The sequence below is a fragment of the Podarcis vaucheri genome (genome assembly GCF_965113315.1).
Source record: "Podarcis vaucheri genome assembly, chromosome: 5".
Taxonomy (NCBI): Eukaryota; Metazoa; Chordata; class Lepidosauria; order Squamata; family Lacertidae; genus Podarcis; species Podarcis vaucheri.
In genome coordinates, this window is record NC_138763.1 from 66,348,529 (window position 1) to 66,491,753 (window position 143,225).

The window sequence follows — 143,225 nt, forward strand, 5'->3', positions numbered from 1 at the left end:
CAGCTAAATGTCAGAGAAGACAAACCATTAAAATACACACAAGCCTGGGAAAATAAAAAGGTCTTCCACCGGAGCCAAAAAGCAGAGGCGGATTTAGGGCAGCACAACCAGTTCCACCACACTGGGCGCTGAGCCTAGGGGGTGCCATGGGTGTTTCAACAAATGACAGTGAATTGAGCAGAATAGAAGAGGAGTTGAATTTTGGCCTCACGCAGGCTGCTGCTGAAATTTGAAAGACCAAAGTCTGCCCCTGCAAAAAGATGTTCAACTTGGCACCAGGTAAACCTCCCTGGTAGTATAGGGGGCTAAGCGACTGAAGTATGAATCAGGGAGTCCCTGATTTGAATCTCCTGTCTGCTGCAAGGTATTCTTAGGCAAGCCTACCTCTTTCAGCTCAGCTTACCTCAGAGAAAATGCGCTGGCTTACTTTACAGAAGAGTTGTGAGGTTCATAATTAGGGGCTTATCTAGACTTCCTTTTCCACAGCATTTCTAGGAACAGTTCTGTGCTTTAAAGCATCCTGTCTGAGGCCTTTTTTTTTTTTTTTTTTTTTTGCCCTGGCACTTTTCCTGCGAAAGCCTGCTCTTTGCTACTAAATCAGAGCAAATGGCAATTTGCAGACAACCCGAATTGCCATTTCTTCCAATTCAGCATTAAAGAATGTGTTTTCATAGGGATGGCACCATGGATGGGGAGAGAGAAAAGAAAAGCATTTGGACATGGCGCTTTAAAGCACATACCTGTGTTGAGAAAGCGTGGGGCAAAAGGTAAGTGTGGATGAGCCCCATATAATGTCCGGGAAATGCTTTGAACATTTGAAAGTGCTATACAAATATGAAGCACTGCTGCTTACTTCCTAGTAAGTGTGTTGAGGATTGTGGTCTTAGTGTGTATCAGATATTCTTGAACTCCTAAACATCAAGTACTCTAGAAGTTAATAATTGAAATTGGAGGCTGAGACCCTATGGACATATGGTCAGCAGCAGCATTAAATCTGTGGATCCCTTTGGAGTTTGAAACAATAGAGCAGGCAGTTCTTGGTACATGACTGTGATTAAAGCAAAAGAAGAACCATCCATTTGTTATTTTGAGAAATAAATGTTCAAAGAAAGGAAAGATGACATACCACTTAGAATGATATAAGAACCTGCAAGTTCTTTCACACAACTCTTCATGTGCTAGTTAAATAATTTATATCATTTTACCTATCTGTTGAAACCAACAAAGGAGCTGCTATATACTGAGGAAAAGAAACAAATGCACATTTAGACCTTGTTGCTGTTGAACCTATCATGCTAACCTTCAAGGGCAAAGTCTCAAGGCCTAGCATTTGGCAAATATAACTAAGGATGCATGACTTAAGTGCCATCTGAATGGCAGTGGTTAGAAATGATACCCCTGGAGTGAGATACGATGTTGTGGTTTTGATTCCCAGCTAGAGAGCTTTAATGCGTGCCTAAAAATACCCTTTGTTGGGTGCATGGGAATTAGTAGTGTTACCCCATGCAGTGCCTAAAGTCAGGGTGTTGGTTGCCGCAGAAGATGAACAAGCACTGAAATCTTAGATTAACATTTTTAAAGGCTAGGAAAACATGTCAATGTTTGCTTGGCTCAAATTGCCTGCTTCCCCTCCTGTATTGAAAATTGATCTATAGTTAGAAATGAGTCATAGGTACTGTATGTTTCATTACCACCATATAAAGTTCTATTTTTATTGTAATACCTGATGTATGCTTCAGCTATTTTATTAATTATGTCTGGTTTATTTTCATGGGAACAACTTTTGCATTATCACTCTTTCACAGAAAATTTTAAGGAAAGAGCACTGATGAATAGATTAAATATTAGCATTAATAACAAAACTTTAAGTTTCTGTAGCTGGATTATTGCTACACGCTCTGTGGAGATGCCGTTAGATTTGGTTTGGAAGCTTCAGCAGGTGCAGAATTCAGCAGCAAGGCTGTTCAGTGGTACACCTCACAAAAAATACTTATCATTGGCACTGAAGGAGCTGCAATTGTCAGCTATACGCTACCAGGCTAAGGTCAAGGTTCTTATATTAACATATAAAGCCTAGTATTCTAGCTGTTTGTCGTAATAATAAACATTCATTCATTTATTCATATAAAGCCCTACACAGCTTAGGACCTAGAAATTTGATAGTCTGCATGTTCTGACAGGTAGCCTGCCCAGAATTTGTGATTGGGGGTGGTGACACACCCTTTTAGTGGTGCTGGATTTGCCTAGGGTGCAATATATGTCAATACACAAGAGGGCATTCTCCCTAACAGGTTTCCAGCTGTTCAGTAGTTGTTGGCATGGTGGGACAGCCTGGGGTGGTGCTACTTATCTGAGAAGGAGAGCAGTGAGGTGCCAGGTAGATCTGCATGGTGTGCACACAGTGTTTGGAGCGTCAGATTGTTATGCTGCTTCACCTGCACTGTGTAGCCTTCCCTTGGCTTCTGGTACTGGTTTTACTGTGCAATGGTGATTTCATATTGTCCCACCTACCCAATGATGTGAAAGACATTGTGTAGCCTTGTAGTCTGTGTAGCCTTGAAAGTTGGTATCTAAATAAATAACTTTTGTATGACGCAAGTAGGCCTGCACTTGAGTAAAAATTTATCTGATGAGCTTTGCTTTACCCTTGGGATCTAATGGATCACTGTAATAAAGTGTCATGTGGCATGTGAGTTAACTCCTGAGTCAGTCCAAGCTCTCTCCCTTGTTATCTGAGCTGATCAGGGATCTAGGGAGAGCACAGGGTCAGATGCCGCTAAGTCTGCTAACCCCTTGGTGTCCTTCATGTCCATGGGACTAAGGATGTGAGGGAGGTGTATCCGATAACCTTTTGAATATTGTAGCCTTATAATTCCATTATACAATGATTGTGTTTGTGATTTTTTTTTTTAAATCGGTTTCCTTCGAAACTTGCTTTAGGTCTCCCACAGAAAACTAGTCAGTAACCAGAAGAAGGCATCTTAGACACCCTCCCACAGTCAGTCAGGAGCAAGGGAAGAGTAGCATCTCAGTCCTTGCTTCTTTGGCTCTTCCATGATTAGTTTAGAAATTTGGATGACTTCAAGTAGTGCTAAACCTCAGCTTAATCGACATAAGTGTCTTTGATTCCAACAGCCACAAGATCACCTTTCTCCTAGAACATTATGCTCTGCATCTTGCACTCCTCAAGTGCCCCCTCCACAGCATATGGGAACTCCTGGATTGTACTATAACAACAGCTACTACTGTATTGTCTTTGAATGGGAACATCTCTTTTGATAAATACTTCCTCCACTATCTGCTGCTTCCATTGTAATTTGACAAAGATACATCATATTGCACATTGATGCATTGAAGGCAAAACATGTGATCTCTATAATGTGAAATGGATAAAGGTGCAGTTTTATAGAGTTCTATTTTAAAGTGTTGCTATGGATATTTAATACAATATACAGCAGTTGTGTTGATGGAAAGTTTCTCCCTACGTCAGAGAGAGCCAGTGAATAGCTGTAATGCTCCAGCCCACTAGTGTTTTCAAGCCTCCTTTCCTTCATCCTTTCTGTGAATTATTTTAAAGCAACACTAGATGGAGTCTTAAGTAGGTAAGAGGTCCTGCATGCACTTTGAAAAGCCTGTGCTTTCTAAAGGTTATAATCTTTCTATTACTTGAAAAGAATGAGATTAATAGTACTGTATTATACAAACAGGCAATATCATCACCAAATAAGCAGCCCTGAATTTTCATAATTACATTGGCAGGTTTTACTAAGCAACTGTACAGAGAATACTGCAAAAGGCTTCAGTAGAATTCATCTTCTTCTTTGTAAAAAAAACAGTTTTGACCAACAAAAAGCTCACAGAATGAAACACACTCATCTTTGTCTTAGATGCTGTGATAGATAGTGGCTGTCCTAAAGCTTTAAAGTGAGTAGCATTATGATAATATTTATCCATTTATTCTTAAATGGTTTATTAACCACATTCCATGCATACCTACTCAGAAGTAATCCCTGTAGAGTTCAATTGAGTTCACACCCAGGTAGGGATGGACAAACCTGTCAACTTTGGGTTTTCTTGGCTTCTCATTTTTTGAATCTTCAGTTGTCTGTATTTTCACATCACTGTGTTTTTAAAAAATAAACTCGTGAAAATTCACTAGCAAATTTCTTCCAATATACACAGTTTTATGCAATTTTGCGTAATGTACACTTTTAAAAAAGCCCCCCCAATATAATGCTTTTCTACGTGTTATTTTCTCTAACATATGCATTTACATGCACACTTTAGCCTAGTATATGCATTTATGTATACATTATTTGGCTGGAGAACTGCATTGCAAAATTTGGAGAAGTGTGAATTTCAAAAGATGGCTGTGCTTGCATTTGTGCATGAGTTTCTGAATTTCTCCACCAAACTCTACTCCTAGGTAAGCATATACGATTACCACCTTAGTGGTATAGGTTTCTGCTCTGAAGGAGCAGTAAGAGCTAGAATGAGGAGGACCGTTTTTTCCTTTTGATTCAAGCTAACTTTGACCATCTTTGAATCTTTTCCCAAATAAAAACTGCTAACACCTTCTGATTTGACTCTCTTACCACACAACTATAAGCATTTTCTACTGAAATCATACAGTCAATTTCATGGTAAGATATTATTAAGCGCACATAGGCTTGCAACTTTAGATGCTCCAAGTGAGGAGGCAGAGCATAGCCATTGCCGCCAGTAGCCATAGCCTTATCCTCCATGAATTCATCCAATCCTCTTACAACCATCCAAGTTCATTGATCCAGCACATGGGCATAGCCAAGAGGGGGGCAGTAAAAATACATGAAAATACATAGCAAACTGAGGTTCTGCCCCTCCACAAGTGGCCTGCCCCCCAAAAAAAATCCTGGCTACGCCCATGATTCAGTAGCAGAAGAGTCTACATCTATAGGCCATGCTTCCTTGATGACTCAAAAGAGGAAAAATACTTGTATAAAATCTCAAAACAATACATGAATAGCAAACTCTGTCTGCATTTATCACCTTAAAAAAACAAAAATAATTTGGCTGAAGTCTTAGATTCTGAATTAAGGTGGGCACAGAATCCACCTGTTCTGTAACATTGGTTTCAATTTTTCACCTTGGCCAGCTCCTCCAAAAGATTTTGTTTTTCTATGGCTGCACATGGAATTTCAGGGGGGGGGGGTTGCCACTTTGACTTTCAAATACATCATTTTTCCTAGCATAGTTGTGTTGCTGGCAGATGGCCACTTTCAGATCTGTCAGGATCCACAGATAAGAGCTCATAAGGAAAGATGGGTTTGAAGAGACTAAAATAAGTCTGCGTCACTCAGATGGCAAGTTGCAGATTGAAGTTGCTGCTACAACTGTTTGCATAAGCTTGGCATCTGGCCAACCTGTGGACGGACAAAGAATTCATGAACTGTGATGCATCAGCGAAAATGCACTGAAAGTGTTAGCAAATGAAAGCCTCATTTATTCTTCCATCAGCAAGGCTTAGGAAGCAAATTTCCTTTAACCAAAAGGTTCTTTTAAACAACAAAGAGCTTCAATCTGCTTGCAATGAAAATGCCATTAAATCGCTCCCTGCTTCCCATAGCAGTGGGAAGTCCAGGGGAAACATGACAATGGATTTGTTTCTTTGACTGTGAGAGCTCTGCAGACTTGCAGTGTCTTCATAATATTTGCTCAGGACCGCAATACTTCAAGGACTGTCTCTAACCATATGAACCTACCCAGACTCTGAGGCTCTTCTTCACATGCCTCCTTCTCCATGAGAAGTCTGGAGGATGGCAACATGAGAACAGGCTTTTTCCTTCGCAGTGACTCCCTACTTGTGGAATTATCTCCCCAGGGAGGTTCAGCTGACACATTCAGCTGATACACCTTTAGGCAACAGGCAAAAACGTTCCTCTTTAACCCGGCCTTTGGCTGATTGACATCCAATGCCCTTTTGAATATGTTGTGGAAGGGGGAAAGGGTTAATGGTTTGTTTTTGTTCTTATTTTGTGTTTTTTATATTGTGATTTTATGTTGTGAACAGCCCTGAGATTTATGAGTACAGTGGTACCTCGGGTTACATACGCTTCAGGTTACAGACTCCGCTAACCCAGAAATAGTGCTTCAGGTTAAGAACTTTGCTTCAGGATGAGAACAGAAATTGTGCTCCGGCGGCGTGGCAGCAGCAGGAGGCCCCATTAGCTAAAGTGGTGCTTCAGGTTAAGAACAGTTTCAGGTTAAGTACGGACCTCCGGAACAAATTAAGTACTTAACCCGAGGTACTACTGTATAGGACAGCATACAAATTTAATTAATAATAATAAAAATACAAATATACAAGCAGAGCACTCTGGGAGAAAGACTCCTAAAGACCGATGGTGCAACCACTTAACCTGCATTTGACTCCCGAAAGCAACAGCTGCACCCCAGAGATGCATCAGTTTTAGCCAGCTCCAGCTAAAACAAAGCAGTCAGAGCTCTTCACACAGACATAGCTCTGCAAGTATATTGCCTGTTCAGAAACACATCTCCATTCATTAACAGCTCTTGAGAAAACATCAACCGATTACCTCCAATTACCAGCAAAGGGTTAGAGTTAGAGTATTTAGTTCAGCCAACCAGCAGCCAAGTACCTCTTTAAATAAGATTTGAAGGAACTTTGGGCCAAACTCGGCAAAATATCAGCGCAAAATAACTTCTCCCCAACACAAAAGCTGATCAAGACTGAGACCCCCTTAGCATGAGTCACAAGGGAACTTCAACCTTTTTGCCCTGCTATTTCCTGATTTGGATGACTCCACCCCTCCATGCCAGCAATTTGCAGGGTGGTGGGTGAGAGAAAACTCAAATTTTCTTCATCAGGAGGTGTTGGCCCAATGCATAGTGCTGGTAATGGTAACCCAATCTTGATCAGGATCATAATGTTGCTTAGGGGTGTCATCGTGACTTACATTTGCAAAATACACCAGCAATCTGGAAATGCTCTTTGAAGTTCTTTTTTGCTAACATGCAGGATTCCCCCCCCCCCAACAATGAGTGAGAAAGACTCGGCAGATAAACGGCACAAAATCAAATGGCCGAAATTCCATTCAGCATTGCTTTGGGGTATGCCAAAAGCATCTTTTGGGGTTTTCAGGCTATTTATATTCAGTCTCACCTTTGGGACATGCAACCCTGGGCCACATGATGAGAACGCCCCTGAGCTTTGAAGGCCTCCTGCAATAGACTGACTTTCCCCTCCACTATGGCGGCAGCCTTAATATTTTTCCTTAGTTTGCATCAAGCTTTGAGTTTAGATCAGGGGTATCTAAGCTGTGGCAACTCCCATCGTCCCTAACTATTTCCCATAATGGCTGCACCTGATAGGAATTGGAGGCCAACAACATCTGGAAGGTCACAAGTTAACCACCTCTGGTTTAGATCAGTGTAATGTGTAAGTTTTAAACATAGAATTGAATCCGATAACAGTGATTACCCAAACCTCACTGCTGGTTGTGAAGGGGCCCCCATAACAGTTCGAGCTTCAGGTTCCCAAAAATGTAGGTCTGCCACTGGTTGCTGTAAAACAGACCAGCAGTTTCGTGATTGTACCAAGAAGCACCGCTGACATTTTGGTAGCAGAAGTGTGGTATTAAAGCACAACCCCCATGATGTCACAGATCATCCCCACACCAACACAAAAAAGTTACACCGCAGTGCTCTTGCACACAAATCTTGAGGCTCTTGCACACAAATCTTGAGGCTCTTGCACACAAAAATTGAGGTTTTGCTGTTTGAAATTTGAGAGGCAAGCTGAGAGGAAAGAGTGGGGTAACAACCAATTGATTACACTGTCTGATCCCCCCATGTAGATTGTATGTGTAAAATTCAGCCTGATTGCACAATAGTCATGTCATCTGGAGGCAACCATTGTCTTTACTTTTGGTGTACATGCAACAGCTGTTTTGCACAGGGGTTATGTTGGCAGAGCGTGTATAAACCTGCTCCTACCCTGCCCCATTTTTTTGGCCACTTCCGGGTTGCGGCAATGCAAATGTGCACAGTTGCACACATATCGGACAAGAGTAAAACCATTGTGGCTTGTACTTGTACTGTCTTTCTTCACGCATCCAACCTAGAGGGCGAACTGATGAATTTGTAGAGGTCAGCTGTCTCAATAAGGGGAGCAACAGTGAACACCAGCTAGCCCTTGTGCCAGTGAAAGGGCGAGTGCTGAGTGTTTATTATTAGCTCCTACTGTGCAAGTTCAGGAGCCACGGTACTTTCCAGGGCTGAGCATCTCAGTCATCTCAAAACTACTTTCCCTCAAAAGGCTGTAGTGCACACTCATCTGATGCCCTTGCGCACCGTTATTTTTAAAAATGCTCATGAAGTCATTTGCCTGAGTGCTGACAACTTTGCGATCGAGTTTCAGTTCTTTGCAATTTGAAACATTCAGCAGATAAACACTGGAGAATGCCATCTCTTCTGCTTGGAACAGAAGGCACTGACAGAACTTCAGCCATCTCTTGTGACTGACAGGATGAACATATAGTCAATACACTGTATAGCTAACGCTGCCCTTGCTATTGCTGCCTAATGTTTCTTTACTAAAATTACATGTAGCAATTATTTACCATTCTTATTTATTTAGTAAACTTATTAGTGCCCCCTTAAAAAGGTAATTTGCAGCAACTTAAAACAATCAATAAATAACACATACATTAAAACCAGCACAAAACAAAACAGGGTGGGAGAAACCTAAAGCTCTTTTATATTTTTAAGGGCAGGACTAGAAGATCCCACTTACTGTAGGAGGCCACAGGTAATTAAAAGCCAAAGGCCTGGTGGAAAAGAAATGTTTTTCGCTGGAGCCTAAAGATATGTAATGATGGCACTAGGTGAGGCTTCCTGGGGAAAGCATTCCACAAGCCGGGAGCCACCACTGAAAAGGCACGTTCTTCTGTTGCCACCCTACAGATCTCTCATAAAAGGGTTACACAGAGAAGGGCCTCATATGCAGGGGCGAAGGAAGGCATTGTGATACCCGGGGCGAGTGTTGTTACGCAAGGCGCATGTGTAGCGTTGCTACGTATGACGCATGCACCGTACGTAATGACGCCACACATGTGCTGTATAGCCACTGACACTCCAGCGTGTCGGGATCCTCTGGTTGTGGCTGTAGCTGTGAACAGAGGATCCTCCGTGGCTGTAGTGACGACAGAGGGATCCCAGCACCATCTGTATAGCCCTGGAGTGGTGCCGGTGGCAAACCAGTATACAGCGCATGTGCAGCGTCGCTATGTACAGTGATGCATGCGACACCGCACCTGCACTGTACTTATCAGTTTGCCGCCGGCACTGGGATCCTCTGCTCACGGCTGCAGTGGCGCGATGGCTGCTTGCGCCGCCGCGAGCCCCCATGGGGTGACTTTTTGTCACCCCTGTAGACATGGAACCCGGGGTGCACCACCACCCCGCCTCCCGTTGTGAAGCCACTGCTCATATGATGACTGCAGGGTCCAGATTGGTTCATATGGGGAGAGGTATTGGGGTCCTGAGTGTTATAGTTCAAAACCAGCACTTTGAATTTCCATTTCCATTTAAACCATTAAAGACAATGATGAAAATGTTATCTCCCTGCTCTTTCTTTCTTCTTTTAATGGCTCCTAGGGCATTTCCAGACTGTCACTATTTGGGGATGGGATTCAATCACATCCCAGCAAATTCAGGCCATGCAATTAAATCTGCTTGTTTTTTAAAAACCTCTCTTCCCCTTTGTAACAGGGAAAGTGATGGGAAAATGCACTTTGACACAATGTCATCTAACCTCCCTGCAAAAAAATCAGAATGAATGCTCATTAAACTGGAATCAACCACAGGCATGAAGATTTGAGGTCTTGTAGTATTTCCAACTGTCAGGGACTGCCAGGGCTCTGAGGAGTGAGTGGAAGAGGTACTGGAGTCAGCAGTGGAGGAAGGGGGCCACCCTGGGTGTCACCACTGGGGGGGGGGGACTAAATGCCGGGTGGTACTCACTGCAGGGCCTGCAGTGCACCTGAGCCCCATGTCTCCGCCCTGCCCAAACAGTCTGCCTGCTGCCTCCCCACCCCAGCTATAGGGCAGCTGAGTGGGAGGAGGCAGGCAGACTCCAGAGGCCCCTATGGGTGGGGCACCCCTGGCACCCAAGTGGCTTCCTCCACCACTGATTGGAGTCAGAGGCTGATCTAAGGGAATGGAGTAGCGCTTTATTGGGTTTGGTGCCTCCCACGAGGCAGGAGCCAGAGCTGGAGAATGGATCTGAGCAGTCGGAGGTGGGGAAGGAGGTACAGGACGTAGGACAGAAGCTGAAGCTGGAGGAAGGACAGGATGTGCCAGGAGCTGAGGGAGAGGCAGTGCTTGAAGGGAGGGGGCTGGCAGAATCCCCTCTACCACCCACTGCCCCCCAGGACCGGGGGGGGGCAGGCTGAAGAGGCAAGCACAGCGACAACTTCTGTGTAAGAGCTACCTAGCCACCAGAAACATGTCTGTGTGTGTTTAGTGCACCTTGGGCGCTCCTGCAAGTTCATGCTTTGTCAATAAAGAAAACTACCAGCCACTTGGGCTGGATGTGCACCACCTCTAGGAAGAATTCTCTGCTGTTCTGCCTGTTTTGTATGGGTTGTTGTTGTTTGGTAGCCACAGAATTCGGCATTGTTCACAAAAGTCATCTTCCTAAGAATTCTGTATTTATTTAGACGTTTCTAGTCCTTATAGATGCAAAAGTATCATTTAAACTTAAGAATGCAGGCACTATAAAGGGGAACACTTGCTTCACTCCTGCCATGACTGTGAGTCTGGGTAGGCCAGTCAAGCAAGGGACTCTCTGGTAGACACTTCCCTTATGTTCCCTCTAACCCCATGCAGAAGTGAAACCTGGGGGTTCAAGGCAAATATTTATGAGGGGAAGTACAGAGAGCACTGAGCTTACTTGTCTCTCACCAGAACCCAAAGTAGCTTGCTTTTCTCTGATGAATCTCAATTATATGCACCTGCATCAGGAAGACGAAGCTTGCAAAGGGGGAAATAACCCTCTGAGTCTGGCAGAAATGCACACAAGGACCCTAACAGCCAATTTTAATAGTTTTAATCAGACTTCAAAAGACAAGAGGCCCAAGGGGAGGCAAGCAAGCTCCACAAAGTGGGAGAGGGTGCTCAGGGGTGATTGTGTCAACAGCCCGAGCCATTCGGATGTCCCAGAGGTCGTCTAGGGCTTCAACAGGATCACCAGTCATATCAGCTGGAGAACCCCCCCAGGTCGGGAGATGGTATATTTTCCCCTTCCCTATTGAAAGGATACACGAGTTCTCTGCTTGTAAGTGATGGCGGGCTAGAGAGCCTTGGCAATCTTAAAGAGACAGGCTGGCTTGGGCAGACCTGTATTATGAACACTGTCTAGTGAAGCCATTGAGAGGGCTGAACAAGATTTCTAAGGATCAAGGGTGCCTCTTCACTGTGCTGCATAGCCTCTTGTACTTCCCAGTTCTTTATAAATACATTATACAGAATACATTATGCAAAATGGTAGAAGATGCAACACAAATGAGAAAAATTATGCTAATTTGAAGAGTCTTTACAGGTTATTTGCTTTTTCTTGGCACAAAACTTGGGTTATCATGTTGATGGATTTTAATTTCTTTCTTTTTAGCTCAGAATACATAGCATAGCTCACCAGTTTATGATATTTCCAGCTTGATCCTCAGTGCTGAAGAATGAACACACTCCCTTCTTCACCTACCCTCAGTTGCTGATACCAGTGGGTGACTCTGTTACTTCCGATTGCTCTCAGTTTCTCATTTTTCCCAATATTAAGTTCAGTTTTCCACACCAGTTGGTAATTTATTCAGCATTTTAGTGCAAATTTCTCCCAATATACATGTGTCTAAGTGCAGTTTTGCCTAAAAAACACATTTTTGCAAATGTTTGTGTATTGGTTTGCCTCACCTTTAAATGCAAATGGAACTGAATTTCTCTCCCCATCTCTATTTCTGTGCTGCCAAGAAGAGGAAGTTGCTAGCTTTCTGTTCTTATTCACCATCACCACAACAGATGCTGAGAGTGTGGTTCTGAATTGTACCAGCTGAGCAGGGTCCACAGCCTGGGTCTATAAAGTTCTTTTCAGGATTCTGTCCTTTTCTTGATTCTCTACTGAAACCTTCTTCTTAATGGCCCGAGAGCCAAACTAGATGTGATATTAATTACACAAATGCAATTTTTATCAGCTTCAGCTGTTGCAACAACTGTGACCATTCCTGGGCCAGCCTAGCTAGACCACAGTAATCCAGTCACTGGTAACTTCAGGGTTGGATTACTGCAATGCAATCTATATGGGACATTTCTAGTGACTGGTCTGGAAACTGCAGTTAGTGCAGAATGCTGCAGGATGATTGCCAAGGCCGGCCCACCCTTGAGACAAGGTGAGATGACTGCTTCAGGCGGCAGGATTCTCCAGAGCAGTAGATCCTGATGTCAGTCTCTCTCCCCGCCCCCCTTGTTCCTGATGTAGATCTTCCCTCAGCCCATATTCCCCAGGGAGGGGAGCATCATTTTGGGGTCTGCCTCAGCCGCCAAAATGTATTGGGCTGGCCCTGATGATTACTGACTGGAGTGAGATCCTATCAGCATATTACACCTCTGCTCAAAGGTCTGAGCTAGCTGCCAGTTTGTTACTAAGCAAAATTTAAGGTTTCCTAATTAATATATAATGCCCTCAACAGCTTGGAACCAGTTTACTTGAAAAACTGCCTTGCTCCACACATGCCTAATGACCCTGGACTTATCCTACCTTGATGGCACCACTGAGCTCATGGGCTTGTGTTATAATGTGGAAATGGTAGCAAGATTTTAACAACGCTTTCAAATTAAAAGAAACTCCCTCCTAGTAGGGCAAAAGTCAGAACTTGAGAGCCAGACCTGTGCTTTCTGTTTTTTTTTTAAATATATAATGATATTTATTAATGTTTCACAAACAATAAAAACAAATTCCAACATTTAAACTACAAAAACAAAACAAATAAAAGATACACAGTAGAAAAACAGCTAATAAAAGAAAGAAGAAAAAATAAAGAATAAAGAATAAGAACAAAGAGAAAAGCCAAAAATCAAAACTAAAAATAGATTAATATTTTCAAATCTTATATTTTCTTCACTGGTTTCTTGACCTCCTCACACCTCCCATTTTGTATTCCAGTTCAAATATTAAATTCAGCAAATCCTTACCCTCTAACGTTCATCCTTACCCCATATATTAACCTATTATTATAGATATCCATTTCCAGTTATCATTCCCTATTTACATTTTCTTAAGCATCTCTTTACCAGTACCACTTATTTTCAATCAAACGTCATTTCAACATTCCTTAATTTTACAGTGCTTCTGCAGGTAATCTTTAAACTTCTTCCAATCTTCCTCCACCGACTCTTCTCCCTGGTCACGGATTCTGCCAGTCATTTCAGCCAGTCCCATATAGTCTATCACCTTCATCTGCCATTCTTCCAGGGTGGGGAGCTCCTGTGTCTTCCAATATTTCGCGATGATTAATCTTGCTGCTGCTGTTGCATACATAAAGAAAATTCTATCCTTCTTTAACACCAATTAGCCGACAATGCCCAGGAGAAAGGCCTCTGGTTTCTTCAGGAAGGTATATTTGAATACCTTTTTCAATTCATTATATATCATTTCCCAGAAAGCCTTAACCCTTGGGCACGTCCACCAAAGGTGAAAGAATGTACCCTCAGTTTCTTTACATTTCCAACATTTATTATTGGGCAAATGGTAGATTTTTGCAAGCTTGACTGGTGTCATGTACCACCTATAAATCATTTTCATAATATTCTCTCTAAGGGCATTACATGCCGTGAATTTCATACCTGTGGTCCACAACTGTTCCCAGTCAGCAAACATAATGTTATGACCAACGTCCTGTGCCCATTTAATCATAGCAGATTTGACTGTTTCATCCTGAGTATTCCATTTTAACAGCAAGTTATATATTCTTGAAAGTATCTTAGTATTGGGATCTAACAATTCTGTTTCCAACTTTGATTTTTCCACCTGGAAGCTGATTTTTTTGTCTAAATTGTATGCCTCTCTTATTTGAAAATAATGAAGCCAATCTCGCACTCTATCTTTTAATTTCTCAAAACTCTGCAATTTCAATTTGTCTCCTTCTTGCTCTAAAATCTCCCAATATTTTGGCCACTTGGCCTCCATATTGAGGTTTTTTTTGAGCTTTTGCCTCCATTGGTGACAACCACCTTGGGGTTTTGTTTTCAAGTAAGTCTTTGTATCGTGTCCAGACATTAAACAGTGCTTTCCTGACAATATGGTTCTTAAATGCCTTATGTGCTTTAACCTTGTCATACCACAAATATGCATGCCACCCAAAAACGTTATTAAAACCTTCTAAATCCAAAATGTCTGTGTTCTCAAGAAGCAGCCAGTCCTTCAACCAGCAGAAAGCTGCTGATTCATAATAGAGTTTAAGGTCTGGCAGGGCAAACCCCCCTCTTTCTTTTGCATCGGTTAATATTTTAAATTTTATTCTGGGTTTCTTGCCCTGCCAGACAAATTTAGAAATGTCTCTCTGCCACTTCTTGAAACATTCCATTTTGCAGACCTGTGCTTTCTGAAAGGAATAATGGTGCACATGGAAAGTGTTAAACGAGTTGGAAGAGCACAAAGAAACAGTTAAGATAGAATAAGAGAGAGGAAAAAAGAGATTGTGTTTTCTCTTTGGCATCTACTGGAGGAAATGAGGATGGGTGTGACTTTTTGCAGTTTGGCAAAAAGCTTAGTGAAGGAGAAATTATGGAATGTTCTTTAAGGAGGGGACTTTGTAAAGTAAAAGCTATAAATATATGGAAAATAAGCTTAAAAGTTGCAGCCGGTTTGGGAGGGTTTTGTGTGTGTATGCATTCTTGGAAATATCTGCTTATGGAAGATTCAAAAGAAGCAATAAGTGTTGTGGAGGAAATAGAACCCTAAAGAAATGTAAGCTGTTATTAGTCAGAGCTGCCCAGAAATGCATGTGCTAAAAATGAAAACACAGGAAAATGAATAGAGGTCTATTTGCTGTTTTATGCTCTTCTTCGAAGAGCTGTATACCATGCAATTAAAATATTGATCTATGAGTCTTCTAGGAGGGTTGGGCGAGGCCTTCTAGGTAAGTATACTGTACAGTTGGTGCAAATGCCCAATATTAATCCATTGATGGGGCCCCATATTATAACATTCAATACCATTCTGCCCTGTGCAGCTTGTTTTTCTAGGAACAAAATACAAAGCTATGAGGTTTGATTATTAGTCTCTGAAGAAAGTTGTACTGAGCTTACCCATGCGCTCCAATGGTCCCTATTTATTACCATGAAAAGTATTGTTATGAGTTGCGGGGAGGTAGGCTGTGTGTATGAGCTCCCTTCTAATCCCTGGATCCAGTAGGGGTTCAATTCCTATAATAGCCAGGCTAGCTTCCTGGTGAGATAATGGCCTTCAAAGTATGGACCATTAAGGTAACAAAGGAAGTACCTCTGTGTGGGGTACTTAGAAAGTGTCAGGCAGAGCTCTTTCTCAGCCTTATATGGAAATGCCAGGAATTGAACGTGGGACCTCCTGCCTGTGAAGGATGTGCCCTGCTACTGAATTGTGGCCTTCCCCTTTCTCATCTCACTGTCATTACTCTGAACCAGGGGTCAGCAAACTGTCCCTCAGACCTTGTGGGGGGCCAGACTATATTTTGGGGAGGGGGAATGAACGAATTCCTATGCCCCACAAATAACCAGAGATGCATTTTAAATAAAAGGATACATTCTACTCATGTAAAAACACACTGATTCCTGGACCATCCGCTGGCTGGATTTAGAAGGCGATTGGGCCGGATCCAGCCCCCGGGCCTTAGTTTGCCGACCCATGCAGTCTGAACCTTTCTTTAACGCTTTCTGTTTCAACTGCCTCAGATTGCCATGTCTGATCGTGCTTGTGAGTTACAGTAAATATCCAGAATTCGGTGACTTTTACTGCCAAACATTTCACTGGCAATTCTTAAATTGATAGAAAAGCCAGCAGAAAATATCAGACATGTTTGTGTCATGGAGCTCAGTTTTGGTATTTACTTGCTGTATTGTTTTTAACACTCAATTGGGAGCCGCCCAGAGTGGCTGGGGAAACTCAGCCAGATGGGTGGGGTATAAATAAATTATTATTATTATTATTATTATTATTATTATTATTATTATTATTCATGGCACACTAAATGCCAATTCGCAGTCAATGAGGGAAATGTGAATAATTTTTGGACATTTATTGTAGCCACTTAGTCAGCCTCGATCTTCACTCGAGCAAATATATATAGGAAACTTCACACCCTCTAGATGTTGTTGAACTACAGTTCCCACCACCCCTGATGGGAGTTGTAGTTCAGGAACACCTGGAGGGCCAAAGGATCCCCATGCTTGCACTATAGTGTTCCATAGAGTTCTGACATTGACCTCTGAAATTATTCAGAATTACTGGTAAATGTCAACATTCACCACAGTACTATAAGGAAACACGGGCCAAGGCTGACACACCACTCAGCAGTTTAACTCAGTTAACACTGTACCAGGCCATGGGATAATTTTAGAAAGCTACAACCAGATGGTTTAAAGAAGCATGTTGTGTCACACATGCCAGAGCAAGGCAAAAATCTCACAGTCGCCACTCTGACATCTGTGCAATGTTGTGATACATTTCTCTTAATAGGTTATGTCATTTGGATTTTTTTTTTAAAAGAAAAAAATGTGCATTTTATAGCTTAGCTTTGCATAAAAGGTAATTTTTGGCTGCTTAAGGATTATCCACAATCTTTCTTGGAATGTGGAAAAATGTAGCCTCTCTGAGAAGCCTGTCTCAGCCTAATAAGGCAGAGTTCTCTACTGGTAACATAGTCTGAATACCTTCTCTATGAAATAATTCAGATCATAGGGAGAACCTCCATCAATGTGGCACAGTAGCTGGATCAGCTTTCCACCTATAAAGAACAAGATCGCCTTTGAATAATTAGTCATTCCAAGCTACACACAACTGTTTTCTTATATGGCTTCTGCTGCAGCAAGAACCACCACATAAGAAATAATATTCCCAAAATCCTCTGACATAACGCTTTGCATTTTCCCAGTGGAGAATTGAAGCAGTCATTCTACTAAGGCAGGGGTGGCCATCTCTCAAGAGACTGCGATCTACTTTCAGAATTATAAACTGGCAGTGATCTACCCCTGGTCTGGGGGGGGGGGGGGTTCAGCTAAAGTTTCTGAGCTTTTTTTAGGGAGGAGTAGAGCCCCATTTTTTTAGAGGTTAAAATAAGCTTTTGGGGGGATTCTTTTGGGGGGGTTAAAGGCATGGGAATAAGGGGTAAAGTCACTTACATAAAGATCGCTATAGATCAAAACAGCAGCACAGAGAAAGCTCTGTCTTCCAGAGATCATACAACAATGGAGGGTGGGGCGAGGGTGCAGGGCAGGAGTCAGTTTTAGCAATGCTAAGGAAAGGGAGCCAGAGATCTACCAAAATCTCATGGGGATCTACCAGTAGATCGCGATCGACCTGTTGGACATCCCTGTACAAAGGAAACAATCAATTCATTGCCAGGAGAAGTAGAAACATGGGTTCATCAGCCACGGGATCCTTTCTCTGAGTGTGACGTAGCAGATGCTCCAGAGCAAGCTTGTATCATGTCAAGCCAATAGACCCTGTCAATAATAATAATAATAATAATAATAATAATAATAATAATAATAATTTATTATTTATACCCTGCCCATCTGGCTGAGTTTCCCCAGCCACTCTGTCAATCTTTTCTATTTTTCATTTAATAATTCCATTTCGGGATATTTATGGAATCTTAGAGAGCCAGTGTGGTGTAGTGGTTAAGAGCGGTAGTCTCGTAATCTGGTGAACCGGGTTCGAGTCTCCGCTCCTCCACATGCAGCTGCTGGGTGACCTTGGGCCAGTCACACTTCTGTGAAGTCTCTCAGCCCCACTCACCTCACAGAGTGTTTCTTGTGGGGGAGGAAGGGAAAGGAGAATGTTAGCCGCTTTGAGACTCCTTAAAGGGAATGAAAGGCGGGATATCAAATCCAAACTCTTCTTCTTCTCTTCTTCTTAGGGTGATGTTCAACGTCCATCAGGAAAATGAGGAAGGTGACAGTTTGTGGTGATTCCTTTTGCCCTGTTGCAGACTCCCCCATGAAATCTGAAATCTGCTCCAGAGATTATTAGGACATGTACACATTAGCCTTTCAAGCTGCATTTGCACACTGTTGTTCACATCAGAAAGAAAGTGAGGAAGTTTCCACCCAATGCGCATGATGTTTTGGTTCCCCCTCCCCACCACAAACTCTTCGTGAAGCTGTTATCTGTGCGTGTGTTCTCATTTGCCCATGTATGGTGGCTGTTAGTTATGCCCACACTACTGCTTATCTGCATCCAGTTTTCTGGTCGGACTGAAGTTTGTTTGAGAGGGAAAAAATGCACCAAACAGCAATACAGGATGACTATGGATTGCGGCTAACATGTGACTGTAGTTTCAAAAACTAGCACTGGATGTGGAGGTGGCATTAGTGTGAACACCCCCTGAGTAAAAAGCCATTGGCTGAGATCTAGTGATCCCTAGGTACATACAGGAATCTCATACTATAACAGAGGAGGGGTGCTATAGCTTATGGACCCAGTCCAGCTAAAGTTGCATTTTGATCCATGGGATGTGTGACCTCATATGGAGATGTTGAATGCTTATTTTCTTTCACCAAGAGCCAAGTACAGCTAAAGTGCAAACGTTGATTTAGCTGGAGGGAGCTGAACCAGCTCCACAATAATTTATGAGATTTCTTATTTTAGACCTGCTGCTTTGTTTCTTGATACATTTACAAGTTTCACAGTAGGCATTTCAACATAATTCAGAGGCAGGCAAAAAGCAGCGGAAAGGGGATGAATAACATTTTATGATACAACTATCAGTAGGATTTATTTGGGCAGGGGCAGTCGGTTTTCTGGGGAAAGGTCATAAATCAACACTTAATCCTAAAACGATTCAGCAGCTTTTGTAAGGATCGGACATACTGAAGCAAATCTCTACTTGTGACAAGATTTTTTGTTAAATGGCCAAATTTATCCCAATATTTTATTTTATTTTATTTTATTACTTTTGGAAAGCAAACAAAACATGTCTCTCCCATATCAGTCTCTACAGCCACAACGGGCACTGTAACTCTCCAATGGTTTGACTTCACCCCTGAAGGCACATTCTTCAATTGTCTCCCAAGATAGATAGATGAGACCCAATTTTTTTTGGAAATGTGACATACTTGCAGTTTTGTTTTGCTTCGGAAGCCATGAGCAGAATGCTCCTCTGTTCCCTTCTCTGTTCGCTGCTTGCAACTTGCTCTGCTCTGCTCTGTTTAGGCTACAGATGTTGGCAAGCTGCCTGCCTGAGCTGCATCACGCTCAAGCCAAACAATGCCGCTCCTCCTTCCAGCAGATCCTCCAAGTCTCCCTATTTTCCAGGGAGGTCCCTGATTTAGAGGAGCCATCCCAGTTTCTGATTTGATCCTGGAATGTCCCATTTTTCCTTAGGATGTCTCTATTTTCATTGGAGAAATGTTGAAGGGTATGGAGTTATCTAACCCCTCCCTGTATAGGGAAGTTTTAAAATGTTTTATTATGTTTTTATATATGTTAGAAGCTGCCCAGAGTGGCTGGGGCAACCCAGTAGGATGTGTGGGGTATAAATAGAAAAAATTATCATTATGGAATGGGACGTCCCTGTTTTCAACGGAGAAATGTTGGAGGGTATGTTCCAGTAATTGGTCTTGGCCTGGGATGTGTGGCCTGCCCAGGAAGTCATTAGACCATTGTTGACATCTCTGGAACAGGCAAGTGTCGCTAAGAATAGAACTCCTCACATGTTTTTTAAACAAGGAAGCTCAAATATCTAGAGACTGGAAACAATTCAAACTGAGGCTGTCACCCGATGAAAGTAGATTTCAAATTCATTGCTCACATGCTTTTGAATGGATTAAATCTGTACGGTTTTGCTGTCACAGAAGCCTATGAGAGAAAGGGAAAGGTGAAACTTGCATTTGTGACTAAAGATACATTGGGCTGGACTTTTCAACAGGTTGGCTCAGTTTAAAGTGAACCATAAAGTGATGTACTGATAAAGCTTGCGTCACTTTTGAGTTACGTTTCTGGTTTTAATTTTGGTTCAACACACATAAGGTTATGCTCTGCAGCTGAAGGGTCAAAACTAGATGTGATGCTGCATGTGTCATTAGAAACTTCATAGTATTTTTTTTAAATGATAAAAGGCACCTCAAGAGAGAAGCTGCCTTTAGACCTTTAAAAAGTTGCAGGGCTGATCCAAAGATGCAACACTATATATAGATTATTTCCAAGCATAGCAAAAGCCAGTTAATTTGCATTGCAAATTCTCTTTTCTTTACTTAGATGTCACAGCAGAGACTCTTCAAAGCATTTGCCTGCATCTTTTGGATGCCACACATTTTACTTCCATATCAAACAGAAGAAATCAAATCACAAGCAAAAATGCAAAAGAATATTTAAAAATAAGAGGCAGAATGACTTCGGCTGGCATTTGACTGTCACTTAAATTATGAAGCATGTTTATCATTGCAGGCTGGTTGAAAGAAGCAACTGACACCAGCAACAAAATCACCGCTTTATTATTTCCTCCTTTCCCACCCCCACCGGCTGCTTCCCAAAAATGAATGGCACTGAAGTGGATTAGCACTTATGCAGATAGAATTGTCAATGTCTCCTTGTTGAAAGTTTAAAATATTGGCAGACAGTGATATGTTACATTAGTAAGATGAGGCCAGGAACATTACAAAGGGCACTTTTGTGTCATCCCTGGGATTAGCAAGAATGTACAGCTCAGGTGCAGACTGAGAAGTTACTACTCCGCTCCACTCCAGGCAGGGCCCCCTATAGTCACCTGGCCCTTTGCCACCTGGCTAGGAGGAGGGGGTGAGCTGTGGTACGGCCAGGCTGTTTGTGTACCAGACACCACCATCCGACCATACCAGGCACAAAATGTACCATCTTTCCCACTGCCCCTATCCAGTGGTGGGGAACCTAATGCTCTGAGGGCTGGATGTGGCCCTCCAAACCTCTCTTTCGTGGTCCTCATAACTCTCCCCAAGTCATACCCCTCACTTGTCCTGCTTAACATCCTTGAGCTTTTTTGGCTGGCTGAAATGTGTCCTTGATATGGGAGTCAACTCCTAGGGGTCGAGGTCCCTTCAGCCTCCCCAATGAAATATTTGAGGCGGCTGCCTCCCCCACAAAGTTGACGGGCATTGCCGTTCAAATGGTATGTGTGACCATGTCATGTGATTGACTATGCAGGGTGGGGCTTACATGGCGCTCCCCCAATTATTATTTTTCAGGAAGTTTTTAATGTTTGATGTTACGTTATGTTTTTGTTTGTGTTGGAAGCTCTGCCCAGAGTGGCTGGGGCAACCTAGTCAAATGGGCAGGATATAAATTTTAAAAATATTTTTAAAATTATTAGTATTCAAGTTGGGACCCCTGGTCCTTGAACTCTGCTTATGCCTCTTGCTTTCCTGGGTGGAAGTTAGAGAGGGATGATTGAGGGTATAGAGAAGCTAACTTACAGTATGTTGTTGTTCTTTAGTCATTTAGTCGTGTCCGACTCTTTGTGACCCCATGGACCAGAGCACGCCAGGCACTCCCGTCTTCCACTGCCTCCCGCAGTTTGGTCAAACTCATGTTCGTAGCTTCGAGAACACTATCCAACCATCTCGTCCTCTGTCATCCCCTTCTCCTTGTGCCCTCCATCTTTCCCAACAGCAGGGTCTTTTCCACGGAGTCTTCTCTTCTCATGAGGTGGCCAAAGTATTGGAGCCTCAGCTTCACGATCTGTCCTTCCAGTGAGCACTCAGGGCTGATTTCCTTCAGAATGGATCGGTTTGATCTTCTTGCAGTCCATGGGACTCTCAAGAGTCTCCTCCAGCACCATAATTCAAAAGCATCAATTCTTTGGCAATCAGCCTTCTTTATGGTCCAGCTCTTGCTTCCATACATAACTACTGGGAAAACCATGGAAACTTACAGTATATAAAGGTATAATTTATATTCATTGCTCCGCCCACTGCTGGAAATTGACCCTTGGACGAAAACAGGAAAATTTATTCATTGTCACCCCCTGCCCTGACCCATACCAGGCACAAAGGGTGGCTTACTGAGATGAGGGACAGGGCTTGTGCCCATAGGATGGCAAAGAGAGGCAATCAGGGCAGCAGGAGAGAAAGAACAAAACTGTCCTGGTAAGCAGGTCTTCAACAGCGTCTTGGGGAAAGAATGATATGCTTTGATATGGTTTTTTCACAGGGCGCTGGCTTCAAATTATTGATGCATTATGTATAGCCAACCACCCAGCTATATTTGCATTTTACTGTATTTGATTCCTTTGCTATGGCTTGTGGCTGACGCAAATAAATATTTTTATCTTCCTCTTATGATTGATATATGTAAACTGCTCTTTAACGGCTAAATAGCAGGGTAAAATGCTTTAAATAAATGCATATGTAAACAACATCCTATGTATCAGTTCCTCCCTCAATATTCATCTACCAGAAGCCACTCCACCAAGCTACAGCAGAATGAGAGGTGGTTCTGCTGGGTCTACCTATTGGCTGGGCTGAGAGACTGGCAGGTTTTGGCTCCTCCTTTTCTTGAATTCCTATTCGCAAAAAAACTGTAATGGAGAACTAATGCCTGAGTTTGCTTTTTCCTCATCCTTCCCAGTGTCCTTCCCTTTTCTGTCATGTATTTTATATTGTGAGCCTGAGAGCAGGGATTGTCTTATTGTTCATATTTCTAAGCTCCTCTATAAGAGGCTTTTTGTCTGCTGAAGAGCCGGGTAAAGATACCTCCACAAAAAAACAAGAACATAAAGAAGTTATAAGCATCAGGGATAAATTTGAGGTATCGCTCTCCAGGGAAAGCATTTGATTGTTACTGTATTATTTAAGACCATTTGTGTTGCATGTCTCTGCTGAATTGATCCGCCAATATGTCTCTTTTCCATGCTAAAAATAAATGTGCCATTCTAAGATGTGCCATTCTCCGCATGGACCATGGCAGCATTTTGAATATCAATACCGTGAGGGGAAACTAGAGTCTACTACATGATTGCTCTGACTTTTCAAGTACAACCACATGTGCACACTGAGTAGTCTGCAGCCACTGTGCATTCCTCCTTACACTCTCTGCTTGTTTCCCTGTGATTGCGCACCATTCTGCTACTTTTAAACGCCTCCTTTTCTTAGACTGTACAGTACAATTGCATCTTGCACACATTTAACATATGCGGTTGAAGGCCGGCTGGTTGAAATTCTGCAAGGTAGATGCAAGACAGGCAGAAAGTTTAAAAGCTCCTTTTGCGCTGAGTTTTCCTGGCATGGTAAGAACTTTCAAGCTCTCCCCCTTGCTTGGGTGGGCAAGGCCTGTTCAGTGCACTGGTTCTGAAAGGCTAGAGATGCTTGCAGGGACTCAGATAGCCCCACAAGATGCAGTGAGAACATCCCAGCCTCCAAGGCTAGCTAAATAGCTTAAAAGCTCTTTTTGTGCTCGGCCTGTTTGGGTCTGATCTGGTATATGGCAACTTCCTACATACCTATGTAAAGTTTAACTATATTTACTTTGAGGATATTGGTTTTTGCATATTTCTGTCCCTATTTCTGGGTTAGCAATTGAGTTTTTGATATTTTATTGTAATCTGCCTGGGTTCTTAAAAATCTCAGTTATGACAGAAGACAACAGATTGTTTTAGGCGCTGCTACAGGTCGTTTTCTTGAGCACCAGCTCATGAACTTGCTTCCCTCTTTTTCCTTCCATGGAATTTTTCCTTTGATGGAAAAAGTGATTTAATCATTCAGTTTTGACTTAAACAACAACAAAAAATGTGCTGGCATTCTGTCAGGCAAATGCCTCATTCGGATGGCAGGCATCCAGCAACTTCATTTGGAAAGGAGCCTTCTGCATTCATAATTCATAAAAAGGTTGGCATGCGTCCCGTTAAAATAACAGAGGAAGAGAAAATATCCTTGCATTCAGAAACACTCTTCCCCAGCTTTTCGGAATTATTTATACAAAGGGATGTCATTTCCTAAATTAAAATACATAACAACAATGTGTATATATAGCTATGTAGAGGAGTAGAGATTAACAAACCTTTTTAAAAATGTGCCGGAGAACTGTTTGTGACGGTCACACATTATTCATAATGCTTAATTATCACTGAAAGTTAAGGAGGAAAAGGCAAACCCTCTTTTTTGCGTGTTTACAAAGAAATGCCCCACGCAGGGCCATTAGGCGGAGTGAGGTGGATGAGGGGCAGCAGTGAGAAAAACCTTCCTTGGAGGTTTTTAAGCAGAGGTTGGATGGCAACCTGTTGTGAGTGCTTTAGCTGAGATTACTGCATTGCAGTGGGTTGGGCTAATGACCTGGGGTCCCTTCCAACTCTACAATTCTATGATTCTGTGTTAGGGGAGAGCTGTTAAGGCCACACGACTTACACCCTTTCGCCTGCTGCACTGAACTGTGATGTCTCATTCCCAGAAGTTGGACTCAGCTGACATTGTGATCAGATGCTATGGACTGGTTGGTCGCAGAGGAATGGTGGGAGGAACCAGCTGGGGAACCCCTAAGGGAAGAAGGCTCAGAGCCCAGGGATTGGTGGTGGACCAATGATGGGTGGCCAGAGGGAGAAGACTGGGAAGAGGAGGTTTCGGAAGCTGAGGAGGGAACAGGGCTTAGTGACCTTAGAGAGTCTGTGGTGAAGAAATGTCCAAATCAAGCGGGAAGCCGAGGCAGACATGGGTCTAACCGGGGAAAGAGGCAAGGATATCTCCCCCTCCTGCTTTGATAAGTTCTCCTCCCCTGTGGTCTCCCAAAACTAGGAGAGGCATGAAAAGGGCAGAGGAGAATTTAGCTTCCCACAGAGTTTGATTGCTTGGGGGAAACCCTGGAGAGGAGGGGACTTAGGCAGCTGTGAGGAGGCAGGGACCTTCAGTCTCAGCAACTGCTTCATGGGGACAAGACGAACCAGAGATGAGTTGCTTTGCCCATTAGGCCTGACACTCTTTGTGCAGATCCCGTTTTTACTAATAATTAACTCCAACTTGCTTGGTGTGACTTACTGCTGGCTTACTCCTGTCATCAGATTCTGTATGCGAAATATGAGGTGCCAACTTGTTTTACGCAACAGGATGGGCTGGCCCCGGTGCATTTGTCCATTTGCCAGGTCTGATCATATAGCAGTAGGGCGTTTGTTAGCAACCGTTGAGCACCTTGCAGGAAATAGCCTTTGCTTTAAGCAAACTTCTAGGGTGGGTGGATGAATAGATAAAGGTAAAGGTACCCCTGCCCAAACGGGCCAGTCTTGACAGACTCTGGGGTTTGTGCGCCCATCTCACATCTATTGGCCGGGGGCCAGCGCTGTCCGGAGACACTTCCGGGTCACGTGGCCAGCGTGACAACGCTGCTCTGGCGAGCCAGAGCCGCACACGGAACGCCGTTTACCTTCCCGCTGGTAAGCGGTACCTATTTATCTACTTGCCCCCGGGGGTGCTTTCGAACTGCTAGGTTGGCAGGCGCTGGGACCGAGCAGCGGGAGCGCACCCCGCCGCGGGGATTCGAACCGCCGACCTTTCGATCGGCAAGCCCTAGGCGCTGAGGCTTTAGCCCACAGCGCCACCCGCGTCCCATGGATGAATAGATAGATAGATACTAAAGGCATTATGCAGTCCCCGGCCAGTGTCACAGAGGCAAGATCAGGATCAAATGAGAAAAATGGTTCTGATGAAACACAGGCAATAAAAGATTTAATTGGCACGAGCATTTATTTTGCTGCTAAGTATATGGATTGAGAAACCGATTATCTCTGCATCGGAAAATCCCACGTATAAAGCAGACCAAAAGCCCTTGTGTGAGATGAAATGTCTGGATGTTCTTCAGATAAGCATGGAGAAATTCATGGAGGAGAAGGCTACCAATGACTATCCTCTGCATCAAGTAATGCTTCTGCATGCCAGGAGCTATGACAAGGGGAAGTGGTCTTGTGCTCTGGTCCTGCTTGGTTTCCCAGAGGCATCTGGGTGGCCACTGTGAGAAGAGGGTGCTGGACTAGAGGGGACAGTGCTCTGGCTCAGGAGGCTTTCCCTCCCACCAGACCCCCCCCCATCAAGGACATTCAGTGCCCTGTGCAAAGGCTTCCAGGAGAGGGTGGAATACAAAAAAAAAGGCAAACATCAGGGTGTTTCCCAGCTAGGTCTTATTCTGTCTCTCCCAACAGAGCATTCTATCATCATCTGGCATGCAGGAAGGATATTTATGGCATTTTGTTGTGCTTTTCATTAAAAAAATGTACCGGTAGTTTAATGTTTCTTGTAAGCTACAAGATTTGTATTTTGAAAGCTATGATACAAATAATAAAAATAAAAAAATAACGAAACCACTCGGGCATCCAAAGATACTTTGGATCCTAGCCTAATTCTAGGAGGAGGCATGAATATATGGTAAATGATCAAATATTATTTGAATTGAAATTACATGGCATAATGCTTGTGGTGTGGATTTAGTGCCACAATGATCCAAGATCCCACACAATGGAACTTTATTTTTTTTAATGGTCAGTGTGAAGTCGTTATGGTTGCTAGTGTGATGTGAGTTGAAGCCAGAGGACACTTTCATTCAAAGCCTTTTACAAATGAGACAATTTTTCAGATGAACCAAAGAATTCTTTTTATAGCACAAAATAAATTAGATAGAAAACGAAAGTGCAACAAGATGCCTCTTACTGTAGGCTGCACAACAGATGTTACAACATGAATATATTTATTGCTTTCAGAAAGGAGCAATTCAGGGCTAACAAGCAAAGGAGTTATACAACTTGCCCAACTTGATATTTATTTATAGGATTTTAGCCAACTGGGCCAGAAGCATATTGCAGCATATGGACCGTACAAGATGTGGTTTCCACCAGCAGCTTACAATGGTGCTGTGAACATCGATATTAGCATTAAACGCAGCCTTTGAAGCATTATCTCCCTTATTAAAATGAGTACGTAACATGTAATATAATTAATGACAGGGTTATAAATGGCTACTAATCTGACTGCCCATGGCAAGTATGAATCACCTCCAGGTATGCTAGATAAGGAACATTTGCTAAATTTGAGGAGTTTTGGTTCATTCAGTCTTCCTTAATCCATCTACTAACATAGGAAGTTGTGGATAAGTTGACTAGTGCAAATTTGTGTGGGCTAGTACTATTTGTACATTCCCTGCCCGCCCCCCCGAGCTGATTAATAACACATTTCTTCAGCCAAGTTTATATAATGTACACATGCTGCTGTGTCTTTTACTGGTATTGCCTTCTGATACAAATCAAAACTTCAAAACGACAAGCAGCCACCAAAAATATTGATCATAATAGAATGCAACATCTACACCTTGCCTTAGATATAATTAATGTCAGCCACTGTTTCTCAGACAGGCATGTGTTTTGCAGGCTGCAATCCAGCTCAGGAAAAGTAACTGGAGGTCATAATGTCATAACATTAAAAGACGTTAACAAATTCTCTGGCATAGTGGCTGAGAACTAAAAATTCTCTGGGAAAACAGACAACACAATAAAGATTAACAACTGGAGTTAAAGCATTCAGGAGTGAAAGTGGAAACTTTGGGTCAGCCACATGTGTTCAGATATACTATACAGCATTTCCATCAAAGAGATTATATGCAACGGCATGGAATTCTGCTATTCTAAAGGGATTCAGGTCAGGCAGCATCTCAGAATTACAGCTACAACTATCAGAATCTGACCACAAGCCTGAGTTCCAGGGTTGTTGACGTCCACCTTCATTCTATAGCGCAGGTAATTTATTACCCAGTGATTGGCCCAAAAAGATAGATTAAAAAAGGACTAAATTCCAGCTACTGCACAATTTCCAATGGCTAACTCTAGTCTTATAGCTTAAGCACCTTCCCCATCTCAATTCTTTTCAGACAGCAACCCCCCTTGTATTAGTCATTCAAGAATTGCAGCTGAAACCTTTTCTGTGTTCCAACAGCAGTTTCCTAGGGAACAGCTTTTCAAAATATGCAGGTATACAACCCACCTGCGCTGGAAAAATATATATTTGGATCATTTCTTTGTCCCCGCCCCCACCCCAGTTCACTGAACTACTGACTGGATATGAGAACGGGTTTTATAACCTGGTTGCCAAGCAGCCAGCCTTTTATTGGGCCAAGAGGTAAAATGGTCTTCTGTTAAAATAATCAGGATTGGGGGCTAAATAGCCAGCTGACTTCAGAGTTTGCCAGCCTCCACTCATCATAACCAACCAGCTTCTCTCTCTACCATCTTGCCCTGAGCCCAATATCTGTCCTAAGTCACAAGGAGTTTTGTTTGTTTGTTTTGGTCTTGGCCTTACTTGCTCTTGCTCTGGGTGCCTCCAGACTGTCAGGGATCTGTGGGAAAGATTAAAGTGCATACCAGAACTTTAGGCGTGAGCAATGGAAGCAGACTGAGGTGCTCTGTTCCCCTAGTATAGCAAGCCCACTTTTAAAACAAAATGGACTTTTTGTGGTTAGGAAAGAGACCAGGAAGTACATTGAAAAGTCTGAGATGAACAGATGACTAACAGGTAGATGACTAACAAGCAAAGTAGGACGAATGCAGACAAATCACTACAAATGTTCAGTGAATCTAACTGCTGTGGGATGAATGCTCAATAAAGAGATCATCTGGAGGGGCCCTCTGTCTACTGGCTCACCACTTTTGATACCCACAGCTCACAATCCTATTATAAGCTGCAAACAGAAAGTACCGTAAGCAGCCAGTGATACATCAATCTGGAGTGTTGACTGTCACAGTTAATCCAGAACTTTGTTATAACATGGTGACAAAGGTAGGAATGCTGTAAGGCAGAAGGAAGCTAATATCGATAATGGAAACACAGCACCAATGCATATTCTGCTTTCAGGTAGATTTAATGAAAGACTCTGTGGCATACTCAAGACATACTTAGCTAAGTCCAGATATAAAACGTGCTTAGCCCAGTTGTAACTATTCAGCTATGTACAGAATGAACATGCCACAAATGCAAAGGAAATCCATTTTAGCACAAACCTCAAAATATTTAGGCGATCCCCTAAGAGGCAGCATTTCCCCCCCTCCAAAACAAAACATAGATATCAGATAACAGAGTAAATATTTACAAGTGCATTTCCTTTACAAAAATACATTTATTCCTAAGTAGGATAGACTGTCATTAATAATGACCTGGATTTTTTTTCACTTCAATTTGAATGATTCATAAGCTAAACTTTACAACCACAAAAAGGTTTATTATGTTACCACTTTTGACACAGAAAAAGAAAAGGCTTAAAATAGTTCATACCTGAAAAGAAAATTAACAATGGGATATTATGCAATTAGTTCTCTACATACTTCAAGAGCCGTTAAGAGTACCAATTCAACCACCAACTACATACAAATAAGTTTAGAAGAATAACAGCTAATCTCTCTCTTCTCTGGTCCCTACCACTTGTTGTGATTCTCAAGGCAGTTTATTTTAGACTTGGTGCTGCTCATTGATGCAAATCTGTTGCTGTGTCTACAGATCTTCAACAAAATGCCACCCCATATCCTTCCCTGCCCCCCAGTTTAATACAGACTTACTGTTTCTGCAGGGGTTTTCTTTACTTATCAGATTTTCTGCAAAAACAGTAAATCCAGATTAAAAGGGAAAATATCATGGGATGACATTTTGATAAGGATGTTGTGTGGACACAGCACAGAACTGGCATACATGAGCAGCACTATGTCCACAATAAGCTGCCAGGTGGAAGCAGCTCACATCTTATGCAAGGACACTTACAGTCCATCCTATGCAGACTGACCCAGATGTCAGTCCTACAAAGTTCTGGGGGTGCTCACACCCAAGTAAGTGTGTACAGGAATACAGCCCTCAAGAAGTTACCTGGGTTATTATTTTTTAATGCCACACAGTTTCTCTTTTCAATGGCTGACTGTAATGTGGTATGCTAATCTATGCATTTTTATTTTCTAGTCTAGAAAGCAAATAAAATTTTGTGGACAAGTTTTTTTTTTTTAAAAAAGTTAAAATTAATTTGAAAAGATGTATCAAAATGGACTATGTTGTGTATAGTGCATAACACAGTGTTGCCTTATTTGCTAACCCACAGGACAGACATGATTGAAAGCAATGTTCTTTGCTAAAACAAACAAACAAAAATACTACAAAGATCTGTAAAATGGATGTTGATACCTTGTCACATACTCCAGGCCTATTCTTTCTGGCTATGGATTATGTAACTAAACCTCAAAGCTATTCTTAAAAGGCTGGATGAAATTAGTTTGATCAGTATTTTGTGCTTTGCAGATTTACAAGATCGACAGGGCACAGAGTTTTTGGTTCATAGGCCAGGTATAGCAGAGCCACCAGCACTGAAGCAAAAGCCTTTGTACCTTTTCGTAAGTGAGCATTTCTCAGGACCAATTTTAAAGCAACAGAGACCTTCAGGCGCTCTCCAGCATCCAAGATCATCATTAAATGTGAACCCCTTGCCAAGAAAAGAAAACAAATGCAGTTCTAGGAGGTATATTCCATTCATAGGGGAAATAAGCCCCCTGTGTTTTTGTGTCATCTTTTACAAAGATAACTAAGCATTCTGGGAATATTTCCTGGTCTCTCTCTCTCTCTCTCTCTCTCTCTCTCTTAAATTACTAATCCTGCTTGCTTATCACTCATTGACCTTGGGAAATGTGTATAAAGCAGAAATGCCCTTCTCTTCTTATCACACACTGCTCTGCATAAAAGATGCTACAAGAAAAGCAGAGTGTCACTTAGCCCATTCAGCCTAACACTTAACTTCGGCAAGAGTCAAGAACAGCCATGGAAATGTGTACTTTTTAATTTCAATTCTCCAGAAGCAGCACACACGTCTATCCTAAACTGTAGAAGAGGACCCTTCCCATCCAATCTTTAAAGCAGTTTTGTGTAAACAACTTGAATAAGCATTTTAATCTGGGAAAAAGGGGGGATTTTAATTTAGGAAAACTGTGTGTGTTAACACTACATTGTTTATTCTAATTTAACAGTATTGCATTATATAGGCATTTGAGACTGAAGAAAAAGAAAGTAAACCATTTGGCATGAAACCTTCAAAGAATACACATTACTAACTAGTTGAAATTTCATTCAAGGGAAGAGAAACCAGGCAAAATCTTTATTTCTGTGCAAGAGATGAATCTAAACCTGTAGCATTGCTTCAATCCTGCAAATCAATCTACATATGTAACCTCATGTCTTATCCTATAGGGATCCCTATCTGCCCTAAGCTTGTATACTATTTACTGCTTACTTGCGGGCACAGCAGTGTTACAATTCTCTGGGCTGGGCATGCAGAACAGTAGTTTCAAATGCCCAGGGTGAGATTAAAAGCTTTCCATTTCTTCTGTGAAAGGAAAATGCCAGCCTGCACATGGGAAACAGCTTCAATGTCCATGGAGCAATTCTCTTTCACAGAACAGAGGAAGCTGGCCAGACTATTTGCCCATCAAGCCCAGTATTGTCCACTCTTTTCTCTCAGCTGCTCTCCAGGAAGCAGTCTTTTCTATCCTAATTTTAACTGAAGATGTCATTTGAGACCTTCTGTATGTAAATCATGTGCTTTATTGCTGAGGTATGAACTCTCCCAATAGAAAACATGCCTTGGAATTAGAATCCTCAGCACATACTAGGCTTATAGGAAGTGAGCAAACAGTGAAGCCATTGTCTGGTTTGATTTTATTTTTTACCCCCAGTCAGTTTGGCTATGGATATCTCTGTGTGCACTATCTTCATTTATGTAATGTTCCTCTGACACAGGAAGCCTGTGATCGTGCTCTATTAATATTTCATATTTAACTTGTTCTTGGCACACCGTTTATATATTTTTAGGAGTGATCAGATGAACAAATAGGTAGAATCGTCAGCGAACTAAGAAGTTAGAAAGTTCTATAGAAGACGACTGCACTTGGTGGTCCTTCCTACAATTACCCAACCAACTCTGTAGAGGCACTATACAACTGAACCAGAAATGCAATGGTATAAGCCACAAAGAGGTTACATGTGCAAGAAACATTTTAAGGCTCTTAGCGTTTCACAGCTCACAAGTCTGTCTTGGATTTCCATGCTTTTTTTTCCAAGTGGAAAATATTTGCTCCCATTAATCAAGGTTACGCTATTAAAAACAAAATGCAAAAAAATAAAAAATAAGATGAACTAGATGTTGGTTCCCAGCCCTAAACATCCGAGATGCTACTGCAACTGATGTAGAAAATCTTTGTAGCCAGACCCCAAATTCTAGTTTTTATATGGCCCTTTCTCTACGGAGAATAGCAAATTTTCTGCCAGCGTACAACATAATTACACAAGGTTTATAATTGTTAGATTTCTGAGGATTTGGACAAAACACGTTTAAAGGAAGCATACTATTAAAATAAATAGATTATTTTGAGAATGTATTTTAAGTCAGTTGGAATGAAGTTTTGAAACATTACATTTACCTCCATGAATCAAAGGAAGGATTTAACAGCTCATTTTCCACAGGAAACCAAAAAATAGTTCAGAAATAAGTTGCACATACTCCATTTGTGAAAATAAGAAAGTCTTTTGTTTGTGGGAATTTTTAACAATGCTCAAGTTGGCAGAGCACTGATGAAGAAAATAAATCAATATTTGTTGCTATTGGAGGTCCTTCAGATCTTAAACGGCAACAATTTCAGTAGCTTAAGTAAAGCCACTATGCATACAACGGATCTGCACTGACAGATTTTTCAGGGCATCTTTGGATGTTACCTAAAAAAGCTGAAGACTATGGTCTATGCATCTCTTTCCAAGCTTTTGGGTTGCATATGGGGAACACTTTGGGGGAAAGTGGTGACTCCCATATCCTCTCCATGGCAAAGTATACACATTCTGGATCTGCACCCAAAGGAAGATGCAAGAGCTACTGCTTCGGGTGTCATCCAGGACTATGCAAACAGATACACAAATCAACGCATTAACTTTCTCCTCCCCTTGCCCTTCTAGGTAATATCCAGAATCATTCTAGTGAAACACAGTGCAAAGGGGGAATTTGCCACATCCTAAAATACTAACCTATACACAGAAGTAGGCTTATATAATGTAATTAAGATCCACTGCTAGATGTTACCTGTGTGTGTACACAATATCTGGCTAAGATCCAGGTAAGTAGTTCCAAGAGCTTAAAGAAGCTGCGGACTCATTCTTCTCAAGCAGCAGCCTCACATACAGTGAAACAACTGCTTTGGAAACTGAAGTGAATTAGGAAATCAGTTTTTGATATGGCATGAGTGGCAGGCCAAACTGCTGAAAGGGGGAGAACGTTAGGCAGGTGCAAGCTCTCTGCACCCAAAATAGGAGTGTATGCAAGTGGTACTTCTGCACCATGCCCAGAGCATTTAACAGGTGATAGTTATTGACACTGTCATCAAGTATAAGTTAGAGGAAGACAGCATGGGCTTAATCCAGCCACTCCTTTTTCCTCCCATCTGCTGTGTTGTGCCTGACACTCCTGATCATGTTGTGGGGCACAGAAATGGCAGCCTACAGTTATTTCACCATCTACTTCCTACTTTTACATGCTAGGGCTGTGGTATTTGTACTGCCACATTTTCCTGAAGTGAATTAATTACATCATAGCATCTGAAAGTGAATGTAGTTACTTGTAGTGTGCCATTTACTCTACAAATAACTCTGTTTATTAAAACTTATACAGATCATTCAGCTGTATTGTTTTGGCTTTTAACTGTGCAAAAGTAATGGAAGACAGGAAACAAAATAACAATATGTTACTAGCTTTGTAATGATATCCATAAACAAAACACAACATTTTTAAAAGAGGAAGAATGCACATGCGATACCTAAGGCAGCCATTAGTATTTTTGTAACACTACCGCTTGTCAGGGGAAACCTCCCCCCTCCCTTGAACAGTCAGTGGGTTTTGGTCAGGTAGCTTTGTCAATCATGTTAAATCTGTTTCTGTTTCAGGTGTTACAACCAGTTCTACTATAGCTTTTAGATTCCAGATAACCCAAAAATGTGGTTGAAATGCCATTAACATTTTACAACATGTCGATGTGTTACTGAATATATTAAAATAATACAGACGCATATTTAGGTGCAGTGGTCCTAATCTAGCACACTTAAGACCACCAATTTCAAAACTACCTCTTTCCCACATTGTTGCCTTCAAGGAAATCTGAAAAGGGAAGCCTGCAACGGCAACAGTTTCAAAAAATACCTAACACTTTTTATATTACAGTTTATGACGCTTCCTGTTTCTTCTTTTATTTAAAAAAATATTGTGTAATAGACTTTTAAAAAGACAAAATAACCTTACCTGCTGCATGTTTACAGATTTGCTATTTCTGCAATTTAAAACTCTAGGTTAAGTTATATACACTGCTGAAAGGATATGAGACATTATACCATTTCAATTCAATACAAACTGTCGCATTTAACTTCTCTGACACAAAATCTAAAATTTCAAATTCTGCAAAGAGACTGCTGTATACCAACAAGTTAGCTACCTGGACCTATGGGGAACTGAATGAGAAAACGTTAGTGGCACAACAACCACATTTCTAAAACATGTATTATATACAAAAAAAAAAATGTAAAGGCATATTTAACCTTTTTATACAGTACTTTCAAACAACATTTTTCAGTAAGATAGTTAATGTGGAAAAAAAACAAACGAACAGCAACACCACATGTGAAAGAGCCGATGGCCATCTCTGCCGATGTAATCAATGTTATGGACCAAGGAAGGTTTCTAACAGGCAAAGCAAGTATTCCAGAGATTCAGACTATACATTTAACTATTTGGCTATGACTCGCAAACTCTGATGTCACAAACATCTTATGAATGTTTCAGTAGGAGAATGGCACTTGGATTACGCTAGTGGGGGGGGGGGGGAAGATAGTTGATCAGCTGAAGAAAAAGTCCGTATCTGCATGCTGGAATTCTGATCTTTTTTTCTCACCCCCCCCAAATCCAGGCACGTCCATTCATTGTGCAATCTGTCGATGGGTAAATATAGTGCAGGTTTAGTCTCAGTGGGATCTGGCCCTTTGGTCTAACCGAAGTCAATTCTGGGTCGATACTGGAGTACCATGGGGTAAGACTAGAACCACAATGAAAACAGAAACAATGACAGCATGTAGACATAAGCACATATGCAGTAGAATTATTTAAAATGCATCAACTTATACACATTAAAGAAGCGAAACGAAAAGGAGGGGCTCTGTATATTAAAACAACAAGAGTTGGGCTAGCTCTTCCCATGTCATGTCAGACTGCCTTGGAGATGAGCTGAAGTATTTCTCCTCAAATCAGACAATACATTGCCTAATTTCTGGACCAATCTGAACCCATTATTTCCCTCTGTATAGCCTTTCAAAGCAGCCCCTATGCAAATGTCATTTCCAGTCTGTTTATTCAGGCCTGCTTTGAAGCAGTGAACCTGGCGAATCTGCTGCTGGGGGCCTTACTGGGCTTCATCACATGTTCCAGAGAGCAGGAGGAAGCTAAATACACTGAGGGCCCTTGTGCCACTCACTATAGTTCAGCTTAACATAAGTGAAGGCAAAATTGGTGGGAGGACCATCATGTACGCAACCCTGGATAAAACTCTTCTTCCTTTACGGCACAAGTAATTTTACTGCACAAAAATAAAATTTGTCAATTATTCTAATGCTATTCCTAAATTGCTTTGAAATCTTAGGCTGAAATCCCATGAAGTCCTAAGCAGCTAAATAAACTATTAACATAAATTAAAGTATCAAACACCATCTTGGGTGGTGAAAGGCAGTCCCGGCTCACCTGTGGGGCAGGGTGAAGCAGCCATCTTGGGTGGTAAAAATTCCCGAGGCAGCGCCCCCAAGATTTCTGGTGAGATCTTGCGAGACTTCAGTGAAATCTCAACAGAAATCAGTGCTGGTGCCAACACCACTTCTCTTCCAGCAGCAGAGGGAGTGGGACAGGCAGTGCAGGAGCAGCACTTCCCCTTTTGCCTCTGGCGGCAAAACAGGACGTGCCGGCCCTGTTTCCAGGCAATTCAGGGATCATCCCATTGCTGCATGAGAATGCAGCTTTAGTTACATGTAACGTAACTTGGGCAAGCAGGGCTATAGGAGGGCAAATCACCTTGTGACATTTTGGCCTATCGTTTTGGCTTATTATTTTACAAAAAGCTAAGGAATTGGATTATTTTATCAGAAGTTTGATTATCACCTCACGACTGAACTCTCTCTCTCTATCTATACATACAGGTGTTTGTTCTTTTCCCAGTTATCTTAATGAAACATGGCTATGAACCATTCACTCCTAGTCTCCACGTATCCTAACAATTAAAAGTGTTTAAATCATACACAAACAATTAAACAGCATCAGAGGGAGTCACCAAGGCTGCTGGTACAACCACAGCAGATAGAGGGGCTAAATACTACCTTCTAACTCCCATCTATGTAGCCAGTCAACATCAAGTGCCAGCAGTACAGGGAGAAGCCAGCCCTCAATTGTTATAACTTATCTCTGAAGTTTTCTTAGGATACTTATGTTTATATATCTATGAGCAAAGTAATCCTAACTCTGGCCAGGGGTCAGTGGGGTAAACAGAACGGCAGAGCCACTTCAATGTTCTTTAACTTATAATGGCCAGGGCAGGAGGGAGGGGCAGTGACATTCACTTCTTTCCCTTTTGTTGGGCTGTACCAGCTGCAGGTTGGCACAACAGACTGGGTCTCTCTTCAGGAGCTGGACTGGCTTAGGATCCAGCAGATCCATAGCTGCAGCAGGGGCTTCTGTGGTGAGGGAGCTCCCTGCACCCCCATAGGAAGAGGCCACTGGGTGGGAATGCCCACTGGATTCTAAGATCCTATAGCAGTGCTAATCAGGACTTAGGACTATAGCCTTAGTGTCACTGTTTTATCGTATTTCTATCTTTGATATGTGCCTTGGGTATGCAAAAAGAAAAGTAGGATATAAATTTCACAAACAAATTAATTAATAAATATTATTACATGCATTAAAAAAATTAATCTGCATGACCTTCTGAAAGCGCCTGAGGCTTATGACCTGCAAGGCTAATTTTGGTCTTCAGAGACTTTCTTATATGGAATTAAAAGGACACCCGCCACCCATTGGGCTTCATTAACAATGGTTGTGTTAATGTCATCTTAATGACTATAATGTGTACAGTCGGGAGTGCCTCTTACCTGATAAAAAGAGCCATCCTGTGAGCAGACTTGCGAAGATGAGCAGTTCTGACACCGAAACTGCGAAGGAGACGAGTTTCTGATCAGATAAGAGGCATCCACAACTGGACATGGATTATCAGTCATCTCATTTATAATTCTGTTTCACATTTGAGAATTTAATTATTTTACAATTAAGACAGATATTGCATTGCTATCAGAGATTAACAGCAAAACGTATAACTTGTACTGGACCAATTTTATTAGTAGGCATATTCATTTTATAACCAAAAGAACTATAAAGGGAGCAAGGTGAAAATTACTAGGGCCTGATCTGAAAACCCCATTGTACAAGGGGAATAAAAAGTGCTTCTGCATACACAAAAGTATCCTCAATTGTTCCCTCTCCCTGCCTCCTGGTCAACAGTATACCTACTCTTTCAGAATTGCCTACAGAGAGTTGGGAGTGTTCTTGAAGGATCCTCAACTCTTTTCAGGATTTGTGCAGCAAAGGGTGCAGATGCAACGAGAGGGAATTAGGAACTTTCTCCTTGAATAAGTGAAAGTGCTTTCCACTTAACTTGGAGGGCTTAAGGCACAAACTGGAATAAAAAAAGGCTACCTAAGGCTATAAGATATGCAAATAGTTTCTTAGTTGTGACTAGAATTCACTTAGAATTGAAAATATATAATCCCCCCACCCATTATTTTATATTCAGTAGATGAATAGGGTTGTATACAACACTGTGTGAGTGCATGATAAGCTCATGCAATGGACCTTTCCCTTCCTCTGCTCCCCCCAATAAGCATCTCCATGGTGCAAGTTTTTCTAATCTGATACTGTGCATCCCTCCCCTCCACTTATGCAGCTATTTTCAGCTCCAGTGTTCTGTAGGGGCACTGCAAGGAAAAGAGAAAGATGTATTGTGCAAACTCCTATATGCTCATACTAAGCATTAAACTAGTATAATCCATGTTTTAAAAGTGCTACTAGTCTAAAGGACGATTTCTATCTACATAAATGATTGCAAAACATAACCAGGGATTATCTTTCTGAAGTCATCACTTTTAGCAATGCAAGTCAATTCCTTTCCAAATCTGAAAGTCCTTAAATATTATTGCATTTAATCATTTCTCAGCCTGTCTGAGTCATTGCTCAGAATAATATAATAGATGGTACTAATGGTACCCATGTCAAGTGCTCATCTTTTTGAAATGGTACTTTGTGAGGAAGCAGCTACTAGATCTCTTTATGATAAATGTTCAAGTACCCTCCCAATTTCCCCAGATCTATTTCTCTTTTGTTTTTTGTAACCACTTGGCACCAAGCAGCTTTGTTTTCTGTACTTTTCACTGACAAATACATTCTTAGGCTGCAAGGCCCCCTTCTCCCTGGACTCCATGACTTAATTTTTACCTTAGTTCCCAGCAAGAAGTGGCTACTGCCAGCTGGTATCCTTGTTTACACTCTGTGCCAAAGCAGCCAAGGTGGTGCTGGTTTGGAATAACCATCAGTTATCATGCCACTGTATCATAAAATTTGGGAAATCATGGACTATTGGAAGCCAGCAATGCATTTTTAAATAGCTATTAATAAGTCCTGTTGAGGCTTTTAAAGATAAATTTAGAAACTTAAGATAGCAAATAAGCTATATATACACAAAATAAATTATTAGAGTTAAGTTATTTCTAATTTTATTTACATTTTCGCCTCGTAGTCTCCATCTTGTCATATAGATGAATTCCATAGTGTGATCTTTCCCCATGATCTCCCCATTGCATAGTACATCCAGCTTAGAAAGAAAAGGAAAAGGGAAGTACTGTAAATCACAAAATAACCTTCAGAGTAAAAAACACAAACATAAAAACGCCAATTTCCATAAATTATTGCAATGTTTCCTAAAACTGATTAGTCTATAAGAGGCAATGATAGGGAATATAAACGAGAACACATTATCCTAGTGCAACATAATGCTATTGATCATTGTTTAACTGAACAAAATACAAACGAAATGGCCCTGATCCAGAAAGATCTTTTTTTACAAGTCCACGTGTATTTTCACTTTCAATCCAGACACGAGACCCAGCATCTATACATGCCACCTACAAGGAGACAAACTAGAAAAGCTGCTTGGATTGCAGCACATCAACTTGCAGTGTTTCTAAACCATGATTTCCTTGGGAGTCCATTTGATCCCATTATCAGATTAAAAGGTAAAGGGACCCCTAACCATTAGGTCCAGTCATGACCGACTCTGGGGTTGCGGTACCTATTTATCTACTTGCACTTTGACGTGCTTTTGAACTGCTAGGCTGGCAGGAGCAGAGACCGAGCAACGGGAGCTCACCCCGTCACGGGGATTCGAACCACCGACCTTCTGATCGGTAAGTCCTAGGCTCTGTGATATAACCCACAGAGCCACCTGCGTCCCTATTATCAGATTAGTAAAGGGCTTTTAGCAAGCATAGGAAAGCTACATGATTGTGATTTTTTAAAAAGTAAGGTGGAGAATGTACAAATAAATTTGCATATGCTGCTTAAGGGGAAAAAAGGGAGGGGCAGCCAGTCTGATCATTAAGGAAGGTAAATAATTATTTTACATACAAGTACAGGAAACTGCCTTATACCAAGCTACAGTATTTGTCCATCTGGTCCACCATGGGCAGCTTAAATATGCAACAGTTCTCCAAAGTTTTAGGCCAAGGCCTTCCATGTGATCTTAGAAAAACAAACTGGAGATGGCAGAAACTGAACTTGGAACTTAATGAATGCAGCCATGTGCTGTATCCATAGTGCTATGTTCCCTCTTCAAATCACTATTTATGGCCAAAAATGCCAATGTTCAATTTGTTGGCATTTATGGTTATAGAACCTGTCTTACTCCTACAGCTGCTTTCACAATTAGAGCTGAAGGATAGATTATTAATGTCTCATTGTCTGAGTGAGACAAAACTTCCTGTTTCATTGTAATAACACCCATCTATATCTAAGAGTTAGAAACAAATACCATTTCAGATGAAGTAACACTTTCACTGAGGAAATGTTTATGCAGTTAGTAGCATTTTTCACTGGGGTCACATTAATGCTGATTTCTCAGTGAATAATAATCATAAGTAAAAGATAGGCTTTACCCTCGATTACGACACTAAAACTGCAATCCCATGCACACTTACAGTGGAGTACACTGAACTCAGTGTGACCGGCATCTTAGTAAATTTGGAAGGGGCTGGCTTATTGACATTAAAGCCAAACAATATTTGTACATCTGAAGCCTGACATGATATGTCCATTTAACTTAACCACAGGAAGGAGTGTAAAATCTTTGGCTTGTTGTCTATCATACCTCATAAGAACTTGGAAGCTTTAATTTTAAACTTAGAAACTTCTTGATGGTCCCTACAGTAACTCGCGTAGAACACCGGATGAATTTCTTCATCAGTCCCTAAAGGAAAGAAGACAAAAAACTGTAAATTTGAATACACATTTCAGTCTTTGTTGGGTTCCAAAATGAAACCCAATGAAAAACAGACAAACCTGCTTGATCATTCATAGGATGAGAAAGTACTACAGCTAAGTGGTAGAACACATTTAGAATTTGGAAGCCTTAGGTTAGCTTCATTTGACAAACTTTCAGTTACAACACAAATGCTACTCTACTTAGCATTTTTGTTATAGCAGTGTTGTTTTAGGGCAGCATGCCAGCTGTTATAAAGGTATGCTCAAAGGTGTAACAGAACTTTTATACATAGAACACTTTCCTTGTGAGATACAATTGGCACCCACTCTTTTAACCTTTCAACAGCAGCTGAAAACCTGGTTATTTGCCCAGGCTCTTAGTGGACTTCATTGTTAGTACTGATGTTTATTTTAGTTGGCTGGTTTTAACTACTCTATTTTTAGTACTTGTATAATGTGTCTCAATTTGTTTTAATTTGCAGTTAAATGGAATGGCATTTGCATTGAAGGGCAGGTAAGAAATGTTTTAAATAAAACACTGACATTTGAAGACCAAACAACACATCTGCCTATATTTTCGACTGCCGCTATATGGGAAAGTAGCAGGCTGATTTCAAGTGGAGAAGTGGCAATAGGCAAAAGGGTGCTGAAACTTCCCCTGCTGTTTTATGTATTCTAACAAGACTCAGTGACTGAAAATGAGCCCATGGGGGTGGGGTGGGGCAACCTGGGTACAGGTGTTCCAAAGCAAAAGCAGGGGAAGGGTTCAGCCTTCCTATAGTTTTGAAAAAGAATATTATAGGTTTGTGGGTCAGTCTGGATGATACCCTGGGTCCCTCCAAGCCTATGCTCTTTTATCAAGGAGGCTTTAAATCTACTAGAAAAGGTTGCTGAACTGATCAGACCAGTTCTTTTGTCAAGGTCACTGTCCCTGGCAACTTAAAGAATGATCTCTGTTGCCATAGAGACAAATGGATGGACTCCCCCCTCCCCTGGCTGGATGCCTTGCCATCCTAGGATGGAGAAGAATAGGCCAAAGAGGGCTGTGTATGTGATGCTGATGCTGGAAGCTGGATACACAGAAGCATATTTGCTCTGTGCTGGACTCAAGAGTGGTGACTTGGAGCTTCCCTGGCTTTGGGCGTCCCTTGGGGAAGCAAGATCTGTTTGGGTGTTAATTATAGGAAATAAATAACTATGTATGCTAAAGACAGCACAGTCTCTACTGACCTTCATCCCAAGGCAAGTGAACCCTGGGTAAATGCAGGCACCCTTGGCACCTCTCACTGCTCATGAAATAGAGGTTGCACACAACAATACAGTTGCAGGAAATTAGAATCTTCAACTGTCAACAAACCTATGCTGTTTACAGCATGAAGATAAAAAGGGTTCATATTGTTCGAGTTATTTAAGAAACAAAAATATTATCAAAACTCACTTTTACTACATTATCCCCGGACTGCCCATTGTTACGTAAACAATCCAGACAAATAGCAATCTGTGGGTCACTCCTGTGATAGTCTTTATCATCTTGATTTTCATCTCCATTTTCATCATCTTTGGGATCTTCAGATTTTGGGTTTTCTTCTGCATAAATAAAATGAAATAAAACATACTATTTACACATATTCCACAACCTTCAAACAAACGGACTAAAAATGAAATCCACAGCATGCTTACTAAGCAGTAAGTTGTACTGAAACCAGTGAGGCATAACTCAGTGCGGTGGTGCCGAGTGTTCCTTCTTTGTGTTGTGGCAGTTGCACATGCAGTCACAAATAGGTCTATTTTATCTATTCTGCTGTTCAATATCTTCACAAAACTGCTATGGGAGGTTTTTTGGGTTTGGGAGGGAGGTGCCATCAGTATGCTGATGACAATAACACCCAATTCTATTTCTCTTTTTTCAAATAGCAGATTACAGATTTTGACAAAAAACAAAAGCCCAAATCCTTTCCTTATGTATGCCCATGTGAAACATTTCAGATGCACAAGAATGCTCCTAGGAGGTATAACTGGATAAAAAACATTAGAAACAGCATAACATATATTCTCTATGTGCACAACTATGTAGACAACCAACTCTAGAAGCTAAGCATTTTACCGTATGATGTGTATAAATAAGCCATGTAACTAATAGCTGCAAGAGTTAACTCCAAGGGAAAAAGAAACAGCTGAACATACAGGTATAGTTTTGCGAGCACTGACTCTTATGCAGCTTTTGACGTCTGAAATTAAAATACAATGGATCTTATCAAAACGTTACTTTTAAAAAATCAAGGATGTAATTACCATCTCCATTTTCTTGAGGTTTGTTTTTCTTCCAGAATTCAGTCTCACGGTATAGTTCTTCTAGTTCACAACAAAAAAAGGAGCATGATATTTCAGTTCAGTTATGCTGGAATATCAACAGGATTGCAAAGAAAAGAAAGCAAGCAACCAAATGAAGAGGGGGATACTTACGTTCTCGAAGCCCTGGGACCAACTTAAATATAATTTCCTCTAATGTGTTATCCAGCCTGAAGAGAGATAAACAGAAAGAAAACAAGTTATCCTTTTTTTTTTAAGCTAGCTGATAACAAATTTTATAAACATGCATTGTAGAACTTGAAAGGAAACGAGGAAGAAAACCTTCAGAACACTGTTTTTGGCAGCAATTATTTAAGCTACAAATTTCCCAAACAACTATACAGAGATATTTAAACATTGTCTGTGATCCCAAAGTACCTTCCTACGGACAAGACTAGCCACAGAATGCCTGGCCTTGCCTCCTTCTAATCAACCTCTGCTGGAAATTCTACCACTAGTTGCAATTGTATTGAGAATGTATGGAACCAAAAAATATTGACAGACAAATAAAAAAGAATGTAGGGGGAATAGAGTACCTTTTTTTCTTTGTCCACTAAATGTATCAAAATCTTTTCTCTGGTATGTGTGTGTATATATCGGGGGGGGGGGGGTATTACAGTTTTCAGAAGAAAGATCTCCAGAGAAGAAAAGTATAAGAATCCTCTTATGACAGTAATCTGTACAAAGCAAAAACTACACACAACAGAAAAACGTGTAGTTTGGCTCATTATCCCATAATGCTAAAGGGGCTTTATTTGCCCCTTTAAAATTTGTCTGCAAACTTCCCCTAAAAATAACATGGTCACAGTCCTGTAATTTAGGTTTAGGCTGTTCAGCCTCCCCGCCTAACAGCTGATGTATGTGGTAGCACAGCAGCCATCGCCAGTTTCCCCCACGTCCTCCAGCCCCCAGCCAGAAGCAGTACTTTTGATCTGGATTGGAGAGAGACTGGCAGAAAGGGCATTTAAAGGGTGTTTAGACCTTACGTAATTTTCACTTGTGTGAATGGGGTGCTGGAATGTAACCCCTGCGTAAGTGGGGAATTAAAGGGATGCAGGGTCGTATGAGAAGCTTCAGGATTGGTCCCTATGAGCAGCTGATTGATCTAAAGGATAGACCTTCCCCTCAAACAGATCAGATTGCAAAACTCTTCTGGAAAAAGGCAATCCATAAAAATCTACTGACTCTCCTGTCCACTTACCAGTACAGAGCCAATAGACCAGTTTTGTCCTAAGCTAGTAGCAAACCACAGACAGACAAGTTGCATTAACTGCCATTGATTGTTATGAACTGGATAGTATTCATGCTCTGTTACTAATATTATATATATTTTATTACAGTTTTGATGTACTTGTGCTGAAATGGGATTTCTAATAAACATTAAAAGTGAAGGTAGTCATGAAATATAACAAAATGAGGACACGCAGCAGATATTTCACCTGTACTGTCTGTGAGCACAGTTTTGCAACTGTACTAACAGATGAGCACAGAACAATTTCAATGCTGGTTCAAGCCATTCGTCCTGCTTCACCTGCTTCCTTCTTTGCTGCCGCCTCCACCTCATGCAACTGGAAAGAAATAAAAATAATTCCCTGCAACTGAGTGCCTGAGATGAAAGCATCTCAGATAGGCTTCAGAAGGAACTTGTGCTACAGATTATAAGGGAATTGAAATCATTCAGAAGAGGCTCCCTGTAGTCATTCACTTTCTCCTGCCAGAGAAGAAGTGGAGGTAGCAGCAGTACTGACCAAGGGAGAAGGCTGTTGGTGTGATCCAACATATATGTCTTTTCCCACAGTTTCTTACTACTCTACATACAGTAATGCTACCTTGCAACTTAGCATAAGAATAGTTCTGGAAATCCGGGCTTCCTGTTCTTTAGCAACAGAAGATAGTTCTGTGCATCTCTTTAACAATCAGTAAAATCTAGGACATAGATCTTGTTGCAGTTAAACTGTGTTGCAACTCAACCATTGAAACCAACAAAACACATTATATATCCGCCTTCCAGTATGACCACTTGGTTTGGGGAGGTTTTTTTTCCTTTTTACATCTTAACCTCTTCTCCCACTATAGAAGTATCCATTAATAGTCATATTTGAAAAGTAAGATAAATTGTTCATCACATTTTTGCCTCCTTAACAATGCAAAGATTCTGGTTTGCAGAGCTCAGTTGGGGAGGAAAGAAGGTGAAAAACCCTGCAGATTCAGCAAAAGAAAAAGGGAGCAAAGAAGCAGAAACAGCCATGATCTCTTGGCATTATTTTCCCAAGGATATTTCCCTACTTGCTTCCCCATTACAAACAGGCAACTCATTTTCTTCCAAGCCCATGATTACGTAGTCTGATCCTCCTACATGTTAGTTTTCTGTATGCTCTCCTACCCTATCCCTAATCTCAAGGACATTTAAAGTTCTTGTGATTTTTGTTTGTTTAAAAGGCCATTTGGGTGCATCAGTTAGTTTTTTGTTTTTAGAAAGAAACTGAACTGATGTCATTACACTGCACTGCATAAAAGACAATTATTTTGCACTGCTAGGAGCAGAGAAGCGGGCAGGCAAGTAAGGTAAAAAGACATGATTACACACACTATTATAATGGGATTGCATCCTGGTCCATCTGAAAGCTTGGAGCATTACTGCCACTCAGCATAGATGCAATAATGAGTTGTATGGACCAATGGTCAGACTCGGTATGGTAGCGTTCTATATTTCTGTAGGTAGCCAATCACGTCAAAAGGCAATTTAAGACAAACTCTCTCCACTGAAATAATTTGTATTTAATATCTTCTTACCGTAACATTTCTAATGGATTGGTCTCATGGACTTGATTGCCACATCTGGGACAGTCATTGCTTTCTTCGAAGTGCTGCACAATACAACTCTTACAAACTACAAAATCAAGTAAGAAATAGGTATTAGAAAAAAATGTAAATTGGATGGATGAATGATTTCTGAATGCTATCATTTAAAAGAGCATGCCCACACCTATCACAAGTACATCCCAAGTTCCTTCCTGCCTTCTTCATATAGTGTTGGGATTTTCTTTCTAGCACACCTGGTAAAATCTGTTGACTTCTCTAAACTGATTTGCATGTGCCAAGCTGCTCTCAAAATTCAAATCAGAGGAGAAGCTAGGAGCTCCATTTGCACAGAGCATGCAAGGAGATTCAGATAGGCTGCAGAGCTCTCTTTTAATGTAAACTGAAGTGATTCTTTTCAAAATAACTTAAAAATTTAAAGCCAGGACAGGGAACTGAGACTCCCCAGACGTTGTTGAACTACAGCTCCCACTATCGCAGGCCATTGGCCACAGTCCCAACATCTGGAGGGCCACAGGTTACCCAACACTGATTTAAAGTAACAATCAAGATTTATCATACCAATTTAGGGAAAACACAAAGCAAAGCTTCTGGATTTGGGGAAGAGACAGATTTATGTTGCACGTGTGCCTGCATTATTTATTTAAATATTTTAATTCAGCATTTTCTCTTCCATCAAGGCAGCCAACAGCAACATTAAGGAAAACCTCCCACAGTATCTGAAATTCTGTGTCCCTTCAGTGGATACCACCAGGTGTAAAGGGGAGAAATAAGTCTCCAAATACTTGCAGTAGACATGTACAGGGAAGTTGCCATTGGCTTTAACTTCCAGGTACATGTCCACCATGGCCCAATTTGGACATCATGCTAAACCATGATTTAGTGTTCAGTTACAGATAGGTAACCGTGTTGGTCTGCCATAGTCAAAATAAAAAAATTCCTTCCTGTAGCACCTTAAAGACCAACTAAGTTGGTATCTGAAGAAGTGTGCATGCACACGAAAGCTTATACCAAGAACTAACTTAGTTGGTCTTTAAGGTGCTACAGGAAGGAATTTTTTTATCATGATTTAGTGTGATGTTCACAAGCTGAAATGAGCCCTGGACTTCTCCCATGTACCTGGGAATAGAACTTTGCTAATGTTTACTTTCAGTTTCTTCTAATCTTAGCTTAATCTGCGAACCAGATATTGTGATTTATAACAAACTGGTGAATTTCCAAACAAGCCCACTTCAAACCATAGCTTCCAAAGCCTCTCCCCCCCTTTTAACTGATCAGTCAGCTATAATCATGATTCTTGGTTTGCACACAATAATAGACAGAGATCAAGGGGAAACTGAAAATAAATGTTTTTGGTCATTCTCCCACCCAAACTGGATGGGAGAACATGAGGCTTGCTGATGTTAGTTCTGCATGTGATGCTAAACTAGGTATGTGGAACCTGAGTCAGTCTACATGTTAATTCTCTCCTCTTTCCTGACCATTAGCCGTTCTGGGCAGGGCTGATGGGACTCTGAATCCAACATGTGGACTACAGATTATCCACCACTGATTCAGCATGACATATGAATGTGGTGCATGTACATTTATATATACACAAACCCCTTTAATATTTATTACACTTATCCATCACTCTTTCACTGGTATACATGTGGCAAACACGCTTACACGTGAAGGTGACCTAGAATGTAAATCAGGACACTACTTAATTCTTTCTGAGTGGAGGTCTCAAAAACGCAAGAATGAAAAGCTTATGGGTGCTACCTATCAATTTGTAGGACCATTAGGAGCATTTTATTAAAACTGCCCATCAAGTGAATTTAAACCTTGTACAGGATTGGCCTATCAGTCCCACTTCATGACATTTTTGTTTTTAGCAAAAACTTCAGCAGTTTCGTGGCTTGTCAAAATGTAACTACTGAACAAAGTTCTTTAAAACAACTTTTTTTTTTGCTTCTTTTAAGTTGAAGGCACAGGTAGATCTAAGAAAAAATATAGAATCCAAACTATGTCAACTTCCAGAAAGAACACAGTACCCTGGTATTCTGTGACACTTTTGTCACAGGCATAGCTCAACTATTTAAACTTCCTTCAACTCTTTGAAATTTCTGGTATTAAGGAATAACTGTGATATATTCTGTAAGTGATACTGTTTGAATATTTGAAGTGTATGCTATAGATACTATAATGGTGTATATTATGCAATAGTATAATGATGCATAAATTTTTATGTCTTGGTTTTAAAATTATGTTGTGTAGTGGCTGGAGTGTGGGACTAGGATCAGTCAGATCCAGGTTCGAAACCCCACTCAGCCATGAAACACTAAGTGACCTTGGCCCAGTCACTATCTCACAGTCTACCTCGCAGAGTTGTTGTGTGAGGATAAAATGGAGAACCGTGCTGGTTGCCTTGAGCTCCTGGGGGGAAAGGCAGGGCATAAATGTAGTAAATAAGATAAAATAAATAATTGGAGCAAAGACCATTTTGTTCCAAAGATAGATGCCTCACATAATTCTACTTACAAGTATGGAGGCACTCAGTTACTGTCGTTGGTTTGATAAGATATCCTTTACAGATACAACAGGTGATATGGGGATTGAAATCTTTCACAAAGTGCTTCCTCTGGGTAGCCATTCGTGGCACAGGCTGGGCAATAAAATGGTTTGGACCCGATCCGTGAATCTGGAAGGCAAAGGTGGCAGGATCACAGGAGCCGGTGAGCTGCCCTGCGCAGCTGGACTTCTCCAGGCATTTGATCAAAACCCAAGGGTCCTCAGGGGGTCACGATTCCTAACCTCTGCTTCTTTTTAGAGTTAGACATCTTTGAGCCCTGTAGCACACACAAAAAAACGAAAATAAAACCCAGGAAATGGAAGTCTGACAACAGAGATGATCCCGCAGCCACATCGCAAACACAAAAGATGTTTGAACTGGCCAGAGGAAGGAAGAAATGCCTGCAACATTTGCATGCTCGTTGAAGTTAGTAAGGAAAAGCTGGAGGTAGGGAGCGCCTAAGCAGTGGCGTAGCGTGGGTTGTCAGCACCCGGGGCAAGGCAAGTAATTTGCGCCCCCTAACCCGTGGATTTGCGCCCCCTAACCCTAACCCCCAGATGTTGCACCCAGTGCGGCTGCCCCCCCTGCACCCCCCACGCTACGCCACTGCGCCTAAGAGCTTCTGATAAGAGCTCAGAGGTATAAGAGAAACCTCGAAGCTGGCAGTAGGCTTGTCTCTCCCCTGAGAAGCTGAGGGAGGGGGCTTCTCAGTTTCCTTCCAACAGTCAAGCCCCTTCCATAAACGGGGTTAGCAGGAGAGTTTGTTTCTTCCCTAGTTTTTTTTGTAAAGCTATTTACTCTCCCCCCCCCCCGCAATTTATGGTCTCACAGCTTGGTCCCGGTCTCAGGGCTGCTCCTCGGACTCCCCCTCTCTTTTAAGGCACCCGACGCCCCGCAGGCGCTCCCCGCTCCGCCCTGCGCGCCTCTCCTCTTCAGTTGCTCATCCCTGGCGCTACCCCCGGCCCGCTCGCCTGCCGGCGAAAGAGAAAGGGAAAGAGCAGGCGCGCCCGGCCTGCGTCTGACTGAGGCCGACGGGACGGCCCCCAAGCGAGCCTTCCTCCGTCGCCTGGGCCACGCCGTCGCTGCGCGCGCACGACGGGCTCTCAACCAGGGCTCACCTGGCCTCCTCCCCAGAGCCTCCTTTCAGCCCTGAGGCAGAAACGGAGCGCGCCTGAGCACGTGCAGAGTGCTTTTCCTTCCGCGCGGACCAAGAACCACTTGAACCGCAGCGCGTGCGCGGCTGTAGGGAGCTGGCTAGGGCGCAGACAGCCGGTCGCCCAAGCCCGGCTTCCTTTGGCTCAGAAGCCCGGAGGCTAAAACACGACACTTGCATTCTCAGCAAGACTGCTCAACACCGGTCTTCATAGAAGCCAACTCCTAGGGGCCGGGTTCCTTCGACCCCCTTAAAATATTTGTGGGCGTTGTACCCCCAAAGTTGATGGGCATTGCCATTCAAATGTGGGGTGTGTGCAGAACAGGGCTTAACTGTCCCTCCCATATTTTACTCAAGTTAGCATCCCTGCCAGTCTTCATTTGATTGGTATGAGGCAGGCGTGAGTTTAGGTCAGAGATCAGGTTTGCAGATAGCCTTGAATCCTGGCATCTCTCCTGGGCTCTGCCTTTAGGAAAAGGCACAAGGTATTTTCCCTTAACCGCATCCAGCAAGCGTTGACAGAAAAACACTCCCTTGAGCACCTGTAGAATGGAGCGAGGATGCTAGTGGTTTGGTAGGCGCTGCTGCTATCAGATATGTGGGGCAGAGCCCTAGAGATAGCTAGTGCTGTCGCCCCACCCCACCCCAAACGTATTAGAGAAAGAGTCCCCTTTCATTCCAGATCACATTGCTATACTCTTCAACTGCACCTGTCTGAACAAGAGTCCAAGTAGCACAAACTGGAAGTTGCCATCTCCACACTGTAACAAATCACACTTCGCTGGCTTTCCCCTCCAGGAAAAGCACCTTCTGAAGGGCATCCCTTGCAGTGGAGAAGCATCCCTTTCCCAGCCAAATTATTCAAGAAGGTGAATACTGGGAGGACAGCAACTTCCCTCCTCACTCCCAAGAGAGAATGAATGGGCTTTTTGTGGCAATAAAATATGAATGTTTTTAAAATTCTGTAGAAATGGCTGCTCCGCTTGCCGTTAAAAAGTGAAGCATTTCGTCACAAGCTTGAAACAAAAACACCTATTTTCCTTCGTTAAATCTTGGATGAAATGCAAGCCATAAAACATTTCAAAATATTACAGCGGAGTTGTGTCTATGTATAATTAAACAATCCATACCAGATCGCTACTGTTGTTGCCCTGTTCAGTTTTGAACTTGCCAACCTAAAATAAAAGCTTCCCAAACAAGGAACTCTTTTGGGATATCCATACATTTTAAAAATCAAAATAGCCTGAAGTACTGAATTCAATCTTTTCTTGATCATTCAAGTTTATTTTAAATAGCTGCATATATGCAATGCTGAAGTATAATCCCTAAATTCCTTTAACCCCCCCCCCAATTACTTCTACCTGCATTCACCTTCTTTTCCTCTACTGCCTTCATTACATCTGTTTGTAGACTGCAAGCCCAACTGAGGCAGAGATTGATTGATGCACTTGTTTTTTAAGGAGAATATGCATGGAGACACTTTGGCCCATGTAATAACTGCACAACATACTCTAATACATTCTCTATTTAAATAATGGGAATGTACACAAGGAACTACTACATGTTTGATTCAGCAGTGATATTTAAGCAGGCTAATTATTGGAGACCTGCTTGTCCCATGGCTGTGAATTACTATTTCGGTACTAAGTACACATTTGTTACACACGGTGACAGGATACTGTGCTCATTATGGTATAATTTGGGGACAGAACAGTACATAAATGTAGCTGATATGTAAACATACCTGATGCTATGTTCTAAACCTTAATATATTTAAAGAAAAAATACAATTGTTTTCAGTGTGGTTTCTGATTGTGTAAAATTGTTTGTCGGAGTAAAGCCACAACAGACAGACAGACAGACAGACAGACAGACAGACAGACAGCAGTAACAATGCGTCTGGCTGAAATCATGCAGATGTGTTGTCTCTACCAAAATTAGCCAGCTGCATGAAAAACTTCCCTTTTCAGGAAATTTGTCGTCTAAGGGTAATGAAAGAACTGCATCTCCAGCTGCGTTGCTGCCAATAAGCCTCCATTCCCCTTTTGTAAAATAATAAAAAAAACCACAACTCCATATTAGTCAGGCAACTTGACAATTAATTAGCCACCTTTCTACAGTCCACATAAAACATAAAAACAGTAATATAAAACCAGCACCACGAAACAATAAACAAACAAAAAAAAAACAAAAAAAAAAACAGAAGCAGCAACAGGAAAGTTGCAAAAACCGTCAACGCTGTGACTCTCAATTGATGGTGGAGGAAAACCCCAAGATCAGCTATGGTGTATTATGTTAGTTATAAAACCAGAAAAGTAGCTTTACCTGCAGACCATTTCCAGCTTTTTTCGGAAGGCACATGTCCCTAAACTGCAACGATAGAGCAAGGAATATGAAAAGACTAAACCTATTGTACACTTCAGTTGTTTTATCACCCCGATACTTTTCGACCATAATACAGCTCTTTTTAAAATCTCATACAGGCTTGAAAGAGCTATACTTTAAAGAGAAAGTATATAATATAGAACTATCAGACAAAGATTTATAGAAGTAATAGAATAACACTTAAAAATTACGTCTCAAATAATGAAATATTTGTCCCATACAACTCAGATGCAATTTATTTAGCCTGGCTTCCCCTAAGGTACAAGAGGATTATGGTGTCAGCTGAAGCAGAAATTTGCTTTCCCTTGAAATCAGTGGACCAGTGGATGCATTTAGGATTAGGGTGTGTACGTATAACTTTGATCATGACCTAAACATGTAGCATAAACAGATACATACACACTATCCTGGTTATTGCTAAATGTCTGGTACACTGGTCCTACAGTAGAAATTACATTAGAGATTAGCTCTAATAGTTGTTCTGTATTTGCTTTGCAGAGCAGACCACAAAACTGGTTTGATTACTAACTTTCACATATGTTATTGGGACTTATTGCTCTATCTATGCTATACTTATCTTGATCCCAAACTTTCATTGTCAATTCTAATTTTTAACTCCATATATGCCTACCATTAAATGTCTCTGTTCTTGATACGTTTGATCCCATTAAAGGGACAAAAGTAAATCTAAACCATTGCATTAAAACCAAAATCTTTCAAACATGCTATCTACTGCAAATGTTTATACTAGTTAAAGGGCAGGACACTGGATTTTGACTGAATTTCATGGCAACTTGTCATGGCATGAAGGGAATTTGTACAGACAAGCAAGTTTATGTCTAGGATTGCAAATTAACTGAAGAAACCCTTTTTGACTTCTCATAGAAGTTTTTATGTACATGGAAAAGGAAGCTTTCAGTTAATCATGTGATTTTTTTATTATTCATTTGGCAAATAATGCAACTTTAATTGATTGGAAAAACAATGGTTGTGAAGCAAAACTTCATTTTTATTTTGATGCATTCCTATTGCAAGACACGCCATCTTCAAAAATACATTACCTTCTGTGTAAGTACTTTTTATAAGTAGCTATTAAACATTTTTTTAAAAAAACAACAACCCCAATTTAAAAATAAATTAGAATTGGTATGCAATTCTAATTGTAGCAAAAGCTAGAATAAATTGACACCTTAGTATCATATGCTAACTCGCAGCACAATCCTGTGCATGCTTACTCAGAAGTAAGGCACCGTGTACAGTGAGAATTACTCCTTGAAATATGACTCTAGAGTTGCAGCCTTAATTAAACACTCAAGGAATAGCAGTAAAATTAGCACATTTTCACCCATCTACTGTATGCTTAAAATTAGTTCATTTGAGTTAATTGTCACATATACATGCCTCCGGATTGTGAAAAGCCAACAATGTAGTGCTTTCAGACAAAGAGTACTCAGACTGTGTGATAGCAAGCCTCCTTAAGTCTAGGGAAAATGGTAAAAAGCTCCTTTCAAAGCCACTCTGACTAAATCTATTTTAAAATTAAAGTTTTATTGTGTTTGCTTTTGCATGCTTTTTGATTGTCTTAAAACATTTTAAGTAGGTTTGTTCGCTTTTTAAATGTATTGCTCTATCACATGTGTATTTGCTGCCCTGGGCTGCTTTGTGAGGAAGGGCAGGATATAAATTTAATAAATAAATGGAACATAGGGCTTGCCCTATTCCCCTAAGACAGCATACAAAGGAATCTCTTGATTATTTTGTGTATTTTTTAAAATACCTGCATCTAGAGAGCTATTTTAAGCATATCCAATTATTTATTTTACTGTTCTAAGTGCTGCCACCCCAATTTTACACCACAAGAACAAAACAGTAACCAATGTACCACTGCTTGTTTTCCTTTTCCAGGTTCACAGGAGCGAAGTTCATATACCTTTCGTACAGATTTGCGGAGGTTGTCATTACCTAGCAACAAACTTGTCCATAATTTGTAATGATCAATTGCATCACAAATTGAGCACTATTGTCTCCAGAATCTCTTCTCCAGCTTATAAGGTTCAATGAGATTCTGCACTGTCAGCATTCAACAGGCGCAGCATGCAAAAGCCAGCTGATTTGTTAGGTACACACACTCAAGCTCTTTATCATTAATCCCTTACTCTCAATAAAACTCTTGATTGGTTGTCGAGAAAAAGCACAGGCAGCCACGCTAGTTCGTATGTTCCAAAATCTACAGTCATGCCAACCAGTGTCGTAAAATAAGCGAGCAGGCTTTTGAGTTCTTCAGAGCTGCTTAGCATGCTGGAGGTTAAGCAGACTTTGAAAGATGGATGGCCGTTTGTCCTGGGTGCTTTAGCTGCAATTCCTATATTGTAGGGGGTTGGAGAAAATGACTCTTGGGGGTCCCTTCCAATTCTGAGATTCTATAAAAACAGGAGAAGGGGTGGGGGAGAAGCTGGCGTGATGGTAAAGAAAGCCATAAAGTCTACAGCTGTTTGAATAGCTTTCTCGGACAGCATAATCCTATACATGTTGTTGCAGAGGTACGTCTCACAGTATTCAGTGGGCCTTATTATCCAATACTGTAAGTGTGTTTCAGACTGCGGCCAAAATAAACTATAACACACCACAAAACAATATAACTAGGGTACTAACAAAAAGCAGCAGCTGACTGCTGCCTCTTCCTTCCCCAATGCCTACCTGTGTGGTCCAAGAAGAAGAGGAGTTTGGATTTGATATCCCGCTTTATCACTACCCGAAGGAGTCTCAAAGCGGCTAATATTCTCCTTTCCCCTCCTCCCCCACAACAAACACTCTGTGAGGTGAGTGAGGCTGAGAGACTTCAGAGAAGTGTGACTAGCCTAAGGTCACCCAGCAGCTGCGTGTGGAGGACCGGGAAGCGAACCCGGTTCCCCAGATTATGAATCTACCGCTCTTAACCACTACACCACACTGGCTCCAAGTTTTACAGTTTCAAAGGTAGTTCATGGAGGTAAGTGGTGAGCGGTGCCCACTGGGTAAGGTAAAAGGTAAGGAGGCCAGAGACAATTATGGGCAGAACCAGCTAATGTTAGCTTCTTCTTCCTCCTTCCTGCTGCATTTTAGAAAGGCAACACTTGAGACTGAGGAAGAAGCCGATAGCCAGTGCCACCCTCTAGTCCTTCTGAATCTGGCCCATGGATTGTCCGGGAATCAACGTGTTTTTACATGTAGAATGTGTCCTTTTATTTCATAGAATCATAGAGTTGGAAGAGACCACAAGGGCCATCAAGTCCAACCCCCTGCCAAGCAGGAAACACCATCAGAGCACTCCTGACATATGGTTGTCAAGCCTCTGCTTAAAGACCTCCAAAGTAGGAGACTCCACCACACTCCTTGGCAGCAAATTCCACTGTCGAACAGCTCTTACTGTCAGGAGGTTCTTCCTAATGTTTAGGTGGAATCTTCTTTCTTGTAGTTTGGATCCATTGCTCCGTGTCCGCTTCTCTGGAGCAGCAGAAAACAACCTTTCTCCCTCCTCTATATGACATCCTTTTATATATTTGAACATGGCTATCATATCACCCCATAACCTCCTCTTCTCCAGGCTAAACATGCCCAGCTCCCTTAAAATGCATCTCTGGGTTATTTGTGGGTCAAAGGATTTCGCTCATCCCCCCCCCTCCCGCCAAATATAGTCCAGCCCACCACATGGTCTGAGGGACGGTGGACTGGCCCACAGCTGAAAAAGGTTGCTGACCCCTGCTCTAGTCTGGCTGTAGGGAGGGAGGTAGACAGGTGGGGCTGGCTGAGAGAAGACTGGGTTTGGTGGGGCAGGGTCCGCTTCCTTGAATGGACCAGCCTCCCTTGCTTATGGTTGTGCATCCATTCTTCTTTGGTTTGTGCTCTGATGTTCACACCTTTAGTGTTTTCTACAGACCAGTCCTCAGGATTCTAGTCAACAGGGGGTGGGGGAGATGAAGAGAAAGCACAGAAACAATGAAAGGTGTTGGGAGGTTGAAAAAGTGATTACTAATAAAGAGGGGTGTGTTTGTATGTGTGTTTTCAGATCCTTCCCAGTGCCCCTCCTGCCTGAATCAGGGATAAGCCATGAAAACAAGCTTCTGAAGGGAGCAAGTACTCAAAAAGAGGTGAAATGGCCTTCCTTTTTGCTCCCAAAGCAAGGCCAAAGGACTGAGCGAGGTTTCTTCCTGATGGTAGGGGCTTGGGTGTGCATGTGGGCAGTATATGCTTTTCAGACAATCACAGTGATAGTGAAGCAAGAATAAATAAAATTAATACTTCAGAACAAACATTGTTATGTAGGTAATTTTTGATTGGCTTTTGACATGCTTCATTTTTGTGTGTCTTGTGAAGTTGCATAGGACAAACTGCACTCTACACATATACTTTCTCAATTTGGAACATGCCCATTTCATGTTAAAGCTCATTAATGCCGGTGTGCCAACAGTCCCTGGAGTCTAGGCAAAACTGGTCTCCAAGTGGCAAGAGTGTTGTCTAGCAATGCTAACTTTCATTTTCCCACCAGGGACCGAGCATAGTGCTGTTTCAGCATTGGAGCTGCTTTCCACAGAGAAAAAGGGTAACCCATTTCCCCCCTAGTTTTCACCATACAACTTGTTGCACATCCTTTCAAAGTTGTTGCACCAGATTCTAAGGGCCAGGTGGTTGAGAGGGCCATGATTCAGATTGGTGGAAAGGGTTTCTTGGCCATGGAGGAGACAAGTGAGAACCAGACTGTTATAGAAAAGCAGGGAAATGCCTGTTTTTAAAACTCAGATGAAAGGATGTAGTTTCTTTCAGTGGTAGATGGAGATGCACTTGGGCAACAAAATTCATTCACAGGAACATGAACAAAAAACATGTCACAGTAGACAGCATGCTTACAAATGGGCCTTAGACTGGGCATTAGAAGAGATGAAATGGATCTTAAAGTTGACCAAGCTTTGTAAGTCCAGTCATTATTGCAAAAAGCCCAAAGGTTTTTTGGAAGCAAATTTGTTGTTGCTAATATGCCACTGAATCCCACCTGCAAATAACAATTGTCTGGAAGTGCCCCTAGACTAGCATGCCCAGGGGTTCCAAAACCCCTGGAGATGGCTTAAACCAGGGCTTTTTTTCAGTTGGAACTCAATTCTGGCACCTGTTTTTCTAGAAAACCATCACTGGTTTAAACCAGTGTTTCCCAAACGTTTTTGGGCAACGGCACACCTGTTTACCGGAAAAAAAATCTCGCGGCACACCACCATTAAAGCCCCGCCCCGTGACGTCAGCGCGCAGCGTCACGCCGGGAGGGACACACAAAAGTGAACGTTTTTTCCCTTCCCCTTGCCGGGGTGGGAGGAGGCAGCAGAGCGAGGGACTGAGGGACGGCGGCAGCTGAGGCGGCGGCGGCTGTTGTGGTGGTGGTGGCGATAGCGGGCGGAGGAGGAGCCGTCGCCGGGAGTTGCTGCTGCTGCTGTTGCTGCTGCTGCCCGGACATGCCGGCCTCCTCCTCCTCCGCTGTCTCGCGCTCCTCCCTTTTGCGCGTGCTGCCCCGCCGCTCGGCACCACCACCGCGGAGCCGCCCCCGGCTCGACGCGGATCCTCGCCGCCGCCGCCTCTCGCCGCCCGACTCGCCCGCCTCCCTCCCACGGCACACCAGCCGGTGTCTCACGGCACACTAGTGTGCCGCGGAACACCGGTTGGGAAACACTGGTTTAAACCATTATTATCACTCCTATTTTTTCTTCTTCCACACCACACAAAATGAATGGTCATGAGAGGTTTCACAGCGTTGACCTAGGGTTCTTTCTAGTGAAACTGTGCCCCAAACAGTGCATGAAAATTCATTAACTGTTTGTGTACATTACATTTAACTTCACTTCTGTCCCAAATGCCCATCATCTCCACCATCAAGAAAGCAATTGTATACAACACCTGTACAGGATATGAATTTGCAACGATGGACCAAGTATAAGGGTGCTTCATATATTACAGTAGAATTAGGAACACATGAAAAAAATAGCACATGGTATCTTATACAACAATGATTGAAACATAGAACTAAAAAGAATTTGCAGTTACGGTATTCCACTCAGATCCAGATTAAAATATGTTGTGACAAAATCCACATTGTACCACCCTAGACATATTGCCAGATTGCATCTTAGCTTAAATTCTGCTAAAGAACTACAGAATCTTATTGACACCTGTTGTTTCATATTATTTACTCTTACTGTAAACTCCCTTTTCCTCTACCTGTATTCACAATTGAGAAGTTAGTTCAAAACATTCCACTTAAAATTCTGTCTTGTGCCTGACAAGAGCAGGATTATAACTCCTGTTCTAGTTCATCAGACAATTCAAATGTATTTTCCCTTAAATATATGGGTAAATGAACCGACTCAGCAGCTTGGTCTTTCCAGGCTGCAGTGTGATCTGTCTGTCTGTCTGTCTGTCTGTCTGTCTGTCTGTCTGTCTGTCTGTTTGTTAAAGCTACAGGGAGAAAGAAAAAGGGAGAGAGAAGTCCTCATACAGGAAATACAGCTTTGTCACCAATAAAAAACAACAACTAAACACATCCACCTGCACTAATTTATTCAAGCTACTTTTCCACAGATGGGCAAGCGAATTTGGATGGTTAAAATGCAGTCTGTTATGGTGAACTGAAACAAATACATATGCAGCTTATTTGTTCAGTCACCACGGCAAACTATTGCCAATTTTAGATGAGCCGTTCCTAGTTTCAAACCAGTGGCAGTTAACAGTTTCAAAACTAATATACCACACTAACATTAATTAATTAATTAATTAATTAATTAATGGGAAGTTGATATAAAAGTTGATTCTGGCTGGGAGCAGTTCACAAGATCTTGTATTTTTGTTCATATGCAAATGTCTCAAAGTTCATGTGCCACTGATCCTGGATTACAATTGGCCCTAGAAAGCCCTTTTCCATACCTGGAGTAAAAATTGAGGATGCTTCTTCTTCTCTGCCCTTACTGAAATGCCCTTCCTACCCATTTACCTTTCCTAAAGCGTAATTAGGCGGAAGGCCTGCTTCAAAATATAATGTATGTCACCTGCATGCCATCTTTTCTTCTACAGAGATGATGAGAGAAAACAACAGTATTCATTGCTGCTTATGAGTAATGATTACAAATCTACACCTCCCCCCAAGATGGACTACTTGTAGTTAGCATATGATGCCTAAATGTGAAGCTTCCATCTCTGCACATGTATTTCATTTAGCCCTTTCCCTCTACTCATGAAGCACAGGATTCTTTGGAAAAACTACTACTAATTCGGTAAAATCATAAAGAGGACAGACAACTCTGCAGTTTCCCCAAGTTCAGATAACTACTGCTCATGTTGAGTCTTGCTAAACACCCACAACAGCTTCTTGCCTCTACCCCTGTGTTTTACACACACACACCACAAAAAACCCTGCCAGTCTGTGCCAATACTATAATGCTTTATTATTACTTCCATTAAACCCAGTCTGTGGAATTCACCTGTTTCTAAATAATTCCTTCCGACCTTCACCAGTCACAGGATTTTATTATCAGGTATAAAAATCAACATGGAATTCAGATATGACCTTTGGGAGGAATTAGAGAGTTCGTGTACAGATTACCTCATCTTTCTGGGAACATTAAGGAGAACCAAATTATCTGCAATAAGTATGACCTTGCCTCTTCTCATCCCTTTTTCATTGCAAAACAAGAATGGAACAGAGTAACGTAGGGTTCTTCTGGCCCAGGAAGGTTTGTGTTAGATGTAATCTTATCTCAACATATACAAAACTGTGAGAGCATTAAAGACAGCTACGTTCAGGTAAGAATCCAAAATACTGCGCTTGTCTGGAAAGGCAGAAAAGTCTGACGTAATTCAGCACTTGTTTGATCTTCTTGTGCTGAGCAAAAGTTTCCTTGTTTAATGCTTTGATTTTTCCAACACAACATCCTGTGATTAGAGATTACTTTCAAGACCGTCTTTATTTTCTACCCACAGTGCAGCCTAGATGTCCATGACCTTATATACCACATCTCCACTATTCCTGTGTCATGTTATCAGTGGTGGCTGACAAGGTCCTTCGTTGGGTGAAATCACCCAGCATCGTTCCATGGCCACCAGGCGAGATCCTTGCTCATATCTTTTAGCCTTGGGAGGTGTAGGATAGGAAGGTTAGGCTGCAGCCAGAATAATGTGGGTTACAGCTACATGGTTTTTGACTGGATAATCATAGTTGTGCAGACACGGGCGGCTGGCATCAGCTTCAGCACACCTGGCCTCCATTGCTGCTTCCTGGTGCTTAACAGTGCGGATGAGAATTTTCTTCACCATAAAACGACTGCTGGAGGCTAGCAAACCATCTCACCTCCTGTTGCTGCCCGCCATGGGCGTAGTAGCCAAGGGGGGCAGGGAGACACAGCCCCCCCAATCAATAGAAATCAATAAAAATGCACAGCTAACTGAGGCTCTGCCCCCCCCCGCAACAAAAATCCTGGCTACGCCTATGCTACATACACAACAACCTTCCATTGTGATATACAGAGGCCACTAGTACCCAGCACAGTTGGCACTGACCACACCAATGTGTGAGGTTTCCTTGTAATGTTCCTGAACAGCAGGGCTATATTGACATGCTGTTCATTCACCCTCATCCTGCTATACACCTGCGCAGGATCAAAGCTGCAGGATCAGACGATAGAAGAATAACCTATGGATTTCTACTACTCCAGACAGAGCCTCACTAAAATGATTGTTTGGAAGTGTTGATACTAGCAAGTATCACTAGCAGCCTGACCCTGCCCATCTGCCCTTCACCTCTGTTGCAACCCTCTAACGTAACATTAGAGCTTGCGGAATAGCTCAGCCGGTAGAGCACGAGACTATGAACCTCAGGGTCATAGGTTTGAGCCCCATGCTGGGCAAAAAGATCCCTGCATTTCAGGAGGCTGGACTAGATGACCCTTGTGGTCCCTTCCAACTCCACAATTCTACGATTCTAAAGGCATGGTGCCTACTCTGCTAGTGCAACACCAGAGCATGTTGCACAGCGCTGGAAACTGACATACCGTATTTACTCGAATCGAATGCTCACCTTTTTTTGGCGAAATTACGTTGTGAAAATTAAGGTGTGCATTAGATTCAATGGCACATTTACATTCACCAGCAAATACCTTTTTTGGTTTTAAGGTTCTGAAAACCGAGGTGTGCATTAGATTCGATGGGGCATTAGACCTGAGTAAATATGGTAGTATAAGATGTCAGGTCGGTATAGCTGCCCAATAGCCATGTTAATGATATACGAACAGGAAACAAAGTTTATCGTTACTGCATTCAGGGAGGCCTCTCTGCTTTCGTGGAACTGCAGACAACTTTGCCACTTCAAACATGGCAGTTCTGACCTGCTCTGCAACCTTTTCTTGCTAGCCACTGGGTTCTGCTTTAACTACATGAACTTGCAGGGTTGCCACTAATGAGAACAAAATCACAGCTAGGGTCAGATATAATAAGCCAAATAAAGACAATGGTTAAAGGAATAAATAGGCAACAGGGTCACTTTGAACTGACAAAGGACGCTGTGCATCTTTCAGATCCACCAGACTCCCACACAACCGGTGTCGGTATGGGCAGTTTTCATACCGAGAGAACAATACAAGATGAACAATATGAGATGAGAATTGGCAACTGCATAAAGTTTGAAAATTTCGCCACAACTGTACACTCTTTAATAAAGCGGTGCTCCTCTTTCCCTAGGAAAAATGGAACAGCAAAGTGCCTATCCTGTGACACATTACCAGGATGTTGCTACCACTAGAATGGGTGCCTAATTCAATTACTTCTGCCAGTGGATTTGAGAACCTTCAGACTGAAGTGGACTGGATTTTCAAGCCAAACCTACAGTAAGGGTCTTTATAGCCAAGCACAATTTCAGATAGAGTCCAATGCACAGCAGATCTATGGAATTTGCCTTGTTCACTGCCCCATTCCATCCCAACCTTGCTGTCCTATCAGGACTAGTCATGGGGGCTTTTTCCAGAAACAGGACAGTTATGGTTGGGTTTTCATCTATTTCCGTTGAAACAGGAAAGCTGCAGTCCTTCCATTCTCAGTCAAAACAATGTATGACAACTTTACAGTTACAGAAAATCTTGCTACTTTTAGTCCCACTCTACAGACACTTTGAATATTTTAACACTTATTTTTACTTTGCAGGATTTATATTCTGCTCAATCATTGCAAACATCTAAGCGGTTAATATGAAATAATATATTCATTAGCATGCTGAGAAAAGGGTAAAAAAAAAGTTGTTTTACTATTTGTCAGAAAACAAGTAAAATCAGTAGTCTGGGTAAGCTTGTCTAAACAAAAAAGTGTTTAGGAGGTGCTGGAAGCAATACATCCAAGCTGCTTTCCTAATATCAAAGGGCAGGACTCTCCAGAAATTAGATGCTGCCAAACAGAAGTACCAATTCCTTTGAAGTGCATCAGAAATAAGATCAAGGATAGTGATGTCAGGGGATAATCAACAAAACTCCTGCGTTAGAATCATATAACTGTAGACTTAGAGGGGACCCCAAAGGTCATCCAGTTCAGCCCTCTACAATGCAGCAATCTCAGCTAAATCATATGACAGATGGCCATCCATTCTGCTTTAAAACTTCCATGGAAGGAGATTCCACCACATTCTGAGGGAGTCTCTTCCACTGTCAGACAGCTCTTACTGTCAGAAAGTTCCTGCTGATGTTTAGTCAGAATCTCCTTTCTTGTAATTTGAAGCCACTGATTTGGCTCCTACCCTCCAGAGCAGGAGAAAACAAGCTTGCTCCATCCATTAGACAAAACTTTAGATATCTGAAGAGCGCTATCATATCTCCTCTCAGCCTCCTCTTTACCAGGCTGATCATACCAAACTCCCTTATGTTCCCCATAAGGCTTGTTTTCCAGACCCTCGATCATCTTGGTTGGCCTCCTCTGCCAGCTTGTCAATATCCTTCTTCAATCGTGGTGCCCAGAACTGGACACAGTACTTCAGGTGTGGTCTGACCAAGGCAGAATAAAATTGGACTGTTACTTCCCTTGATCAGGACACCAGACTTCTGTTGCTGCAGCCTAGAACAGCATTACTGCTTTTTGTTGCTGACTAATGTTACTAAGACCCCCTAGATCCTTTTCACATGTACTGCCGGCAAGCCAAGTATCTCCCATCTCATATTTGTGCAGCTGGATATTCGTAGAACATCTCAACTGGTACACCCTGACTGGTTGTACCTAACTCCAACTGACTCCTCCAGCCTCCTGTGTGTACTTTCTAACCCAGCTTCATTGGTTGTTTGTGACACAAGGCAGTATTTGGACCAGTTCTTAACCTTCTGTGTCTTTGCATGAAATGACAGAAAGCTATCACGATGACTATTTCTTTTTTCCAAGTAATATCTGTCATTAGGCAATGCTGTTTTAACTTTAATGGGGCAACAGATTTGACAGAATTTAGATGGCTGTTCTGATCCAGCATTTGTGGCTGCCATGGTACACTTGGTTGCTTTCACAGACATAGCTTCTGCAACATCCTATATCATACAACTGTGCAAGTCCACCATGCAGATCTGTTGCAGCAAATGGCCACTCTATGTTAGGCACACAGATCTGTGCAGACTTGTCTGTATTTGCAGTAGCCTGAAAGCCTGTAAGTTGGTTAATTAGCTACCAGAGTCCTACTATTGACATGCTTGCTCTCTGCCTGATTCTGACCCATGCAGCACTGACATTGATGATGCTTGTACTTGGCTTTTGTGGACAGCCATGGGGCAACGTCACAGGATGCTCTCTATCCTAAACAGCTCTTGGCTCAAAGACCCTTTTAACTCAATGGCTTGTCTTTCCTTAAAGGTGGTAACTCACTTGAACAATTAGATCTGGAGAACATTGTTTGGTACACCAAACTTTGGTAGTGGCTAGACTCATCCCATTTCTGTATAACGCCCATCTAGGCCTCTGAATTGCATCTGCAGAACATGCTCTTGGCCTAATCCTCCCTTCTTTTTTGCCACTTCCAGAAGGGACACTGCATTCTTTCTCCCAGCTTCCACTTCCCTACTCTTGGCTATAGCAGAGCTAGCAACAGACTCTGCCCATCTCCAGTCTGTCTATTCTGCAGCTCTGGGCTCTCTCTCTCTCTCTCTCTTCCCAACTCTTCTCACAGCCAGGGCTAGCATCAGCACTCAACATCCTTGGACACATCTGCCAGGGCCCTAGCAGGACCCATTGCTGGTGCCTGTCCTGGGGAGGCCTTCATCTCCTACTCCTGGCCCTCTGCTGCTACAGCTCATCCAGACTTTCTTTTGTGCTATGCTTTCCAGGCGCAGGTCTACACTTTGTATGTCCACCTGCATCCACCAGGAAAACCCGTTGTTAAGACTGAAAGGAAACAAACAACAATCTGCAGAAAACCCGTTTGCTGTGTGTTCTGATTCAGCAGTAAACAGTGGGGTTTCCTGGGGAAAGGTGTGGGGGCATAAAAACAAAAGAAAACCTGCTTAGACAATGATCTGAAAGGCACAGGCCTGTGCCTGGAAAGCACAGCACAAAGGGAAATCTGGATGAGCCCTTAGTCAGCTCATCAGAAACCACCAGAGAACCACCAGAAGCAAAGGAACTGGGCAAAGTACATGCCTACAAAAAACAGTAGTAGTAGTAGTACAGTAGTACTATTTTGCACAGTTACAGTCCTACTGGGGCCATGTGGCCCATCCTATGCACATTGATACTGGACAGGCACTTTGGTCGCCTTGTTATCAGCACCTGATAAAAAGCTTTTTGTTTAGGCAAGCCTAATCAGATGCGACACGTATTTTAATAAGTATTTAAACTACTGATTCTATTCACATTTGGAGTTGTTTTAAACTTTTGACCTTTATAAATAGTATCTCTTACATGTTATGTAAGCTGCTTAGGAGTTTCAACAGTTCAGTGGCATACAATTTTTTTTTATCAATTACCAATAAATAAATCCCAAACCACAGTAGTAGGGCACTAACTGCAGACTGTACATTTATGGAGTCAATTTACTTTGATTCTACAGGGGTGATTGCTTATGTATTTCATTTACATCTCACTTTCCTTCCATCACGAAACACAGCACTCTCAGGTAGTTTTCTATCCAGGTACTGGCAAGACTCAGACCTGCCAAGCTTCAGCAAGGTGGCTGCATCAGGTGTCTTCTTGCCACTTTACTACACCATGTCTTGCAACATGGTCATGAGTTTCTTTTGAAGCTTTCAACCTTACTGATTCAATATTCAACATTTTCTTATAGTCCATAGCATCGCCAAGGCAATCTCCAAGAAGGAAATCAAAGTATTAAATAGTCCACAGGAGTTTCCCCTTATCTAGGGCAGGAAAAGCAACCGAAGATTGCTGGGAAAGGTTCAAAGCTCCAATTAATTTCAAATGACCTGGAACATCCTGACCCTAAAGAGACTCCCCATCAAAGCACATTTAGGATAACAGTTTAACACACCCATTCTAAACAGGTGTGCATGAAAGCAGGCTCCAATCCCAGGCAAAATGTGTTAAGAATGGCATAAGTGGTTATGGCATAATGGTTAGAGCGTTGGACTAGGACCTGGGAGAGCAGGGTTCAAATCCCCACTAAGCCATAAAGTTCACTAGGTGACCTTGGGTCAGTCACCATCTCTTGGCCTGACCTACTTCACAGAGTTGTTGTGTCAATTAAATGGCGAAACCCATAAAATAAAAACAGCTTTTGGACAATTAGTATCTTTTTACAATGTGTGTGTGTGTGAGTCCATCTTTCTCTCTCTCTCAACACACACACAGAGCGAGGTGAGTCACTATTCTGTGGAACTGATGATTCATCCATTCAGTCACCATCTCCGGGCCATACTAACAAGCAAAAACGCACGTGGGTTGTAATCCACAAACCACTTTACACCGAAGGTCCTTCTCAACCGGCCGGATTCTCTTCCCCTTCACCCACGCCCCCAAATCCTCAAATATTTATTCCCCATTTCCTTCATGACGAAAGTGCGGGGGCGGGAAGAGCAACCATGCCCCCAGGGAGATGGGTACCAGGAGCCTGAAGGGGGGATGCCTCAATCCTGAGTGCCTTTAACGCTCCCCTTTACCGCACCCGCGAGATCAGGTGTAATATCAGCATGTCAGTTTCACTTTTGAGATCAGACAGGTGTGTGTGTGTGTGTGTGTGTGTGTGTGTGTGTGTGTTTGTGTGCGTCCGCGGCATCGTGGCCCATCGGCGCCGTCAACACCGAGCGAGCGCCCAGCTCTCCCTTCGCCACATCCAGGACGTGCGTCGCTCCTCCATCTCCTCCTCCTGTGACATCTTATATAAGAATGATCCGAGCAAGCTCCAGAAGCGGAAGCCGGCCGAGCCACCTCGGGAGTAAGGAGCCGGCGGAACGGGCGCTCCTCCGGACAAGGAGCCTTTCGTCAAAAACTAGCGACGTGCTAGAAAAAAAGCCCGGCAGGGAAGAAGCGACGCAGCAGCCAAATGCAAGAGACATCCAAGAAGATGCGGTGCTGGTGGTGCTGCGCTCGGTTCCCCATTGCGAAGCTCGCAGGCACCATCGCCAGGACACCTTCCTGCCCCTTTCCAGGGCATGGGAAGTCCCAGCTTCCCTTGTCTCGACGCAGGTTCCTTAATTATAGGAGGCGGCGGGGACGCGGGAGAGAAAGTTAACTCTCCGCTCCGGCCCCTTCCCGAGCCTCGCAGGAGCAGCCTCGCTTCCCAGCCCGCCTTTGGCTTCGGCTGCTGCTGCTGCAAGGCGCGATTCCGGCAGAAGCACGTTCAGCAACTTGTTATGACAGACGAACCCTCCTCCTCCTCCTCCCTCCCCCCCCACGCCATCCCGCTGCCCTCCCCCGCCTTAACTTTCCTCTGGGGTGGTGAGGGAGCAGCAGGGCGGCCGGGGACGAGCGGGCTGGCTGGCTGGGCAAGACGCTTTCCCTTACCTTCCCCCGAGCAGCGCAGCGGGAGCGCCCCGAGGACGCGGCGCGGGAGTTACGGGCGGGAGGCAGGCGAGGCGGCGCGGGGAAGCGAGGCGCGCTCGGCGCTGCTGTTCAGCTGACAGGACTTCCACGGGGGAGGGAGGAGGAGGAAGGACGGGGGGGAGGAGGAAGCCTCGCGCGGAGCGGCGCGGAGGGAGCGGCGCAGGGGGGCGGAGGACTTTCCCAGGGCTGGTTGTTTACGCATTGCTGCCCTGCTCGGTGCACGCAATGCACTCTCTGATTGGACGCAAACTGGGGCACAGCCTTTCGCCGCCCGCCCTCGCCGCCGCCGCCGCCTCGCAGCCATGCCGCCGCCGACACACGGAGCCCCGCAGGGGAAGAGCAGGGCTGGCAAGTTCTGCCCCGCTTTGAGGGGACTTCGGCTCCCGTCGCGTGCGCGCTCCCGAAGCTTCCACACTCGCCTTCTCTCTCCCGCACCCCCCCACACTCCCAACACACACGTGCGCGCGCAAGCGGAGCCAATGGTGTCGGGCGGCCCTTTTGGCGAGCGCGGAATTTACCCTTCCTGGCCTGGCTGCGCACATGCTGCCAGGGCTCCGGCGGAAGGAGCGTGCGCGTCGCACATGCGCGCCGAGGTCCCGCGAAGCCGCGGCCCTTCCAGCCTGCCCTTACCCGCGCCTTCGGACTGACGGGAATTCTTAGCCGTGAATGGCGCGAGCGAGAGATCAGTCCGGTGCCCGAGGCGCAAACTCCCCTAGCAAAAAGAGAAAGAGCGGGGGCGGGGTTACAATATTATTCCTCCCGCTGATCTCTCGTCCGCTCAGTCTCAACCTCTTTCAGCAATTAAAAAGAGGGACCAGGGGGACGCAACTAAAGGGAATTAGCGCAGCCCGATTCCAGTTATGTTTTGCGCACAAATGAAGTCGCACTAAGTTCAGTGAGACTCCCCCTGCCCACCCTGAAAGTGTGATCAGGCACTTGTTAGTGCGTAGCAACAGCGTGGTGGGAGAGTTTATTCCGACGTGAGATAACCAGATACAATCGTGGGGCAGCTTCCCTGCGCCTTTGCAGCCCTGACGACGCGCTACTTTGTGCTTGTAGGCATGCCCTGAGTTATACTACTATTGTGGGCGTATAAGCGGAATCCTATATTGTTTTTGCTCTACAGCGAATCCGTGATCTAATTGTGGAGAAAGGAAGGCGGGGTGGGGGTGCTTTTTAATGAAACCCATGCCCCGCTTCTAGACCCCAGATTTAATCAAATCACACACACACGGACACACCCCACAGGTAAAGAGGAATGGCACAAAGCGCCCCCAGGGAGACTGCTGGGCTACGCGTTTAAGGTTATCACTGGTGAATAGAACTGAGACAAAGAATTTTTTTTAGCACATATGTGTTAATTGGCTTACCAATACCAAGATGTGTTATCAGCTACTTTTTGTGAATTACCATGATGAAATAAGAATGGTCACTCTCTCTGCTTCCTTGCATTTCGTTTATCCTGACGTCACTGTTTGTACACACACACACACACACACACAACCTTGCCCCTCTATGTTCCTGCAGTTCAGGACAACACTTCATGCATCTGGTGAAGAGTGGACTGTAGTCTGCAAAAGTTCATCCCATAGAAAGTTTTTAAGTCTTTAAGGTGCTGCAAAATTCTCTGTCCTTTTCTTTATACTAGCCTCTCCCACCTTGGTACCCTCTAGACATTTGGATTACAACTTCAATCAGCCCAAACAAGTATGGCCAGTGAATAGGGATGGTGGGAATTGTAGTCTGTTACAAGAATTCTAAGAACCCAAATATAAAATCAACGTTCATAAATGTACAATGCAAACACATACATAAGTATATAAACCTTGTGTCTGAAATAGTACAGGAGAGCAATCCTGAAGTCATTTTGACTCTCCCAAACCATTTTCACTTGCAAATTGACCTAAAATATTTCTCTGCAAGCTTCTCCATTGTCTTTTGCCTACCTGTCTTAAGGGTGTATTTGTGTGTGAATAGGGAGAGCCTGTAACCTGGATTCAGGAACTAAAAGTATTTACTATCACAAAAGTGGCCAGGCTGCCCAGGTAAAGCAATCAGAGACCACTAACAGATATCCTGGCAAACAGGATTTCTGCTGTGAACACGCAACCTTCAGTGATGTATGTATGATGTTTTGGGGGGTGGTCTTGAGCTACGGGGTGGGCAGTTACAAAAGTCTATATAAGGGCTTGCGCACCATTGTTTGGGGTTCCTCCTCCCTCCTGTGTGTGGTGAGGACCCTGTTGAACCAGTTTAATAAAGATCAGGCTTACTATCTGCATTGCTTCTCAATATTCTCTGGTTGGCCTCTGTTATTTTCTCCTACTGATAGGGAACCCTGTTAAGGACCCTATACAGGCTCTTGGACTATAGGGAAAAGGAGCAGGTTTTTTCCTATAACATAGTCCAATAACATGTGGTGTTGGAGCAAAGCTGCCTGAAACCCTGAATGGCTGCTGACAGTTTAGACAATACTGGGCTAGAAAGACTGACTTCGTATCTTTTTGGTACCCTATATTGTGAGATTGCAAGGTCTTAGCCCTGAAAAATTCCAGCAACAAAAGAGGATGGTTATTATTACATTTAGATCCCACCTTTCCTCCAAGGAGCTCAAGATGTCATGCATGGTTATTCCTTTCATTTTATCTTCACGACAACGCTGAGAGGTAGGCTAGGCCATCCAAAGTTACACAAAGCAACTGATGGGTAGGGCAGGAAGCAAAATGGAGGGGGGGAGAGTTAAAATAAGCCTCTGGCTTTGAGGGTACCACCTATGCTGTAGTACCTTGCTTGCCTAAATAGTCCACCAGCTGCCCCCAAGGGCCAGTCCATATCCACCAATCTCTAAATAGCCCTAGCCTTTAAATACCTGGTGCCCCCCAGTAGTTCTACATCAGCTTCACCGAGCGTGGGGCACCCAGTTAAGAGCATAAGAGTGGGGGGCTGAAGCAATACAGCCCTCCCTTGCACTACCTTTCAAGACGGAGAGTGTAGAATTCTTGTCCCTTTCTCCTTCACCAGCCAATATGTGCAAAAGGAAGGAAGCACATCATGGCTGTCGCTGTCACAGTGATCTCATTGCCAGTCATAGCACAGCCCTGTCACTCATGGCCCAGAAGAGTGGAAGACAGAAACAGTGTTGATGGTTGGGTGGGAAACTGCCAATGCATTCCCTCCCCCCCCCCAAAAAAAGGGCTAGAAACTTATTTTTAAATGAAAGCTGACAAATTAGGTTGGGAAATGCACAGGAGAACAGGATAGTATCACCAAGAAAGGGGGTCGGTGCAGGGAAACACTGAGCAGGAACAGTTTAGTGCCACTCATGTATCCTGATCCTCTGTATATTTCATCAGAAGTAAGCATTGGAGAGTATTGAGAGCAGGACAGTAAAGAAGGCTGATCGCCGAAGAATTGATGCTTTTGAATTCTGGTGCTGGAGGAGACTCTTGAGAGTCCCATGGACTGCAAGAAGATCAAACCTATCCATTCTTAAGGAAATCAGCCCTGAGTGCTCACTGGAAGGACAGATCCTCAAGCTGAGGCTCCAATATTTTGGCCACCTCATGAGAAGAGAAGACTCCCTGGAAAAGACCCTGATGTTGGGAAAGATGGAGGGCACAAGGAGAAGGGGACGACAGAGGACGAGATGGTTGGACAGTGTTCTCGAAGCTACCAGCATCCTGAACAGAACGTAAGACGCGACAGCGCTTCCGCGCATGCGCGTGACGTCATTTTGAGCGTCTGCACATGCGCAAGCGGCAAAACCCGGAAGTAACGTACTCCGTTACTTCTGGGTTGCCGCGGAGCGCAACCTGAAAGCACTCAACCTGAAGCACATTCAACCTGAGGTATGACTGTATTTCCCCACAGTCCGGCATCCCTTCCCTTGCTTCAGTTCTAGGCAACACAATACCCTCCAGATGTTGTTGGACCCCCAGTTATCATCAGCCCCAGCCAGCATGGTCAGTGGTCAAGGCTGATGGAAGTTGTTGCCCAGCAACATCCAGGCAACCAACGCAGACAACCAATGACACTGAATGCTGGGATTTTCAGGACAGATAAAAGAAACGACTTCTTCATGCAGTGCATAGTTAAACTATGGAACTTCGTCCCACAGAATGCAGTGATGACCACCAACTTGGATGGCTTTAAATGAGAACTGGACAAATTGGTGTAGGATAGGGCAGTCATGGCTACTAGCCACAACGGTTGGAGGAAGCACAAGAGGAGAGAGAGTGCTTTTGTGCTTGGGTTCAGCTTGCAGGCTTCCCACAGGCACCTGGTTGTGAGAACAGGATGCTGGTCTGGACAGGCCATTGGCCTGCCTGCAGGCTCTTCTTATGTTCTTGTGGAGGGCAGCATGTTCACTAAACATGCCTTACTTCATCTGGCCTATAAACATACAGAGGTACCTCGGGTTACAGACACTTCAGGTTACAGACGCTTCAGGTTACAGACTCCGCTAACCTGGAAGTAGTACCTCGGGTTAAGAACTTTGCTTCAGGGTGAGAACAGAAATTGCACGGTGGCCGTGGGAGGCTCCATTAGCTAAAGTGGTACCTCAGGTTAAGAACAGTTTCAGGTTAAGAACGGACCTCCAGAACGAATTAAGTTCTTAACCTGAGGTACTGCTGTAGACATATCTACCTAGAGACAATGCTGTGCTTAAGATTGCCAACGTTTACAAACAAACACACAAGCATCTTGACATGCAGAAGCTGAGCATGGGAAGCTTTTCCTGGCATGGAGAAAATGTAATGGGGAAAGCTTAGCCTACTTAATTTCTGCACGGCTAATGTTAAAAGCCATAGGAGCGGGGCCAGAAAATGCTGCCAACCCTAATAGCGCTAAAAGGAAAGGGTAGGCTTGTTTTCAAAACATATGGAAAGGCCCTAAGAGTGCTGGCTGAAACCGTGTGGGATTTCTGACCTATGTAAACAAAGGTGGCTGATTCAGAATAACTCTTAAATCAACAGCTTCTGAAGCATTCCTGGGGAGTTTTAGCCTTTGGGTAAATATTCAGCTGAGAAGATGCTTAGCTGTTTGCATAGTTTTTGTTTGGTAAAAGCATTAGCAGCAGACAGAACCCAGCCAAAGTTAATACGCTCAAAACAAAACCCATTAGTTTCAATGGGAAAGTTTAGCATGGGGGCAAGTGCTTCCTTTTGAAGTGAATGGGACAAACAGCTCAGCTTTCAGAGGATTACCGTATGTAGCTTGTACACTTCATTAATTTCTTTGTGCTTATGGTGAACGGAAACCATTCCTCTGTAGCCAAATTTTACAAGAAGGGCAAATTGTGGTTTTAAGCATTTTCTTATTACTCATGTATGCTGCTGTATAGCATATAGCTGAATGGAAATATTTTATGTGTAAAGAGAGGTTTGTCCCCCCCCCCATTAAAGCCTATGAAACCCAGTTGTTAGGATGAGATTGGCACAGGGTGGTCCAACCTCTCAGACCAAGTAGGCCGCAAGAGTACCGGTACTCGACACAGAATCTGCAGGCCACACACTGGATTAAATTTCCATATTGTAAATTAAAAGTGTTTCAATATAGTTCAATATAGTTAATGTTTTTAATATGCACAGTTAACTGAATGCATATAATTAAATACACAGATTTAATATAGTTATTTATTAAACAAAATTTAGTGCAAAAATATTTTAGCCACCTCCACACCCTCCCCTCCTCACAGGACCCCTGGTGCCATCGCAGAATGCGCAACCATCACAGGAAGTCTCGGAGGAAGGAGCTTCCACTAGGTATTTGGTTGGCCAATGTGGGGACAGAATACTGGCCTGATCCAGCAGGCCTCTTCTTAGGGAGCTCAAGGCACCGTTCGTAGGACTCCCGAAACCCATTCCTGCTTAATTTCGGAAAGCGGACAGAGACACTTTCAGAGACACCCTTAAACCATGCCATCTTATGAGCCAAAATGACCCCTTATTCCTTAACTAAACCTAAATGTTGGGGCTATTCTATCAGAGTTATTTCCCATGGTGCCCAGAGCACTGAACTGTGTCTCAGGCTATAACGATCTCTGGCAGCCAAGCAGCCTGATAAGCAGCAAGGAATCTCCGTCAGTTTTATGTAAGTTTATTTACAAGAAAAACACATCCAGACACACACAAAAGAAAAACACATCCAGAGCATGGCATTCCGCACGCTCTCGTTAACAGTATAGTTGCTCAATCTGGCTCATCGTCCCTCCCCCAACAGGAAGGCTGCCAAAATCCCACCTTTCTTCTTCTTCTTCCTTTCTGTTGCTCTCTCAGCTTCTCCAGTCTCCTTGTTCTGGGACTGATTGGCTGGCCTGTCTCTTCTCCAGAAGACACAGCCTTAGACACTGGCTTATCTGCTGGTTGCCTGGCAAGGCTTTGGCCAACTTCCAACTCTTCCTCTCCTTGGTAGTTAACCATGTCTTCCTTGGGAAAGAGGGGGGCTGGGCTGTCCTCTCTAAACTCTGACAGACAGCTCTCATTTGCAGAGTCAGACCCTTGCTCGCTCAGCTCAGTTTCTGAGGCTGACTCTTCTGCTGCACTCGGGGGGGGGGGACGTTCCTGACACCAGCTGGCGAATTGTTCTTCTAATTATACTACCACTTTCACTTCCTCCACTGGTGGAGTTTTTGACTGCTCTGTGGGACTCTGTTCCACTTCCCAACATTTACATGTTTTCTCTAAGCAACAGATCTTCTCATTTCAGTACTTTGTCATCACCACGAAATGACGGACTTCAACATCTGCGTGTACCATCTATTCCTATGATGATATGTGTCTTGAAAGATCAAGTAGCGCTAATGTGGTTTTACAACTACAACACTTGCGGTTGGTAAAGCCTTTCATAGTACCGAGTGCAGAAAAGGAGCGAAGTGCGGCTTAACCAAAACATAGGAACAACCAATTTGCCATCTTGCTGCTTACATACCAAATGTGCCTTGCCATGAAATGTCTATGAACATATTTTGTTGTTTTCTTTAGTTGTTTAGTTGTGTCCGACTCTTTGTGACCCCATGGACCAGAGCACGCCAGGCACTTCTGTCTTCCACTGCCTCCCACAGTTTGGTCAAACTCATGCTGGTAGCTTCAAGAACACTATCCAACCATCTCGTCTTCTGTCGTCCCCTTCTCCTTGTGCCCTCCATCTTTCCCAACATCAGGGTCTTTTCCAGGGAGTCTTTCTTCTCATGAGGTGGCCAAAGTATTGGAGCCTCAGCTTCACCATCTGTCCTTCCAGTGACCACTCAGGGCTGATTTTCTTAAGAATGGATAGGTTTGATCTTCTTGCAGTCCATGGGACTCTCAAGAGTCTCCTCTAGCACCATAAATCAAAAGCATCAATTCTTTGGCGATCAGCCTTCTTTATGGTCCAGCTTTCACTTCCATACATCACTACTGGGAAAACCATAGCTTTTACTATACGAAACATCTTACCTATTAATTTAATAAAAATATGTTTATGCGGCTATATCACACACAAAAAACCAAAGTGGTTTACAACAGTAAAAATAAGACAAAACCATACAATAAAAGCATAAAAGGTTAAAAACAAGTTGACAACAAAGATCAGCAACCCATTGTGGGGGCTGCACTCTTAACTTGCTTGCATAGACCTGGTGGAATATAAAAGTTTTCAACAGGTGTTTGAAAGTTAGCACAGAAGGCACCCACCGAATCTCAATTTGGCAGGGTTTTTCGCAGGACCCAGCCAATGACACTAAAGGCTCGATTTCTTGTTTCTGTCAAACGAGCCTGACCAACTTGGAGAGGTGAGCTCAGTGCCTGAGCTGAGATAGAAAGGTTCATGTGACCCCTGAGGAAGGTGGAAGGGCATTCTGCAGTATATGTCAAAAAGAGCAGAATGAAATCCAACGAAGCAGGTCACTTAAGAGGAACAATCTCCTCAGCAGAATTGTTGTGGGTGGAAATACCAATCCCCAAAAGTCATGTTGTACTTGTGGCATGACCAAAACTTTGAGAGTGATCTTGAGATGCAGAGAGAAATCAAGAGAGGCAGCTAAAGAAGAAAGTAGTTTAATAGTGGATGATGCAGCTATAGTCACATGGATGGGTAAACAGTTGACCTGTGAGAAGCTGATCCTTTAGAACCAGCTAGGGGGAAGGCAACCCGGAGTCGTGTCCATGGTTTGATGTATGTTTTCTCAAACCAGTTGGCAACAGTGACCACACACACACACCCCAGCCAAAGTTCAGCATATATGTAACTGGAAAGGTGCCCACAAAGTCCAACAGAGTCATATTTAAGTTCAATAGAGGGAAACCTCAAAAAAAATGAAGGAATTTATTAAGAGGAAGTTAAAAGTTGAAAGGGAAGCTCAAGACAGTTCAATGTCTTCAGGGCACTTGGAGGTTATTTAAAACCACAATAAGAGAAGCTTAGCTAGAATAGTATTGGGGAGTAGGCTGTATGCCTTGTCCTTTCCAGTTCCTGGATCCAGCAAGTTTTAAAATCTAAGGAAGGATTCAAATTGTTGGAATAGCCAGACAAGCCTATTGATAATGACCCCCTAAATATGAGTCATTAAGGTAACAAAGGAAATGGCTCTGTGCCAGATAAAAAATGGGTTGGTTTCCCTTCTCTAGTTATGTAATGGGTACAAAAATGAAATTACTAAGATAAAATGTGCAAAAAATGCATATATTAGTGAAAATAATATACAAAAATGTATTATAGTAAAGAAAATATAAATACTAGGGAAAATAAGTTTTGCAAAAATGTGTCTATTAGGCAAAATTTCATGCCAAAAATTGCATATTAGGAGAAATTTGCACTTACCGTACATGCTGATGACCTTCAATGAGGACTTTATAAAACAAACCCATAACAACTGTTGTGGAGAACTGAATTTAAGTTTGGGGAAATGAGAAATAGTGAGAAAGTGAAATTGACAGTTTCACCTATCCCCAACTTCAGCAGAGTCTTATGTTTGCAAAAGTGTTGTGGTTCTGGCTGTCTATATGGAGTAAAATTAATAAAGTACTGCCATATCAAGCAAGGAACTTGTTTAAGTATGTATGCACATGTGTGTGTGTGTGCTTGCATTATCTGGTGACATTGAAGAGTCACATTAATGTTTGCTTGGCACAGATTCCTGCCTTTTAGTTTGGGGTTTCTAGGTAACTTTGGTGTGAAGTGAGAAAATGTTTGGAAGATGATAGATAGATAGATGATAGACAGATATGTCTGCAGTTCTGTTGGTGCAAGGGACTTCCATGTAAGCAAGGTAATTTACTCTCCCTTTCCTGTCTCCTCTGCCCCCTGTGTGCTCTCAAAATCAGCTCCGGAGGGTTGAGATTTGAGAGACCCTCTAGAGCAGATTTTGGGGGGTGGAGGTAGGAGAGGAAATGGAAGTCCCATTACACTAGTAGAACCCCACGGGTATAGCATTGGAGACAACATATATTTAAATCAAACGGCTGTCTTCCTTGTGCATTACGTATGTATATTACGTTACGTATCTCGGAGTTCTCTTTCCCAGGATCATCTTTCTATTAAGTGCTGAAATTTTTCCATTTGCGCTAGATTTATGTGACCAAAATCATGGTTCTGGTGTGTATGTGTGTGAAAGTTTGGTAAGTTTTATCACAGTATTGTAAATGACCCCCAAGTCTTTGGAATACAGCTGGCACAGTTCTCAGTAACTTAATTCAAATTAAAATAGGAATCAAGTTGCTGTGGGTAAAATAATAATAATAATAATAATAATAATAATAATAATAATAATAATAATAATAAAAAACAGTAGGAGGGAGTGCAGATGGAATAATAAGGAAGGAAGTACAGTATATTGGATCGGCATGTAGCTAAAACTTTTCCACTTGGAGATGTGGCTGCTGGATGCAGGCATTGCCAGATTTTTAAAGCTATGAGTCAATTTCATTCACAAACCCTACAAGAGGAAATTGAGACATTTGGTGCCCCCTTTATTCTACCAATGCTTCAGAAATCGTGGGTAGGAAATCTGTTAATTGCCTTAACAAGGTGGTGGGTTGTGATGTGCCATTTTTAATTACTTCCTTGCCTCTGCTTTCTGTAGTTCTGCTTGCTTTGTGTGCTTACTTCTTTTAGTGGGGCAGGGCCGGCCCTACCATTAGGCAGAAGGAGGCAGCCACCTCAGGCAGCTGGATTTGGATGCTGTGCAAGGGCAGTTAATTTATTATTATTGTGTTCTTATTGCCAGAAGAGGGGAACTTCTTGTGGGATTTTCTGCCTCATCTTCAGCCCTTCTAAAATCAATGTGACTTTAACAACAATCCTTACTTGGGAGTAAATCCTCTTGAAGTCAGTGGGACTGCCTTCTAAATAAATAGGATTGGGTTGGGTTGCGTATTGCTCTGCTTCGGGTTGGATCTTGCCCACTGAATCAGTAGGAGGCTAAGCATTATTTTAACCTCTCCCATTGAAATCAGTGAGACTTTAAAGCATTCAGTTCAAACCCTAGTGTTTTCTCTTCAGATGCCAGTTTCTAACGTCTTATTGAAATAAATGTGGGTAACATACAGTATGCCAACCCTGCAAAGGCAGCAATCAAAATCAGTTTAGCAGAGGTAGTAAAGAAAGTTGTTTTTTTTAAATAATTATAATAATAAAAAGTCTAAAACAGGGTTAGCTCAAAGACTAGTAGCTTTTTTTTTAAAAAAAAGCCCAAACCCTGCATTTTGAATCCAGCTTAATCTTCAATAATTTAATTGCACCAATGAATCAATTAAAGCTGGCAGCCATGATTTAAATCCTTATTGATGGGTCTATCAAATAGAGCGGCACCACTCATAATGCAAATTGTTTTCACATTTCATTTAGTTACTTCAGCCCAAAAAAACACAAAAACAACAACACGTGAATAAAATGATGATTGAATGAAAAGCACAGTATAGTGGTAGCTCGGGTTAAGAACTTAATTTGCTCTGGAGGTCCGTTCTTAACCTGAAACTGTTCTTAACCTTAGGTACCACTTTAGCTAATGGGGCCTCCCGCTGCCACCGTGCTGCCGGAGCATGATTTCTGCAAGTCTCTGCTTCATTGTAGCTGCAGCTTCCCCACATCTGATGCCATATAGGACAACCTGATTCAGGTAAGCCTCCACGGCCTGCCAGAGGTTCTGCAGTCCTTGTTTATGTATTGAATCTGTACATTAGGAAGCAGGCCAGTGGTTCTTCTAGAAAGCTGATACAGTGGTACCTCAGGTTAAGAACTTGATTCGTTCTGGAGGTCTGTTGTTAACCTGAAACTGTTCTTAACCTGAAGCACCACTTTAGTTAATGGGGCCTCCCGCCGCCGCCGCGTGATTTCTGTTCTCATCCTGAAGCAAAGTTCTTAACCCGAGGTACTATTTCTGGGTTAGCGGAGGCTGTAACCTGAAGTGTCTGTAACCCGAGGTACCACTGTACTTCTGTGCAGAGAGTACAGATTATGAGCAGACAGATCTCCCTACTGCAGCCAGTGTTTTCCCCCTCTTCCTAACATGACCTGAGCTGTGTTTTTGGCTTTTCGAAAGCTCCCTCCCGCCCCAGGCGCTTGGCATGTTTATCCAGTCAAATGTTTATTAAGTGCCTTTTTTAAAAAGCCAATCCTTAAAATAATAATACTCGAAACAGTGCTCTGGGCAGAATCCCATATATTTTTTCTGGATTAAAACTGAAGGCACCATTTCCTTTGGCACTCAGAAAGAGTACAGAAAACTGCCTTATAATGAATCAGACATGTAGCTCAGTGCTGAAGGAGTTCTCCAGGGTTTCAGATAGGAATCATATGCATGCGTATCTGGAGATGTTGGGGATTGAACCAGAAATCTTCTCAAGTGCTCTGCCCCTGAGTTGTAGCTCTTCCCACCCTCTTCTCACAATTGCACCTGTATATTTTCTTGATCAGGTTCCATGACAAGGGATAGAAAGAGATGCAGTGAAGCTTCCTTTCTAAGTAAACCTGCCACATTTCCATGGGAGGCTTCGGATAAATAAAACTGGTGATTCCTTATAAATCACCAGAAACACCTATAAAGCTATCACTGTGCACAAGTCTCCATGGACTGCTAGTATCAGAACGATCCAAGGAATAACAGCAGACCTTCTTAAGTTCAGAAGCTTTCATGTACATATAATGAACATCATTCTTAAATAAATAAACACCTCATGCAAAAATGATTGCTTGGGGGGCCAGTAAGCCGACTGCATGAAAGCTGAGTGTAATGGGAAAAGTAACCATAAAGACTTTGGAGGAAAGAACTGGCATATATTTTTGTTTCTTTAGAATGAAGGATTAAGGATGGATTTCTCCAAGATTAAGTTAATTTACCCCTTCTTATTCAAATGCAATAGAAAACCCAAATTTGATAAATGGCAATTATTTTACTGATTTGTTAATTATTTTGCATGATTTATGTTGTAATGGGGTTGCCATAAATCCGGATTTTCAAACCATGAAATTAGGCTATGTTGTAATTGCGATGTTTGTTATTATTTATTGTATGTAAGCCACTTTGCCCAGTCTTTTGGAAATTACCTTGACCAGGGCAGGGAAGGTCAGTGCAATGCAGTCTGTTCCCACCCATCAGGTATAGAGCAGTAGGTGTACGTACCTAACACAGATGTTTTGCCGTATGGGACTGAGCAGCAACTTTCAACCGCCCTCTTCCTCCTCCTGCGAAGGTGCATAGCACCCATGGCTGGCCAAATTATTTTGCCACCTGGGTCAGAAAATCCCACAAGCACCTCCTCTTCTCTCCGTCAGGAAAAGTGCAATAATAATCAATAAAATAACAAAGAATCTGCTGCCCTTTCACGACACTCCATGCGTGCCACCTAAGGCAGCCACCTCATTCTGCCTAATGTCAAGGATGGCGTACTTTAGCCCGCTTTCAACTTGCAGTCGTGAATCATGCAGACAGCCCACATCGTTTGGTTTGCTTTCATCTCCCATCATTGGGTAAAGAAAAGGTGACTATTTGTGTGGTATATAACTCTGGAATTCCTGGCATTCATGACTTCCTCAGCACGCTGTCATGCCTCTGCTTCCTCCTCTGTGTCTGGACCTGCCAATATTAGATCCCAGTTTCCAGTTTGGGAAGAGACATTTTCTGGATGGAATCTGATAGGCACATGCCATGCAATCTGCTATTCATTTTTTTAAACAGAGCAGTAGGAAATCTGTCTCTCACCCACAGGAAAAGCTATGAGTTGCACAGATGTATTTATTTATTTTGAAGAAGATAATATGCCTTGCATATTGCGCTCGGAATGCGCACTGCGGCCCTCTGCAGGATTTCCAAGGAGCTGCTAACTTCATCCCACAGGGACAACGTGTTTGGGGGGCCATGAGCATCTCCACATGGGTGTGCTTGCCACGTTGCAACTGTGTTTGCTGAAAATGGGGAGCTTCATATGCACAGCACTCCTCAACCCACAGAAAAGGGCATATTCAACGCGGACATTTTCGTCCATGGGCAAAACCCTAAAAATGATATCCAGTCAGATTGTTTTGCCATTGAAGGAGCTGAATCTGTCACATACAATTTTGTGTATGCCAAGCCGTTTTGGGCAAACCACTTTTCCCATGCCTGACACATCAGGTGCTGGAAACTTCACTAAAGTGAAGCAGAATCGGGAGTACCCTCTAAACACTCCTAAGTCTGCTTTTGAATAAAAAAATATATTAGTGCATTTGATGACACAAAGGGTCTTCCTTTAGCAGGTGTGGCTCACATATACATAATTATATTACAGAAACAATGCAGTCTCGAGTTACCTTCACCCCTAGGAAATCAAACCTATGATATCTGGTGGGCCTGGATCCTCTGAAACACTTCACTACTCAGACATTGATGTGTGTGTAACTTTATGCAAAATTTGCCTTTTTGGCATAATTTATTCAGGAAGTGCAAGCAAGATTTTCTTGGTGCAAAAAATTCTTCATCTGCTTTAACATACCCTTCAACATTACTCCAGTGAAAACAGGGGTGTCCTATTTAATAATAATAGTAATATTATTTATACCCTGCCCATCTGAGTGGGTTGCCCCAGAGACTCAAGGTGTCTTCCAATGTATATAAAAACACAATAAAACATTAAACATTAAAAAAGACTTCCCTATACAGGGCTGCCTTCAGGTGTCTTCTAACAGTTGTACAGTTACTTATATCGTTGGCTCGGGGGGTCACTTAAATCCATACACTCCCTTGAAATGGGGATGTCCTAAGGAAAAGCTGGACATTCTGGGATCAAATCAGAAACTGGGATGGCTTCTGTAAATCCAGGACTGTCCCTTGAAAATAGGGACACTTGGAACTCTAAGGAACTATTAATCACAGACCAAGCATTTTTACCATTCTTTCTCATCATCTTTTCAATATGCCCACACCCTGAAATGCCCCTTGCCTTTTGCCCGCATTTACTGTCAACTGCCCCCCATCTATGCTGCAAATAGCAAGCTTGTCATCCTGATAAAAAAGATTAGCGAGGCCCCGATCAAAATTAGCAGCCTGTGCCCTTTCCCCAGACACTTCTGTCTGCCTAAATTTAATTTTGGATGTTCAACGAAAGTGAGGCTCCTGATTAGTTAGCGTAAGGATGGAATTTGATATTGCAGATATGCTGGCTTGGGAATTTAGAATATGGCGGAAGTCCAGCTATGCCAGCATAAACCCAGACATGTGAATATGGCAGTGCGACTCCAAGCTGGTTTGTCTAAAGCACTGGTCCATCTGCACTGCCAGTGGAAGGCCCAGAGGCAGGAGGGGCCAGAGACATGAGCATAATGTTGACATGATAAGGGAGAAGCAGACATAGACAGGCAGTGTAATGTAGAGGATAGAATGTTGGACTACTAGGTATAAATGGGTATAAATGCAATAAGTAGATAATATGCCAAACCCTATACACCTTTACACCACAGTCCCATTGCCAGCAGCATTACACTAGTGAGGAAAACCACGCATTAAACTCAACGGAAGGCAAAAAAAAATGATCTCCCTGCCACCAAACTCCTCCACCAAAACTGAGCAAAGGATTCAGACCAACTCAGTGCCCATTTACAACCCACCAAAAGCAGTATATAAGCACCAGATGGGAAGACCATAACTCAGATGTAAGGGTACATAGCCCCTATATTTCTCTGGCCTTGTGTTATGCACACAAGAGAGAACATTGGTACGGGAACTATGGAGAAAGGGCACTTGTTGTCAACAAGAAGGGTGCATTGCTGATGCTTGTCTGCTCAGAACTCCTATAGCTTTTTCTGTCATGGGACTCCTCCTGACACAAACACCAAACAAGACACATGTACACAGGCTCTGCTACCATTCCTCCCCATCAATGTTGTGAATTTTGGGGCAAGTGACTCAGGCAGCAGTTCAAAGTGCTGGGCTTGGGCTGCAGTGATGTGCTCCTCTGCTAGAACAGATAGTACACACAGTTTGTCTTAACTTGTAGAGCTGGCAACGGGGACCTGCATTTCCTGTATGTTCTCTGCTTCCTCTCTTATAAGACAGGGATAAATTTGCAGAAGAGGAGAGCCAGTTTCCACACCACAGATAATGTGGGGCCTGTGTATGCCTGTCTCCATCTATGTGTGGCAGCTGAGACACTGGGATCACTAACCAGCATTTGCACGTGCATGCTGTGTGATCAAAAACACATCCATCGTACATGCATTGATGGTCCACTCCTGTGATGCAGATTCTCTTCCTATGGGTCTGTGGCTCTTCATCTTTAGCCCACCAAGTAGAGGACACCCTCAAACAACAGAGGACTGTCCTTTATAAAGTAGAACCCAAGGCTAACTGACAGGGCCGTCTTAAGCATATCCAGCACCGTGGTGCAAAGATCCCCCCCCCCCCGTTTCCCAGAGTTGTTGACCTTTACCCAAGCCTCTGCAGGGATCACTCTCCTCCCACGGAGGCTTGGGAGGCAAGCTGCACCCCTGCCAGCCATATGGTTGGCAAGGCGCAGCTGGCTGGCATGCAGGGAAAGGGGAGGCCACCAGCAAAGCCGCACAGCTCCCCTACTCACTGGGGCGCCACTGAGAGGCTAGCGCCCTGGCCAGTAAGCCCAATAGGAAAGACAGCTCTGCGAACTGACACCCACAGCCACTTTGCAGCAACTTCACTGTTGTGCGATTCCCATCCCACTGAGGAATGAGTCTGTGATTCATGCCATGACCATGTGAACATAGCTAGTCATGTGTGACCAGGGTCATTCACAGCTCTGCTCTTAGATGTTTTCATTCCATATCTTCCCAGCACTTCTTTCAGAAACAGCAATTTTCTGAGGTACAACTGGGACTTATTGAGCGCATGTAGACACACCACACATTAAACATAATTTCTCATTGCTTTCAGCTTTGTTAATGTCCATAAAGGCCCAATTCACCTTGCCCTTCTGTTTCCCCTCCTTTCCCCAAGCCCACAACCGGGCTCTTAAAGACTGTATATCATAATAACCTGAGGAGGCCAATTCCAATCTGGCAGGAAAACTGCCAACTCCCAGTTTCTAATGCAATTAAGGCGCAACAAGATTGTTCTGGCAATGTCTTAAACAGAACACTTTTCATTAGTCAGTAGCCAGCATCCCAGTTGAGCTGGGTCAAGCTGTTTCTCATTTAAAGGCACCAGAATGTTAATTAATGCCTTACATGTTAATATTAATTAGCACAGAAGAAGGCTAATTTGTAGCCAGTGTAGGCACTCCCACGAAAAATCCAGTTTCCCCTTGGTAAACACAGCATCTGGGACAAAATGTTCACCTTCAAAAATAAAACAAAATACTGGTTTCTCTTGGAACTGAAAAAATGAACACATTGCTTTGGTTGTAAGAAGCAAGTTATTCAACCAGTTTGGTCGTACTGTGTGTGTGTGCTTGTTTTTCCTTTCAGCCTATGGCACGTCCAAGCATAACAGTGCTTTGGATCTTGGCTGATGTTTCTAAGACATGTCTGGGAAACATGCATATGTGATAAACAAGTTTTAAACTAAGTAGCAAGCATGTACAAATGGTGGTGAGCTGGCCTAGATCTCAGTGTCTTGCCACATGTACAGGTGGAAAGGTAAAATTAAAGCCCACATAATCTTCTGTGCGGACTCTTCCCTTTTTGCAGAAGAACCCAACTGATGCAACAACAACAACAACAACAGAGCAATAAAACAAAAAACATAAAAAACTTCCCTAAACATGGCTGTCTTCAGATGTCTTCTAAAAGTCAGATAGTTGTTTATTTCCTTGACACCTGATGGGAGGGCGTTCCACAGGCCACTACTGAGAAGGCCCTCTGCCTGGTTCCCTGTAACTTCACTTCTCGCAGTGAGGGAACCACCAGGAGGCCCTCAGAGCTGGACCTCAGTGTCTGGGCTTAACGATGAGAGTGGAGACACTCCTTCAAGTATACTGAGCGAAGGCTGGACTGGCTGGATGCAAACGAATGGTAGGAAGAACCAGCTGGGGAACCCCCAAGGGAAGAAGGCTCAGAGCCTAGGGAGTGGTGGTGGGACAACAGAGAGTGGCCACAGGAAGAAGACTGGGAAGAGGTGTCAGAAGTCAAGGAGGTAACAGGGCTTAGTGAGCTGGGAGAGTTTGTGGCAGAGAGGAGTCCAGAATCGGAGGCAGAAGATGAAGCAGCCGAGGAGGAGGATGGAGGCCAAGAGGCAGAGACGAGTCAGGTGAAGAGTCACAGGTGTCTCCTCCTGCTGTGATAAGCTCCCCTCCCTCCTTGTCTCCCAGAGCCAGAAGAGGCATGAAAAGGGCAGAGGAGAGAATGGCAATACACAGACATAGTCTTTGATTGCTTGGAAGAAAACGAGGAGAGGACATAGACCTTCAGTCTCAGCAATTGCTTAATGGGGGTGAGAATTTTCATGTGGGATAACAACAACAGCAGCAGCAGCAATAGCAAAATCAAACTGATGTCAAAATGTGGAAAACTGAAGACTGGAAAAGTGTGAAACGGAGAGAAACAAAAACTGACCAATCTGTCCATCCACAGGTGGTTAATGTGCATATTACTTCACTTTGAAACATGATAAGCCCACCTTGCTGCATGTGGGGACCTCCATGTTCATTCTGCTGAGGGGCTCCCTAGATATCTGCCCTGCAGTGCACACTGCATATTTCTTTCTCTTCTTTCTCTCTTTGCCTCTCAGGTGTTCCAAAGTTTCTCCGTAATCAGAAACTTCAGAAGCTGTGTTTTTTTTCTTCTTTAAAGCAGGTTGATTAGCCTTGATTGTGTGAATAACTTTCTGCTGCTATCAGTCCCTTGCTTGGATCCTTCCACTCCTGCATTTTTCCAGCAGAACAGATCCTTCAGTCTGTCAGTGCCTTTTTCTCTTGCTCAGGATTGCCAAATGGAGCCGATTTTATTACTCTCTTAAAAAGTAGGTGGAAAATCACATGACTCTTTACTGCACCAGTAAAAGGCTTTTTATGATAAGCGGCCACTCACTTTTCATTTGTCTTTCTTCAGTGCATCCATTGGCAATGCCACCTGACATATTACCGATTCAGCAATAATTCATTCATTTCAGCACCTCTCATTTTATGGATTTGACACATTTCCAAAAATGGGGTCATAGAGGATTTAGGTGTGTGTGTGTGAGAGAGAGACAAGCGAGTGGGAAGGGACAGATACTAAGGCTTCTTCTCAAGACTGGATTTTCATTGGCATTGGTTTCTGTAAAAAATTAACAGGTTAGAGGCAGAAAAGTGCACCAGGCAAACAGAAGTTATTATTTCCTTAGGAGTGTGAATAGAAGGCTGAAGATAGGAACTTTTAAACACACAACACAGTCATTATACACTTACAAAATACGGCTCTGTCCGAGCATCCTTTGAAAAACTGGGGCAATCCCATTTAATGCATATTTAAAGCACGATACTCTCCCAAAAGTATTCCAGGAACTGTAGTTTGTCAAGGATGCTGAAAATTGTAGGGAATACACCTCAGCTCCCAGGATTCTTTGGGACAATCCATGTACATTTAAATGTGCTTCAAAGAGATGGTGTGGATGTTACCTGTGGTTACATTTTGACATGATAAGTTCCTAGGTTGCCATTTGTCTGTGTTTATTTACTGACATGGTGCCATCATTGTGCATGTCATTATATAAAGTTCAGGGGAGAGGTCCCTGCCCCAAGTAGTTTACAGTCTTTTAGTCAACACTAAGGAGGAAGTGTTGGAGGAAGTATTGCCAAGGTTAAATGGGGAAGCAACATGTGGTTGTTTCAGTTGCATGTTCTCATCATGCCTATCCAACCACATTGGCAGGGAATAAATAATAAAATCACCAACATTATCATCATTAGCATAGGTAAGGGATGTGAAATATCTGGTGCTACTTACGCAACAGAGCACAGATCTACATTTGTGGGCAAAGAAGATGAGCAGATGGAAGCCATGCAACGAGATGCAGGAATTTATTTCTACATTTATTTCTACCTACTTCTTCCAAAGTGATGCCATTTTACATTTCAGTAAAAAACAAGAAGGGAAAAAATAGGTTCAAAAGGACTCTTACATTTAATATTGGGCTTAGAAAGCAAAGCAAAGCCTTTTTTTTTTTTTTTTTTGGAAAAGAGCATGTATTCTAGCTATGTTTAACTCTAGCAATCCTACATGTAATTACTTGAAACTAAGCGTCATTGCACTCAGTGGGACTCAAAGATCTGTGCCATTGGTGCGTGTACCTGATACACAAGCCGATTTCATTGTTTACATCCATGGTCACTCATGTCTGGTTCACAAATGCATATAAAGTGGTACCTCGGGTTGCATACACTTCAGGTCACATACGCTTCAGGTTACATGTTCCGCTAACCCAGAAATATTACCTCAGGTTAAGAACTTTGCTTCAGGATGAGAACAGAAATTGTGCAGTGGTGGTGCAGCGGCGGCAGCAGGAGGCCCCATTAGCTAAAGTGGTGCTTCAGGTTAAGAACAGGTTAAGAACAGTTTCAGGTTAAGAACAGACCTCCAGAACGAATTAAGTTCTTAACCCGAGGTACCACTGTACATCACTTGTGCAGTTTTATTTATTTATTTGTTTATTTATTTATTTATTTATGACATTTATATACCACTTAATTCACATTTCTAAGCAGGGTACATAAAAAATAACCCACAGAAAATGGGACAATAAAACAATGAAGAGTTATTGTAACATTTTGCATGGACACATACTCAAGATCAATGGGTCTTACTCCAGGAAATTGCATGATGATGACGATGATAAAACTCTTTCAAGTGTGTGACGCGTTTCACATGCATGATTTACCTGTAATCCTTACAGCAACCCTGTAAGTCAGTATTAAGAAAGCAGCTTTGATTTCTCTGCAGTTGATAACTGGTAGCTAAATATGTGAGCAGACATAACATCCAATCTGATGAGATAGGAATATTCTCAGTGTTGACCCACTTACAGATGGAAGTCACGTGAAACTGACTTGTAGGACGATACATGGCATAGTGGGTAGAATTTCAAAATAGATCTGGGGAGAGATCAGTCTCCTGGCTCAGCCATAGAATTGAGTGGGTGACCTGTGGCCACATGCCTGCCCTACTTTACAGGGCGCTTATGAAGATCAAAAGATAGGGGAGAGCCTTTACAACAGATGCTACTGAAGGGAGGGATAAAGACATGCCAAAACTTGTACATTGGCTCAAGAGTCTTGGGGCAGCAAGCACAGTTTAAATATTATTTTTATTTATGTATTCTTTGTAGCTGCACTGATATTCCCCCAAGGAGCTAAGATGGCCTGTGAACTTCACCCCTCTCCTTTTTCTTCTCACAAGAATGCTGATGCTGCAAGGGACAGTGACTAGCCCAAGGTCACCCTCTGGAGATTTCAACCTTGGTCTTGGAGGTCCTAGTCTGACACTTTAACCACTACACTACCCCACCCAGGCTCATTAATTTGTTGTGCATGCATGTGGTCTAGAACTGGACCTGGGACAGGGTTGAAACCACCCACATTCCTAAATAGCACCCGTGCCTCAATAGTATCTATTGTTCCTCTCCCATCCCGTTGTCTCTTTCAGCCATTAAGGATGGCATGTGATGCCAGCAGAGTTCACAGCAGTCTCTGCAGATCATGCTTTTGAAAGGATTCCTTGCTCTGCTACAAATATGGTGCCGTCATTTTCTTCCTGGCTGCTCCAACTCATTTCCTCCCACCCACCTCTTTTTCCTTACTTCAGTAGAATTTTGTTGCTAATATTAGCAGCCCTGAGCTACTGTATAACCAACCCCCCACAAAAAAACCACTTTTTTTTAAAAAATAGCTGAACATGCAATTGTTTGAACGCTCCTGACAGATTTCTTTTACTCTATCTCTAGCCTTTTATGTTGTTTCACTCTGCTCTAGAAGTGTGTTAAGATCTATGCACTATTCTTTCTTTGCTGTTGCTGTTACACTTCAGAAATCTGTTTAAGGGAGGCTTGTTAATATTAATTAAAACCAAATGAAAGGGCTATATCCCCCCTCCAAAGCAGGGTATAAATGGGAGAAAATTAGTAATTCAGCAAAGGGGCTTTACAGCAGCTCGTTTTTATTTCAGTTTAAAATAAGTGCAATATTATATGCCGTGACTCCTTCCACAATCCTGCAAACCCTCCTGTTTGAGAGTGGAGCCTGTATCCTGATGGGCTTCTTGTGCTGCGAAAGAGCTCTGTACACAGACGCAGAGGCAACATTCATAATGTTTCACAGATCCCTGCTGTTGCTATGGAAATCAGTCCTTTTTAAATCTATGTGCAAATGCAAGCCTCTCTCTTGGAGCAAAAGGTGTGCATGAGTCAAATTATTTGTTGTGCATTATTCCCTCATGACCTTAGTGCCATCGGGGGAAGAAAAGGATTATTATTAACATCTCTGAAGGGAGTGCCTGTCATCAGGAGGAGATTTGCAAGTCAAAGCGACTCGAGGCAAGATCGTCTGCCAAGCACATTTTCTGTGTCATGTGCAGTTGATTGGTTATTAGAAATAGTTAAGAGGCATCTACTCGGAGTAAGCAAATTGAGAATGGAAGCCTTTGTGCAAGAGGGAGGGAGGGAGAAGAGCCAGGAGTGAAGCAACAAATAGATATCGGAACCAAGGCTGGCCCTACCATTAGGCAGATGGAGGTGGCTGCCTCAGGTGGCAGATGCTGAGGGACATAGAGCAGACAGATCCTATTATGTGTGCCACTCACCTTGCCCTGCACCCCTTAAGCTAGCCTGCTGCTCTCAGGTGCAGTGGAGGATGAGATCCCATTACTACTATTTGAAATGAAATTCACCTGCCAATCTGATGGACAGAATGAGATGTCTTTTGGTCTTTTGCTTCTGGCAGCAAAATATATTGAGTCAGCTTTGGTTAGTGTACCGCTGTGGGGACTTCATTGCAGTTCCTCCACTATTTTTACTGGACTGAATTTTTGCTATTTTCTGCATTCCTTGTGCTACTCGGGCGATCTTAGGGTTGTTTCACACATTATGATAGAAAGAGCATTGCTTGCCTCTCCCTATCAGTCATCCATGTCTCTCTATTTTTTGTAATATTTGAAGAGGGAGACATGCATACAAGTGTAAGAAGCCCATGCCATGGACAATAGAGTTGGAGACAGATGAAAAGAGATGAAGTGCTGTGATAGAGGCACTGTTGGGCACTGTAGCCATTGCTGTGTACACACACACACACACATACACCCTTCTCCCCAGCTGTCATCATTAGTCAAACATGATATGCAGACTTTAGAAACAATAATCACCCACTCACCTACACCGCTAAACTTGTTCACCAGAGGTGACAGAGTCAAGAAAGTCACACAGACAAAGTCCAGAGAGAAAATAAATCATGATAACACTTTATTGATGAAATGGAAGAAAAATAGTGTTTAATTTGTAGAGAAAGAAAAAGAGATGTTTTGTGTTTCTTACCTCAGGCCTTTTACATAGCAAGGAGACATTCAACCAAACATACAAAGGAGAAACTCCCTTGAAACTACACAACCAACCAGGACATGTGCCATCTCAATGAAAATCATGCCGCTGTTACTGGTTGCTAAGCAATACCTCCTCCACCACAACCCTCTGGGTCAACTTGGTAGTAACAGAATTAGCCCTTAGTTTATAAACTGAATGATCCCTGCTAATGCACTTCTAACTGCACACATGTGAGACAGTGATGCCCCTCCTATATTTCTGTCCACCTGCAGGAAAGGCAAGCATTCATGTAGCAACTTATTTCATGCGCACGAAGGGAGGTTTTGATAAGAAGGACCATTCACACATGCTATCCCTCACCGACTGTCGGGTACTTTATGTGGAGAATGGCACCCATGTGGTTTTTCAGCCGGGATTTCTGCACATCCGCATTCTTTTGACAGGATACTCTGAGGAAAAATTAACTTCATTGTTCCCATTCTGGGATGTGGGATTTTGTTGTTGTTGAAGTAAGAACTCTGTCTGTGCAGAACAATAATTCAGCTGATTTTGCATTCCATGTGTGTGTGGGGAAAGTAAGTTGGAATTAATCAGCAGAGATTTTTTTTTTACAGTTCAGTATTTAAATTCCTATTCATGTTTCTCTTCATATATCACACATTTTGATGGTTTCCTACACTTAGCAATGATACTGATAAAGTAACTAGGTCACACATTGAATATGCTATTTATTTGCAAATGTGTCTCACACTAACAGAGCGGTAGCATTTTCTTCTTCTTCCAAATTTGAAATGTTGAGTTTTGTGCAAACTAAAAGCAGATGAAAAAGGCTGCATGCACACCATACATTTAAAACCGATGGCTTCCTCCAAAGAAATCTAAGAGCTTCAATTTTCTGTATTGCAAAATTTGGGTAAGTGTGAATTTCTAGGGTGAGCTGTGCTTTAGTTCACGTATTGTTTTGTGCTGCCCATAACCCACTCATTACTCTGCCCTGCTCCACCTGTTCCATTGGTGTATTTTTACCAGAGGAATGGTTCTGCTGCCAGTATGTTCTACTGGCATATCAGAATTATGCTACCAGCATATTGGGGGTTGGACTAAATGACCCTTGTGGATCTCTTCCAATTCTATGACTCCATATCTGCCATGGCAGACACGTAACTGGCCTCCTGCCAACGTAGCAGAGTTTCCATTTAGCTCTTTGGATTCCTGTGAATATTTTTAACAATATTATAAAGCAAATTATGTGCTATGCACATAAAGAAATATTGTGCCCATGGCTCCATTTGATAGCTGATATGCAATGGTACTTAGTATTCAAGTATATTTGACAGCTGGCACACAATGGGACACCATTTAGCATATGGCAGTAATTGATAGATGGCAAGCAATGGTATTTAGTACTTAAAAGCTGGCAGCTTGTGAGATTTTCTATTTGATGCCTGCCATAACCAAAACAAAATCAAAAAGTCGAAAGCACTCAAATGTGGATAGGGGAAATAAAATTCTCTGCTCACAATCCAAATTTGTACTTCAGATATGAAATGTCACATTAAACCTTTGAAGAATTGGCATGCACCCATCCTAGCATTCCTCAAATACCTTTAATGACAACCTTAGGAGACTTCAGTCCAAGCAGCTCAGAATAAGGAAGCTAGCATCCCATACTGTGGCACGGACAGTTCAGCGCACCGCAGCCAATCTGAAGAATGCGCCATCGTCCCCATGTGACATGAAAACCGACCCTGTAAACAGCGCACCATTTTTAGCAATTAGATATCTATTATGAATACCCAGCAGCTGCAGCTGGGAATAGTTTCAGGCATGAAGTGTTTGCATTCTCTATGTATAGGCAGGTTTTATGTGTATGTGTGTGTGAGAGAGAGACAGAAAGAGAAAGAGGGAGATAGACAGCTGCTGCAATTTGGTTTATTATTTGTTTGTTCAGCCAAGCCCCTTCTGTTTTTGTGACATCACATAACTGGCCTTGACTTTGTGGTGTTTATGAATGTACACATACAAAAAGTGCACCCCCAGTTTGGATGTGTACATGTGTTTTTTTCAGTAAATGTAGCAATGGGGATGAACGTGCCTATTTAAACACACCTATGAGTGCAATGGGAAACCTTTCCACTTTCCTTTCCAATAGAAATCTTGTGACTTAGATATTTCTCCTGCCATAGTCACCTGAGTTCAGACCTTCCTTTGCTGACTAACTTGATGAATTGTATCTGAACTGCGGTCCCAGAGATGGACCCTCTACTAATACAGCTACTGAAGAGCTGAACTACACAACATTCAGGTGTTTCACAATGCACAACTGTTCCTGGACTATGCCAATTCAGACTACAGAGGTGGCGACTCCATAACTGAATGATCACTTATGTAATATACCATGGAATTTGGCATGCCACAGAGAAAGATTGTAGCTTAGCCTCCTCTGACATACAAGCTCCCCATGGGCAGTAGGGCTCTCCACCTCCTCCTTCTGGCAGACCAGAGATGCAGTCCTGTGAAACCTCAGGTCCAAATAGTCCTAAGCACAATGATTGGCTTTAAGAATCTCTGGTGGCAAATCACCATAAGATTTAAAATATGTGAGAATCCTTAGTATGAGATAGTAGATGAATTACATCAGTTGCGGCTTCTGGTGTTGGTCTGCCATAATGGAGGCAGCTCCCATGACAGCGGGAGATTATTGGAGAAGGAAAAACAAGGATGATTGGGGATAATTCTCCTTGCAAGTTCCCCCCAGGTACAGTGGGGAATGGGCTTCACTCACAGTTTGTCTCGGTACCTGGTTCTCACTCCGGCATGGAATGCAGGGAGCAGGGAGGCGCTGAGTTCAAAAGCACTTTGCCTGCCAATAACCCTCCTACGCCGCCATTAAGAAGCAGAGGTTCTCCTGTTAATAAGAGTTTAATTTTGACTAATATACAGGCGCATGCTAGAAGAGATGAGATCATAGACTGCAGAACTGAACCAGCTGCAAAGTCGTTAAGGTTTGAACTTCAAAGTGTGCAAAAAAAAAAAGAAGGAGGGAAAAGGGAGGAAAGCTCTATTTTGCAAAACAGAAACTTAGAGCTGACTTTTCTTTATTCTTTATTGTTTGTGGATTGAACTGAATGATGCTGGAAGGACTTGGAATTTGGTTTGATGGGTGGGAAGTACATCTGCTTAATTTCGGGTGAACAGGGGGGTGAATGGAAACTGTGTGCTTGCCAAGGAAGTCTCATTACTGAGTTATCTGAAGTGTGTTTAGATCACTCACCTTCCCAGGCTGAGCGGGGGGGGGGGGGATGTTGAAAACAGGACTTATACTGGAACAGTGTGATTTTCACAGCTGCTGTCGAAGTTGTAAAACAATGTGAACACAGATCTTCAGGAGCTTTTTGGTAAAAGTTTTAAAACAATGAACCATGCGATGGAGCAATGAAGAAGTTTTGAAACAACAATGGGATATTAGCTCCGCCCAAGGCATGATGGAAGCATCAGCTGGGAAAAGATAGACATAATATTTTACAAGATTTTACAAGGACAGGAAGGAACACCATGGACAGAATAATTGTCACACACAGGAGGAATAAGAATATAGGTTCAGCTATAAGTTTATAAATGATTTAATGTGTCAAGATGAATGGATGTAGTTAATATTGCAGTTGTTAAATAAGGGATGGTAATTTTGAATGGAATGTAATTGAGAGGAATAAGATCTTGGAACACAGAAACAAAGTAAATTATCAAACCATCAATTCTAGCACGCGGGAGACCACCTAAATTATATAACCTGGCATCTGAATGATTTGGATTAGTAATTGCATTGTAATTAGGGATTGTTATAATGAGGCTACCATTGGATTATTGTAACTGAAAATCAATAAATATTATTGTTCAGAAAAAGAAAAAGAAAGAATTACCTCAGTTGCACACCATGCTTTCATTTATACCACATTTATAGGCCCCTTTCAGAACCGCCCCTCTCAAGGCATCTGCTAGCTATGCCATGTCCACACTACACTATCTCCTCAGAAAACACACATAAAGCCTCCATTAACACGCACAAAGTCTCTGCTTTTGTGTTTGTTTCTGAATACGCTTGTTAAAATTAAAAGGGAAGATAAAACTAAAGTGCCCTCTGCTTGGTGTGAACTGAATAGAAAACTTTATAAGTATCAGTTGTTGCATTGGTTTTATTTTGTTCTTGTTTATTTATAAAGAAACAAAGGAATCTGGCCAGGGGTGGAGAACCTACAGTCCTTCAAATATCACTGGACTACAGCTCCCGTCATCCCTGATTGTTGACCATGCTGGTTGGGACTGATGGGAGTGGAGTTCAACAGCAAGAACATCTGAAGCATAACGATATCTGGTCCCTTACTTCTGAATTAAGACAAAAATCATGATGGATAGGCATAGGAGCAATTCCTAAGGGCTGTGGGGGCTTTGGCTGCCATAATAAAATATTTGAAGGGGCTGGGCCTCCACAAAGTTTATAGGCATTCCCATTCAAATGGTGTGAGTGCACGTCATCATGTGATAAGTTATGTGGGGTGGGGCATACCTGGGCCGCCACAATATTTTATTCAAGTTGGCACCCCTGTGGATAGGTCTGTTAATAGATAGTTAAACAAAACCTCCATACCCAGCAGTGACTGAATACCAAATACTGTGGGGCAGGAGGAAGAGGGAAGGACATTCCTGTTCCCCTTGTGGATTTCTCAGAAGTAATTGGTTGGCTACTGGTGAGAACAGAACAGTGGACCTGGCAGATTTGAGGCCTGCTACTGCAGAGATACCATATTCAATTCATTTCAGTGCTGATGGGAGACACAAACCTATTTCAAGAGAGTAGAGATGAAATTCAACAGAAGGGATTTCTCTGTGCACAGAACCACTTCTGTAAAATGCGTCTGCAATTTTAACAGAAGGGATGAAAGATATTTGTAGCAACTGCTCTCTCCATAAACCTCAAACAGAAATCTGGTGAATTACCCTCCCCATTGCTACAATTATAGAAAAATGCGCAGCACTTAAGCCATTCATATTTGGAACTTTAAATACTGTTTTTGGTTGGCAGGTGGTTGATCTGTAAATGTCAACTAGCACAAGGGTGATATAGAGGATTGCTAAGGTATTGACTTGGATGCAGCCAGCAAGTAAACCTACCAACATTTTCTTAAAAGGCCAAGTCAAAATTACCCACCCTTTCGTCAACGTGCTTGGCATCAACTAAAACGGGTGCTGAAGCTATTTTTCAATGATGGCATTGAAAGCATGCATCTATTCAGGAAAGATCACCCTCATTCCAAATTGACTTTGCCCTCAGCAATTTATTTACAAAACCAAATATTTGTGGCTGTTTATGGTGTGAAAGCTGCTATAAACAGATTCGCCCGGCACACTTCTGACCAGGCATTTAGCAGAGTTGAAATACAGTCCGCAGCGAAGTGTGAGGAAATTGGTCCTGAGTCTTGATTGATAAGCAACACGCAATTGTTCTAGGCAGATTACTTTATTGCCTGTCATTAAGCTTAATGGTTACTGTTTACAGAGACTGCTGTGGATCCCCACAGTGGCAGATCCGCTTGCATCCTCTCAGCACAGTCCAAAACCAAAACTCTCTTTTAGTTACTCTCACAATTATGCACTGTGCATGTCCATGACTTCACTGTCTTATCTTTGCACCTGTGTAAACAATCCAGCTTCATAGACAGAGTTTAATCTTACATGCAGAAATTCATGAAGACAGTTTCTGAAAACGAATGACCAATACCTCCAACACTCCTTCTCAGTCTTTTCAGAACAACTATTTACAGAGCATAAACAGAGTGCTTACTTAGTATGGTTATCCAAACCCAAACATTCAGCCATCATTTAACGTTCCAGGAATGTCAGAGGTTTTGTCATTGCATCAGCAATATTCTGGTTACTTTCACAGTACACCAGCATAATTACATTTTGTGCCTCATTACATTTTACATTCTGGTACAGTGGAACCTTGGTTCTCGAACGGCTTAGTTGACAAACAAATCAGCTTCCGCATGCCGAAAAGTAAGTGTTCTGGTTTCCGAACGTTTTTCGGAAGCCAAGCGTCCGATGCAGCTGTCAGCTATTGTTTCTGGGACGCCTGCGCCAATTGGAAGCCGTGCCTAGGTTTTCGATTGTTTCAGGAGTTGAACGGATTTCCAGAATGGATTACATTCAAGAACCAGGGTACCACTGTATTTAATTTCAATATGTTTTGATTGTCCTTTAAAATGATCAGATTTAGCAAGAGATATACATGCCTGGTTATCTATAGAGAATCTCTATTGGAGATTTACATTTCACTCCCCTGTCAATCAATAACTGTTTAAAATAGACCAGTTCACAGCACAATTCATGCAGAGTACTCAGCTTCAGTGAAGGATACACTTGCAAGACCCTGTTTTCGAGATTTCCATTCTATCAGGGAACCTCCAAACTGTATTACTAGTCCATTTATTGACTTTCTATCAGGCAAATTAGCCCAGTCACTGTTTGCAAAACATTCCAGCATTTCCTCACCTGCAGAAGATAGTTTCAAGCGTGTGTTTAAGATACCTAAGAACACCCCAGAATTCGATACTGCTTGCATTTCCAAGCACTTATTGGAAATGATCCAATATGTCCACCCCAAAATTTTTACAGGCACAAACAGTCCTGAAAGCAGGATTATGTATCACTGCCCCATCATGAGTCCAAATCACCAGGAATGCACAGGTAAAAGGACACCCTAGAGCAGGAGTAGCCAACCTGGTGACGTCCAGTTGGTGTTGGACAGGTAAAGCCCCGGCCATAGAGTAAGCCTTGGGAGCATTAGAATGAGCTCCCAGGAGAGATAGCACTGGGTTAAAGCTGACCGAAAGTCCAGAGGCAGCATTATTAATCAATTTATGATGGAGTGGAAGGTTTGCAGGCTATGAAGGACTTGCTCACAAATTTGTTGACAGCTGCACGAATTGCTATTATAGCTAGGAAGTGGAAAGGGAAAGCAGAATATAAAATGGAAGAATGATATAAAGAGGTGTGGGATATAGCTTTTAATGATAAAATATGTGCCCTTAAGGTAAGATGGGGAATATGCAGGAGAAACGATTTTGAGGAGATATGGAGGGTGTTGGTAGAATTTGTACCGTTAAAACGGAAAGGGGTCAAACCATTGCAAGCAGCGTTGACATTTGGTGAGGTTGGATAGTTACAATGGAATGGTCTCGGTGGTGGGGGTGCACATTTTTATTCTTATTTATTTGTGATTATTACTTTGTCAAAATAAAAAAATTAAAAATTAAATTTAAAAAATGTTTAAAAAGTAATGTGTACAAAAATGCAAATAAAGTGTGAATGTGAATGCAAAAAAAAGAAAGAAAAGAAAAGAAAAGAAGGAGAGAGAGAGAGAGAGAGAGAGAGAGAGAGAGAGAGAGAGAGAGAGAAAGCTCCCAGGAGTGGCAAACTTGGGGCTTTAAAATTTCAGTGCAATGCTAAAATTCAGCACCCCCCTGCCTCTTACCTTCCATTGTTCTTCATTGTTGCAGCAGCCCCTGCAGCCCCCTCTAGGCCTAGCGCCGGGGCAGGCAAACTGCTTGTGCTCCCTTACATCTACCTCAGTGGTTCACCTACTTGCAGTGCTTGCCTTGGGCACCTTTTAAATTTGGAGCCAAATCCCAACGGCAGCCAATCCCTGCACTTGACACTGACATGAAATCAAGTGGGGCCGTGATGGAAAAGGCCCTGCCACAGGCTCAAGCCTGTGGAGGTAGTTATTCTGCTGTGGCTGAGGCTGTGAGCTATGAGCCAGGACATCAGTAGTGTCGTTAGATTGTACCTCAGCCGCAAGTGAAATATTTGTGTCCGGAAAGATTCTCTCAACCTCAAGCCTCCATCTGCACGATGGTGGGGCTGACACGCTCCTACCTTGCTGGACTCTTGACAAAGGTTACCGAGGGAATGGATACAGAAGAGCCTTGAGCACTTCAAAGCCTTTGTTGGAAATCTGAGCTCTGGCGTGAAGGGCAAACTAGAGTGGCGAGTGTGGAAAAACAGGTGGTGGCTCTTGGTGAGGATTAGTGGGGTGTGGAGGTATTTTAAGTGTTTGAGATTGATGGAATATGGCAAGTGGTGGCTGCTGGTGTGTTAACCATCATGAGAGTCTTCCATGGGGTACTGCTTTATAAATTAGTCACATTTTAGTATTGCTAAGAAGATTTATTCTCAGGGATGAAAATTCTTGATAAAACAGCAAATACTTTAAAAATACGCTTTTTCATCTTTTTTCATCGGAGCAATGCTTGCTTTGGATCCCTGTGACAATTGTTCTCTCTACTAAACCAAAGCAAATGTTTTTGTGGGGCCCATGGGACTGATACTAATGGGCCTCTCCTTAGAGATGGGCAAAACTGTCAATTCCAGTCACTCTCAGCTTTTTCCAGGTTTAAAGTTCAGTTCTCTACATTACCATATCGGTTTGTGATTAATTTTTTTAAATCCTCATGAAAATCCATCAACATTTAAGTGTGAATTTCTCCAAACAAACATATTTTTATATGCACATTTTTTGCAAACCAATTTCCCCTAACACAATTTCCCACAACTTTTACATTGCTCATATTTGAACAGGAAAACAGTAAAATCCAAGGATCTTGTAACATTTTTCCTGGTTGCTGCGAGGCAGACTATTGCACAAAGATGAAAAACACTGCATAGTTTGAACATTTTATGGAAGAAAATATAAAATATTCCTGATTGTGTACTCATAATTGTACACATTCTGTACATGTGTATACATGTGATACACATACTGTGCATATCTTTGGTTGATTTCTTGAATTTGTTTTCCTGGTTTAGGCATTTATTTTAAAAATGATGGGGTTTTTAGTGTGCCACTTCAGAAGACTTGTTTGGGACAAATGAAAGGTGACAACACAATCCTGTCTTCTTCCAGGGAATAACCAAGCTCAAGCATTGCTTCCAAACTTGCCTCAAATTGTTATTGCAACCTTTGTATTCCTTTCATGTCTGCAACACAACTCAAATACATAAAGTGATTTGCTGCAAGGAACATTCAATAAGGCTTAATCTGAAAATTAAATACCAAGTGATAATCATAAACATTTTTATTTTTACTCATCCTGGCTACTTGGCTGGAGCCTGGAGATCAGTTACCTAAGTATATGTGTTCCCAAGTGAGCAATACTTTAATACTCCGAGAGTCGCGATTACATTAGCAAGCATTCCTCTCGCATGAGAATATATTTGTTCTCTTCTAGTTGTAAACAATTTATAGCTGATAGAGAATAGCCTGCCCTTCCTTCTGAAAGTCAGCCACCAACAACTCTTTAGTGAAACCTGAACTTTAAAGGGAAAATGAGTGAGGAACAATACCAGGGGCGATGCAGATAGCATCAGAGAAGACCCAGATGCCTCTGCAGAGAACCATTCATGTTGTTGATCCAAATCCCTCACATCAGTAGCTTGTGAGACCGGAATATCCACATTTCCCTCACTCTCGTGCCAACAGCGATGGTTTCTGTCCCAACCATCTGGGAATCTCTGCCACCCTTTCTTACTTCAGTATGAGCGCTCGTGCTGCCATTTCCTCTACTTGCTGCTGTCAAAGGCCAGTGACACTGGATGAAGGTGATGCCGTAGAGATCAAGGAAAAGGAGGAGAAGTTCCTGGAAAGCAGCAAGGAAAACAGCTGACCATGGATTTGCAGGTTACAGAGGGATCTGTCAATGTCAGCTTCTCTCAGTTTCTAATTTTCCCAGTCTTAAATTGAGCATCCCACATTTCCATATCAGTTTTTTCTAATAGCCATCGTGAAAATTCACCACCGTTTTAGTGCAAATCTCTCCTAATTTACACATTTTAGCAACACAATTTTCCTTAACATACACATTTTGACAAAGCAATTTCCCCTAACAAAATGCATTTTTTGAGCCCTAAAGGTACCCCTGCCCGCACGGGCCAGTCTTGACAGACTCTAGGGTTGTGCGCTTATCTCACTCTAGAGGCCGGGAGCCAGCGCTGTCCACAGACACTTCCGGGTCATGTGGCCAGCGTGACAAGCTGCATCTGGCAAGCCAGCGCAGCACACGGAAACGCCGTTTACCTTCCTGCTGGTAAGCGGTCCCTATTTATCTACTTGCACCCAGGGGTGCTTTTGAACTGCTAGGTTGGCAGGCGCTGGGACCGAGCGACGGGAGCGCACCCCTCCGCGGGGATTCGAACCGCCGACCATGCGATCGGCAAGTCCTAGGCGCTGAGGTTTTACCCACAGCACCACCCGCGTCCCTACTCTCACCCATATGTGTATTTTTATGTACACTTTACCTTAGCATATGCCTTTTTGTACTTGGTTGGCGAACTGCATTGAAAAATTCAGAGAAATGCAAATTTCAAAGGATGGTTGTGTTTCAGTCCACTTATTGTTTCTGAAAGCTCGAATCTGGTAGGTTTGCCTTTAAATGCAAATGGCACCAAATCTCTCCCCCGTCCTTGCATATTCCACCTGACTCCCATAACCTTTGTGGTGCAGATCATGCACCTTAACTATAACACTTTTCTGCCATGCTGAAAATAAGGGAGGTTTAAAAAATAGAACGCTTGAATCTTTTAACACATAATCTTGTATTGTACATTGGCTACAGGGAGATGGCAGGTATTCTGCATTGTTTCTTCATACCTATATCACTTACATCAACACAGACAGTCTTTCCAGTGTGCTGGCGCAAAAATAAATAAATAAAAACGGTAAGGAGATTCTTCACATTACCCCAGTGCAATTCCTCCGTATGTGAACATTTTGAGCAGGTCACATGCTGTGGGAGATTAACAGTCTTTGAAAAGAACTGACAATTCTAGCATAATTTGAACAGCAGGATTCTTTTAGAAACTATTATTTTAACAGTATTGCTGGAGGCAAGTGGAAAGGAAAACCCAGTATGGAAGCTGCAAGCCACAGGTTTTATTGTTGTCTAGTGACAGCTCTGATCCAGCATGAAAAGCTCAGAGTTCAACCAATTATTGGTGTAGTCTTCGCAGTGAGAAGTTTCCTCTGCACATAGTGTGAAAGTCAATATTCGACAGTCAGGGTGGCGAATGTGGGCCCCTCCAGATACTGCAAAGAGTTATTGGATGCAGCCAGCATGGGAATTACATCACATGACTTTTGGAGGGTACCACACTGGCTACCCCTGATCTGCAGCTAAAACTAAAAGAGCAATTCTTACTTTAAAGCAGGGTTTCCCATACTTGGGTCTCCAAGTATACAAAACACGCCCACCCAAAATTCCTTTTGATCCTGCAGAACAGCTGTTGCAACTCTCCATCTTTTCATTACTCAGATCATGCAACATGCCCTTGGAGGGGGGGTTCAATGTAATTTCCCAGCTGCCAATTTTTAAAAAAATTCTTAAAGTTTTATCCTACTCCTGCCTCCAGTGTGCTCAGAGTTCTCCTCCCCGCCTCCACATCTTGCTGCAACAACCCTTCAAGGTAGATCGGGCCGAGCAGAGGTGGCGCCTCCCGTTTCACTGCTTCAAACAAGAAATGCCACCTTACACCTGCTGCCACTGTTTCTGCTTCTCTGCTTGCCCTGCCACCTCCGCCACTGGCAGTGAAGCAGCGCCAGCATCAGTGCCAATTTGGGGCAAGATCTCATGCGTTTCAGCCAATAGTGGCACTGGCTCTGCACCACTGCTGGGACAGCCATGAAGCTTCTGCCTTGGGGACTTCTGCCACCTTCAGATTGTCTAATGACTGAGCCGGCTCTGAGGGTGAGGAATAGTGATTGTCATAAGAACATAAGAAGAGCTGTGCTGGATTGGGCCAAAGACGCATCATAGTCTAGCATCCTGTCCTCACGGTGTGCACCAGATACCTATCAGAAGCCCACAAATAAACTCTGAGGTCAGCCAATTAGTGGAGATTTGAAATGGGTCCCTCAGTTCTAGTTGAGCTCTGAAATCAGTACATTACACCAGTTCAATACACATTGGAAGTCGCCCAGAGAGGCTGGGGCAACCCAGTCAGATGGGTGGGGTATAAACAGTAAAATTATTATTAGTGTAGTAGTAGTATGGAATAGGACATCCCTATTTTCATTAGAGAAATGTTGGAGGGCATGGGTTCGCCTAGGGTGGGTTCCCACCATTTTCTTTCTTTCCACTCTCTAATGACACCGCTTCCTGTACTTTTAACAGTGCCGAAGACATGTGGAGATTTAATAAGCAAAGCCCTTCCTGGCACGAAGGTAAGAGGCCAGGGAAGCTTCACCTCCTTGAATTTCTGTGTGAGGCAGCTGCTTCTGCTGCTCCCATTAAAGGCAAGTACATTCACATACCCCACAACACCCAAACATTCGCCACTGTGACATTCAGAGATAAAATTGAATGCTCCTCGCAGTTATGGTAAAAAGGATGCCGTCATCACTGAAGACCTGTTTTTAAAAACCCTGTAGTAAATGATGCAACCAGCATGATTCAGTTCTATTTTAAGGACCTGACACAAGAAGGCTCTGCTGTTCGGAGCAGGCATGTGCCAGATTCTGAGATTTTTCACTCTTTCTTTTATTATCAGCTCTTTTGTCTCAACAGCCTGGCTGTGCATCATCACCGCTAATTTGCTGAGCCACGCTGGTAGATTTAAAAGAAATTTATTCGTTTAGACAGGGATTGGTTTTTTTGTTTCACACTCAGACGGGAGCCGTGCACAAACAATAGGCAGAATTAGTAGTGGGTGGACCACCCATGTCTCACACCAAATTGACTTGGAAATAAGCGCCGCCGTTTCCCACAAAATCTAGAAATAGCTCAACAGATAGTTAAACTGGTCCAAGTTCAGCCTAGCTGAATTTGAAGCCCCCACCCTCAAGTCCTCCTTTCCTTCTTACTATTCCTTCACTCCTGGTAGCCCCAAGGAAATGACCTTGCAGTGACTCTTGAGAAAACCACATTTTCCAAAGGACACTGAGGTCTTGGATTTGGAAACCTCTTCCTTCTCCTCACCCCGTGGCTGCTTGCCATCCACAACCATGCAGGGAAGATGATGCATTGTGGTATAATGGTTAGAGTGTTGGACTAGGACCTGGGAGATCAGGGTTCAAATCCCCGCTCAGCTGCTCACCTGCTCACCATCTTGTAGCCTAACCTATCTCACAGGGTAGGTTACATCATTGTTACATAGGTTACATCCTCACATCATTGTGAGGATGAAATGGGGAGGATGTAAACCATGTGCCCTTGGCAGATAAAAGTGGTATGTAAGAAGAAGAGGAGTCTGGATTTGATATCCCGCTTTATCAAGGAGTCTCAAAGCGGCTAACATTCTCCTTTCCCTTCCTCCCCCACAACAAACACTCGGTGAGGTGAGTGGGGCTGAGAGACTTCAGAGAAGTGTGACTGGCCCAAGGTCACCCAGCAGCTGCATGTGGAGGAGCGGAGACGCGAACCCGGTTCACCAGATTATGAGTCTACCACTCTTAACCACTACACCACACTGGTATGTAAATGTAATAAATAAATGAAAGTACACAAATATAATTTCATCCGTCATATATGGAAATTCAGACCCATGAGATGTATTTTTTATTTGTATCTCAGAACTTGTGACCCAACACTAACCAGCTCAAGCAACGCTAACAAATTAAATAAAAATGGAAAGGCATCTCAATGTAGCCCAAATTCCAAGAGCAAGACCAGTGAATGTGATAGGCATCAGGGAAGTGATCCTCCTGCCTCTAAAGCAAGGGAAATTATTCACTCAGTAACATGAAACAAAATACTTACAGTAAAGGGAAAGGGCCTCTGTGCCCCCACCTGCCCTGTCCTTTTGGTCCTTGTCATGCTTGTGATGTTTGTGGGCACAACTACAGATCCAAGATTGGAGGGTGGTTTAATACACCAATAACATCGAGTTGAATCATCGTTTTCAAGACTCCGCCGTCTACATCTTTGAGGTTCCTTACTGTGCTGATGGAATGGCTATCAACGTCTAGCCAGGAGGCTTCCAAGAAGCGGAATAGTAGATCATATCAGGCAGAGCTACACCTATTTGCAGCAGCTGGGAATCTAGGCCCCGTCCCACCAAGAGGCAAGTCCGCAAGTGTTTCTGGTGGTTGTTTTTTTAATCAGAAGTGAAAAGTCAAATTGATGGCCTTTTGGCTCTGGGCTAGAAAGAGCTCGCGTTTTAAGAGAAAATGGCAGAAATAAGAAATGGGAGGCAGCAAGACGATAGCCCTTTCTGCAGTGAACCAAACAATCAATCCAGTTCAATGTTATTTGATTAAATGCAATTTATTACTGAGATCATGCCAGTGTTGGGGCTGTGCATCTGTCGACGGAGGTGAAGTTTGATGTAATTTGTACTTAAAGGCAAACTTAGCAAATTCACACTTTCCCAGAAGCATCAAGCAACATTGTTCTTTGAAATCTGCATTTCTATGAATTCTTCAGTGCAGTTCTCCAGCCAGGTGCAAAAATGCATATATTAAGGGAACGTTAGCGAAAATAACATGCATGTATTAGTGAAAACAGCTTGCAAAAATGTATATATTTGTTAAAATATGCATACGGAAATGTGTTGATTAGGAAAAGTTTGCAACAGAACACTGATTAATTTCAATTAAATAAATGGCAAACTGCTTCAGCAACGTGGCAAACTGAATTTTAGACTGGGGAAAAAAGAGAAATTGGGAGAACGAAAATTGACAGCTCGGTTCATCCCTATTGGCTGGGAATTCCCCACATTTTGTTTTTCAGACATGCAGGATGTTCTTGCCTCACCACCGTGGGAACAGCTGTCTTTGCGGGAGCTAAACTAAAACTTTACAGCCAGGCTTTGAAATCTCTTTGTTAACAAACAGGAGAACAGGGGTTGGCAGCAGGTTGACTTAACTGATTAAGCAATTAAACACAAATGCTATGCAGTGGGTAGCATTGAAACTACCTGGGGACTGCTATCACTCTGTATAGCTTTCGTTTCTGAGGCTTACCTGCCACTGCCACTGCCTCCAATAGAATCATATATATATATATATATATATATATATATATATATATATATATATATATGTAGGTTTTGGTGTCTTCGGGTGTCTTCCCGTGTAAGAGTCGGGGTGTCTGTGCGACGTTTCGACGAGGTCTCACTCGTCATCTTCAGGCTGGTGCTTACACGGGAAGACACCCGAAGACACCAAAACCTACATTCCTGTACCCGTGAAAATCTACGAAAGCATATATATATATATATATATATATGCAGGTTTTGGTGTCTTCGGGTGTCTTCCCGTGTAAGAGTCGGGGTGTCTGTGCGACGTTTCGACGAGGTCTCACTCGTCATCTTCAGGCTGGTGCTTTCGGCTTCTTGTTACTGGAACAGAGCAGAGTCTGGTGTTTGAGTTCCTATAAATACTGTTGAGGGGTGTGGTGTATAGCCTCCAACGTTCTGGGCAGAGAGGAAGTTCCTAGATTAGTGTGCCTTTTCTTCTTTTGTTCCTTAATTACTTGAGGGATATCTTGGGTGATTTCATGAGTGATATTCTGAATATCACTGGGTGGGTCATTAAGTGTAGATTAGTTGCTAAAGCTTTCGTGTCTTGACCTCTTGAGCTTGTGAAGAGTTTTTCTGAGAAGATGGCTGTGCTGCATTTAGTTGTGCTCTGGCTTGGCTTCGTGTATAGGGGCGAGCTATGGTTTTGTGCCTATGGATGCTGCACCCCCCTGCAATCCCTACACAGATCTGGCTGGCACAAGGCACAAAACCATAGCTCGCCCCTATACACGAAGCCAAGCCAGAGCACAACTAAATGCAGCACAGCCATCTTCTCAGAAAAACTCTTCACAAGCTCAAGAGGTCAAGACACGAAAGCTTTAGCAACTAATCTACACTTAATGACCCACCCAGTGATATTCAGAATATCACTCATGAAATCACCCAAGATATCCCTCAAGTAATTAAGGAACAAAAGAAGAAAAGGCACACTAATCTAGGAACTTCCTCTCTGCCCAGAACGTTGGAGGCTATACACCACACCCCTCAACAGTATTTATAGGAACTCAAACACCAGACTCTGCTCTGTTCCAGTAACAAGAAGCCGAAAGCACCAGCCTGAAGATGACGAGTGAGACCTCGTCGAAACGTCGCACAGACACCCCGACTCTTACACGGGAAGACACCCGAAGACACCAAAACCTGCATTCCTGTACCCGTGAAAATCTACGAAAGCAAATATATATATATATATATATATTTGGAATATATATATATATAGATTTGGAATCTGCAAAATTAATTTCGTGTCCTGTTTCTTTCATGTGTTGGAAAAGAGAGGAAGTTTTTTCTTCTTTTTTGACGGCATTCTTGTGTTCTGCGATACGTGCATTTATTCGTCTGTTTGTTTGTCCAATGTACGTGGCTGGGCAGACTTTGCAGGGTATTTCATAGACCCCTTGGTTTTCCAGCTGGATTTTGTCTTTTGGGTTTCTGAGGATATTGGCTATTTTTTGGTTGGTGCAGAAGGCTGTTTTGATATTGTGTTTATGGAGGATTTTGCTGATTTTGTCTGTAGTGCCCTTGATATAAGGAAGGAGGGCCATGCCATTGTTTTCTTCTGTGTCTTGGTTTTTGGGGGGTGTTTCTTTTTGGATTAGCTTCGTAACCCTGTTTTTCTGGTATCCATTGGCGATTAACATTTTTGGCACAAGGCACAAAACCATAGCTCGCCCCTATACACGAAGCCAAGCCAGAGCACAACTAAATGCAGCACAGCCATCTTCTCAGAAAAACTCTTCACAAGCTCAAGAGGTCAAGACACGAAAGCTTTAGCAACTAATCTACACTTAATGACCCACCCAGTGATATTCAGAATATCACTCATGAAATCACCCAAGATATCCCTCAAGTAATTAAGGAACAAAAGAAGAAAAGGCACACTAATCTAGGAACTTCCTCTCTGCCCAGAACGTTGGAGGCTATACACCACACCCCTCAACAGTATTTATAGGAACTCAAACACCAGACTCTGCTCTGTTCCAGTAACAAGAAGCCGAAAGCACCAGCCTGAAGATGACGAGTGAGACCTCGTCGAAACGTCGCACAGACACCCCGACTCTTACACGGGAAGACACCCGAAGACACCAAAACCTGCATTCCTGTACCCGTGAAAATCTACGAAAGCAAATATCTCACCTCTACGGGGAGGAAACCTTCCAGCTGACAAGAACCTACGAGAAACTAGAAATCCGAAGAGCCACCATCTTATGTGATCTCCTGTTCCTACGCAACTGCCGAGACAACAACTTAACTCCCACATGCTTCCAACTTAAATTCCACTCTAAAACCCCAGCTACCGAAAGGATCCTGAAACGAACTGAACTATCCCTAATCAGAAACGAAATACATAAGAAAAGATACCTACTAAACCAAACCAACAAAGATCTGCTCACTCTTCACCTCAAACTATGTAACAAAATCCACCCTGCACTCTGGGACAAATGCAAACAACTAGCCGTCTGGAGAGCTGAAACTGAGACCTCACATAAGACAGACAGACACACCAACAAACTCTACAAACTAGAGAAACGCCAGAAGCCCAGCCACCCTCCACAACAACCCATGAAACAAACAGTACATAACATATCAAACAGGATCCTCACCCCAACTGAAACCAAAGTACTCTCCAAAGGTTTCAACTTTGCAGTCGCCCCGAGACGCATCCCCACGGAAAACATCATATGCGGAGTCGAAGCTAGCCTGACCAAAATCGACCCAGATGAAGCCAATAAAATCAGACTTGAAGTCACCAACATCCTCTGCTCCAGCAAACCACCCAGAAGCAATTTACACAAAGAAGAACAGAAAGCACTCACCAACCTGAGGAAAGACAACAACATAATCATTCTCCCAGCAGACAAAGGCAACGCCACTGTTGTGATGAACACATCGGACTACCAAGCAAAACTATCAAATCTACTCCAAGACCCTACCTACCAACCTATAAAAACAGATCCCACCACCTATCTGGAAAAAACCACCAAATCCAAAATAAAAGCCTCTCCTATCAGTGAAGAAATCCAGCTAAGAATCATCCCCAGAGAAAAATCATCCAGATGCCCCAAACTCTACGGTCTCCCCAAGATACACAAAGAAGGAACACCACTCAGACCAATAGTCAGCTCCATAGGCTCACCTCTACAAAATCTCGCTAAATTTCTCGCTAAGCAACTTCAGCCCTATGCAGAATCCATCGCTTCACACGTTACTAACTCCTTCCAGTTCATAGAAACAATAAAGAAACAATACCTACATCCCGATGACCTACTTGTGAGCTTCGATGTTGTATCTCTCTTCACTCAAGTGCCCATTAATGAAGCCTTGACAGCCATTCAAAACAAATACAACCCCCCCAAATACATCCTGGACCTGACCAACCACTGCCTAACCAACACGTACTTCATCCACAATGGACAAAGATACAAACAGATAGAAGGAGCACCTATGGGATCACCCCTCTCACCGGTCATCGCAAATTTGTACATGGAACACTTTGAAACCAATGCTTTAGACAAGTCAGAACACAAACCCAAACTTTGGCTCAGATATGTTGACGACACCTTTGTAATTTGGCCACACGGGAAAGAAAAACTAGATAGCTTCCTCACACATCTCAACAGCCTACACCCCAAAATACAATTCACTATGGAAATAGAAGACAACAACCAACTCCCCTTTCTTGACGTCCTAATCTACAAAAAACCTGATGGCTCCCTAGGACACACTATCTACCGGAAAAAAACACACACCAACCGCTACTTACATGCACAACCACACCACCACCCTGCACAAATAAACTCCGTAGCCAAGACTCTCATCTCCAGAACCAAACGCCTGGCTGACAAAGACCACTTGACAACTGAGTTACAGAATCTCTCAAATGTGTTAATCGCCAATGGATACCAGAAAAACAGGGTTACGAAGCTAATCCAAAAAGAAACACCCCCCAAAAACCAAGACACAGAAGAAAACAATGGCATGGCCCTCCTTCCTTATATCAAGGGCACTACAGACAAAATCAGCATAATCCTCCATAAACACAATATCAAAACAGCCTTCTGCACCAACCAAAAAATAGCCAATATCCTCAGAAACCCAAAAGACAAAATCCAGCTGGAAAACCAAGGGGTCTATGAAATACCCTGCAAAGTCTGCCCAGCCACGTACATTGGACAAACAAACAGACGAATAAATGCACGTATCGCAGAACACAAGAATGCCGTCAAAAAAGAAGAAAAAACTTCCTCTCTTTTCCAACACATGAAAGAAACAGGACACGAAATTAATTTTGCAGATTCCAAATTGCTCTTTAACATGGAACATCACCACAAGAGAATAATCATGGAAGCCATCGAGATAGAGAAACACCCTCACAACATGAACAAGCGTGACGACACGTCCCGCCTGCCAGACATCTGGAAATTAGCCCTCCCCACAAAAACCGACACCAGAACCAGAGGCACACAGAACGCCGTCACCAATCAACCACACCAGACCCAAACCCAGACCCTCTCCACAGACATATTACAGACTCCATCCAGTAGCCAAACTATAGTGGCACCTCCGGATGCTGCACCCCCCTGCAATCCCTACACAGATCTGGCTGGCACAAGGCACAAAACCATAGCTCGCCCCTATACACGAAGCCAAGCCAGAGCACAACTAAATGCAGCACAGCCATCTTCTCAGAAAAACTCTTCACAAGCTCAAGAGGTCAAGACACGAAAGCTTTAGCAACTAATCTACGCTTAATGACCCACCCAGTGATATTCAGAATATCACTCATGAAATCACCCAAGATATCCCTCAAGTAATTAAGGAACAAAAGAAGAAAAGGCACACTAATCTAGGAACTTCCTCTCTGCCCAGAACGTTGGAGGCTATACACCACACCCCTCAACAGTATTTATAGGAACTCAAACACCAGACTCTGCTCTGTTCCAGTAACAAGAAGCCGAAAGCACCAGCCTGAAGATGACGAGTGAGACCTCGTCGAAACGTCGCACAGACACCCCGACTCTTACACGGGAAGACACCCGAAGACACCAAAACCTGCATTCCTGTACCCGTGAAAATCTACGAAAGCATATATATATATATATATATATATATATATATATATATATATATGGCTTTGTTTGGGTTGCATAGGTTGAGCGAGGAAGGGGAAGCATGCCTGGGAAGTGTCATGTTACAACTAGTGAGTTCAATGAAGGGCAAAGGCCTTGGGAAGCTACTGCTATATGCAGAGGGAGTGCCGAAGTTCTATAACTTGTTTTGACTTGACTCCTCAAGACCATTCCATTCCATTCCATTCCATTCCATTCCATTCAGGCATTCTGAGTGTCAGTTTGTTTCCTGGAAGTCACACCATATTCAACAAGGTGACCCAACAGGCTGAAACAGAGATCACTGTTGTTTTTCCCCTCTTTCCCTTTTGCCCTTCATCTAAAGAGTCCAAGGTGGCATGGTTTCCTTCACCCATTTTAGTCTTACAACAACAAAATGGCTGCCGTGATCTCGTGTGAAAAAACAGGGCGTCTCGTTTTTTCCAGGGCACTTGGGAGGCCTGCAGGTAGAGAACTGATCCTAGGTGAACACTCTAACCTAACCTTGCCCAACCTGGTGGCCTTCCTGATATTCTGGATTATAACTCCCATCATCCACGACTATTGATCATGCTGGCTTGGGCTGGCAGGAACTGTAGTCCCAAACATCTGGAGTGCCCCAGTTGCTGTAGTGATTACATCACACTGGCTTTGTCATGTTGATTAGAAAGTCTAGCTATTACCTTATTTTGAAACACAGAAATAGATGGGGTTGCAAGACCCTCATCCCCAAAGATACAACCATATTACATTGGCTCCCAGTACTTTTCCGAGCACAATTCAAAGTGTTGGTCCTGACCTTTAAAGCCCTAAACGGCCTCGGCCCAGTATACCTGAAGGAGCTTCTCCACCCCCATTGTTCAGCCTGGACACTGAGGTCCAGCTCTGGCAGTTCCCTCGCTGCAAGAAGTGAGGTTACAGGGAACCAGGCAGAGGGGCTTCTGGATAGTGGGACCCGCCCTGTTGAACGCCCTCCCATCAGATGTCAAGGAAATAAACAACTATCTGACTTTCAGAAGACATCTGAAGGCAGCCCTGTTTAGGGAATTTTGTAATGTTTGATGTTTTATTTTGTGTGTGTGTACCAATACAGTATTTATTTATTTGCCCCCTCTGAGCTGGACAGATTTGGTTAACAGATGGGCTTCCCCTACCTGCCACAGAACAATCAGGTTGTCGTACACACTGGACTAAACACAGGGGGGAAAGAGAGGAGAGCACATGACAGGCAGCACATCCAGCTCCTTCACATTGCAAAGAGAACGAGGAATGCCACCATCAAGCAGAACAGCCCCATGGCCTCAGAGAGTGGAAAACCCAGGATGGCATAGGAGAAGAGCTGCTGCTCTGGCATAGCCAATGATAAGACTGCCAAATATGGTCCCGATGCCAGCACCAGAACCAGCTACACCTACGGTGGCAGCGCCAGCACCAGCACCAATAAACTTGGCAGCAGTATCAGTGTCCCTGGAAACAGTGCTGGTTTGGAACTCCTGGTGCAAGACTGGCAAGAGCTCATTGTGAGCACCTGAGAGACAACAAGGCTCCTTCGTCCTGACCTCAGGCCTGTTCAGCACAGAGGCAGAGATGGGCCTACAGAGCAGCTGGGAACTGTTCTTTATAAGGGCAGGAGCAGAGACGAACTTTGCACAGGTATACATATTCAAGGACGTTGGGGGTGGCCACACTCAACAGCTGCTGCTCAGGGAAAGACCGTGAGAGAAGGGCCCCCTTTCGCGCATGCTATTTTATCGTGTTTTTAATATTCTGTTGGAAGCCGCCCAGAGTGGCTGGAGAAACCCAGCCAGATGGACGGGGTATAAATAAATTATGATGATGATGATGATATCTGCACTGATCAACCTGAATTTAATTTCCATCAGCAAGGGAAAGCTTATTTGTTTGCAAAAGCTTTTGCCATTGGGTAAGGGGAAATCCTGTTAGAACCCAAGCACACGTCACAAAGCAACCTGGTGTATCATTAAGCACATAGTATTTTGTTGTTTAGGTTTGTACATTGTCTCGAGAACTTTGAGGCAGATTGTGATGTATAAAAGCAATAAATGAATGAATATACCTGAAGGGGTACAGACTAACTTCAAAGTTCACCTATTCATATATTCCTCAGGGCTCATGGGACAGTCAGCTATTGCTGATTTTCACCAGGTGGTACATCTTGTACAATTTCCCTATAGTTAAAAGCCAACAACTGTACCTCCCCAAAACACCACCTTGGGACAACTTTGTGAGGATGTTGTGGTCCTCCTATCTTTCCAGTTTCCAATGGAAGTCATCGCCACTCAAGGTTTAATTTTATTTCCCCCGTCTCCTTTTCGAACCACAGATTGCCACTCATTATTCTGTTTATAAGGAGTGACAGATTTCAGGGGGAGAAAAAATGCAAAGCTGGCGGGTTCTGAGCTCTTGCGCTGATGGCAACTTATCGTGTCATTGAGCCTTTTTAGCACCAGAGACATCATTCTGGCTTCATAATCCCTTCAGAGAATTCCTTCTTCCAACAAATATAGACAAGTGCTGTCATGGTGAGCGGAGGGAGAGGAAAAGAAAAGCCCTTTTCCTCCGAAACTATTTGCCATCCAGGAACAGAAAATGATGAAAAGAATGGCTTCCCATAACCGAAGGGATCACGTGTTTGCTTATCGGAAAATGATGCTGCGAGCTCAGAGTCTGGGTCAGTCGTCCCGTCCCCCCAGTGTCTCTTGCTCATGTGAAAGTCACTTGCGAGATACAGTGTGGTATCTGCAGACAGCTGTCCTACTGGGCACTGGACAGACAGAATGGCTAGCATTGCTGAGCTATGTAGTCATTTGCGAATGGAATGAAGCTCTTGCGTTTCACAGTGATTCACATATGCAGCACGGTTACACTGCAAGACTCATCCCTTTCCCCCCTCCCTCCCACCCCTTGACACTAGATCTGGCTAGTTAACATGCCTGGAATGAGAAAGCACCTATCTCGGAGCTGGCAGGGCTGAGGGCGTACTCGGATTCCCAGGTTGGAAGATTATCTCACTCCAAAGAAGTTCTTCCAGCAATATATAAGCTAAACTAGATTGGTGTTATCTCAGTAAAGCTGCCTTGGGTGGAGGAGGCATCCATCCTTAAAGAAGTACCACACACACACACAAAGAGAGCACTATCGTTCTTTGATAAGCGGCAGCAACTATGATGATGCTGAGAGTGGAAGAGCTGGTAGGTACAAAACTCACCTTTCATAATAACTGCTGTGTTAAGGTTTGAACTGCGTCCAGTTTAATTGTGCACTGGTTATTACATTCTTCTGCAAATCGTCTCTTATTAATGTGGTGATTTATACCACTGTGAGAAGCTTGGCTGCTCTTTTGGTGGTAGTTTTAACCTGTGCCATGCATGGAGACTTGAGCAGATTGTGCTGGGATGTAATTCTGAAGGCGGCCCTGTTTAGGGAGGCTTTTAATGTTTGATGTAGTACAGTATTGTAATATTTTTTTGGAAGCCGCCCAGAGTGGCTGGGGAAGCCCAGCCAGATGGGCCGGGTAGAAATAATAAATTATTATTATTATTATTATTATTATTATTATTATTATTATTATTATTATTATTAATTTGTCCAGCTGAGTTTGTGTGGTGGTTAAGAGCAGGAGCTAAGAGCTGAAAATCCACCCAATTCAAATCTCAGCACAACTGTGGGCTTGCCTGGTGGCTTCAAGCAGGCTGGTATCGCATAGTCTCAAGCCTTTATTGCATTATATCACAAGGTAAATAATGTTGGCCTACCTTACAAAGTTGTTGTAATGATTACCGAAAGGATGTGCGAGATGCCTTAACAACACAGGGAAAACATTAATGAAATACTAAGCATATTTGCTGAATAAAATGGTCTAACTTTAGGGTAGTTCCAGAGTGTATAAATCGGATTATGTGCTGTAAATCATTATGCATGTAAGAAAAACGGAGCTGGTTCTACCTTAGGAGATACAATGGACTCTTAAAGAAAAAAACAAAATAAAGGAAGGAAGGAATATCTGCTTATTTTTTTGCCATCTTTTGATCCAATGGGACCTTCAAGGTGGTTCAAAACAAAATATAACTATTATCTGTGCTGGGAACAGGGATGGATTGCAGCTCCTAATCTCATAAATTACATGTGATTCAACTCTTGCCAGCTGTGTTCAAATTAACATCAAGGCAAAGGAACTCGTGAGCATGTTTCCAGCTATGTTTGAGCTGTGCCAAGCACGCAAGCTGGATTCAGAAGTAATTGGGAACAATTCCGGGCAGGATAATAAAGAGCCAAAAGGAGTTGAGTGGCTTCATAGGCTTCCTCTCACCTCTGATGTTCATAACTGAAATTGATGACAGGAATTAGTAATGAAAGAAGCAAGCACAAGGCAGGATTCTTTTGGACTCGTGGCTTTCTTGAAAAGGTCCAATGAGTGCATTTCCTATCATTATAGTATCCGCTTCACCCAGGAGTTGTTCAGTCTGTCAAGCAAGAGAGACATTTACTGAGTTCACTACTTTGCTAGAGGGGATGTTTGTCAAGCCGTTCTTGAGGACGCGATAATGCTTGTTGAACTCTCTAGTGACTTAAGTCAATGAAAATTGATCAAGGCTGCTATCCCAGACACAAATATCTCACAGCAAGTCAGATGAGTGGCTTACTTCTGAGTAGACATGCCTAGGATTGAACTGTTAAGACTTAGATCCCTGGAAGGGCTGGATCAGATTCTCAAATAAAAGTGGATTCCTAACAAATAAATATATCTAAGTAAGAAGTTTGGAAACGAAATGCGTCTGGATCTAACAAACTGCTCGATTTATTTCGTGCATGTAAGGGACCTTTGGACTTGTGCTTTTTGACAGCAGGTGTCCATGCTACATGAGGAATTTCAGAATCAGATGGCATAGAGGTCTGCCAATTAATTGGGGTGGGGGAAAGATGATAAAAAAACCATTGGGTTTCAGTAAGCTCTTGGGCTTACTCCTACTGGCTCTCAGAATCCCAGTTACCACCCCCAATCCAGCTAAAGTTAGTCAGGAATAACATACATTAGTCATATGCATCTAACTTGCTTCCTTGATTTCAGTGAGATGTAGTCGCAACTATCTTTAGCTTGCTCCAATGCATGCATTGTACTGCCTGATTACTGCACACACAGCACACTTCCAACAGGGAAAGAAAAAGACTTGATTTTAAATGTGATGTACAGAATGCCTGAGGCCACAGATTTACTTAGTTGTTTCTAACATACAGGAGAAATTTTGTACCTGGCTCCATATGCATACTGCGTCCATGTATGTCGTTTGTATAGTGTTTGTCCACCATGGAGAACTCCATTTTAAACTTACTCACTTCTCAGCCTATTTGTTTCCAAGGGCCCAGTTACCAGATGATTAAAAGATGCCTGCAGCCCAATAAGTGTCTGGTTAGTTCCGATCAATATGTGAAATTCAGCCCACCATCCTTCACTGCTTCTGGGCCTTCGGCGTCCTTTTAGAGTTGCCGGGTCAACAATGCTTCAGTGACAGGAGATGGCACAGCTAAGACAATTCTCCTGACTGGGCCTAAGCCTTAGGATCAAGAAAAGCTCTCCAGAGGTTGTGTATGGCAATTTCCATCAGCCCCAACCAGTACAACAAGGGATAACTGTACAATGATAATTCTATCTGAGGTGACGGCATAGTAGGTGATAATGATTAGGTCCAAAACATTGGAAGGGTACCAGGTTGGCTGGCCCTACTTAGTCTTAGCAACTCAATGCACCCTTGGCCCACAGTCCCCACATCTCCTTTTGCCTGCCTATTTCCTTTCCCCGTGGAGTTCACAGACCCTCCTACCCCTAAGCCCAAATATGTGGCTTTACCCCAGTTTTACTTTCCCCTGGATTTCTCCATTCTCCCGCCTGCAAGCCTGCCATGCCCATCCCACCCTCAAGTCTTTATTTTTCAGACCACTGTCTCGTTGGGCCACTTGCTTCAGTAACCTTGTCTCTTGACGTCCTCCCTCTCATTCCTGTATTCCTGCCCCAAATGGCAGAGAGCTCATTGTAAGTGCTATAAGCTAAAGATAACCCAAGCTGTCTGCTTCAGCTCCATTATTTCATTCTTCTCCAGCCTGGTTGCTGGACTCCAGCTGTCGCCATCCTTGACCTTTGGCCATGCTGGCTGAGGACGATTAGAGTTGGAGTCCGGCAAGGTCTGGAGGGAACCAGGTAGGGGGTGGCTGACTCATTTTCTCAGGCCCTTTCCCCAAGCCTCACCTTTTTTTCTTTCTGGTCCACTTCCTACTTTGCACCCTTTCTTCAACCTCCTCCTTGCCTCTGACCTTCATGCTTCTTATCTCCCCTGAATACATTTTTCCCTCCACCAACAAGCCTTACAAAGCCTTCTCTGGGTCATGAGAAGGGTGTTAAATTGACAGCTTTCCTTTCCAGATGCTGGGCTATGCACATTTCTACCTGTTCCCTGAGCACTTGGAATCAGATGAACAACGTTCAGTGCCATGATTTCAACTCACCCATTGCTTTCCGAAAAGGCACCCTTTCTTTGAACCATCATTTCCACCTCCATTTCCTCAGTATTTCTCGAGGGCTGCCTGCCCTGTCCTCACATGTTAGCTCTGCTTCTCAATATGTCAGAAAGCAAGACGTCGACACTCTTGAACCATTGTTCCTTTGACAGGTGACAGGCAAAAAGGCCGACGGTAGAGAGACAGGAGATTTCCTCCCAGAGGACTTCAAAAATGGAGAGTATGAAGCTGCCGTAAGGTTAGAGAAACAAGAGGACCTGAAGACCCTCACAGACCACTCAGTGGCACGACACAATCTGACCTACAAAGAAGAGAAAGCGCTAGAAGCTGAGGTAAAATTGTGTTTATTGTGTATCTTTTTGCACTTCTGGAGCTGTGAAGTTTCGAATTCCTGTGGTCTGCCCTCTAACTAAGAAGGAAGTTTAGAAAAATAGAAAGGTCTTGATAGATGTACACTGGAAACCAGTAGAAAGATTCCTACCCCCCAGGGTCTTGTTACATTGCCAATATGTTATTAACTGGGACTCAACATATCCTAATTATAACTAGAAAACCAGGAATGAGAGGAAATTAGAAGGGATAGGCCACAACTCCCTAGGGAATACACCTGTTTTACATGAAAATAAAACCCACGCTCTACAAATTCAGTGTATTCAGCTAAGAGTGTCACAAACTACAGGATTGGGGAAAAGGTGTCTCTGAAAATCTGGAAAATGGCTACCAGTTATGGCTGAAAGCCATGGATTAGAGACAAACCAAGACATTTTGGTATTTGAGGCAAAAAGTAATCCCAAGTCTCCAGGCAGATATCTCTCCTCTTCACTGGAGATGCTGGGGATTAGGGATGGACAAATCTGTTAATGTCATTTTCTCATTTCCCCACCTGCATCAATTTGTGATTTATATATATTTTAAAAAATGTTCTCATAAAAATTTATCACTTTAATGTAAATGTCTACTATACATATACTTCCATGCAGTTTTGCCTGCTAAACATATTCCCCCCCCCAACTGAATTCATTTCATATTTTATTTTCAGGAAAATATGAATTTCTATGCAAACTTTGTCTTAATATATGAATTTACAAAAGAACTGCAGCGAAAATTCAGAGAAGTACAATTTTGTAAAGATAACTTGTGCCTTGGTTTGCACATAGGACAGTTTGCATTAAAATGTGAATCAAATTTCTGCTGAGACAATTCACACTGAGACTTTCTGCATGCAAATAATGTGTTACCCCATCCCTCACATGCCAAGGACATATTGGGACATATGGGTTTTCCTCCTTAAAAACATTTTTTACTTCTGTTTATAATATAAGGTCATCTGTAATTGTTTGGTTCTGTGCCCACAGAATTATGCCCATCATTTCAAGCATGGCAACATTATTAAAATCTTCCTCAATGAGAACAAAAATTTAAGGTGGGCAATAAAAATAAGATTCCACCAGCCCTCCCTCAAAGATATATGAAAATAGGAAAGACATTACTGGAATTTAAATCCACACACTTTTCCTTTGAAGTAACAGATTATTGTGAGCTGGTGATTTAGCATTTTACAGCTTCCCTGGCGATGGATTATTCAAATGAAGAATTACAGAACAGTGTTAAGTTTAAGGGCATCCAAATTCTACATGGGTTTTAAAGGGTTTTGAATCAACTGCCCCTTCCCCAGCCCAACGCACTTTTTGCAATGAAGTTTCAACTTGAAACTTGATCAAGAATCACTCCAAAAAGGAGATACAGTGAATCTGCCAGAGCAACAGTCATTCTACATTTGGGGGATAAATTATGTCACTCATTAGCACCTTGTTCTGTGAAAAGCAAGTTGGGTTGTTACTCTACATTAAAGATGTAGCCTGCGCTTTAAATATAGGCTGACACATATTTATAACTAGAATAAATTCTAAGGAACATGTGACCCTGTGTTATGTCTGGATGGTTCCTTAATCACTTATCCGTCTTACATTTAAATAACCAGTAGCATTTTTTCAGCATAACTTCAAGTGTTATCTTTAAATTTGGTGTATTGATATTAGCGTAGTATTAGTAGCTGAAGTAACGCCTTTTCTGATTATTTTAACTGTTGAAGGGGATTCCAAGGGACCCTGGAGATTGTATGTTGAAGCTAATGTTATTGTTCCTCATATTGCTCTAATTTCTTGGCAGTCACTCACAGTGGCTACTTCCAGTGCCTTTTTTCTGAGAGATGTGCCAGAACTCACCATGAACAGTTCCCTTCTTCTCTTAGAATGGCAATAGCGCCCACCTGAGAGGGGCTGGAACTGAGTTCCATTGCGCCCTGGCTGGAAAAAAAAGCCCTGGCTATTTCCACCACTGGAAGTTGTATGACTCTGAATACCAGTTGCAGAGATTCACAGATTCATTTACACTCAGTTCCCGCTTGCAGGCTTTCCATAGGTATCTGGTAGGCCACTGGGAGAACAGGATGCTGGAGTAGATAAAACAGTGGTCTGGTCCTGGAGGGATCTTCTTATGTTCTCATTTGCTTTTGTTGTTGTTGTTCAGATCAAGAAAAAGAAATTAGAGGCGAGACCAAAACTTGAGAGCTTGGAAGATCTTGAAAAAATCATTCAGCTGAAGAAAAGGAAAAAATTCAAGAAGGTTAAAGTGCCCGTTGTAAAGGAGCCTGAGCAAGAAGTTATAGTAAGTTCAGGGGCAAAATAGTCTTCTCTGCTGTCTTTATGGGGTTCCCCCACACAGAATTGAACTAACTCTTATTTCTGCTCTCCATCAGACTGAACCCGTGGATGTTCCAACATTTTTAAAGGCTGCCTTGGAGAACAAGATGCCAATAATTGAAAAATACCTGGCAGACAAAGGAGATCCAAACGTTTGTGATGAGGTATGATTTGTTCACCAATTTCTGTCCCAAATCTCCTATAAGGCGCACATCTTTGATCTTAGCTTCAACAGTCATGGCTTTCCCAAAGGATCCTGGGAGTTGTAGTTTGATGAGGGTAGAGAAGGTTCTCTCTTTAAAGAGCCTGATCTCTCCCCAACCACTGCTGTTTCCAGATCTCCATAGGGAGGATGAATGCCTCTCAAACCAGTTTTTAAGAGGTTTTTATGTCCTCCTTAAAAATTATATCTTAAGGTTAAATTTAAAATCCACCACCACTCTATCAGTGTTACCTTTGGAAGCAGATACACTTTTCACGGTTAAAGTATTCTGAACTCCCAAGACAGGAGAGTGTTGTTTCTTTAAATGGGCATTCAAGCAATATCAAAAATCTATTTGCTTGTGCTTGTTGTGTTTTGTCTTCATGAATTTATGCTGTTTAAATTGTACAGCTAAGAGAGCCTACTGTTACTGAAGGGTGGCTTATAAACCGACAAAACTAAACAAGTTAAGTACATAAATGCCGTACGGGGTTGTTGTTAACAAAAGACTGAAATTATGATTTATCTGGCATTGTATACATATCTGTACATGACACCATACATGGTAATGAAAGAGAAGGCCTTGCCTTCAGGAGCTTAATTTAAACGAGGGGGAGGGAAGTTTAGCGAGGCACGAGAAGGAAATGAAAAACTTTACATGTGCATGTCTTGTTTTGGTAAGGGTGAGACGGCGGGGTTAATTTATGTGTAAAGTGTTTTGAATATTCAACATGCTAAGGGCTGTATGATTTATTTTAAAGCCTTGCAGGTTAAAATTGACCACACTATGACTATTCCATTTGACAGTACAAGCGCACAGCCTTGCACAGAGCATGCTCAGAAGGGCACCTGGCAGTTGTGGAGAAGTTAGTAGAAGCAGGAGCCCACCTTGAATTCCAGGATATGGTAAGCGCTCATTGGACACATGCAGAGTTCCTTGGGGTGGTTCACACAGACACACGTTCGCTACTCATCCACTGTAACCATCAATAAGCCATGCCTAGCCTGTTGCAGATGGAACCACTACAGTGGTACCTTGGGTTACAGACGCTTCAGGTTACAGACGCTTCAGGTTACAGACTCCACTAACCCAGAAATAGTACCTCGGGTTAAGAACTTTGCTTCAGGATGAGAACAGAAATCGCACAGCAGCAGTGGGAGGCCCCATTAGCTAAAGTGGTACCTCAGGTTAAGAACAGTTTCAGGTTAAGAACGGACCTCCAGAATGAATTAAGTTCTTAACCTGAGGTACCACTGTATTACCTCCTGCTATCTCAAACACAAGGCTTTTCTTTTCAATAAAGTTTTTTATTTTCCAAAGTAATAAAACTTTTATCAACAATAACCGGGCACAAGTCTAGTGGCCAAGACTCATCAGGACATGAGTAATTAGGTGCTGAAAACTCACATCATATGTGAACCAGCTGACAAATATTTATTATTATTTTTCCCTGGCGTAGCTTGAATCCACAGCTATTCATTGGACCTGCCGTGGGGGCAATGTGGAAATCCTGAAGTACTTGCTGAACAAAGGAATAAACAGGAATGCTAGAGATAAGGTAAGCTATTATTATTTCCGTTTGAAAAACTGAGGTGGGAAAAGTTAAAAGTGGATTTGTGAGCTGTTTGTACAAGAGGCCCTTTTAGATCCGAGCTTGTTGTTTCTCACCTTAGAATGCCTTACCCTGCTTCTCTTGATTATGCCTCTCCCTGCCCTTCCTTTTCTACCAGTTGCTCAGCAGTCCTCTACACGTGGCTGTAAGGACAGGTCAGTACGAATGTGGGGAGCACCTCATCGCCTGTGAAGCAGATCTCAATGCCAAAGACAGGGTAAGTTAGGAGTCAGCAAAGGTTTTCAGCAGGGGGCCGGTGCACTGTCCCTCAGACCTTGTGGGGGGCCGGACTATATGGGGGGAGGGAAATGAGTGAATTCCTTTGCCCCACAAATAACCCAGAGGTGCATTTTAAATAAGGGGACACATTCTACTCATGTAAAAACACGCTGATTCCTGGAATGTCTGCTGGCCGGATTCAGAAGGTGATTGGGCTGGATCTAGCCCCCGGGCCGGTTTGCCTACCCATGGGGTAAGTGCATTCCAGATGTGTGAGCCAGGCTGTAAATTCCACCACTCCTGACTATTAAGTCATGCAAGCTAGGGCTGGCATGGGATCTGGCAGCCCCGGCAACACCTGGGTGGTGGTGTTCCAAGGTTATCCTTCCAGCTGAAGGTCCATGTCCATGGGGATTGCTTTTTCCGTATGACATTTTTATTAGGGCAAGCCTTATCAAACAACATTCCCATGCAGTAGAAGGGAAAGTGGATGTACAAGCCTTTCCCCCCACAAGGCTACATGCACAGGATATATAAGCAGCAAGAGTCACAATGCTGCTCAGAGGAATGTCAATGAGTATGATGTGTCCACCTCCGAGGCCCTTCTGGCAGTTCCCTCACTGTGAGACGTGAACTTACAGGGAACCAGGCAGAGGGCCTTCTTGGTAGTGGCACCCACTCTGTGGAACACCCTCCAATCAATCAGATGCCAAACAGATAAACAACTACCTGACCTTTATAAGACATCTGAAGGCAGCCCTATTTAGGGAAGTTTTCGACACTTAATGTTATTTTATGTTTCTAGATATGTTGGAAGCTACCCAGAGTGGCTGGGGCAACACAATCAGATGGGTGGGGTACAAATAATACAATTATTATAGGTAAGGGGCACAATTATGTGGTTGCGGTGCTCATCTCGCTTTATTGGCCGAGGGAGCTGGCGTAAAGCTTCCGGGTCATGTGGCCAGCATGACTAAGCCACTTCTGGCAAACCAGAGCAGTGCATGGAAACGCCGTTTATCTTCCTGCCAGAGCGGTACCTTTTTATCTACTTGCACTTTGACGTGCTTTCAAACTGCTAGGTTGGCAGGAGCAGGGACCAAGCAACGGGAGATCACCCTGTTGCAGGGATTCGAACCGCCGACCTTCTGATCAGCACGTCCTAGGCTCTGTGGTTTAACCCACAGCGCCACCCGCGTACCATACAATTATTATAATACAGCACATATCACTTCTATAGCATGCTGGTCTGTTTTCAAGGAACGTGCATTGCAGGAATTTGATGCCTGTAGCCCTATAGTCTCCCAAATCCACCAACCCCAGCGAGCATAAGCAAGAGTGAGGGATGATGGAGGTGCAATGACACCTGCAGTTTATGGGCTCCCCATTGCTCAGTTAGTGTCTTTAGTGTGGTAAAATAGCAGGTGATTGTGATCTCTTGAAGGAAACTTCAGGGAGAGAATAGCAATAGTACTTAACATTCCTTTGAACCACCCATTTCAACTCAGCTTCACAACAGCACACTTAAATAATAATCATTATCACTATTGGGTGCAAGATGATGGTGTAATTTATTGAGTACTTTCACTATTACGCCAGTAGAGCCCCAAAGCTCATTATATTCATTTTTGTCTCCTCTGTTCTAGGAAGGAGATAGTCCTATGCACGACGCAGTGAGACTGAATCGTTATAAAATGATTCGACTCCTGATCATGTATGGTGCCAACCTAAACATGAAGAATGCTGTAAGTATTCCCTAACTCTTTGCTGTTTTCCTAAGTAAGCCATGTTGAGTTTTTAAAGACAATCAGGGCACTAGTTATTACAATAAAAACACCAAGACGACCGCAGTAGGATTGGATTGCATCTAACTTTTGCTGGTTTCCATGTTCGTAGATTTTGCTGTCCACATTCACTTTCTAGTTTTGAACATTTGTGCTAGCAAATTGACTGGTTGTGAGGAATAGGTACAACTGGGCAAGAAAGATGCACTTGTTGAATGGAATTAGTGTCTGTGGGGGATGCACATTCATTGCCCATGCACCACCCCTCAAAGGTGACATGCACCCAGAAAGACATTTTTGATGCATTTGTCACTTCAAAGAGGCATAAGCGGTCATTATTAAGAGAGCTTCCCACCACCACGTCTGCAGAAAGCTAAGTCACAGAAACAGAGGAGAGCAATGATGACATTTCAAGGGGGTAAAAATTAATGCCGTTTCCCTAACTTTCCTCCATAGGAGGGGAAAACTCCAATGGATCTTGTTCTGCAGTGGCAAAATGGCACCAAAGAAATATTCAACAGCCTGAAGGAGAACTCTTACAAGAGCTCCCCTATAGACACATTCTGAAGACTCAAAATGTCAATGGACTGGACAGTTTCCTTGCAAAAAGCAAGATATCACCAATGTGAAGAGAAGGAGCATTATAAATGCCGCCACCTTCACAGAATACAAGCATTTTGTCCTGCTGCCTTTGCTAAAGCCACAAGGAACCAAAAGAGGGTCCTGAAATACTTCAAAGGCAGTTTCGAGTGTTGAGACGCCACTGATTTCAAGCTGGTTTATTTATTTCTATTCCATCATTTCTCCCATAGTGTTTCTTTTCCGATATTTTCAATAAGTCATGTTTTGTACTGCTGTTCTATAGAAAAAGGCCATCTTACTAATGTGGTAATCTGAACCAGTCAGGAGCATTAAGCCCCTTTAAAAACCACACACAAGCCAACAGGCTTTCAGAGCCTATTAGCAGTGTTTCCCATTAAACCCTCTTTCGATAGGCAGTATTTGTTATTGTCACCCGGTTTCTGCTGAATTGCTATTGTCAGAGCAAGCTGTTAAAAAAGCAAAGATCAGAGGGTTGGAGAATAGTAGTGAGAAAAAGGGGAAAGCAAAGTGGAATAAAAAAAAGGAAGGGCTCTGCTCTTCTGCGGAAGTTTTTAATTCAGACTACCTGAACTACACAAGAGGCAGCCAACATGGCACTGTCCTGGTGTTGTGGGATTAAACCGCCCTACCAACCCCATCGACTGGCCATGTTGGCTGGGGCTAGTGGGAATTGGGAGTCTAGGAACCTCTAGAGGCCGCCATATTGGCTACCTCTAAACTGCAGTGTTCAAGACAGGAAGTTGGGCGGACGAAGAGGACGGAATCCAAAGATGAAGAGGAAAAGTTGCTGTTACTGTCAAAGCTCAATATTGTAACAAATGGTAGTGTATATTTGTATGGCTCTTTATGTACATTTTGTATTAAACCCTATTTAAACGTTTTAAAAGAAGCAACAGAACCGCTCGCTTTAATCTACCGGAATGTATTATTTCTGAAAATGTTACGAGGGATAGAAGATGCTGGAGTCATGGGGGAAAGAAAGTACACCCTCTTTGAATTCTGTGGTTTTACATATCAGGACATAACAACAACAATCTGTTCCTTAGCAGCTCTTAAAATTAGGTAAATACAACCTCAGATGAACAACAACACATGACATATTACACTGTGATTTATTCAACAAAAATAAAGCCAAAATGTCCTCATGTAAAACTACAGAATTCAAAGAGGGTGTACTTTCCTTCTCCCATGTGTTTGTGTGTGCAAACAACACACGTTTCAACCAAGATGAAAAATTGGATACCATCTTCTTTGTTGGTAGGAGCCCTGAAAGTCATTAACTCTTGAGGCCGGGGAAGAATTTTCAAATGTTACATTCTCAATGACTTGAAGGGAACTAAGACAGCCCTATCCCAAACCATTCCCATTGTCTAGCTCAGGTCCGCATTATATAGAAACCTACCACCAGACCACTTGAATTAAAGGAGGAAAAGTCAGTGGCACTTTGCAAAGTAAACATTTCTGAATGATTTTTAGTTTACTCAGAGATCAAAGCCAAGCCCAATGAGTTCTGCCAAGGCAAGAGTTTCAGGCAGCGATGCATGTCAGTTGCAAAATAAATATGAAATTTTTTTGAAGCTGTAACAGCAACACCTGAAGCTACTTGGTAATAAGCAATCCTGACGGTATTTGCAGGCATTCCTGTTGAGTTTCAGGGCCACAGCCCACAAACAGCCATTCCTTTATCTTGTGAACCTCTCTGAGATCTTCCAATGAAGAGCAGCATATGTTAAACAAACAAACAAACAAACAAACAAATAATGGCACTAGTGAGCAGGCCTTTGGGACACAATGTAGTTGCAAGGCAAACCCTTTCAAACTCTTTGCTATTGGGGATCTAATTAGACGCAAGGGAAGCCCAACCCATGTGCTAGAATATACAAATTTCGGAGAGCATACCGTATTTTTCGTCCTATAGGGCGCACTGGCCCATAGGACGCACCTCGGGGTTTTTTTTTTTTGGGGGAATGAATTTTAAAAAAAATCCCCCTCCGCCTCTGCCGCCCCAAGCCTTGTGCACACCTGCCTGAAGCACGGGGCACCCTCCGGAGGGCTCCGCGTGCTTCGGGCTGCCGCCCCAAGCCTCACATGCCCGGCGGGACCTCCTGCCGGGCGCGCAAGGCTTGCGGACACTCGCCCGAAGCATGGGGAGCCCTCCAGAGGGCTACCCGTGCTTCGGGTGACAGGCTGCCGCCCCAAGCCTCGCACGCTTGGCAGGATCTCCTGTCGGGCGCGCAAGGCTTGCGGACACTCGCCGGGGTGGCAGGCTGCTGCCCGCAAGCCTTGTGAGCCCGCGGGAACTCCCGCCGGTCTCCCAAGGGTTGCGCAGAGCTTCCTGAAGCCTGGAGAGCGAGAGGGGTCGGTGCGCACCCATGCCTCGTGCTCACCAGGCTTCAGCGAAAGCCTGCATTCGCCCCATAGGACGCACACACATTTCCCCTTCATTTTTGGAGGGGAAAAAGTGCGTCCTATGGGGCGAAAAATACGGTACATTGGTGCTGAGAGGAGAATTAGGGGCAATTTAAAGTGGAGAAGCAGAAGGAACAGGGCTGAGCACTCCCTTCCAAAATCACCTATCCCAGGCTTCCTCAACCTCGGCCCTCCAGATGTTTTCGGCCTACAACTCCCATGATCCCTAGCTAGCAGGACCAGTGGTCAAGGATGATGGGAATTGTAGTCTCAAAACATCTGGAGGACCAAGGTTGAGGAAGCCTGACCTACCCTTACTTGATTTCCTCTTGGGAAGGCTTGCTTCTGGCCTTGGATCCTAGTTGGAAGAAAAGCGGCACTTTCCTGCTAATCATCCCTTCTCTACATGAAATTGCCTCTGCCCACCCTCCCCCACTCTGTCTCCTTTGGACAGCAACCTGTGTTCCAGAGCACAGTTATGCTAGTGTCATAACGAGCAGCTCCTTTTAATTCAAACCTTTAATTTAACGCAATAAAAAGAAAAGCTCTTAGAACTTCTCTTCCCCCTCACACACACACCTTTGGGGAGAAAGCCAATTACAGCCGTGCCTTAGGAAACTGAAGATAAAAGGGCATCACGTGGAAGAATAGACATTCCAAGGTAATGAGACAGAAAGCACCAGCCAAGTCTTAATTCTCTTGTTCCCGTCAAGGTGAAGATGGCTGTTGGAGTTTCAGCTGGGCAGAAAGTAAGCTGTGTCTTACATGCGTAGGCAACAATCTTGTTAGTCAATGGCAGACGGCCTTCTCAGTGGTGGCGCCTGCCCTGTGGAACGCCCTCCTATCAGATGTTAAGGAAATAAACAACTATCTGATTTTTAGAAGACACCTGAAACCAGCCCTGTTTAGGGAAGTTTTTAATGTTTGATCTTTTATAGTGGTTTTAATATTCTGTTGGGAGCCACTCAGAGTGGCTGGGGTGGGGAATAAACAAACAAACAAAATGGCCCCTTGCTCAGGATGTAAAACAACCATTGTGCATGTTCAAATAGTTTTGAGGGGGGAACAAATACATCAGGCAATGGATACTACATTCAGCTGCGGTCCATCCACTGGTGTGGATAGGAAAATGGCAGACCATGCTGAAGAAAAACATTGAAATTTACCAGTGGTGAAGCAGGTTTGTTGCCGTTCCACAAACAGCTAAAAACGTAGAAACAACAGCAATGGAAACCACTCTAGTTGTACGGCACCCTAATGCACGTTGCCCAAAATGTTCCAGATGGTCAGGTCTCCCTACTATACACACACACAAGGTATGGTTAGCAAACGTATAACTTCAGCTCCCACTGCAAGAGTATGCAACTTCTTTCCCTGGGCACAAACAATAGTATACGCTCACAGCTCCGCAGTTTGGAATTCACAGTTGCAACCTGTGACTTTAATTCGGTGGTCAGGTGCCAGGAAAACTCTGCAATCATTTGTGTGTGCGTGCACAAACTGATTTGATAGTGATCAGGTGATTACGCATCTGGGGAGATTCGAGTCCTAGAAACTTACCAAACAAAAGGGTTGGTAAAAAATAAAGCAAGTCTTCAGTACAAAAGGCTTCATCATAAAAGAGAGTGTCTGTAATCTCCCAATCCTATTCCAATGGGAAGCCATGGAACATTATCTTCTGCCCTGGTGTCCACAGTCAAGTCGCTCCACTGAGGCTTACCCACAATGAATTGTCAAATCGTAAAGCAGCCTATTCTTATCAAGCCACACAACTGGGGTATTTTAGAGGTTTGGGGGGTTGATGGCTCCCCTGAAAAGAGCCTTCTTGTCACAAAGCCGTCTTGGCTTTTTTACTGACTGGAGTAGTCTCATCTTCCTCCGTGGTTCGAGTTTTTTTCTTGGTGTACACTACGCCAGAGGCAGTCTTCCGGGCTTCTGAAATCAAAACGGAGGGAGACATTTAGAAAGGATGCCCGAATCACAAGCTGCTGGCTTGCAAAATGGCACTCGGAACGAGGCACGGCTAAGTGAACAAGGCAAGGGCTCCACACCACTGTGCGATAGCGACTTCAACCAAGGAGACCACACCTGTACAACTAAGGGAGCTGATCCACCATCTGCAACTGCCACCATCACTATCATGGCAGCGTTTTGCTATCAAAAAAGGGACCAGATAGACGTTGAGCAGATGAAATGCGGCACATGAACAGACCCATACAGGTATGTCAGCTATAACTAGGCAAGATAGGCAGCCTTTGCATCATTAATTCAAAGAATCATAGAGTTGGAAGAGACCACAAGGGCCATCGAGTCCAACCCCCTGCCAAGCAGGAAACAATTGGGCAGGTGAACAGGGCAACTCAACTGGCTCTTGCAAGATGCTCTAGAAACTAGGTCAGCACAAAACATTCTGCACACTCCCGAGCTCCGCAGAACTATAAAGTCAAAGCACTTATTTGGAATCATTTAAATGAAGGCAGTGCTGACACATCCCCTGCTCATCCAGGACGGTAGTCTAGGCCAGAAACCTGTGGCCCTCCAGCTGTCATTGGGACTCTAAAACTTCCCAAACGTCACAGATGAGGGGAGCCGTGCTCCAACAACTTCTGAGTGCATCCTGCCAAGCAATCCTAGTCTAGGGAACACGGCGTTTTAAATGCCGAACTGCAACAAAACCAGAAAAGGTGCTCTGTCACCATTTATACCACTCAGGGTGAGGGCCTGGATGGGTGGAGAGTGTGATGGACAGAGATGTTAAGCTACTCAAAAGCCACAGAGTGAGAATCTGTTGGCACAGAGTGCGGCCCACTTTGTGTGATGGACAGAGAAGGAACGGTTGGGCTGCATTAAGTGGGAAAATCGGGTGGGAACTGCTGCTCAAACCACCGGTTGTTTATTCTGTTTCAATCTGCTTGAATGTTTTATTTACTTTTACCTAGGTGTTTGGTTAAATTGGAAATAATTTTGATGCTGTCGTTTTGCTTGTTTACCTTATGGTAGATTGTTAAATTGTTTCTTGGACCTGTTTATACGATTTTGTAATTTATGTATCTTGCCCCCTCCCCCATGACTTTTCCTATGACTTCTGTTCCCTGCTTTGGGACTGAACACATTCATTGACGAGCGGGTAGAAATACTATAAATAAATAAAGCTAGTTTTACATTAGCGCAGGTATACTATTTCCCCCCTGTGATTTTAATATATAATATAATATTTAATAAGCCCACATTGCACTTTTTAAATAGACATTATGAAAACATTGCTTAGATTTAGGTAGGTAGCCGTGTTGCTGTGACGCAGTAGAAATACTTAAACATACAATGTCCAGTAGCACCTTAGAGACCAACTAAGTTTGTTCTTGGTATGAGCTTCGGTGTGCATGCACACTTCAGATTTATTAACTTTGGACATTCTTGCAAATACGTTTGTTATCCCAGTTACTGTTCCAGCTTACCTCCATGAAGCAGGACTGCTCGGCCATTCGTAGAAACTGCTGCCTTGGCATTGCTTTCAGACAGGCCAAACAGCCACCCTCTTTCCACTTTCGTTAAGGATATTCAAGCACAAAAAGGGCAAAACATGCTTGAGGCATAGCTAAACACAGCTCTTCTACCAACCTACAAAAGCTACTGTGGCACACAGGACAGAGTACTGAAGTTGTCAAAGTTCAGCATGTTCAAATCACTCTCAGCTCCCCAGATATTGTGAGGACGGAAATCAGAATAACCTGTCTAACAAACGTGTTTGTCAAATTAAAGGGGTGGGGAATCTGCAGCCCTCCTGATGTTGTCAAGACCACAACTTCCACCATCCATTGCTATTTGTCTCCAGCTCCCAGCCAGCACGGACAGCATCATCATTCTAGAGGGCCACAGATTGGCCACACCAATATTTTAACTTGGAGTGGTTGTGGCACTATATTCCAAACAATGATCTGAACCACTTAGCTGCTTCTCTGGTCACAGGTGTTTAAATACAGATTCGTTTTCAAGGATAGCTAGGCAGGTTGGGATCTTTCTGTTCATTTAGTATTTTTGATGCAACAACCAAACATCAGAACCGAAACACCAGCACTAGATACCCGTGGTTCCAGTCTCTTAACATTCCGTATGACTACAGTAAGCTAGTATACGACCACCGAGTGTAGAAAAATATATATCTGCAGCATTTACAGGCTATTGCACACAAAGGCATTGGGAGACTGTTCTATTTATTGGCTGCCCAACAACAAAAAGGAATCTTGAGGCACTGGAGTGGGGATGTTCTAAACTTTCTTAGAATGCCTTATCTTAATTGGCAACTCTTGCCCATTATTCTAGTAATATTATGGGTTGGCTCTTCTGTTTTCCACTTTGTTATATCTGTGTATGGATTGTATTGTTTGGGGGGAAAAAGGCTTTTGAAAGAGAAAATGTTGAATGTTACTCCCAACCCCAAACTATCAATCTGTCCTTGCTGAATCCTGAAGGTCCACTGTCAGCCAGGACCCATTTGGCTCACCGTGCAAGAAAACCCCAGGAGATGATTTCCCCCTTCCCTCCCTAGTCCATCTCTTTCTCAGCTTCGTGCTCCCTCTACACCACCCTTTGCAGACACCCTCCTTTTCAAATCACTGCTTTGTCTTCCTCCTCCATTTCTTTCAGCTACTTTCTTACCCTCCTAGCACTGCTTCAGCCTCACACCTTGTCTCCTGCCATCGCTACACAGCCCTTCCTTGTCTCTGGGCTCTCTTGCATTATTTCCTCTCCAAACAAACTGACCTTTCACTCCTCTCACAAAAAGCATAATCATTTATGAGCATTCTGCTGCTGACAGTTTTACCCTTCCAAGGAGAGGCTAACGGCTGTATCTCAGGCAGCGAAGTTCTGAAGGTCCTAACAAACACACTTGAAAAGGATACAGGTTCGCCACATCGTACGGACCTCGTAGTTGTAGAGGCTGCAATGGAAGAGAAAGCCATTATGCATGTGACAAATAAACAATTGTATACGCTAGGGAAGTGTATGGAATGTATGGATGTATGGAAGTGAAAGCTGGACCATAAAGAAGGCTGATTGCCGAAGAATTGATGCTTTTGAATTATGGTGCTGGAGGAGACTCTTGAGAGTCCCATGGACTGCAAGAAGATCAAACCTATCCATTCTGAAGGAAATCAGCCCTGAGTGCTCACTGGAAGGACAGATCGTGAAGCTGAGGCTCCAATACTTCGGCCACCTCATGAGAAGAGAAGACTCCCTGGAAAAGACCCTGATGTTGGGAAAGATGGAGGGCACAAGGAGAAGGGGACGGCAGAGGACGAGATGGTTCGATAGTGTTCTCGAAGCTACCAGCATGAGTTTGACCAAACTGCGGGAGACAGTAGAAGACAGGAGTGCCTGGCGTGCTCTGGTCCATGGGGTCACGAAGAGTCGGACATGACTAAATGACTAAACAACAACAACATACGCTAGGGCAGTGTTCTTCGCCCTTGGGCCCCCAAATGATGCTGAACTCCCAACCCCATTGGTCTGAGTCTGCCTGGTCAATGACCAGGGATTAGCCGTGCCTAGGAGTTGCTAGAAAAAAACCAAAGAAATACCAAATTCTAGGTAAAGGTTATGTGAGTTTCCCCAAACGAAATGGAGTGTGTGGGAAGACATGTGTGTGCAAATGCTGCTTGGTTAGCAAAAGATAAATACAAAGGGATGATCATTCAAAAGGAACCCAGGAAGCTACCAGAGTCAGATCCTTGGCACATTTAGCTCAGTATTGTTTTCAATGACTTGGAAGCAGCTCTCCAGGATTTTAGAAAGCAACCCCAGTTCTAATGGAAGATGCCATGGATTGAACCCAGGATTTTCTGTAGGCAACCCAAGTCCTCCAATGAAGCACGAATGTGAAGCACCCATTAGTCACTGCAGGACTACACACACACACACACACACACACACACACACACACACACTTACCTTTTCTGCTGCACTGGATATAATTATATTCTAGGAAATAAGGCAACACAAAAAACTAATTAGTGGAAGTTTCTGAAGGCATTCTCTTTCTTCTTCAAAAGGCTTCCTCCAATGCAGAACCACCATGTGGACACAAAACGGCACATTATATACACCCCCCCCCTCTGAGCAGCCTTGTGCATTGCAGTGCACAATTCGATGTGCAGATCTCACTGGGAAGCAAACATGCCATATGCACCTTCCTCACAAACTAATGAAGAACACCAGGGGGCGGGGACAAGTCCTGTGGGCACAGGGGAAAGGGCAAGACAAGGAAATAATTCAATATTGGTGATTAATCAAACCAAGACACTGCTATCGTGCACCTGAATCAGGATTCTCTTAAGGTGCTTGGACCGAGCGGTTACAAGTCAATGTGCTGCAGAGATTTGAGAGGTGAAGTAGCAGTTAATAGGCCAGGGTTCAAAGCCCTCCTTAGTCATGAAGTTCACTGGGTGACTTTGGGGCTGTGACTTTCGCTTAGCCTAAACTACCACGCAGGGTTGTCGTAAGGATAAAATAGTGTGTGTATGTACATGCCTATGTGTTGGGGTGGGTGGGGCAGAACCCATATACAGCCGTACCTGTTTCGGAAGTCCGTTCGACTTCCTAAATGTTCGGAAACCAAACTGCGGCTTCTGATTGGCTTCAGGAAGCTCCTGCAGCCAATCGGAAGCAGCGGAAGCCCTGTCAGACATTCGGCTTCCAAAAGAACGTTTGAAAACCAGAACACTCACTTCCGGTTTTCAATCGTTGGGGAGCTGGAACGCTTAACTCCCAAGGCGTTTGGGAGCCGAGGCATGACTGTACGCTGCTTCAGAGCTCCAGGAGGGAACAGTGGGCTATAAATAATAAAAAACATGGCATAGACTTTGGAGAATATATTCTCAGAATGAAACTGGGATAGGTTACATTATTTCATGCAAACCTGACTCATCCTAATTCAAAACCACAACATCCACGACCGGCAAGAACAAGACAAGCACTCATTCTGCTTTTGCCTGTCATGGGCAGGGGGGTGGTAGTCTGGGGCTCATCAGCTGGGGATGAAATGGGGCCCCACCCACACAAGACAGAACTTCGCTGACCCCACAGGCATGCAGACAAATATTGGTCTGCCAATAAAAGTAAGCAGCACAGGACCCATTCTCTGTGGCTTTCAGGGCCTATGCAATATTTAGCATCTTAGCTGAAGCAGAAGAAAAGGGGGAGGGGTGGGTCTACTTGAGAAGGGGTGGGGAACACTGGGTCCCCCAGATATTGCTGAACTACAATCCCCATCATCCATGTTTGCAGGGGCTGATGGGAGTTATAGTTCAGCAGCATCTGAAGGGCCTAAGGTCCCCTACTCAAATCTTATAATCTCCCAAAGTTGTGGATTACTCTTAGGACGGCAGCAGGCTATGTATGCACCACCAACAACAACCCCAAACACTTTCCTGTTTTAAATAGGTAGGAAAGAGAGCGATGGAGGACCTCTTTTCTTTCTCTTACTCTCCACAACCTCCCCCACGCCAAAAAATAGCCATGAAGTGCTGAGGTTCTGTTCTGACAGAGAGGAAAGGTTTCACAGAGGCTAATAAAAAGCATCCTCTTCCTGAAGCCTCCCCCCCCCCCCCCGGAGCCCCAAACAGCATTTCAAGGCTCCTGTCTTAGGATGGTCCAAATTCTCCTGAGAAGTCACTCTTGTTAAGGGGCAGTGACCCAGACATTTCCCCTCTCCCCTTCCTTCAACAGGCAATCTGATGTTAATAGTCTGCCCTCCTTCAGGAGTTCCACAGCTTTCCCGATAAAGTTTCCCAAGTCAGAAACATATCAGTCACACCGAGCTCTCAAACAATGATCTTTTGCTGTGGTAATCAAAGACCAACAGAAGGAAAAGGGGAACAGTTCAAGCTGCCTATTCTTAATTCAAAACAACATTAACTGGAAGGGGGAAAAAAGTTCTGACGAAAAAGAAGTGGGGCAAACCTGCTCATTTTGAGCCTCACCTTCCCTCGGCAGATCTGCATCAGGCTGAGCGCATTTGAAACCGTGTATCTCCTCATTGTGGAGTCTTTGATGGCAGGCACATAAATAAGTTCAAAGTAGATGCCTCGATCTATTGCCTTCACATGAAAGAAAAACAAACAGAAGCTGAAGGGAGTGTGGCACAGTCAACGTCTCACAGCTATTGTATATTATTGATGTGTTTTCCCCGCTGTCTCATCTCCTCCAAAAAGCAGAGGCACCCAGTGGGACAAAGTTAATGGCTCTCTACAAAAGCAAAAGTCCCTCCTCCTCCTCTGATACACATAACATAAAAAATGCACTTGGGATTTCCAAACTGTAAAGTGTTTGGCAATTTCACACCTCTGCAGATCTGGTATTGCTTCTTCTGGGTTTTTTTTAACGGGAGAATTTCGATTTTGGCAGGGTGTATAAAAGTCCAAGCAGTGCCACAAAAGCTCATGCCCACCTTGTTAATTAATCAATGCTATTTATACACTGCTTAATCACTGTAGATTTCTATCCATTATATTTTACCTGCCCAATCAGAATGAATTTCAGGAACCAAAAATGTCTTATTGAAAAATACAAATTTTGAGCTGCCTGGCCCCCAAATGTGCAACTAGGCATTCCGTTTTGGCAACTGTAACCCTGATTTAAGAATCCATTGGGTGCCTGGGCTTATATATCTGTGTTTCTCACATGATACCTGACCTGCTTCTCCACAGAGGACAAAACTGTTAACGGACAAGCAGAAAAACATAAGGAGAAAGAAGAGGAATGTCAGGACTGCGCACGACATTTGCAGGCCACCTTACCACATTCACAGAGGGTCTCTTAAAGTAGAACGGCAGCTTTTCTGTTACGTTGATGCACACAATATCTACGTCTAAGGTTGTGCAGGCCACCTGTATTGCAAATTTGAAAGCAGAGGGTTACTTTTTTTAAAAAAAAGGCGGACACTGACATACTTGCATAGTTTCCCTACAAGTTCTAGTATTGTGCCCTGCAGCAGAGTAGCTGACAGGAAAGCAATTGTTGCCCAAGTGTCAAGGAAAGAGTTAGCACCCAAGGACTCTACTCCAGACCAGGGATGGGGAAAGCTGTGGCCTTCTAGGCATGGTTGAATGGTAGCTCCCATCAGTCCTAGCCAAAATTGTCAGCTCCCATCTTCATAGGATGGAAATAAGCAGTTTTACTGGATTGCTTCTATTCCATATGTTGATTATTCTTAGTTGAAAATTTAAGGGTTTCATTGAAGCGAGAACTGAGTAGATTGGGTGGGCGTACAGAGAGCCCGATGGTTGAATCAAGTGTATGTGGGGGCTGTTATGTTTACGTTATAGTTTTGTGTACTGTGAATGTGTATGTGATTTTGGAGACGGTATGATTATGTGTTTCTTTTTATAAGACGTACGAGATTTCCAAGATATTATACTATAATTATGCTGCATTTTGATGTTTTCCACAGGATCTGCTTTTGTGGCTCTTAAGTTGTCTTTACAAATGTACATTGTCTAAAAACGTTTATTGTTGTTTAATTACATTACTTAAAATGTGGAACTGCTGTGAGGTACAGAATGCAGAATCCAAACTGTATTTCTTATATCGGCACCATTTTGTGGAGATATACAAGCTGCTTAGAGATTTCTGTTGACGTGTGAAGCGGTATATAAACTAAACAAAGCCCAACAGCACCTTGGAGACCACAGGTTCTTCATCCCTGCAATGGACCTAGTGTATTCTTCCAGCATTGCATGTTGAGGACAGGGCGGAAAGGGGTTAATCAGAGCAGCATTCAAAGAGCAGAGATCTCATACGTTTAATGATGGTATGTAAAACCCTGGAGCAAACTATCAGTACCTCTAACTGCTGAGAGGAAGGAAGGAATATTTCTGAGCCAAAAGATGAGGGAGGTTCTCTTTGAACACCTCACTGAGCTGCAGCCCTTAGGAATATCCGTTTACCACCCCCCATCACACATTCCTCACGAGTCCCAAAACTTTGGGGAAGGTAGTCTAACTGAGACGAAGGAATGCAAAGGAGGAATCCAACTAAAAAAGGTTATGTTCTCTGGAATTTGGAAAGCACATACACTCCCTCCCTTCATATAATATCAAAACGTAGTCTATCTATGGGCTTTCCCCTCTTGAGCGTCACATACAGTGATCCTTACAATAACCCTGTAAGGCAGGACAGCATTGCAAAAGAGAGGCTAGGACAGAGGATGTAGTTTGTCCAAGGACCCTCAGGGAGTGTCTAGGGCAGTGCTAAAGCTCGACAGCTAGCAATTTCCTTGACACCAGAAAGAAAACTCAGCTGATTCCGTTCTTGAAACCGTGGCAACATTCACACTATCAAAAGGAATCTTAAACAGAATCTGCATCAGCCAGGGATACAAAACCCACAAGAAAGGGAGTTCTTCAAACTGCAGCAACAGCAAAGCTGCCTAACATTCGTCCAGAACGCTGATGTTAGAAAAGAAAACTTAACCACTGGCTTTTGTACAAACTCTCGATTTTTCCATGACTTGTAGGGATTTAAAATACTAAGTATGCAGAGAAAAGAAAACCTTGGGGTAGGGGTGAGGGCAAGGTGGGAAGAATGCTGAAATGTGGCCTATTATTCTGGAAAAATTTTTTTCCTTCCTTTAACAAGAGGCAACACTGCCATCTGCTGGATACAGGACTACTCTCCATACCAAACATACCACTTGAAAACCCAACTAGTTCCTGTCCCAGTGTGCAACTGTTGTACGTTTACAGTTAAAAAACCCCATATTGTTGCTAGATAAATAATAGCAGTATTTTTTCTCTTGCCTTGGCATTCACCCAAGAAGCATCGTTCAGTGAAATCTCTCCTCACATCAGAAAGAACAGAAATCTCCATTAGATCCCTGCTTGTCAATCACTACAAGAAGCAGTAGTAGCATGCATGTAACCCTGCGGGATGCATTCCCTTTGTGGGTATAAACCTTCTTGCAGTGGGAAAGACAAAAGGCTGGGACAATGGACATGACTCCAACCTCTGTAGAACAGGCTACATCAGAGATTCTCATGCAGGAGAGCAAACAAGAGTCATTCTCACAGTTCAAGGCCCTTGAGGAGGGCAGAGAAGTGAAGGGGGTAGCCTAGAGAGAAGGCCATTGGATACGAGGTCTGGTTACGAGGTCTGAAGGGCCAAATGTGGCCTGTAGGCCCAAGACTTCCCAGCCCGATATAACACTTTGAACACTTCAAAGCCCCTCACAAATGTGTTTGGACAACAGTATCTTGGCTTACTAAGCCAATAAGAAGGAAGCACATGTCCGGCTACAGTTTTTTGTTATGTCCAGTCCAGGAAGTCTTCCTCCAGTCTTCCTCATCAGATGCAGCTTGAGCTGTGGCCACCAAGGAAAAATGTCTCTTTGGGTCATCTGACATCACTGTGATGTCAGATGACTGACAGGCGAGCAGCTTTCGGACAGCTTTCAGAGTGAGTCAATAATCTGCAAGTGCCTTGGGGAGAGTCACTCTTGGGCATGGGTAGGCAAACTACCCAGGGGCCGGATCCGACCCAATCGCCTTCTAAATCGGCCAGACGGTCCGGGAATCAGTGTGTTTTTACATGAGTAGAATGTGTGCTTTTATTTAAAATGCATCTCTGGGTTATTTGTGGGGCATAGGAATTCATTCATTCTTTTTTTCCAAAATATATTCTGGCTCCCCCCGCAAGGTCTGAGGGACAGTGGACTGGCCCCCTGCAGGAAAGGTTTGCTGACCCCTGCTCTTGGGCATCAATCACTGAGCTGCCCATTGGCAGACCTGTGATCCACAGCAGCAACTACACCACATGAAGAAATAAAGAGTGAGATCAGGCATTAGCAGTGCCATTAGCGGCTTCTGAGTTTTTGCAACTTCCTTCACAACTAAAATGCTCGGGGGGGGGGCGGTGGGGGGAGAAGCAATTTTTAAAACTTACATGAAAGAGTTTTCCACTCTTAGGAAACACAGCAAAGATGTCATAAAATTTTATGTTGGTAGATGTCGATCTCTAGGGCAGAAAAAAGAAAAAGTGTAACATTAAAAAAAACATTTTTCAGACTAGCCATTTAAGCTGGTGCTTTCAGCCTGGCCATAGCCCATCTCAGCAGAGAACTATAACTGAAGGGACTGGAAGAAGCTGCTTGTAGCCAACGTGTCTCCTCCAGCACTTTAAATCCAATGCACTTTTTAAAGGGGAGGGGGGAATGCCCTGTTGACAAATGGAGTGTGTTCCTCTCTCCTGAGAAAGCAATTTGCATTCAAAGCGCTGGGGGAAGAGTTTAGAATACAAACTACTTTCTCTCCATAGGGGATAATGCTGTTTTCAAGCATGTTGGCTCCCAGAGAAGAGCTCACTGCTAAGACTACAAACCTTGGCTATAGATTGTGGTTGAGGAAGAGACACTTTAACCATGATACCAGGTTCGGATGATACACTAAGCCAAACCTTGACTTGGCTCCTGCGCTGTGCTAACAGAACTGGAGGCAAGCAAAGCAGGCTTGAACGCCTCTGAGTGGGCAAATTTGCACAGTCCTGGTAAATTTGGTTTACCAAGTAAACCATGGTAAATTTGGTTTACCATGGTGCGCAAGCGAGGCCAGTTTTTCCACTGCTCATGAAGCCAGATCCATCCAACATTGGCTAGATGTAGGCCTTTTTTCATCTGGCCTGGGAGGGAGATGCCCTGACTGATTTCAGCTACAAAAAGCTGAAGCTGCTTCTTCAGCACAAGGTTGACGTGTAGGCAACCATTTTCCTGAGGGAAGTTAGTGTCTTCAAATGACCAAATACAGAAGTTTTTATTGCTGTCCCCCCCTCCCCCCCAGATTGCCAGTGTGACATTTCTTCCATAAACAACTAAAAGATGTGCTGGCAGGCAAATTAGTAAAATTATATTGTGAACTAGTAACTTTGGTAGACGTTTATGAAGGTGGTGGTGATGTTCCATGGATTTTCTTCACTGCAAATTTGACTAGACTTTTAAAAAACTACAAATTTAGACATTGGGGGTCATTCAAATTTCTCGTGGAAGAGAGTTCCAGAGGTCAGCAAAGTTGTAAGGTAAAGGTAAAGGACCCCTGACCATTAGGTCCAGTCGTAACCGACTCTGGGGTTGCGGCACTCATCTCGCTTTCTTGGTCGAGGGAGCCGGCGTACAGCTTCCAGGTCATGTGGCCAGTATGACTAAACCGCTTCTGGCGAACCAGAGCAACGCACGGAAATGCTGTTTACCTTCCCGCCAGAGTGGTACCTATTTATTTACTTGCACTTTGATGTGCTTTTGAATTGCTAGGCTGGCAGGAGCAGGTACAGAGCAACGGGAGCTCACCCCGTCGCGGGGATTCGAACCGCCGACCTTCTGATCGGCAAGTCCTAGGCTCTGTGGTTTAACCCACAGGGCCACCCGCGTCCCCTACAGCAAAGTTGTAGTCTATCACTATAAAGCACAACAGATTCTAAGCCACTCTTCTTCTTCTTTCTGTGAAATAGAAAAGGTTGTGAACTGCATCATAAGCTTACTAGAATATTGCAGTGCGATGGATCAGAAACAACAAGTGTTAGCCTCGATAAAATCTTAATTGGCTTGGATTTCCCCTGCAAAGAAGAAGAGAAGCAGCCGTGAGGAAAAGGAGGGAAACAGAAACCTTGGCAACATGCCTCCTACTCATCATTAATACAAAAATGAAGAATGATGCTGTGTTCAAAATTGGTGCCCACACAAATCTTGTATCTTTGCCCTTTCTTTAATTCATCAGGAGTGTTGGCAACCAAGGTCTATTTTTAGTCAGACAAAAGGGCTATAACTGTGCTGTTCATAGTCAAGTAATAAGCCCTTACACCGAGGACTCAAGGACGCTGCTCCTGGTGGAGAGACTCTGTTACTTTTCACTAAAACGCTTATAACTGCTGCAGTTAAGCAGCTCCTTGCTTACAAGCCCACTTCTAACAACTTCACTCAGAATTACCCTTAAATTGCAACCCATCAATGGAAAGTGAGACAGTTGACCATTTCTGCTAATTATCCCCCTGCTTCCTTGTTGCAATGTACTCTATGTGGAGCTACCTTTGAAGGTGACCCAGAAACTACAACTAATCCAGAACGCGGCAGCTAGATTGTTGACTGGGAGCGGCCACAGAGTCCACGTAACACCAGTCTTGAAAGACCTACATTGGCTCCCAGTACATTTCCAAGCACTTTTCAAAGTGTTGGTGTTGACTTTAAAGCCCCAAATGGCCTTGGCCCAGTATACCTGAAGGAGTGTCTCCACCCCCATCGTTCTACCCAGACACTGAGATCCAGCGCCAAGGGCCTTCTGGTGGTTCCCTCACTGCGAGAAGTCAATTACAGAGAACCAGGCAGAGGGCCTTTTCGGTGGTGGCGCCCACCTTGTGGAACACCCTCCCATCAGATGCAGCTCTGTCTCCCAACACCTCTCAGCACCCTTAAGAAACTACAGTTCCCAGGATTCTTTGCATAGTCAGTACTAAAATGTACAGCTGCTGCTACTACTATTTCCACGTTTTAAGTAATAGCAACAATAAATCTCAAAGGAAGTACGTAAGTCAAATAAGGAACATAGGAAATGTTTTGATGCAAATGACTCTCCTTTTCCAGAAAAATTCCCCACAGAAAAAAGTTATCCCGAAAACCCACATCACTGCCTTCAATAGATACTCTAAACATGTCCTTGAGAACAAATTATAGCTAGTAAACCACATCTGGACATACCTGTACAAGAGGCAGGGCTGTAAACAATTCTTTGGGAGACAATGGCTTGACAATTTCCTGGAAATAAACAACACACAAACATGCTTAGTTGTTTTAAATGAAGCATGTAAGCAAAAGCTAGGAAGCTATTTTTTAAAAAAACACACACAATGATGTAAAGTAGCAACCAAACTAAGATGAATGGGATCTTTTATACACTGTGCTTGCTGGACTGGAGAAGTATCAGGTGGGCCAAATTCCAGAGCTCCTGACAAACATATGTTGCACAAGGCTTTGTCGTGAAGTCTTACATTTAAAGTGCATTCCTATACATTGTCTATTCACTTCTGAGTCCAACTGGGTTTAATAGCATTTGATCCCAGTAAGAGCGTATAGGACTGCAGCTTCAAGTCAGCTTTTTTGCTTCTAACTAGGAAACTCTAACAGCATATAAACATGCAAGAAAATCAGGGCTTATACAGACACATTTATGATCAGACCCACTGAAGCACTCAGACTGGCTGGGTAGCTCAGTCAGTTGAGCCCTATGTTGGGCAAAAAAGAAATCTGGCACTAAATGACCCTTGTGGTCCCTTCCAACCCTACGATTCCTTTTTTGTACTATACACATCCCACTGGTTGGGCATAATCCTCCCAAAGTCAATGAGTGTGAAATCCATGCTCATGTGAAAGATGACGAGAGTGAAATGCAGTAATGGCTCAAATGTCCTGATCATGCTCATTTATGTTTTCTGGTGCACGTTCAACTTCAGCCAAAATGAAATTTCAGAGTTTTCTTAAAGACTCAGCACCAGCCTCCTCATATGCGAAGCACACTTTTATCTCCCACCCAATCTGAAGCACAGCTAGAAATCACGCGACATGGGAGTGTTTATGTTTGAAAGTCACTGCCATGGACACTTACTGTATTTTTTGCTCCATAAGACTCACTTTTTCCCTCCTAAAAAGTAAGGGGAAATGTGTGTGCGTCTTATGGGGCGAATGCAGGCTGCGCAACTATCCCAGAAGCCAGAACAGCAAGAGGGATTGCTGCTTTCACTGCGCAGCAATCCCTCTTGCTGTTCTGGCTTCTGAGATTCAGAATGTTTTTTTTCTTGTTTTCCTCCTCCAAAAACTAGGTGTGTCTTGTGGTCTGGTGCGTCTTATAGAGCGAAAAATACGGTAATGACCAGTGGCTTATAGCAGCCATTATGGCTACGCCACAGCCTTTTTTTGTGTGGCGGCCCCAACCGAGTTCAGTGGGGCTTACCTCCAGGTAAGCATGCCCATCAACCAGAAAAATGATTCCATGAACAAGAGTGGGAGGGTGGAGAATTTATCAAAACTCCTCACACTGCTGAGCCTATTTCCCAATGTGTCAGTTGAATTACCATTAATCTGGGTGTCCTACTACAACCACAATACCTTTTTTACACGGGGGGTGGTAAGACTTCCTCCATTTGGGTAGAAGTAAAAGGGTAAAGGTAAAGGACCCCTCAATAGTTAAGTCCAGTCAAAGGAGACTATGGGGTTGCAGCACTCATCTCGCTTTCAGGCCGAGGGAGCTGGTGTTTGTCCACAGACAGCTTTCCGGGTTATGAGGCCAGCATGACTAAAACGCTTCTGGTGCATGGAGGACCGTGACAAGTGCCAGAGCACACGGAAATGCCGTTTACCTTCCCGCTGCAGTGGTACCTATTTATCTACTTGCACTGGCATGCTTTTGAACTACTAGGTTGGCAGGAGCTGGGACAGAGCAACGGGAGCTCACTCTGTCACGGGGATTTGAACTGCCAACCTTCTGATCAGCAAGCCCAAGAGGCTCAGTGGTTTAGACCACAGCACCACCCATGTCCTGCATTTGGGTAGAGCTGCAAAATGAGCATGTGAAAAAGACCCCTAACACACACACCCCTGTGAGCATGGGCCTCTGGAGTGAATTCAGTGCCCTTGTTCCTCTTCTGCATGTTCAGTATATATACAAAAGGGAAGAAAGGACACCTGTATAGTATGTAATTAGCAGCATGATCGCTGCTAGCATAAACCCTCCCACTACTTCTTTTGCAGTCATCTCTCAATTCAGCAAAGTTTCTATAACGGTCTGCTTTGCTGCATCTGCACAAGCCCCTATAGTGTTTTAAAATACAAAGTCCTACCTTCTTCTTTTCATCATAGTCAACGACGTAATTGATTGCAACAGTTGAATAGCCAACT

The 143,225-nt window shown here is 43.2% G+C and overlaps 3 protein-coding genes and 2 long non-coding RNA genes across 7 annotated transcripts in view; 2 read left to right on the top strand and 3 right to left on the bottom strand.

Annotated features, from left to right (window-relative positions):
- Nucleotides 1-14,688: 14,688 nt before the first annotated feature.
- LOC309532201 lies at nucleotides 14,689-20,095 on the bottom strand. The gene is made up of 3 exons (XR_014219644.1): nucleotides 19,363-20,095; nucleotides 16,957-17,030; nucleotides 14,689-15,290 (listed from the first exon to the last, which is right to left on the bottom strand). It is a non-coding gene; the product is annotated as an uncharacterized lncRNA (long non-coding RNA).
- Nucleotides 20,096-26,921: 6,826 nt separating this feature from the next.
- PCGF5 (polycomb group ring finger 5) lies at nucleotides 26,922-67,388 on the bottom strand. Of its 3 annotated transcripts, XM_082222224.1 has the most exons (10): nucleotides 67,096-67,381; nucleotides 48,548-48,855; nucleotides 45,998-46,094; nucleotides 43,319-43,374; nucleotides 43,148-43,207; nucleotides 42,294-42,442; nucleotides 40,743-40,841; nucleotides 39,102-39,191; nucleotides 37,420-37,479; nucleotides 26,922-35,327 (listed from the first exon to the last, which is right to left on the bottom strand). In XM_082222224.1, the coding sequence occupies exons 2-10, from the start codon at nucleotides 48,657-48,659 to the stop codon at nucleotides 35,280-35,282; spliced, it is 771 nt and encodes a 256-aa protein (XP_082078350.1). In that variant the 5' UTR covers nucleotides 48,660-48,855; nucleotides 67,096-67,381; the 3' UTR covers nucleotides 26,922-35,279. The 3 variants fall into 3 exon arrangements, with proteins under 3 accessions (XP_082078350.1, XP_082078351.1, XP_082078352.1); XM_082222225.1 differs by lacking the exon at nucleotides 37,420-37,479 and having other exon boundaries at nucleotides 67,096-67,388; XM_082222226.1 differs by lacking the exon at nucleotides 26,922-35,327 and having other exon boundaries at nucleotides 37,437-37,558; nucleotides 67,096-67,388.
- On the top strand, nucleotides 53,103-56,405 carry LOC309532204. Its single transcript, XR_014219647.1, has 2 exons — nucleotides 53,103-55,105; nucleotides 56,162-56,405. It is a non-coding gene; the product is annotated as an uncharacterized lncRNA (long non-coding RNA).
- Nucleotides 67,389-113,296: 45,908 nt separating the features above from the next.
- Nucleotides 113,297-124,781, top strand: ANKRD1 (ankyrin repeat domain 1). Its single transcript, XM_082222213.1, has 9 exons — nucleotides 113,297-113,450; nucleotides 116,922-117,101; nucleotides 119,299-119,436; nucleotides 119,528-119,635; nucleotides 120,481-120,579; nucleotides 121,134-121,232; nucleotides 121,405-121,503; nucleotides 123,152-123,250; nucleotides 123,746-124,781. The coding sequence occupies exons 1-9, from the start codon at nucleotides 113,424-113,426 to the stop codon at nucleotides 123,854-123,856; spliced, it is 960 nt and encodes a 319-aa protein (XP_082078339.1). The 5' UTR covers nucleotides 113,297-113,423; the 3' UTR covers nucleotides 123,857-124,781.
- Nucleotides 124,782-127,201: 2,420 nt separating this feature from the next.
- RPP30 (ribonuclease P/MRP subunit p30) overlaps nucleotides 127,202-143,225 on the bottom strand; it is a 17,180-nt gene continuing 1,156 nt past the window's right edge. Inside the window, exons 2-11 of the mRNA XM_082222219.1 lie at nucleotides 143,168-143,223; nucleotides 141,033-141,089; nucleotides 139,823-139,897; nucleotides 138,239-138,310; nucleotides 135,097-135,186; nucleotides 134,281-134,397; nucleotides 132,251-132,280; nucleotides 131,203-131,240; nucleotides 129,757-129,836; nucleotides 127,202-128,236 (exon numbers count right to left, since the gene is read on the bottom strand). Coding sequence (XP_082078345.1) covers nucleotides 128,130-128,236; nucleotides 129,757-129,836; nucleotides 131,203-131,240; nucleotides 132,251-132,280; nucleotides 134,281-134,397; nucleotides 135,097-135,186; nucleotides 138,239-138,310; nucleotides 139,823-139,897; nucleotides 141,033-141,089; nucleotides 143,168-143,223 — 722 coding nt within the window. The 3' untranslated portion in view covers nucleotides 127,202-128,129. The remainder of the gene's footprint in view (nucleotides 128,237-129,756; nucleotides 129,837-131,202; nucleotides 131,241-132,250; nucleotides 132,281-134,280; nucleotides 134,398-135,096; nucleotides 135,187-138,238; nucleotides 138,311-139,822; nucleotides 139,898-141,032; nucleotides 141,090-143,167; nucleotides 143,224-143,225) is intronic.

Coding starts and splice junctions, on each gene's coding strand:
- ANKRD1 (XM_082222213.1), top strand. CDS start 113,424: ATGATGATGCTGAGAGTGGAAGAGCTG. Junction 121,233..121,404: donor ACAGGAATGCTAGAGATAAG/GTAAGCTATTAT, acceptor CTTTTCTACCAG/TTGCTCAGCAGTCCTCTACA. Junction 121,504..123,151: donor ATCTCAATGCCAAAGACAGG/GTAAGTTAGGAG, acceptor CCTCTGTTCTAG/GAAGGAGATAGTCCTATGCA.
- PCGF5 (XM_082222224.1), bottom strand. CDS start 48,659: ATGGCTACCCAGAGGAAGCACTTTGTGAAAGATTTCAATCCCCATATC. Junction 43,208..43,318: donor GGTCCCAGGGCTTCGAGAAC/GTAAGTATCCCC, acceptor GTTGTGAACTAG/AAGAACTATACCGTGAGACT. Junction 37,480..39,101: donor GGAGACTACGAGGCGAAAAT/GTAAATAAAATT, acceptor TCTCCTTCGCAG/TTTCGGTGTCAGAACTGCTC.